This window comes from Pimephales promelas, chromosome 14 (assembly GCF_988280905.1).
Source record: "Pimephales promelas chromosome 14, fPimPro1.hap1.1, whole genome shotgun sequence".
NCBI lineage: Eukaryota > Metazoa > Chordata > Actinopteri > Cypriniformes > Leuciscidae > Pimephales > Pimephales promelas.
The window spans coordinates 17273328-17417506 of record NC_142782.1 but is presented as its reverse complement, the minus strand read 5'-3'; the positions used below and the strand labels follow the sequence as shown (position 1 = coordinate 17417506).

General features: G+C 38.2%; 1 protein-coding gene across 8 annotated transcripts; it reads right to left on the bottom strand.

Moving 5' to 3' along the window:
• Positions 1-27103: 27103 nt before the first annotated feature.
• pbx3b (pre-B-cell leukemia homeobox 3b) lies at positions 27104-117398 on the bottom strand. 8 transcript variants are annotated; one of them, XM_039681141.2, is made up of 11 exons: positions 115891-117398; positions 115087-115166; positions 44298-44539; positions 41489-41679; positions 39931-40066; positions 38088-38117; positions 34935-35100; positions 34311-34388; positions 33785-33897; positions 32753-32842; positions 27104-28784 (listed from the first exon to the last, which is right to left on the bottom strand). In XM_039681141.2, exons 1-11 carry the CDS (start codon positions 116085-116087, stop codon positions 28692-28694), a joined length of 1416 nt encoding a protein of 471 aa, XP_039537075.2. In that variant the 5' UTR covers positions 116088-117398; the 3' UTR covers positions 27104-28691. The 8 variants fall into 8 exon arrangements, with proteins under 8 accessions (XP_039537075.2, XP_039537084.2, XP_039537108.1 ...); XM_039681150.2 differs by having other exon boundaries at positions 115087-115160; positions 115891-117396; XM_039681174.2 differs by lacking the exon at positions 33785-33897 and having other exon boundaries at positions 115891-117397.
• Positions 117399-144179: the final 26781 nt, after the last annotated feature.

Genomic DNA, 144179 nt, shown 5'->3' with positions numbered 1-144179 from the left:
CCACTAAAAGAGAGTCGAAATTGAGATGTATACTGTTTGACAAGTCAAGCTTCTCTGTACGCACTTTCTGTGAATTTAAACATATAAAAGAAATGGTTTAATGGTTTCAAGACCAGATGCACTGAGATGCTTATATATAAACAAACAGGTGTTTCTATGCCAGTGCTGCGTGCAAGATAATGAAATCTAATTATTTGCCATATGTTGTACTTATTGTTCCAATATAGTACAATTGCGGAAAAAAAAGTTAAGGGTTGTTTTTGTAACGCTTGACTAATAAAATGTGTTTGATGCAAATCTTGCACATTCCATAATTGATTATATAATTGTTTATATATCCTAAAACAGACATGAAGAATCGAGTGAAAGCATGTTTTTCGGTTGTTTACTAGCGTTAGCATCTGAAAATGTAGATGCCATTAAAGCAGAGTGAAAAAAAAATTCTACATTCACCTGAGCTATAAATATAACCACATCATCTCCTGTAACACTGTAGGAATGGAGAGCAAGGATGATAGACATTTTCTCGTTAGGGTGAGCAGACTCACTCTTCGTTAGCGTTGGGTTAATGAAATACTCTCAGCCTTCCTCATATCCTCCATGCAATCAACTATTCATGAGACTAATTTGTAATCCTTAATCTACATGCAATTCATTTCACATGACATGGTGATAGCGATATTTACATGTAAATATGAAAAGCCATGCTATTTACTCAGAGGCATTATTGATGAAGTGCAGATCTCATTATTATTGGCACATAATTGTGAGGGGAAAATCTAAACATGTGATTAGATGCTGCAGTTTACTGTCACATTAATAATTTACAAAATTGTGTTATATCTGCATTCTAAGCTGTAAATGTGAACAATCTATGCTGCCATACAACTAAATGTGTTCTATTCATTATTATCGTTTTTGTTGGTATCTTTAAAAATATTATTAGCTATACTGAGATTAAAGAGCACTTGAAATGGGATTAAAAATATGTTTCTGTCCTGGGTTGACATATTTTTTTATATTTTTAACTAATAACATGAGTGATGATGTAAAATACATTAAGAATCCACTCCCTTTTTTCAGTTTAGAACACATACAAGTTTGTTGTCTGAATATTACATTGAATGACGAGCCACGTGAAATTCACCTTTGGCTAAGCCCCGCCCCCCTTAGTTACGGTTGCTACATCCGTCAAACTTCATCTGCGCTCTGCATGGCTTCTGCTGTAACAGCTCTTCCTGCTGAAATGTTATCAAACTTTTATGCAGCAAATAAAGTGTCCGATAGAAGTAGGCAAAATGGGCTGCAATGTGCGTTCGAAGGCTATATTCAAGACATATACAGGTGAAACGCAAGAAACAAGAAGGCATCCAAAATAGAGGCAAAAGCATAGCGTTACCGGTCACAGTCAAAACATGAACCACCGCATTTCCTACTAATCGAGACGGAGGCTGGACAACAATATCAACAACAATATTTAATTTCCGGTTTGAAGCTTGTGATGTATAAACACCCACATCAACCCAAACACTTTATTTAGGGTTCATGTAAACACTACGTTCAGATTCATCAATCAGAATTAATTCATTCAAACTGAAAAAAAAATTGTGTCCATGTAAACGAAGATACTGTTCGATATGAAAATCTTGTCTCAAGAATCCGTGAGCCACTAAACTAAGAATTTTGTTAGCGTGTTCTTTAATGTTACAATGGCATCTCATGTTTAACATTTAAACAGAAACAGAGGTATTTTAAACATTAGATTGACTGTCTCCTGTGTACCTTGAAGTATTCACACTGGGTAATGTGGATTCAGGTATAACTGTTCACTCTCTCTCTCTCTCTCTCTCTCTCTCTCTCTCTCTCTCTCTCTCTCTCTCTCTCTCTCAGTCAGCCTGGGGACATGAGGCCATTAACCTCCTGCAGTCGACGCCTTCTATCCTTAATGAGGGGCTGCTAGTATGACCCACTATGTCGTTCATATTTCTCCTTTTCTCAGTCCAGCACTCTTGAGGTGATCTGTCGCTCCACCGAAGAGGGGGATGGGATGTGTGAGTATGTCTGTGAGAGAGGGAGAGGAAAGGAGCTCCTTTCAGTGTTGGAATGAGGGAAGATTCTTTCTATACACGTGGACTTTGATTAGTAATTGACTAGTACATTAATGTTCTGTTGATTGAGGATTAATTGTGTCATGTTTATTTGGGAATTCATCATGTTGCTGCATCATGAACGTAGAGTTTCCTCTATATCTAATTTCGCCTTCCATGATGGATGTCCCTGATTTGTCCTTTGGTGTCTGCTCTAGGGACCACACACAGTACAGAAAGAGTCTTATTTGAATAGTAGATGCCTTTAAAGATACATGTAGAGCAGGTTTGTGAGGGCAAGTCAGGTATGTTTTGTATGGAGACGGCAAAGGCGATCCACTGCAGATCAGTGGCTGCAATTTCCTTTAATCGGAATTTTTGTTTTGTTTCCCAGTAAATATATTTTAAATAATATCAAATTTACCGTCAAAAGGGTACTGCCTATTAATAGTTTGTAGGGTAGTTGTTAAGTTTAGGTGTTGGGTAAGAATTGGGTAGAATTAAAACTGCAGTCCGTAACTTTATTAAGCAGCGGTTTTGTCTATGTTTATGTTTATGTCTATGACGAGTCACGTAGTCAGTGGAATGACCCGAACCAGTCTAAAATAGTCAGAATATAAACACCTATTATAAGTTTACTGTGATTAAGGATAAGACAAAACAATTTGGAAAATGGATTCATCATATACTCGCTTATATACATTTTGTAAATTTTGAACACATAATAAACTGTTAATAAACAGCCAATACCCTAGTAATATGCATGCTAATAAGCACGTCTTAACTAATGTATCACTAATTTAGAAGGGAACTGGGAATAACTTTGTTTTGAAATACCAACATTTAAAGCTGCAGTCCACAGCTATTTGGGGGTTAAAATGATCCAAAATACATACACTACTCTTACTATTTCTTCCATATGAAGATATGAAAAGAAAAAGGTTTTCTGTAGCAGTTTCTGCTCATTCAGTGGTGCCAAATCTACATCACAACACTTTCTGAATTTACCGCGCGAAACAGACAACACGTATAGTGTAGTCAGTTCTTTTTAGTAGAAATCAAAACATTCAACATACCAGTGTATCAAAACTCATGAACAAATGAGTCATGTGAGCCATTTCTTTTTAGGGACACAAAAACTTACATTGCAAGCAAAAGTATGAAGAATAAATTACCCTAATGAGTCATTTTTTTGTAGTTGTTTTTTTTAGTAAATCAAACACATATGCCTACAGTACATCTCGCAAGTTACCATTAAATTACTCTACTGATTAGTTGTTCACAAGACAAGTAGTTAAAGGAAAACAACAACATGTGTTTTGTCAGTTTATGATATTTATGTATTGCAGTTTGTGCTTTTTAAGTTTTTGAGAATTCACCACTCTCAGTTGAAGCTGACCCCTCTTTTCTCCTCTCCGGCTCCTTGACAGAGAAACAAATCTAAGATGGCTGATGATAAACTATTGTGGTTTGAGAAGGTAGGCTGCAAGTGCCAGGACTTCATTTGTGTCAGACGCTCTATGATAGTAATGAATTTCTGTGGTGAACCCGAGACTGAGAGAAACAGAGGCTGGCGAGCAGTACGTCCAAGCGGTACCAGTCAATCTCTGCAATCCATTTCAGATTTTATCTGCACGATCCTGTCATTCCCTATAGCATCACCACCACAGCATATACTTGTGTCATGCTTGCAAAGTATCACCCATTTTCACTTTTTCCAGCTTGGCCAATAATCATCTACTCTGCCAAATCACTCTCAAAACTACATTTTAGACAAAGCATGTGCGATCGAAAGACTTTAAAAGGTCTATAAGGGCAGAGCGACTGGCTCTTTTATCCATCTCATAAAACCCTTTTGATTCATAATGTCGATGGAGCATATCTGGTTACTTAGGTGGAATCGGAGCAGCAGAGGAGGCTTAATTGCTCCCAGCGAGTGCAGCCAAAGGACTTGATTAGACCCCGGACTACTTCTCATGTTCTTCATTTGTGCAGCGACGACCTTCTGCGGTGATGGACTCAAGCAAGAGGTCACTCAGTGAGGTTCTCCTCTGGGAATCGGCCCCTGCTAAAAAGGAAGTTTGAAAAGTAGTAGCTTAAATTTGGAGCAGTTAACAGTTAAACTCACTTATAGAGTACATTTTTGACTTTATTTTGTGAAACAATACACTTTAAGTGGACTTTAAGTGAAGAGGTTGGACTTAGTTAAGAAAGCATAATGCAGCTCTCAATTATGTTTCTTTTAAATACTTTTTTTCTCTTCTTAAATTCAGAATTAAAGATGGAAAAATTTAAATGAAAATAAATATGTGTGTATATATATATATATATATATATATATAATGTTGTTTTGTGAAAGATTAATGTGGGAGATTTTGTAGTGTGTAATGCTTTATGTTAATTTAGAAGAGTTTCTGTTATGCTTCAAGGTGCAAATTTTTGAAAACAATAATGTTGTTGTCTCTGTGTAAACTACAAAAATGTGAAAATGGAAAAAAAAAATGGAAATCGTTTTCACAGTGTTGTCGTCTGTACGCGAAAAGGCAAAAGGAAAAACTTTTCCATTTTTTAGCACATTGTTTTAGCACATTGACTTTTCGTAAAGCTAACATCCTGAGTTGAGTTGTAACTCCTGAATTTTTAATATGCACCATTACATGCAGAAGTGTCTAGAAAAAAAAAACTCTTTGAACATCATTTGATCATTATTGGAGGCGACACACTTTCAAATGAAAGTTTAAAATTACTACTTAGATTGCTGAGGGTTCCTTAACATTTTGTTTTTAGGAGTAATAGTGATAAAATGTGTAAAACATTGGGGGAACGGTTGCTTATGATGAAAATATTAAGGAAAAAAAGGAGAAGGTAAAAAACAATAATAGTTCTCAACTTAGCCACAAGCCATTAGCAAGATGAATTAGTCAAATCCATGCAAGTGACAATGGCTACAGAGGGAACCTGATCCTGGAGCCTCTACAACCTAAAGTCCCAGACGCCACCAGGAAGCAGACGGAGTACAGAGCAGCCCTCCAGAGACCCGATCATCACACACACACACACACACACATGTATTTACAAAAGGAGACACGCACAAATATGCACATCTGCAATACATGAACACAGATTCATGGATTTTAGCAGACCTGAAGAAAAAATTGGTAGGGAGAAAAGCATTCTGTATTATTAGATACATATAAATATGTAAATACTGTATAGAGCTGGTAAGTCCCGCCCCTTCCGCTAACCCCGCTGGACCTCTTGGTTGAAAAATCGTCAATGCAAATGAATGACAGAAAATATTTTTTTTTCTAATCCCGTTTGAGTTTTGCAATGAATGCGAACATATGTTGTCAGAATTTTTTGGATATTGGATTGGATATTTACGGATATGGATATTTACGCTTTTGCAAAAGCGTCTTATATGGCGCTTTGGGATGAGAACGGGCTCTGAATTTTATACTCCATGGTTATACTAATTAAACGTTAGTCACAAAAACAGATAAAACAGACACCCCTCGTTGTGTTTATGCTTCTTTTTAAAATTATATAAACATAACTATATATAAAATTACATCTAAACGTATGTACGTTTCGTTTCAAAGACGGGAGGACAGTAAATATTGAAGACTCTGCCATAATCCTGTTTTCTCTGGTTTTCCTCCGCTTTAATCTACACAACCGGAAATGGGCGAGCATCCTTACGTCAAATGCGGAACTTATGCGTGCATATAGCCCATTCCACAACTGCTGGCCAACGAATCATCCAATAAACTGTCAAACTCATTACATGAGATATATAAAAAAAAAATCCCAGACAACATATGTTCACATTCATGGCACAATTCAAACGGGATCAGAAAATAATTATTTTCTCTCATTCACAGGTCCACTTGGAGTTTTACGGATGAGCGGGACTTACCAGCTCTATATCAAGGCTGTCAACATTAATGCGTTGATGGATGCGCTTAATTCAAAATTCTTAAAACTTTAAAATAATTGAATGCAAATACAGTACTGAAGCATGTGAAATTGCGTAATTAACGTAATTTACATCATACTATCCAACGCTATCTCATGATCAATTCGTACGAATTCGTACGAGTGATTAAAAAGTGGCTAATTCGTACTAATTCCGAATTCGTACGATATGTCTAAACCCACGTGATGGGTAGGTTTAAGGGCGGGGTCAGGGGTAGGTCATTCGTACGAATTCATGCGAATTGGCCAACTCGTAAAATATGTAAGATTTAGCAAAAATCGTACTAATTTGTACGAGTGAGGTCGTACGAATTGTTACGAATTAGCCACCTCGTAAAATTCGTATGAATTGCCGTGAGATCGTGTTGGACTATCTTAGAAGTTAGGGGTTTATCATAGTGACCATCTGCAATGGCAAAAACACCTGTAGCCCTATTAGGCTGAAATTTCAATTCTATTATATACCCCTTATTGGGGTATATAATACCCCAGTGCGGGTATAAATGCGGAAGAGGATGCACGCACCACTTGTTTTTTGCCAATATTACAACACTTGATATTGCACCACTTGATTTTTTGCCAACGTACACTTGGGGTTGGGTGGAGGGAGACAGCCCTCGCTGTAGCACCTCTTGCAGGAAGGAAAGCACCGATAGAACATCTTCAGGGGTTTTCACGGAGAGCAGCTCCACGTCCCATCCAGGGACCGGACATGGACTTACCAGAAGTCTGGAAGGTCCTCCCTCAGAGGAATGGGCTAGGGAGGGGCTGTCAAGAGGAGCTCGGCAGCTGGGCCAGCTGTTGGTCCGGTTGGGCCTATAAGGGGTAACTAGCAAGACCTGCTCCTCTTCCTCCCTGACTTTGCACAGTATCTTTGCAAGAAGGCTCACTGGGGGAAACGCATACTTGTGGAGGCCACGGGGCCAGCTGTGTGCCTGAGCATCCGAGCCGAGGATCCCCTCGTACAGGGAGTAAAACAACTGGCAATGGGACGAGTCTGAAGAGGCAAACAGATCTGTCTTGTGCGGCCCCGAAGTGGCCCCAAATCAGCTGGACCGCCTGGGGATGGAGTCTCCACTCTCCTTGTACCACAGATGCTTCTGACTCCTTAGGAGGAGATGGCGGGCAAATTGCGACATGCGACTAGAGTTGTGACGTTCGCGAACGAACCGATTCTTTTGAACGGCTCAAAAAAATGAACGATGGGAGCCGAGTCGCGGCTGGAGGGGAGCCGTTCTTTCTGTCGTTCTTTTTTTCCTATGCGTGTTTTACACAGATGCACGCAAATTAACTCCTCAGTTAAAGGGGAAGGGGCGCACCCAGCGCAGGGGTGATAGTTGTGATAGTAGTGCACGCGCGTGCATCATTTACTCTTACGTTATTGGGTAGGAGCGGAGCCAAAACTTGTGCACGCCGCCATCACATGGTTACTCCAGTTAAAAAAAAAGCCATAAAGTAAGAAACTGCTTGTATTTATTTACATTGCATTTTGTGTTCATGTTATTGTATCTACAGTATATATTTACAACTTTAAATATTTTTTTGTTTTTTATCAAAATGTTCTTGTGGTATTGTATGAATAACATAAGTCAACATCTTTACACATACACACACTTTGTACTAAAGGTAAATCCAAAATAGTGATGTCACTTTCTAAGCAGAGGGATGTTGTGCAACCCTATGGAATATAGTCCACACATGACAAATGAGGTAATAATCAAAATTTCAGAATAATTCAAACTCAGATATTGATGTGTGATATCTGAGTTTGAATTATTTGACAACAAATCTCACCTCATCATTCCTCCCAGTGATTATAATAAATATTTAATAAGAGCCAAAAGAGCCATTCTTTTGAACGGCTCTTTGGAAGGAACGGATCGCCAAGATCCGGATCCCCTCAAAGAGCCATAAATCCCATCACTACATGCGACAGCGTAGACCACCTTGATGGTTGATGTGAAGCAATGGTCGCAGTGTTGTCCGTATAGACCAGTACATGCTTGTCGAGCAGTGGCATTTAGAGGCGTCTCAAAATTAGCAAATTGAGAAATGCTGTAGATTAACAGGTTAAATCATTCTAAATTAATTTATTGCATCCCTTTCTGCTATTTATCTATTTTATTCTGGGCAAAATGCAGTGTAAAACTTTGGATAGCATTTGCGACCGGCTATCAGTTAAAATAAGTTGCATTTAACCCAAAATGTAAATTTAATGTTACACTTTAGCATACATTATGTGCTGTACTATGTGTGTCTGTTGCTCTAAACCGAAGCTTAAGAAAGTAACACTGGTTCTAGGGTTTTCCTGCTGCTCTGCACCGCTGCACATGTAGAGGTGGTGACATTGACTACAAATGAGTTTAAATATTGGATTCAGGGCTGGCAGACCCTGGACCCCACTCCATTACCCTTGGGAGCCTGGAAGTCACATGTATCGGATCACATAGGAGAGGATTTAGAGGGAGAAAGCAAGATAGAGAGAGAAGTGGGCAGTGAAGTGAGTCAGATGTAGTCGAGACTTCTCCCATAAGTACTGATCAGTATGACCTTTTAAAGGAACTCATGATAACTTCACAAATATTATTCCTGTGTTTTTTTACATGCATGTAATGTTTCTTGAATTGCATGATATTCTTGTTCTGAAAGAGACGTCTTTTTTATCAATCACACCTTGATTGCTGTATACCTTTACACGCAATGCATGTGCTGGCTTTCAAAAAAAAATTACTTGATAAAATCCCAGCACAAAGTCTCACACAGTGTTTAGATTCTGACACATTGTGTCTCGGGGCCTGAGCAAAGCTGCTGTTGTCAGTTGCAGCGTGTTTGATATTAACACATTGTCTTTGTCATAATGGCATCCTCCTGGTTTGTGCCGTGCTGCTCGATCGTCTCCAATGGCCAGCAGAGTGCTGATGAGGCCTGACATGTGAAGTATGACATCATGCCAGTGGGTGGCCTGTCGGAGGGACCGCACCAGTGAGGTCACAGGTCCTGTAATGACTTCCTCAGGGTTCAGCAGCAGCTGCAGTAGAAAGCAGTGAGACTTAGATGCTTCTCTCCATGTGTCTTTCTCGTTTTTGTCTCTTTTCTTGTAGGTGTTGGGCTTCTCCTTATTATCTCATTCTCTCGCTGTCATTCAGTCATCAGAAATAATTATCCAGCTACGATGCTCTCCTCATTTGTACACCTTGCATGGCAAAAGTGTTGTGTCGGCAAGGGTTTCTTTTTTCTGTTTTTGAAAGTAGTGCCTTAAAAAGCCTACATTTATTTGATCAATCAGTGATATTGTTGCATTAGAATATTATAAACTTTCATTTATTTTTAAAATGTAATTTATTTTAAAACTATGATGAATTTTTGAAAACCCAAACTTTTGAATGTTAGCTTGTATTTAATAAAAATCAATCATTTAACAAAACTGTCAATCAGTAAGGGCTATCTAATTTTGGAACAAATTCTAATTATATTCCCAAGTTTGAACATAAATATTTGTTAGATATGTATTTCTACAACAACAAAGTTGAACGGCTGAGCTTGCGTTACAGGGTTGAATGGCTGAAACGGCATACTTGAAAATGTTAAAACAAGAGTAGTCATGAAAAGTGCATAATATGACATTTGAAGACAATAAATTAGCTGCTTGTCTTGTTTCTAAATATAAAATAATTCAAAAACATCCAAACTACATTTCACCTGAATGCTCAGCTTTGTGGTTTACATGTCAGCAGGTTCATATGACATTTGCAGTGGAACTGCAGCTACAGGTCACCGTTGTGGGCTCTCATCGAGATTTATTCTGGGCTGAATCATAGCAAGCCCTGGGCTGTCTTGATAAATAGCTACTACAGGCAAACGGAAGAGTGTGCTCTTTGACTTCGTAGGTCATGCTGCCTTGTTGTGGGGACACGGACTAATGCGATCTGAAGTGTTAAGTTATTATGGTGAAAACTAGACCAGCGCTCTGTAAGCAGGGATGTCAGGTAGGAGAAAAGCGGAACGAAGGAAGAGGAAAAAGAGAAGGTCACTGAAGAAGGAGAGAGTGCGAACAAATGAGCTGCTGAAGAGGACAAGTATCACTGAGATGGTATTAGAAGGAGGTGAAATTGCTACCTGATGACTACGGGGAGGAGGAGTAAGAGAGATGAACAAGGATGGAGAAAAAAAAAGCTTTGTTCAAGCAAAAGCTTTTTATTAGTCTCAAATCTGTTTAGTTATTTGCAGTAAAAAGACAGAGGATTGGATGTTTACAAGTAAGAACCAAAAAAAAAAAATTATAAATAACAAAGTTTAAATCAGATTCCCACACACTGGTGTTTGAGATTGAGAACCAACAGGTTTGACTCTCAAACTGTCTCTTTCACACAGTAACATACAAACCGTTTTCAAATAGCTGTATGATGCAAGGTGGAATAAAAAAAATGCAAGGTCAATGCATTTTTAAAGAAAGTACTTTTTATTGTATTCCTATGTAAACATGAAGTGTTTGACCATTGCACATGTGTTCTAAACATGCGAAACTTAAGTTAAAAGAACAAAAACATTTTGTAAAACAAACAAAAAAAATCTCATAGACCTAGTGTTTTTGTTTTTTTTTTGCGTGTGTGTGTGTGTTTTTTTCCACTGATATGTCTTACGTATTTTGACTTAGCCCATATCTTCTGAAAGCCTATATCTTCTGAAATGGCTTCCCGAACAAGAAAACATGTTGTGCAAGGATTTTGTCAATTTGGGAATTTATTGGATCAATGGAGTTTGCTTTTGTTGTGATCTCATGTGAGTGAAGGACAGGTTGTCCCATCTTTGCACCGGTGAACATGTCATCACAAAAGAGAAGATTGTTTCTTCCCTTCCCTACGTCTACAAGCCTATGACCATATAAGACATATGGCTATTTTTTTTATTATTTTAATGTCACTAATGATATTTACATCTGATCATCTATCATGCATAGGTACAGTGTGAACCTCAAACCATCAGATTAATCCACGCAGAATAGAAGAGCAGAAGCAAAACTTACGAATGACCAAAGCAATGTTCCTCCGGAAGTAACTCAAAAGCTACATGTAGTTTCACTTTTAATTTATTTTACTGTAAAAAAAAAAAAAATTGTTGGTTTAACTTAAAAAAATAAGTAACCTGGTTGTCTTAAAATTTTAAGTTCATTGAAATGGAAATATTGAGTTAATACAATGAAGGAGATTGATTTAATCACCAGAAACTCAAAATATTATGTTATCTGAGCTACATAAATTATCTAAGTTGATTTGACAAAAGAAAAAATGTTGTGATTGCAAATCATGAAAATATTTTTTTTACAGTAAGTGCAAATTGTGATACAGTTTATTTTTTCTTTTTTTACAGATTTTACAGATTTTACAGATTTCGGCAACTCGTAAAATATGTTCGATTTAGCATGAGTGGGGTCATAATATGAATATCTTCCAGCTGGAACCTGCTTACGTCACGAACAACCGCAAACATCAAATAGGAAAATTCAACTGCAGTAGCCACCGTTCAACCTAAAGAAGGCAGCACTAAGACGTTTTTACACAATATATTGTACAATTAAAACACTTTATCCCCAAACGTCAAAAAAGTTTCTCAAATCAATGAACAGCACTAATAAAGCCCCATTCTTACAAATCATTAACCAAAAAAAGCTGGGTTAGGGTTACCCTTTAAGCACTCAAATAGAAGACTGACAACTATATTCTGATAGTCTAAAATGGTCTATTATGCTGGTTAATGTTGCAGACTAGTATTTGTAATCATATTATTTTAGTAATCATAAATACAGTACAATAGCTTTACAGGTTACTGCCCTTTGTTACTCTAGTTATTTACTTGTATTTCAATGGAAATAGTTTATTTCTGCATTTAAAAAAACAAGGTGGACAGACATATGAATATGTAAAATACAGCTTCTAGCGTATGTTGTTGCATGCACCTTGCGAGCTTTCCATTCATGATGCAAATAAGCAGATAGCAAATTTTCCGTCTTCTCTTTCCACAATGACAGACACTCTCATGTGTTGTTTGAGTCTCTTAGCACCATGCTGAGCTTAAGTCATTATGGCAACCTATGTAGATATACCAGATATAAGCGACACAGTCTGAACAAACAGATTGGATTTAATCACTTGCAAAATGACAGTGTGGACAGCCAGTCCTAGATCGGATTTAAAAACAAATTGGGTGCAGTGTGACCAAAGCCAGAGAAGCCAGGATGTGGGGAGAGATGGGGATGAGGACTTTCAGTAATATCTACAGAGATGGGAGGACTTTAAAAAAAAATGAAAATTGTGACTACAGTGTATAGCACAGGGGCCTGTACTACACAGTGTTGCCTTGTTAGAGCGCATTGTTTGGTGGAGGAGCCTTGTTTGTTTATCCAAGCTCAGTTGAATAATGCAGTAGTAACTCAACTCTCCAAGTCTCCTGAGCAAAAGCCTCAGCACCTGTCAGAGATCTGCTTCGCCTGTCGAGAGAGATGCAAAGACGAAAACACGCCATCGTTACAAAGCCAAATAAAGTCCAAGTAATAGCTTACAGATGGCAAAAACAAATCACAGCTGTTAATTCCACGTGAAACACAAAATATGAAATATAAATGAAGTGCAAGGGGATTTCGGAAAGCAAATCTACGGATCCCACCACCAATATCTCTTTATTACAAAATATGTAAACATGCCAAATTGTGAGAAACGCTATATTGCCATGCAGACTGGTACAATACATGTCAGTGTCCTTATTTAGTTAGAAAAGGGAATACAGTGATTGAATTATATATTTGATTATAGGGATAAATGTAAATTACTCGCACATTCGACAATGTCTGTGCAAATTTAAGTCTGTACTGTAATTGACATCAGATCTGTCCCATAAATACTATATTTTGGAGGCAGCTTGACATCATGTTGCCACTGTGAACTATAGCATATGAAAAAAGATCTGTGAAGATTTATATATATATATAAGTATATATATATACTTTATATGTATTAGTGCTGGGAAACGATTAATTGCGATTAATCGAATCCAAAATAAAAGTTTGTGCTTACATAATATATGTGCAAGTACAGTGTTTAATTATTTTGTATATATAAATACACACACATGGATATGAGAAAAAAATTATATACAAAATATTATATGTATAAAGTATTCAATTCAAATTTATTTGTATAGCGCTTTTCACAATACATATTGTTTCAAACCAGCTTTACCGAAAGTGCATTTCAGAAATGTACATGGAAAAATACATTTAGGTAATCATGTAACAATTTAGGGCGTAACATATATCGCCGACGTTGAGTCGTCTCTTCACAGGTGTCTAGTCGTCTCATCGCAGGTGTTGGGGCATCTGAAGTCTCTACATGTACATGTATAGTGTATACATGTAAATATTTCTTAAAATGTATACATTCATTCACGTATTTATATATGAAATAATTATACACAGTAAAAACATATATTATGTAAACACAAATTTCTTTTTATTTGGATGTGATTAATCACGATTAAACTTTGCCCAGCTCTATATTTGTTAGTCCTCATGTAATGTCCTCACTAACAGTGAAACAATAATTGTGTCTGTGTGTGTGTGTGTGTGTGTTCAATGGAAAATTAGCATAAGTTTAAAGCGAAGTTTAGTAAATAATGACAGAATTTTCATTTTGGTGTCAACTAATCCTAGCTGAGGAAAAAAAAAAAAAATCGAAGGAAATATAGGGCAAAATTGAGATAGAAAGGGGGAAAAGTCAGATTCAGTGATGTGTCTGTGATGTCACTGCACTTTAAGAGCACAAAGGCGTTGCTATGCTGCCTGACAACCCTGTGTTGAGAGGTAAAGGGAACACCTGTCTACTGTCACCAGTCTTCACAGATCTGCCATTGCCCGTAACTCACAGATGAACGGAGTACACTATCTCCTCTCCCTCACACGACGTCTGCAGCCTTAGCATGTAGGAGAGCTCGAGGTTGGAGGTGAGAGATACTGGATTGTTGTTGAAGGGTTTTGTTGAAAATGTTGCATTTAGAGAAAGGGGACTGTGGCATGTGATAATTAGTCCAGCTATTTACATAAGCGTGAAGAAAACAAAACGTGGTGTTTCAGAGCTCAAAAGTTTTAATTTGATTCTCAAAAGAGAACTTCATGTTAATTGTGTGGACATTAGCAAGTGTTTCGTAACTATTTGTATTGCAGCCTTTATTTTGAAGCTGTGAATAACTAAAAACACCTGGAAAATAAATCAGTCGAATCTTTATTTATCACCACAGAACCAAGCCTGAGGAATTATACAGTTTACAGTATTGCCATTGAATAGCACCTCATTAAACGCCTTGCAGAAACATGAGGTTAAAGAAACAATGCACCCAAAAATTCAGTAAGAAAAATAGACAGCTCTTTTCTATGTAATTATAATAAATGGGGGCAGAATCTTTCGAAAACTAAAACCGTCCATACAAAAAAGTTGTCCATACAACTTGCTCTATATTTCAAATCATCTTAACCCATTTGATATAGCTTTATATAAAGACAACTCGAGTAAATTAAGTTGTTGAAGTGCAGAGAACAGACTCAGGCCCCATTTACACTGCATGGTTCAAGTGATCCAAATCACCGATTTTTTCCCACAGATCGGATATGACAGGTAATCGTGTAAGGAGGAAAAAAAAAACGCATGGATTCCGATTTTCTCAGATACGTGATACGTGCATTTGCGTGTGCCATGTAAGCAGATAAAAATCGGATATTCCCCAGTAATTGCGAGTCGTACGTCATTAAAATAGTGCGTGATTATAGACGCGATGGAAGAAAGGATACACACAGTAGAGCAATATGGAGGTTTCATGTCTTTTGAGTGTTTGGGGCGAAGAGTGCAGGCGAAAATGCAGGGTTGTAGAAACAAATTCGTGTTTGAAGACATTTCACAAGATATGGGGAGGCATGGTTGTTCTGACCAGGCACATAGCCACAACATAAACTGACTGCAAAGTCGGTTGTACTCAGGTGTCTAAGGGATTTATTAAACAATGAAATAAATTACACACAAAACTGAAATTGGGAAATAACTAAAACAGAACAAAACAAAACATGGAGATCAACAACAGGCATAGTGGCCAGCGCACAAGTCTCTCCCTCCTCTTCTCTCTCTCTGCACAAAGTGCCTCAGCTTTTAAAGGGTGTCTCTCCACCCACTCGTTACCGAATCACACCTGCACACAATAACAAATGAAAGACATACTGCCAAGCAGCCAAACATTAGCAAAGGAAATAGAGGAATGTAACAACGGTTTTAAGCGCTCGTAGCTACCGTGCCTCTCCTCTTTTTCTCCGCCGTACGAGACCGATGTTTTGAAGACTTTTGAAAATATTGTGGAAAGAAAACACTGGGTAATTTTATTTGCATCTGCATCCATTGCGTTTCATGCTGTTTTACTTCATTTTCTGGGTTAGAACGTCTACATTTGGTAGGTTCAGCTGTGTATAGTGTAAATGCAAAAATCGGACACGGGTCACTTTTAAGGCTGCATTTACACTGCAGGTCTTGATGCCCAAATCCGATTTTCTGACTATATCCGATTTTTTTTTTTGACGATCATCTTTTAAAAGTGACACATAACCGATTTTTGCATTTACACTACCCAGATAGCAAACTGACATTGAATCAACGTGGAAATATGACATCGAAACAACGTTGATCTGACATTGTTTTGCTCATCGAATTAACATTGAACCAACGTCAGATGCGTCATTCTTTCAAAACTAACGGAAAATCAACTAGAAATCAACGCGTTGTTTCAACGTTATGAAAGCAAACCAATTTTCGATTTCATTTAGCTTTGAAGAATGCCGCGTCTGACGTTGGTTCAACGTTAATTCGATGAGCAAATCAACGTTGTTTCAATGTCATGAGAGACGTCGTTTCCACGTTGATTCAATGTCAGTTTGCTGTCTGGTTATAGCCTACACTGCTGAAACTACCAAATGCAGTCGTTCTGACCCGGGGAATTAAGCAAAACAGAACGAAATTCAATGGATGCAGATGCGAATAAAATTATCCAGTGTTTTCTTTCCACAATATTTCAATAAGTCATCAAAACAATTGGTCTCGTTCGGCAGAGAAAAAAAAAGAGGAGAGGCTCTAGCCATGAGCACTTAAAACGATGCCTCATATCTCGTGAAATGTCTTCAAAAACGGATTTATTTCTGTAACAATCCTGCATTTTTGCCTGCACTCTTCACCCCAAACACTCAAAAGACATGACACCTCCGCATTGCTCCACTGTGTGTATCCTTTCTTCCATCGCGCCTATAATCGCACACTTTTTAATGACGTACGACTCGCATTACTGGGGAATATCCGATTTGTCTGCTTGCATGGCACACTCAAATGCACGTATCCGATTCATATCCGATTTATTACCACATATGAATGAGGCCTGAATCCGATCTGAGAAAATCGGAATCCATGTGTTTTTTTCCTGCTTACACGTTCACTGGTCATATCCGATCTGTGCCACATGACAGGAAAAAATCGGATTTGAGTCACTTGAACCATGCAGTGTAAACGAGGCCTAAAAGATGATGTAAGCGGGTCGTCAAAAAAAAAAAAATCGGAAAAAGTCAGAAAATCGGATTTGGGCATCAAGGCTACGTCCACATTAATCCGGATACATTTGAAAACGGGGTTTTTGTTTGAAAACGCTCTCCGTCCACACTAGCGTTTTCAGGTGTTTTCCGACGTTTCAGTGTGGATGAGAAACTTCTAAATTAACTTTACTGCGCATGCGTGAAACTTCACAAAAGCTCACTGAGATGATACAGATGGGAAAATAAATAATAATGCCATCGCACAACAACAGGATCATTTTATTTAGCAAAATATCTCACCATCACGGATGCGTCCAGGTCGCATTCAGTCACCATATGTTTGGTCTAAAACGCAACTGCTCTCCTGTTTTGCCGCAGGACAGCAAATGTGAGTAGACTACATTATCTGTTATCTTTGCAGTACTGTGCTATGAAGAATAGCACATATTAAGTAACATAGAAAGTAACATATTTTAGCAATAGTGTAAAAATGAATAACACATAACAGGCACAATACCGATAAACATGAATATCTATTGGTACTACATGGATCACATGACTAAACTTACGTCATCGTTTTGAAATACCTCCGGTTTCACTGTCCACACTACAACGCGAAAACGGCGTTTTCAAATTTATCCACTTTGGAGAGCATTTTCCAAACGATACGTTTTTGTTGACTTAAAACAGCGTCTCAGTGTGGACGGAAGGCCAAAACGGAGAGAAAAATATACGGTTTCAAACGAAAACGTATTAGTGTGGACATGGCCCAAGACATGCAGTGTAAATGCAGCCTTAGTGACTGCAGAACTGCATTAACAGAACCTGTGGCAGGTTGAATTTGTTTAGCTGGTGAAGGAAGTACAACCTCTGCTGGGCCTTTTTTGCAATAGAACAAATGTGACTGTCCAACCCGATCTCACGACCAAGTCGTACGAATTCGACGAATGATTAAAAAGTGGCTAATTCGTAACAATTCATACGACCTCACTCGTACGAATTAATACGATTTTGCTAAATCGTACATATTTTACGAATTGGCCAATTCGTATGAATTCGTACGAATGACCTACCCCTTACCCCGCCCCTAAACTTAACCATCACGTGGGTTTAGACAAATCGTACGAATTAGTACGAGTGAGGTCGTACGAATTAGTACGAATTAGCCACTTTTTAATCATGCGTCGAATTCGTACGAATTGGTCGTGAGATAGTGTTGGACTGTCCCACTTCAAGTCTTCATTTAGGCAGAAACAATGAGCTCATTAAAGCAATTATTACAAGTTGTGATCACAATATATATATATATAGGAAATTTGGCAGTTGTGCATGTTGATTCAAAGTTGGTGTCATAATAGTCCAAAATAAATAGAATAATGAAAAATAAAACGTGTGCGTTAGAAGATATACAATTTGATCCACTTAAACTACAATTATAGATTCAAAGCTTAAGTCCAACCCTCCTATACTTCATTTCACGTGTGTGTTAGCCTTTCAAAGTATAGGCCTACTCCCTTTACCGTGAGCACAGAAAGATGCATTCATCGCATGCGCGCTATCTAGACGTCTTATTTTCATGTGCTGAAGTCATTCGCACATGCGCTGTTCTTCTTTTGCTCTTTTTCCTTTTGTGACGGTTAGCAAACAGACTTGCATTAACACACGCGCCCAGTTCTGGACTGTAGTATGGATCGCCTGTGATATATATATATATATATATATATATATATATATATATATATATACAGCCCGTTCTCATCCTTTAACGTCATATAGAACGCTATATGCAAAAACGGCGCAATACTACGCACATGGCACCCTTTATCGTTAATATAACACGCGAACCCAAGACGTTATAAATCCTTTAGCGTGAATATGACACGCACACCCTACCCCACACCTAAACTTAGCCCTCACAGCACATGTTATATTAACGATAACGGGTGCCATGTGCGTAGTATAGCGCCGTTTTGTCATATAGCGCTCTATATGACGTTAAAGGATGAGATGCGTTGATATATATGATATACAATTTTTTAAGAGCAACCAGTAGGCTACAGTTATTGTTGAGTTCCACAGAAGACATTCACACAGGTTTGGAACGACATGAGGGTGTTTTTTGGTTAACTGTCCTTTATCAAGGGTAAAATGATAGCTTAAGGATGACCCCTTCTACATAGTCTTCTTCGGATAATGCTTTCTGGAACCACGTGTCCACATGTCTGTAGCTACACACCACCCAAATATGATCATATTAGACATTCAACCATGACAGAAACTAAGGGATCATATCCTTCTTATCCGGCAGCCCGGATGTCCTCCGTCACATTAATCAAACCGTGACATGCTACAACAGTGAGCAAAGTGTGAATTGAACCACAGCGGCAAACTTCAGAGCTCAGTCGAACTCCCAACCCCAAAGTATACTTAATTTGACAAAGTATCTGTAATAAATCACACACTCATTCTAAAATAACCACTCCATTTATATTCAGATATGAAAGGGCTGGACATTCTCCTTTAAAATGTAGAGTTCACTTTGGTTGGAGAATAAGAGAGACCACTGTAATGACTTCCAGATAGCTGTACTCTCCGAGAGGGCCATACATCATACTTTAACAAGTACCAATCAACACATCTCCACTCTGTTCGCCCTCCCCGTCCCCTTCCTCAGGCTGCAGGGTAGCTTCTGGAAAATTGTGTGTGGAATACTTACATGTGGGCAAGTCTGACTAGTGTCCTGTGTGTCATATTGCTTTTGATGTTTTTATAGTTCGATGAAATCGTGCGAGAGGTGAATCAGCACCTGTCAAAGATCCGTTCTATCCGTCTAGACTCGACAAAATAGGCAGATGAAAAATAAATAAATAAACACCTTGCTCTGAGACAAAGTCAGAGTAATCGATTACAGTAATCAATAACTGATCAATTTCTAATATTTGTTGCTGATTGGTCGATAGCCATGTTTTACGATACCTGTCAAATACTGGAAGCATTACAACATCTCTATGCACACTGGGGCAGTGTCTATTTAATCAAAACTGCAGTAAAAAAAAAATTGCGAAATATTTTTAGAAATTAAAAGAACTGTTTTCTATTTGAATGTGTTTTAAAATGTAATTTATTCCTTCAGAAATCATAATTTGGTGCTCAAGAAACATTTATTATCAATGTTGAAACAGTTGTGCTTAACATTTTTGTGCAGATGATACTTTTTTCAGGATTATTTTATGAAAAGAAAGTTCAATGAACATAAATTATTTGCATTTAATACATTACATTTATTAAAGTATTCATTATAAAGCTGTCACTTTTTAACCAGTTGAATGCACCCTGATGAATAAAAATATTCACAATATAATACAAATTTCCCTCTTTTTCTCTCTTACCAAAAATGTTTGAATGATATCATTGTTTCAACAAAAATGTTAATCAACAAAAACTGTCCATTTACAAAGGGCTGTCCGTTTAAAAAAAAAAAAAAAAGTTGACGGATTAAATATGTGTGGGTTTGTGAAAGAGAGAGGAGTAGACGAGAAAAAAAGACGAGAAAAAAATAGGATCAGTGGAGTGAATGAAATATTAAAGCCCTCTAATGAAAAATACGAGGTTTGCTTTTTCTTTCTACACTTTCAAATGTATTTTTTAATTTATAGTTTTAAATTACAGACATTTTATTTCTAGCTGAGGAGCAACTAGATGGATGGAGCACAGAGCAAAAGGGATGGTTTAAAACTTTAATGAATAAACAATGTCCTTTCGCTGAAATGTTACATGGGTCTTTGAACAATGCACCAGCGGCAATTAATCAATACGAGAAGAAAATTACATTTCATATTTAACAGAATATGAACTCTAGCTTAATAAATGATATCTTCTTTTAATTTAATTGGCGTCAGCTCAGATCTAGCAGATTGCTAATAAAATTCAGGATTTCCATATTTAATGATGCATGCTTTTCGTGCTAAATTTTACAGGGGAAATGTTGTCTTTAATGAACCTTAGAGACAATCCTAATAGACATTGTCTTTAACAAATGTAATTTCCCTTACATTAAAGGTCCTTTGGTTGATTCTGCTGATTTAAACACATTTAGTTATGGAGGACCAGAGAATTATGATGTTCTCCCTACTGCTTTTGTTTGCTGTATTACTGCGACATTATCCATTATTCAGAGTAGTACAAAATAAAAAATAAAAAATAATAATAATAATAAAGGACGTTGCGATCTACTTTTCCATTTCCTCGGTTGGGTTAAAAGGCATGGTTCATTTTGGAGGAGTCTGCAGCGAAAATGGGAATAAATGGATGTCAATTTCCATTTTAAATTGGTAGCCAATGACCCATGGAGGAAGCCCTTTCCACCACAGACAGACAGAATAACTCGAATTAGAAGCGGCTGACATTTCAGTTAATTGCTGTGAGTGTGGCCGGCTTCTGCAGTCACCTCCAAACCAGGTTCAATTAAGTCCTCACCTTTACAGCCGAGTGTTTGGAGGGGAGGAGAGACGGAAGACGGCGAGGAAGAGTGATGCTCAGACCGAGGATGCTGACAACTCACAATGAAGTCTCAATAGTTGTTATGAAGTGTGAATTTTGGCAGAGGGCTGACTCTGGGTGGGGATGAAAACTGATGGCTTTGATTTTTGCGGCCTTTTTAATCACATCTTATCTTTTTGGACAGCATGTTTCAAACACAACAACTTTCATCACAGTTCTCAAAATTCCAATCATCAAGAATTGAAGCATCAATTCGCTTCAGCGTGAACGCTAAGTGAACCATAAATATATAATTTTCTTTTCAGAAAACTGAGTGTGAACACTCTTAAAGGGTTAGTTCACCCAAAAATTAAAATTATGTCAGTATTTACTCACCCTCATGTTGTTTCAATCCCGTAAGACCTTCGTTCATCTTCGGAACACAAATAAAGATATTTAAGATTTTAAGATCGCTCCTGCATACTAGTCCATAGGCTTCTTCAGGGAATGACTCTCGCTGGCCGTTAAAAAGTCGTTAAAAAAGTCGTTAAAGACATCGTTAAAATAGTCCAAGTGACTACAGTGGCTCAATCTTAACTTTATCAAGCGACGAGAATACTTTTTGTGCGCAAAAATAAACAAAAATAACGACTTTATTTCAACTAGTGTTGTCAAAAAACTCGGTACTTCGGTACCAAGTCGGTACTAAAAAAAAAAAATGTTACGGTACCAGCTTTTCTAGGTACCGAGTACCAGGTTAATCCAGTTCTGTTCTAGACGCGATGTCTGAAACGTGCACAGTTGCGTCCTCTTTAACGCTGATATGGCTCTCTCTCTCTGAATCCACTTGTTGAAACGAAAGGAGGAAAGAGCCACATATGGAAATATTTTGGATTAGGCTAATGTCACGTTGCCATAAGAGGCCGATTACATGCAAATTCGCAATTTCAAATATAGGCGTGATTCAAGCGCGCTCCTAATAAAAACTCGTTGGCGTTGCATAGCAACGACAGACGCCGCGTGAGAGCAAGCGCTTTGGAAAGAATAAGCACGCGCAAAAATATAATTAAAAAACACGCGCGACATGTGAACGGCCTCTAAAGTGCTTTCGGGGTAGTTTTACGAGTACATGAGCACAGTAGTATCTACCCGACACCAGAGTACTATGGTATAAGTATTATCATTTAATGTCAATGCCAGTTCTAGGCGTATTCTTGCCTTTATAACTCAGCAGGTTTAAAAAGCCTTTTTAAAATTAAATATGAATGCAGTTTTAGATTAATAAAAGGACAGTCAAGTCAAATAAAACATGTTTTATGGTAATGCTACAAAGATACCATTCATAAACATTACTTAGTTATCAACACATTGAGTGAACAATATATTTTTACAACATTAATTAATGTTTGAAAATGTTATTTATTACAAACACCTGATTGTTCATGTTTGTTCACTTAATTCATTGTGCATTAAATAAATAATAGATTAAAACTTTACAAACAACTTTAAAAATGTGTTAGTGTATACTATTGTTTATTTTAGGTCATTTTATCTAATCTTTTTCTAAAGTGTTTATAATACGAATGTACAGTTTCCATACTTGTAACCGTGATAAACACTTAAATATATGTAAATTTAAACTAAGCTTTGGTACCGAAATTGGTACCGAGAACCGTGAATTTTAACTGGTATCGGTACCGAATACTGAAATTTTGGTACCGTGACAACACTAATTTCAACTATTCACTTCCTTCTCTCTGCGCCTCTAGTCAGTTAGCGTAGAGCTACGTCACACGTAGGCTCACTATTGGCCGACGCTGGTCATGTGTGTGATGCGTGTGACGTACAATAACAGAAGCTTACGCTATTAAACTAGTAACCTGACTCTAAGCAGAGAGAGAAGGAAGTGAATAGTTGAAATAAAGTCGTTATTTTTGTTGTTGTTTTACGCACAAAAAGTATTCTCGTCGTTTGATAAACTTAAGATTGAGCCACTGTAGTCACTTGGACTATTTTAACGATGTCTTTAATGACTTTTGGAGGCCAGCAAGAGTCATTCCCTGAAGAAGCCTATGGACTGTATGCAGGAGTGATCTTAATATCTTAAATATCTTAATTCGTGCTCCGAAGATGAACGAAGGTCTTACGGGGTTGGAACAACATGAGGGTGAGTAAATTATAAATTCGAAATGATGAGAAATGAAATCGCCAAATAAAAATGCAAATTGTGAGATCTAAAATCGCAAACGGTAGATATCTCACAATTAAAAGAAATAATGTCGCAATTACCCTTTTTTTACTCGGAAACAGGCTTCCATTATAATCAGCTTTCAGTCAGGATAAAAACACATTTTTCCCTTTAAATGAGGGCACACAGACACTCTCTTAGCAGTCAAACCCCTCTCAGCGCCCACATTACATTAATATACAAAAACACAAATGCAACAAATGAGGCTATTGAAGGCCCACATTGGCAGGTAAATCATTCTAGTAGGATCAGAGGGGGAATTGTTTAAATTGGCTTTCATTATTCAAGGTCTGTATATGATTTGCACTGGCCCTCTAATTACTAGAGGTACTGACCACCGGGAGCAGTTGACTGAGGCAATGCTAAATAGGTTTACCTGCAACACGATTTGAAGGTCAAACTGTTTATCGCTCTGCCTCTCTCCCAGAAAGATGACGATGACTTGAAACTAGGCTGATATTTGCAGATGGTATGACAAGCTGTTGAAACAAGTACAGTAGAACAGAAAACACAACAGAAAAGATAGTGTAATTTCTCATGACAAAATGATTAGTCCCAATTGACATTCTTCCCTTTGAACCATTATATTTTTTTTCTGCTTGCAAAGCCAATCAGGTCATTAGTCAGAAGAGAAAGTGCTGTAAAACTCCTGGTCTAAGTAAGCACTACTTTAGGTTTAAAGTGGCACATTAACTGCAGTGCATGACCTTACACTGAGCTTGGTAGTATAACAGTTCTATCTTTTGACTTTTAATGTGCCGGGTTCGAATCCATTGTGAGACACCAATGGGTCCCTGAGCAAGATACTTAACCCCTAGTTGCTCCAGAGGCATGCGACCTCTGACATATATAGCAATTGTAAGTCGCTTTAAGACTGTAAGACTGGAAAAATGTTGCCTGGTCCGATGAGTCTCGACTTCTGTTGAGACATTCAGATAGTAGAGCCAGAATTTGGCGTAAACAGAATGAGAACATGGATCCATCATGCCTTGTCAGCACTGTGCAGGCTGGTGGTGGTGGTGTAATGGTGTGGGGGATGTTTTCTTGGCACAATTTAGGCTTCTTGGTGCCAATTGGGCATCGTTTAAATGCCACGGCCTACCTGAGCATTGTTTCGAACCATGTCCATCCCTTTATGGCCACCATGTAGAGGTCTTCACGGGTCCAAAAAGTCATGCCCGACCCGGAAGAGACCCGTAATGTGCTACACCGAACCGACCCGGACCCGTCGTTCATTTCAAAAGTTGGACCCGGACCCGTGCAGACCCGAAAAATGCCATAAATGTACTGCCCGGACCCGACCTGGACCCGTCTATTATTTGAAAACTGGACCCGAACCCGGCAGGAAGACACAAACCCGACTGAACCCGATTGTCATATACTATTTCACACGAGTTGCGAAAAATAAAACTTTTTGTCTTACCTAATTTTAGTAGTCGTCGTCTCACTTCCTGACATTATCTGACTGACTGTGATGCATTACAATCCAACGACAAGAAAGTTCTATCCATGTTATTTCTCTCGTTTTTCCAAGCTTAATCCACTCATTATTTCAGCTTTAAAAGTCCACTTGATGTCACGGTGATGGATTAAAAAAATGCAGCCTTGCACATGTACATTCTGACTCGAGTTAACTCGCATAATAACTTTAACTGTTTGCCCTTTTGAACTATAATAACGATTGCTTGTTCAGCTAGATCATATCTGTGCTCTCTGTTCTTCATTGAGTCTGAATCTGACCACCAAAACTTTAAGATTAAACAAGACAGTTCATTTATATTATTATAAACATTGGAGAAAATGCAAAGCGCGGTTTGGCGGAAGCTCTGCTCTGGTTGCCATAGAAACATGACACGCGCTTGAGATTGCACTCCAATCGCACGTGTATTACCAGCCCGTTCAAAGCGCGTGTTATATTAACGATAACGGGTGCCATGTGAGTAGTATTTCGCCGTTTTGTTATACAGCGCGTCCTATATGACGCTAAAGGATGAGAATGCGTTGGTATTACACACAATGTTAAAAAGACCCGGGACCCGAAGTAATAGATTCGGACCCGACCCGGACCCGGCTGCTCATTTAAAATATAGACCCGAACCCGTACTGGTCCCGGGTCGGGTCCGGGGCCGACGGGTCTCGGGTGCACTGTGAAGACCTCTACCACCATGTACCCATCCGTTGATGGCTACTTCCAGCAGGATAATGCACCATGTCACAAAGCTCGAATCATTTCAAATTGGTTTCTTGAACATGACAATGAGTTCACTGTACTAAAATGGCCCCCACAGTCACCAGATCTCAACCTAAAAGAGCATCTTTGGGATGTGGTGAAACGGGAGCTTCATGCCCTGGATGTGCATCCCACAAATCTCCATCAACTGCAAGATGCTGTCCTATCAATAGCCAACATTTCTAAAGACCTTGTTGAATCAATGCCACATAGAATTAAGGCAGTTCTGAAGGTGAACGGGGGTCAAACACAGTATTAGTATGTGTTCCTAATAATCCTTTTGGTGAGTGTATTTGCTTATGACTGCCTCCAGTGCAAAACATCGACGAAAAGTTATGCATCATTGCACCATATGCTCTCGCTAAATAGCTGACATTCGCCTACGTTGGATTTGAGCGTCACGTAGCACCAAAAGAAATTCATTGTAATCACTGACGCTTTCTACACTGAATACAGTAAATACTGTAGATGTGCGTTCAGTTTCCACGCACTTGAGTCTGTCAAGAACGATGCAAAAAAAAAAGAGTGGAAAGCTTTCGCTTTAAATACGGCCAACCAACCACTAGGCCTCATCATCCCAAACTGTCACTATTATTTATTATTTTAAAAAAAAGAGCTGCATGTGTTCCATTTTTCAGCTTTTTTTTTCCCTTTTAGCCGTTTTCCATTCTCTACAATCTCAGACTCCCATAGGAAGCTCAAGCTTGACTCATTGTCTAGAGATCACATCCTGTTTATTTGTTAAAAAAAAAAGAAGAAGATTTTGGCTGGAGTGTGCGAATTCACAAACAGGCCAATTAAAGGAAGCTATTAATTTAGTTGCATTTGTCAAAAGGCTCAGGCAACAATTAGTACTATTAATGCAATCTTGTCACATGTCGCCATGCCACATGGAATAGCTTCTCACAAGCTGTTCCATGGATCCCTATCAAACCAAATAATTCATTTGGCCCCAGCAGCCCTCGCTATGCTAAAATCCCTCTCTTTCTCTTTGACAGAGAACAAGCCTGCAGGGGGAACCATGCTTTCTATGAGGGGACTGTCAATTCTTCTTAGAAGCTCTGTCATGCGCATGTGTGGTTTGCATAGACGTGTACTAATGCATTTAAGATATTGGCGTATGATTGTCTAAGTAATGTGACACAAGCACTTACGCGTTAGCAAAATGGGGTGTTGTGTTTGGTTCGGCGTGTGTGCTTGATTTGATACATGCGCGTTGGAGGAGAATAAATCTTTCACTTTGTTGAAATTGGCATGAAGAGGTATTCATGCAAATGAACAAGACCTTGTTTTTTGATATGTGCATGGATACACAATTGTATGCATATAACAGAAGTACAGTTGTTTTCATAGAAAAAGTAACATTTGTGCTAATGTATGACCAATGTAATAACTTTAATCAATTTATTTCGATCTGTTTACATTATGTTATTATTCAATGTGCAATTAAAACAAACAAGGCAATATCAAAACTGTCATGAAAGGAAAACCGTTTATTCATGTTTGAAATTACACATAACTACCACAAGGAAGACTTTTCAGTCCAGGGTGTAGTCTGGTTAGAAAGAAACACGAAACATCTTTAATACATTAGAACCACTGTCACAAATAAATTTTGTATGACTTTTTTTTTAATCAGTTTCAGAATCACATACGATACAAAAAAAAAAAAAGAGAGAAAGAAAGAAAGTTGGAACCCTGTCACACAGGGTTTGAAATGTACAATTCTGAATACTGAAACCTCTATGTATTACAGGTTTTCTTTTTTTTTTAATCATGGGTTTTTATTTATTAATTTTTTATTTCTTTTTTTGCATGAATTAGTAACAAGATGAGCAACATTCAAAATGTTCTTCAGTATTTACAACAGTTTTACTGTTTGGTGTTAATTTTATGATCGCATTTCCCCCTCCCTGTTCCGTCCAGCACAAAATTCCCCTCCAACAGCCACTGTACTCTCCATACTCTCGGTGTTATTTGTATTATTAATATTATGGTTATTTTTTTTGCTTTTTTTTCCTTTTAAAAGTTGCAACAAAGCAACTTAGTTTTCTTAGAAGGTTAAAATATACATTAGATTACATAAAGAGCGAGAGACAGAGAGAGCAAATTTCTTACACGATGGAACCAATCCAAACTAACAAAAGTAAAAAAAAGTATTTTTAAAAAGACCAAAAAGAATGACATAAAGTAATAGACAAAAAGCGGTGGTGGCGATTTTGTTGAGAGGTAGTCAGTGAGAGCACTATAAGCTAAAGAAAATGTTTCAAATCTATTGGTTTTCTATGAGTTTCAATGAGGTAATAAAGCTGAGTATTTATTGGTGAGATGTATAAATACTCTCAAGCTATGTCATATACAAGAATGTTTTTGAATGAAAAAAATTGCCAGAAAAGCATCCAACAAGATGACCCATATTTCCTTTTTAAGTCTTCTACACTTTCTTCAACAATTGTAGTGAACTGAATATTTTGCATTTTTTAAAAAAAGACAAATTGCCAGGCATTTAAAAATCACCCCCCAAAATGGAGTGGATTGCCTTTCATTGGTGGACTTGTCAAGGTCATTGCTAGGTGTGACATTAATACAAAAAAAACAAAAAAAAAATGCAATGAATTCCCGAAGCTGCCTTCTATAGCACTTAGCCCTGTTAAATGCATCAGTTAGCATCATATGAATATACCTTTGTAAGTACCAGTTGTATTCCTGCACTAAAGCTTTGCCGACAGTCGGTTAGAACAATGGAGAGGGGTTATGACCAGTAATTTAAAAAAAATAATAATAATAAAATAACAGTTTGAGCTTGTACACTTTAAATGATAAAAGAAACATATTAGTTTAATAGGATTGGAGAGATTGTTAGTAAAAACTGCAGTGGACTGATGTTACGGCTAAGAAATGTCCAGCTTCCAAAACACTGTGGAAAAGCACTGTGGATGATTCCATTAGGATGTCTCTGGATTAGCTGTGAGAGTTTATTCTGTGTCTCTGATTGGTCAGTCTGTGGTTTTGTAGTTCTGTGATTGGTTATCCACAGCTTGAGAAGGGGCCGTGTCAATGAGGAGATTAGTTCGAGGTATCAGAGTGCACACTACCAGGGCCTTCTGTAGGGGAAATCACAGAGGATGGAGTCGTAGCATCCTGCCATCCCCCATTACCCTAAAAACAAAACACAAGGAAAAAGAAATGCTATTAATATTGTTGGGGGTAATGAAAAATGAATAAAAACATTGAAATGCCAACTGCAGTAATGAAATATTTTAAATAACACAAATATACTTCATGTAATTAATCTCACTGCCTCAGTGTCTCTGACCTTTGAAGATCCAATTTATCCATACTAATACGCAAACATTACTTTAGATAAACAGCACGATTGTGTTCATTTTTTTTTGCATTATTTATTTTTTTGTTGCTCATTCTTCTACTGTCATTTCACTTTTGGTGTGAAAGCTTCTTTATTTTTGACAAAATCAGAACAAGCAAGCACAGCCCACGTGGGAAAAAGTAACACATTACTTTCCATAAAAAGTAACCCAACGTTATTTGCGTTAGGAAGTAACGCAACATTGTAATGCATTACTTTTAATAGTAACTTTCCCCAATACTGGTTTCGCCACATGACTAATTTTACAGTAAAAGAACATACATGTATAAACGTTTTTTTAACACACACACACACACATATATATGATAAAAATAAATCGAAATAAAGCAAATAAAAAAATGTAAAATATGTAAGCCATTTTGTAAATAATCTAATATAAATACAATAAATATATATATATATATATATATATATATATATATATATATATATATATATATATATATATATATACCATGTACCATGATACCTCCCAAATCTTGTGCAATATGCTAGGTAAAAGAATATAAATTTCCAGTATTCATAAATTCACAGAAGCATGTGTGTCGAGAAGTCTGTGTCCTAATCCTGGTTTGTACGTGCGAAGCATGCATACATATGCATACTAATGTATTAAGAAATTAATAAGAGAGAGTGTCTCCTCTGATCTACTGTCTGACATGCCGACGGCCATCTTGCCACGTTAAACCCACATTGGCTTCTCCCTCTCTCTCGGTCCCTGCTTCCCTCGCTCTCAGAAAACAAATTCGCATAAATGTTGTGGCCAATGGGAACGATTGCTGAAATCAATGTCTAATCAGATTTCAGCGGTGGGCCGACAGCTTGTCGTTCCATATTTTGATGTCAGTCAAGGGGAGGGAGGCCGGGGCAGGGAGGGGGGAAGCTCGAAGGATGCTGAGTGGAAGTGACGGTGCAGGCCTTTCCTCCACCCTGCTCGCCTGAGTGCATTTGATTCAATCGCTCATCGGAGACTAGCCTTTGCTGGATATTTCCCCTCCAAAATAACGCTTAAATCCCCCTAACCTAATTCTACCTCTCTTTCTCCGTATCACCACAACAGACAGTTAAGGTACGCCATAGTTCCCAACTGGTAGGTCACGACCTAGAAATCTGTAGCAGATATGTTACGAAAGGGTCGTGGGATAAGAAAAAGATGCCAAATTAGTGTGCTTTTATCATGGGTTTTGGTGAATATTTTAAAATGTTTGGTATCAAAGGCAATGCATCAAAACAAATGCTACAGTATTTAATTTGTAATTATTTTGTAAAAGCGTGTAAAATTAAGCAGATGCCAACCTGAGGAAATGCCCTCATTGTCAAAAAAGAAAAAAAAAAAAAAATGTGAGACTAGAAATACAGCTTCACTTGCAAATTTGCAATAAGGATAAACATGGTAAAAACTGTACAAGTAAAACCTAATATATTGGAAAAAAAAACAAAAAACAAAAAAACAAAAAAAACACGATGAGTAATTGGCTTAATATAATCAAATAAAGTATATTAACAATAAACACGGTGAATCATTGGCTTAATAAATATAATAAATTATAAAAATAAACATGGTAAATTAGTGCCTTAATATAATGTGAAAAATTATGAAACAATAATAAACATGGTAAATCATTGGCTTAATATAAATCAATTATAATAACTTAATAATAACACGAATATGGTGAATCATTGTCTTGAAGTAAAAAATAATAATAATAATTTTGTTATAATTAATGTGTTGTTTATTACAATGTTCATTTGATGGAGTTGTCACTTCATGTAAAATCTGGATTCTGAAGAAAAACTGTTGAGAGCTACGGCGCGTTTTGCTAATGAGGTGTTTGGTTATCAAAACAATCTGTCTGTGTTTCTATAAAAATCATGGGGAGATGTGTGTGCCTGTGCATGTGTCTGTGTGTGTGTGGTGTACGGGGAACTGTTCAGTGGCGGAATTCGGATTTTGCTGATTTAGAATTCCTGGAACGGGTCAATAAATAGATTGTGCTGGTCTCCTCCAGCCACAATGTCTGGACCGTTGCTGAAACGCGACCGTTATAAGGAAGTCTGCTGTACCCTGATGACATGGATCACTCGCATTCAAGCCTGACACACACACACAGACACACACACACACTTGTTGTAATGATAGAGTGACTTAAGCAGTGGACCAGAGTGAGAGAGTGTGAAAGTGTGGCGTTTGAGTCTGCGAGAGGCTGACACTTCATCTGCACAGCTACAGGCCAAAGAGGCCTCCGAACACACACACTGACACACAGCCGTCTCAGCATTAGCCACAGATACACTGCCACGTTTGGGCCTCACTGCTGTGAAAAATCAGGCATATGTTTTGACTTATGACATTTATCGTTGTGTGCTTTGCTAGAGTTAATTCATGCAAATGGAGCTCTAAGAGTCATCAGAAAATACACATATGACAGCTATGCTCTACACTCTAAAAAATGCTGGGTTGTTTTAACCCAATTTTGGGTCAAATATGGACAAACCCGAAATGTTGGGTTAAAAATGTAATGTAAAAATTTAACCCAACGGCTGGGTTAGTCCATATTTGACCCAAAGTTGGGTTAAAACAACCCAGCATTTTTTAGAGTGTATTAATTACCTCACTGCAAATTATTCCTCCATCTGATTGCATCTGTTTCCCAATAGAAAGTGATTAGTTTTGCTTTTGGAAAGCTCATTTATCTTTTTTTGATAATGTACAAGGACCATTTGGACCGATAAATAAGCTGTTTTTGTATTATGAATAAATAATAATCTTTAAGACACGTTTTACTGGCTCATTTGATAATATTATAAAGCCAGAAAAAGTTTACAAGTTCCTATTTTACCAGCTCAGCAGCAGCCACGGAGGCTTGTCAGTCTGCAGTTTTTCACATCTAAGTTTATATATTTATGAACAGATATAACATCTAAACCTGTGTTTAGCTCAAGGAAGATAAATGTCTGTATTTCACTCTTCTCTCTCTCTCTCTCTCTCTCTCATCAAATAAATGAGTCTTTACTCTGATGGTTTCAGATTACGCAGTGCATGGTGGGGGAAAAAAAAAACATATCAAACCTCATCAAGGAAGATAAAATTCATGCCTGCAGAAGGCTGCAGGCAATCATACTTTCATATTTCATCACGTTGATAAGGATATTGCAAATTCTTTGAAGCATTGCAAAACAGGCAAACAGAGGCAAGACGTGCTAGTAAAAGCCTTTTCATCTTACCACGTTATAGGTTACTGTAATAGGAACTGTTTACACAGGCAACAAACTGACTTAATATATATTTCTGAATCTCATTTTCCTCACACCGCTCCCAAATACTTCAGCGGCTTGAGCTTTTACCGAGCAAAGCATTTATTCCCGCTTTAAAAATGGCCATATTTTCCGCTTTATGCATATTATGGGGTAGATACTCCTGTCATCGTCTGAATCATCACTCTGTTTGTTGTGGAGATTGGATTTATGGTGGTTTCTTACTGTCTGATCCTTCTGATTTATGTTATAATAACTATATGTAGTGCATTTACAAGTTTAACAACAGCCTTTCTTAGTAAATGCCATGCTAAAAACCTGTTGTTTTATGTCTTCTAATCCATAGGACATGATTATGTTGTACAAAACAAACTATAGCATCTTTTTTTTTTCTTGTTATTGCTGAAATTACAGCATTTACATTGTTACAAAAACTTACATTTTGCATTTTACAACTTTTTATACTGACTGAGACTGTACTTACATTCAAGCCATGTGGACTATACATCGGATTCCCCCCCAGGGCATCATTGTATCCTGCCGTCTGACTGATAACATGGCGCAGGGTATCCACCTGCAGAGCACACAACAGGAAGTCAAGCTTGTCAACATTCTGTGTTTCAGGAACGCATGCAGACATCAACACAGTGATGTATGGTTAAAACAGACAAAGGCAATGGTGTTTAAAGGAAAATGTGATGGCTTTGTTGTTTACTAAATGAATCCTACTAAATGGAATATGCAGATAAATGGAACACATATGTGGTTCAATGCAACATTTAGGACAACATATGCGTTTCCCCTCTCTATTGCTGTCTGGCTATGATTACTTTATTCCAAGCCTGAAAGATAATAACAAAGAAAGAAAGGAACGCATTCATTTTGATTTGGAATTTGCTACAAAACACAAGAGTATTCATTCGCACATGACAACAGTTGGAGGACAACGAGGTATGTGACAACACACTAACAGAGCATGAGCAAATATCGAGAATCTGATAAATCTTCAATGCACATTAACTTTCTCTCTCCTTCAAATGGTGTTTTTTAAACTAATTTTAACATGAGCATGAAATGAGCTTATGTGAACATGGAAAAATGGGGATAATCACAATGAACAGGGGACAGAAAATGATATAGAGGTTTGGAGGAAAGAACAGTACCATACAACCAATACCAACCCAAGAGCTCAAGTCAGAGCCAAATGCATTCACAACATCAACTACAATATGGGGTCTGTTCCAGGATCAATATACTAGCATACTGCTGTAAATCATGAGTTTCTATTCAGAAGGACCTCTTATGGGCTGTAATATGGTAATTTGGTTGGGGGTCCAGGATCCATCCATGTCCAGACTACTTATTAATCTTCCATGACTATAATGAGACTAATTGTTGATCAAATCTGTATCTGTCTATATGTTGAGGGGGAGGGGTTGAGTTTTAAATGTGGATGGTAGGCTAGCTGACAGGTCTGCTCTGGTTCACAGCCCCAGTTCCTGTGCGTAGCGCCTACCTGTGACTGCACATTGGCTCCGACTTGTGCCCCTTGGTAAGAATCCCCATTCAGATTCTGCATGCTCATGAATATGTCCCCCGAGTTTGGGAGGTTAAAAGAACCTGACGAACCTAGAAAGGAAAGATGTAAGGAGCTGAATAACGAGAGGATGAGAAAGAGAAAGAGAGGCTATCACAGACTCACACATACACACAATGTGTACAAGGACATACACGCACCACACACCACGCTAGGAAGTGATGCTCAGAAAGCAAGCAACAAAGGAAAGCAAAAGAAACAAGGGAGAAATGAAAGGGTAGGGATGGCGATGACGGCTAGGTTATAATACATCTCTACAAGGGCGCGTGGTGGTCACCAAAAATGCCAAAACAGGGGGAGGGGAACAGAGATGGTATATGGAATTGGAAGTCTAAGTTTTCCACGGGGGTTCACACCTACTCCTACTCTAGTGGACTAGTTCATACGGGGGATTATATGCCAATGACAAGAAGGACAATAAGAAGCTTATGGAAAAGGCCAGTACCAGTGAACATGTTGGTTAATAGAGTGTTTTTGTTCTCTGCAGAGTCCAGCTGAAATTCTTCATCTTTCATCTGGAATCCTGGGTGCAAGAAAAAGGGGACCCCTTAAAAATTGCTTACCCACAACTCCTCAGGGTCTATGCTATGTCCATATCACAGTCAAATATTCTGCTTATTATGTCTGAAGAGCAACAGTTTAAGAAATACTGCAATCAAATATCGATTATTATTCCATACTGTGCATTTCTTTAAGAGTGTAACATGCTCAGAGCAAGATATTTCTATAAATTTACAACAGGGGCAACACTGTCACATTTATGGATAAGAAGGGAGTACAGTGGGTGAGGATTATCTCTTCTATACCCACCAACACCACCCTTCAGTACTTCAAACATATTCAGCATGTGCAACCCCCTCACACAGTTTCTGCTTGACTTTACTCGTCTCGTTCAGCATGTATAGTCTCAGAGGCAGGAGATTGAGGCTTATCCCCCAGGCTGGGACCTCTCACTGTCACAGCAGCCAACCAGCATGCCAGAGGGAGCAGAGGTTTAGAAGGGACCAAGCTGAGATAAGGTACAGCTGGTTGGTTTTTGGGGGCTCGTCCGGGAACGGTGCAAGCTTACCAGAGTTAGGTGTGGTGGGTGAGTTGGTCTGACTATTCTGGACGGCGGCAGCCGCTGCGTGCGCGGCAGTCACGGCTGTCTTGGCGGCGTAGAGGTTGGCCTCCTCCTGGAACTTGCCAATGTTTTTTTTGTAGCGGATCCTCTTGTTGCCGAACCAGTTGGATACCTGAGGGAAAGATGGTAAGCAAAAAAAGAGGGGGAAAAAGAGGAGGGGGCGTCAGACGTCAATGCAGACGAGGCACTGTGCACTGAGCAGAGTGATTGTTTCAAGATGTCATGTTTGGGTCCATCAAGTCCACAGTCCCCAGCCTCCCACAGTAATATCCGCTGGGCATGCAGACTAATTAAGCGATTATCAGACAGGGCTTGTGCGTTATTGCGGATGGAGGCGTGACATGCTCTCTGTTTGTCTCTAGACAAAACCAACACACATGGGGCTGCTCGTCTTGTGACAAAATTAGGATCAGTGCTGTGCTTATGGGATCAGGTAGCTAATGCCAAACTTTACCTGAGATCTTGCTAAAATAGTTTGTTCTTATCCTTGACCTCATTTAATACAAAAAACATTCTCAATAATTGTTTTAACATAAATGTTTCTTTTGTTTTTACTTTTACTTGCTTTCTTTAAAGGTAACTTGGAAACATTTGTTGCCTTGATTTCAAAGGCAAAGGCTTTTATGCATCTTAATAACACTAATGTTCTTTTCTTTTGCATAAAACCACTTTTGTGCTCTTGCCTGAAGAGAAATAACAGACATGATAATAACCACAACTCACACAGTACACCTAAAAGCAGCCACAACGCCTCAACCCAATACATTAATAATTACAATAATGCTAATTCTACTAAAAACAGCAGCCAGAAAACAATATGATCTGGGTCACATGGGGGGTGGTAGATGTGCAAATGCTAGCACTGCATAATTGTGGAATAATAAAGAGATTAAGGGTTGTTTCTTAATAGCCCTATAAATTATGGTGGCCTGTCGCCGTGGCGATCTCTCCTGCCGTATTCCAGCTCTGGCTGGACTGGAGGACCAGAGAGCCTCAGCCCCTTAATGATGCTTTATTTAATTTCCACCTCTCTGCTTCCATTTTAATATCTCCAGCAGCCCGAGCCACACTACGCTACAGCCGCTGAATTTACATGACATCAGATCATTTCTACCCCCACCATGCCTCTGCGCTTCTAAATCTTTAATATCTAGGCAATTAAAATTAATGACCATTCAGCTGAAGCCACCACCGTTGGCAGGCTTTTGCCTTAACATCAATTGTTTGATGGGTTTACCTAGAGGTTAAACTAACAAGCAAGGTTTAATTGGAAGCAATGAAAGCACTAGCCGTCATCCTTTTTACTTAACCTGCTTATGAAGCAGTTTAAGGCCATGTAAAAAAGGCATGCAGAGTCTCCCTAAACTTTTCCTTTAGCTGTTCCTAACCCTAACATTTCATATTTTAACAAAACAACATATAACTCATTTAAATGGCTGTTCTCTCTTTTGCCTTTAGATGAATCAATAACAAATAAGGATGTCCAAAAACTCTCACATGTAATCTTTGTATTCATACTGGTTTCATACATTACTTTTTTTTTTATTTCACTTGACAAAAATGTTTAAATACTAATATTTTGCCTCACTGCATATTTGGTCACATTTATATGAAAACACCCTAGACTAGAGATGCAGTAGACTTCTATGCCTGGAACCCAATACCTGGTTTATTTGCTTTAAACCAATGGAGAGAAAAGCCTGTGTGGGTGTAGTAAATAATTCACCACTACTCCCTCCCCAAGCTTGGGTCAATACACCACTAGTGTCACTGAAATGGGATGGATGATCTTACCCAGGTCTCAATACCTCCCGATTTATACTGCTTCTCTTGCTGAGAGTGGAGCTTAAATGGAGACTCAGACTCCTGACTTCATCTCTCCCTCTCTCACACACACACACACACACACACACACACACACACACACACACAATTCCTGTCATTGGCGGTTGCAGTGGCCAGGGCTGCTGATATTATCAATAATGAAGCGGTCTGCCTCAGGTTAATGTGTTAACTATTAATGCAGAGCTCTGCTACATGTATAATGAGCTGAAATATTGATAAGTGTCGTTCGTTTGAACCACAGGAAGATCGAAGCGGAAGAACAGCACTTAATTGGGTGATGGGCACCACACTTTGTTCTCACTCATTTGCAGGGTGCATGTTACCCCCTTAGACTCAGTGCCTAAAATCATAGTTGTCATGAAAACTCTTAAAAAAAAAGTATTATGTGACCCAGTATGCCATGATGCCCATTTAGAAGGCAGAACATCACACATGCACACAGATCGTGCCCAGATAATGAGACTGATTCTGTGCACTGAGTGAAGTTGTGCCTGATAAAGGCGACTAAATTTCATCAACAATACTATTAACACCACACATCACTTCTAATCAGCATATGTTTTAGATACAAGGAAAAAGGCAAAGCAGGCAGTTTCTTGGATGTACATGTTCTAGAATTTGTTACAACAAGAGTGAAAAAAATGTTACTACCTTAGAAATGTAAATATATATATTTTTTTAAACACGGCGCAACATTTCTACCATTTTTTTTAAATTAAAAATAGAATCTTTAAAACTAAAATTGAAAAACAAAATATTTTCATATCCTCCAGCAGCATATTATTAATTGAATGAAATATATTTCCAAATATATACAAAAGGTTAAGTTCCTGAACATATAAAAGAACACACTTATTAAATACGATGTGGGGTAAATGTCTATCACAGAAATGTCAAAATATATAATGACAAGACATAACACAATCAAAAGGGACACATACTTTTAGAAGTTTGACAATCGAGTGAAATTCTCTAGGGAAGAGTGAAGAGTAATTACATAAATACTGTCTGATATTTAGTTTGATTACTGAGCACTCCAAATACAATCCCATTCGACACTTGTTCAGTGTGCAGATTGTTTGTCGCTAAGTGCAGAAAAAGGTCGACTTTTGGGGAACAGAGTGCTGAGTATATCTAAACATGTTCTTAGGTATTAGTGAACACACATAAAGGGGTGACAGAATAAAGAAAAAATCAACAATAAAGTAAAACAAATGGCACAAAAAAAGTGGAGCAGGAGAAGTCATGACATACCTGTGCCACTGTGATGGTGGTTCCCACCCCCTGAAGGCAAAAAAGAATGGCTTTTACAGGATCTGACTCTGAACAACCCTCCATAAGCCCCTCCCCACAGAGAAAAAATAAACATTTATAACATCACAGAGTATGCAAATATGCTCTAAGACCAATAGGTTAACAGTACACATTTTCCTTGACCACCTCTGTGACAATTTGAAAAAAGGAAAAGAGTTTTGTCTGTGGGGAGATGGGTGTGGGTGGGTACTCTTGCCTTCAGGTGGATTCTGAATTTCGCTATTAGAGTGGGAAAACACTATACTCTTGATTGCTTTGCGATAATGAATCACACTGTGCGACTAAAAGTTTTGTCCGTCTTCTTTCTCTCCTACAACACATACACTCACATGCACACACATTTACTCTAAAACATAATGACTGACACAGATCGCCACAAACTGTGGCATCCATCCACAACAGGGTACACGCTGTGCCTGTGTCAGCTCAGTGGAAGTATCAGACTGATGTGTTAGAGCAAACAGGTATGCATGCTGGACAGTGAGGAGAGAAAAGAAGAGGACAATGAGACACAGTATGCTGAAGAGCCTTTCTGGTGTGATCAATCTTGACCCTGTCCCAAATGGCACCCATAGCCCCCACGGTCTTCCTCCGAATCCATACTTTGCAGCATGGGCTGCTGGGTAACATTCAAGGATGCATAGCTGCTGAAAAGTGGGTGAATGGGTAGGTTTGGGAACCTAAAATGACAAACTGGACACAGTACGACTCGAGTGAAGGTCAAGAGACCATAGGTCCATTTGAGACAGGGCCTTTGTTTGCCTCATCTGACCTAGCCTTGCCTGCTGTTAGATTATGATTATGAACCTAGATTATGGTACTACCCTGCAAACAAAAACAGCTTAAAATAGCCTAAGATGGTTTGATGGTCTCAAAGCCTGTCAAGCTGTTCTGTTGGCTGATTTTAGAGGGGTCTTGGGAACTTTTCAGCTTGTCAGGCTAGGAGACCAACTGGCCAACCGTGTAAGGCAGCTGAGCACCACCTTAGCCAGGATGGGAGACCAGCTAGACCAGGGGTTTTCAACCCTGCTCCTGGAGACTAACTGTCCTTCAGAGTTTAGCTCCAACATTAAGCCATAGATACACAAGACTTTGAGCAAGACATTGCAGCGGTCATTTGATGTCACACTCAGTAGCATTAAAAAAAAAAAACAGAATTCAACATATTATACATCAAACATGTAAACAATACGCAGTCCACTCCATTGTACTGCAGCTCTTCAAAGTTTGCATTCTTTTAAATGAGCTAAGAGTTCAGTCTTCTATTATACCAGTCTTCTATTGGTCACACATCTTCACGTCATGCGAATTCGCAGAGCAGAATTCACCAAACTTGAATTTTGGAAAGCATTTCCTGTCTCCTGCATTAATAAACAGAAGTCAATGGAACAACAAGTGTAGTGTGACCGCCCCTTAAATCAAACACATGAACCATCTAATCAAGGTCTTCCTCAATTGAAAATTTGAGGCATTTGTGTTGGAGCAGGTTGGAACTAAACTCTATGGGTCTCCAAGAGCAGGGTTTAAGATTCCTGTGTTAGACCAGCCGAAGACTAGCTTAGCCAGGTTGAAGGACCATCTTAAACTAACTAAGACCAGGATTGACCTGTAAAATAGCTTAGACTGTTTTTTTTTTTTAACAGAGATGGCATTGGATTTACCTAATTAAACCCTGGGCATGGTGACTTTAAGTCTTCGGGCTTTGATCTGTCTTTATTCATTCTTTGCAGACTATCCAACAAAAATGGGGCATGTGCTACATGGATGGGTGGTGTGGTCTCACCTGGGATACTGTTATGCTGCATTTCTTAGCCAGCTCCTCTTTGGCCTCTTCACTGGGGTAAGGGTTACTAAGATGCGAGTAAAAATACTCGTTCAGGATCTCGGTCGCCTGCTTGCTGAAGTTCCGCCGTTTCCGTCTGCCGTTGGACAAGCGGGGGGGAAAACAAGTGGAGGAAGGCAATTAGAGAAACTCAAATAAAACCATGTGTGATGGCCAAACTCATAATGAACTGCTGGCAGGAAATGAAGTCAGGAAGGCTATTATCGGAATACATATGTAGACACACAAATGGAGAGTTGTTACGTTATCGGTTGAGCTCTAAGCGAAGCGTGAAATGTTCAGTGTTTAGAGCAGCGAGCTTTCCCCTCACTCTTTCTCCCTCTCTTGTGCTTTCTTTCACTCTGATGGGGGCGTTTAGAGTTGCTCAAGCATTCCCAGTCAGAGCTGTATCTTGGGACATTAGGGAAATCAGGCCATGGCCAGCTGAACACTGTTCCTCAAGTACAGGGGCAGGGCCTGATGGAGTTGCACTTACCGCCACTCACTGCGACCCACCCCGCCACAGTTAAGCGCTGGCTTCTTTCTCTCGCCTTGTTTAATGCCTTTCACACGAGTGGCCGGCCAAATGATTGTGCTTCCGCTTCACTTATGCGTTCTCCTCGAGACCTCATCCGGTCTTTTCTCCTGTTCACTGCATCATTTCTCTCCCCTCTATGCCTCTCCAGATCTCCTCTACCAACTGTTTGTGATTACAGTAATCTAGACCACCTGCCGATGACCTCCTACCCACCAAATGCAAATGACTTCATTTCCACTCTATAAAACTCTTAACTGCTTTCAGGTGCTTAGTATGACTGTGTTTAGTGGATGGCCTCTAGGCTCTACAACCCTTGTCTTGGCAGTACCACATCTTTACCGCTAATGGTTGAATAATGTTGAATGTGTTATTGTGCTCGACTGATAACAGACGCCTGAACCCTGTTTGCCCAGATTATAGGTCAAATTAAGTCAAAATTGACCTAAAAAAACATTCCTACTTTAAGTAACAATGGCACCTTAACACTTATGTTATGTCTGAATTTAAGATGTACAGTACTTAAGAATGTCTGAATTATGTAAATAAAACATAAAAGTGGCAAAATAACATAACTACTGTAAAATAAGTGATCCGAAGTTTCTCTTAATGGAATTATGAATCTTCTATCTTCATTTTGAACAACTTTTTTGTCCTTGTTTTGAACAAATAGTTATTGTTCTTTAAATTAATGGGCAAATTATGGGCAATTATGGACTATGGGCAAAATCTTTTTTTTCCGCACATGAAATGTCCAATTGCACAGATTTCCTATTAATAGGACTGTATTGACCTCTAAAATGTCACTAAACAATGATAAATTTAACACGCTAAATACATTTGGGGCCATCATATTTGATGTTTAACTTCATATTCTCTAATAATCACTTTCTTGCATATAGCAGGAGATGGATTCTTTCAGATACAACCGAGAATCATTTGTAATTATCTGTCCTGTAATGTAGACAAATCACACGTACTAACCTGGCATCGAGGAAGCGGGACCTCAAGATCATGACGGCCTCACAGGTGCTCTGTTTAAGCTGCATTTGGATGGAGCTGAATTTGCGATGGATGATGCTGACCATGCGCTCGATCTCTTTGGGCGAGATGGGTCGTGTGCGAGACTGCTCCCTCAACAGGTTCATGACGTGGGTGGTGAACTCATTACATGCCTGTGGAGAAATACATTTTTGATCTGAGGACTCAGAGGGAGTAGGTGTATAAATGCATCACGCAAAACTAAATTACTCTGAAGTCTTTAGGACACGCTACTGAGACGTAATCAATTATTTCTGAATATACAACTCTGTCATTACGTTCTCACCTAACATCCCCAAAATCATCCTAGAGATTGACACTCTTTTTAAAATCATTATATACTCTCAGCACAGTGACAAAAATGCTCTTTGACGTTATTCGGCAGAAGAAGCGCATCCGTTTGAAGCTCTCTGGAGCAGCAATCAGCAATTTTTGAAGCAAGTTCAAAGCTGCCGCTCTTGAAAGCACGGCAAAAACACTATCCACACTGTTTGTAGTGCTGCTGAGGACTTGAACGGCTTAATAGGTGAAGTCATCTATGAATGCAAATGCCGATTTGCAATTTGGCACTTGCCCAGCGCCGTAGAATTTAAACAGCTTTTCGTTAAAGCAGTGGTTCATACATGATTAATTAGAATAACTCATTTAGGTAGTGCACACTTTGGCTCATTACTCGGAGTAAAATGTGTTAAGTATTTACATTTAGATTATTAAAATGGGGAACACCCTTAAGAAAGATGCATTTACTCTGGGTGAAAGGGTTGAGCAACCTTATTCACATGCTCCCTTTTTAAACGCTTGCAAGTTAATCAGACTAATTGAGCCCATTGGCCGGCTAAGCCATCAGCTAAACAACTTTCAGAGCGTATTAAGAGGATTGTTATTTACAAATAAAAGTGTTCTCTCAAACATTCTTAATTGTTTTCTGTGAAAAGTACAACAGTAGCAGGGTCAATGACAAAAAAAGAGTGACCACGATTAAAGAAACCTAGTAAAATATAAAATACAAAATATACTTGTATTCATGTTGGTTTTACTGTATATGGTTTGCAACAAAAGTTTGAATTTAATGAATGAAAATGTCATGACCTGTAACTATCAAGTAATAAGCAATAATTACATGAATATTATTACATAAATACATGGCTGTACAATAGGGTTGTCACAAAATTCCAGTAGTCGGTACCAATCCCATTCTCCGAATCAATTTCAGTACCACAGCAAAATCTGTTGGAAGTATTTAACTATTTTAAACAATAATATATATATATATATATATATATATATATAAAATTCAATGAGTTTATTATTTATGATGGTTATCATAATACATATAGACATTTGAAGACTTTTTGACAATTGACAATTTCTTCAGGTTAAACCAAACTTTTATTTTGACGGGTTGCACTGAAGACCTTTGAGTTTCTGTGGGTGTATGATATGATGATAGTTTTTTTTCTCAAATGTAACGATAAATCATGAAGTGAATCAGACCCAGAGCGGCTCTGGAGAAGAAGTTAGTATATAGTGAGGTGGAAGAGGCTGATAACACAGCAGACGTCACACGTGCTTCAGTGCGTGTGTGTGTGTGTGTGTGTGGTAATTGAAACCATGCGTCTGCTCCATTCAAACAGAGATGCGCAGAAGATCCAGGATTCATATTTAAAAAGTATTTTTTATGGTCATTTAGACTGGAGCCCTGCGCTTAGATAAACACAGAAATGACTGAAAACAGCCGCCTGTCAGCGGCTACCGAATTTATTATCCAGTACTCAGTACAACCTATAGCTGATTTACTGTAAAGTTGCTTTGAAACAATCTGTATTGTAAAAAGCGCTTTATAAATGAAGGTGACTTGACTTGACTACCGGTACAACAGAAATGCTGGTATCGTCACATTTTCAAAATTTCAGTACCGACTTTTGACAACCCTATTTAAAAAAAAAAGGATAGATCTGGGCAAAATAAGCATCGTGTCATTGACCCAGGGACAATAGACTAATTATAGATCTATTACTTAAATTTTTACAGCATGTTAACTATTTCATATCTCAAAGAAAAAAGAAAAAAGAAAGATTGAAAGGCCAATCGTTCAACTTGCCTTTGATTATGAGGAAAATAACTAAAGCGCTGAATCAAAAATTAATGTCAGCTCCATTAAAGAATCAATACATGACCTCAATGAAGCAGCCAGTCCTGCATAGCAACACTCTCAAATGCACTATGCAATCAGAGGCTGCTCCCCACACTGTAACTAAAAGCGTCTGCTCAATATTTATAAGAGGATGTCTAGACTACCGCTGTTCAGGGGTCAGGTAAGTTGAAGATGTCCTAATGCCTGAATACCACCATAAATCACATCTGCTCTCAGTTGTAATCATGATAGACAGGACTGTAAAATGCAAAATGCTTGCTCAGGTTTAGACCTCTGACACCTTCAGTTCAGATGAAGGCCTCCGGGTCTCCCTTTAAACCTGTCATTAAGCTTCAGTGGAAAACATCTATTCCGATCAATGCAAATGTGTGAATACAGATAAAAAGTGATTTTGTATTATTCTTGGCTCTGTACCATACAATCAGATAGGGCTTTGTAACAACTAGATGGGAAAGGTTTTAGGCTTGAGTTATATGTACATGAGTAATTATTTCTCTCTCTTTTTTTGGAGAAACTCATAGAGAAGACCTTCAGAAAGAAAATATACATTGCAAGCAAATAATGCTTTATTTGACTATAGCGTGTACTGACATTCACCTGTTCATATTTTTCCAACTCGGTGTGGTAGATCTGTCTGATCTGGGAGAGTTTGGCCCTGTAGTCAGAGTGCTCAATGGAGTTGTCAGTGGGACTGCCGGCCGCTGCCGCCGCCGCCGCCGCTGCCGCCGATCCTCCGCCCTTCTCCGGTCCTGACACACCCTCCGCCAGAAGCATGTTGTCAAGACGCATCAGCTGTGGATCGGGTGGGTCCTCTTCCTGAGCCCCGCGGATACTTAGACCTGATAAACAAAAAACAAGAGATTGGTCAGTGACATGATGAGGTAGAAGTGCGACCACAATGGCTTTTTTAAATATTCTTACATCAATTTATCATAAAGAGGTATTACTTTCTTTCTTCTGTTTTTATTTATCGATTTGAAGTCAGTTGGGCCCAAAACACCATTGGACCCAATTGACAGCTTTTTGAACAAGCATAAAAGCCAGAGGTATGAGTTTTAGCGTTTTTGGCTGAAAAAAATATTTTTGTAAAGGAATGCAAAGGATACTACAAGGTCACATGACGCAACAACCGTCCAGCAACACATTCCCGAAGATAATGTAAAGACATATACTGCCTCGCTTGTGCCTGTCTGCTGCCCTCATGAGCTGTGAATGATGAAAGAGTGAATTAATTATTGACGAATGATTGAATTTCATATAGGCGTACACCGACGTACTATCACACGGGTTGTGAGCTCTGCAATCAAGCCTCTGTCTGGCAGCAAATACCACTATCTGTCACAACAGGCGAAAATAACTCCAGACTGTATTAGAGAAAAAAATACGTCGTCCATTCCGACCCATCGCTATGCTTGAGTTAAAGTGAGACGGATCAGGGTGCTGGGGGTATTGAGAGAGTGCTGAAAAGGCCCGTAGGTACGAATTTGTTTTTACTCTGTTTTGCAGTGCTGCCTTCTCGAATTTTCACAGCACACTGCACACACGGTGTGTGTACTCACAGCCATACATGACAGGGACACTCACCGACTGACACACACTCAACAGCGCGATGGCACCTCTCCACGCTGAGGCGATGCTAAACAGAAAGGCATGCGTGTACACGTGTCTCAGCGCGCTGGTCCGAAATCACGGGTACGGCGTAATAATGAGCAGAAAGCGTTCTCACAAGTGCCGTTATATTTTGTTGTTAACAAACTGTTTTATTATACAACCCCGGTTCTGCTCTCCGCGGAGGCCAGGCTGCTTGAAATGTATGTAAATTTGCATAGCAATCGATACGAGGGTGAAAGATAGCTCATTGTGTTTGCCTGATATTCATAATGAACCTCAGAGCAGTAAAAAGCCATTAAGATTGATTACAAACTTCCTCATCATGCTTGCCTCTCTTACTGTGTTTGCATAATGAATTCCATTCATATGGGGGAATAATGAAGCAGAAAAAGTTCTTTTTGTGAAAGATTTTAATCAAACGATTTAATCTTAACACGTATTTGTAATGGTGCCTTTAAGAAGAAGAATATGAAGAAGGCTGCAGCCTTCAGTCTTTGTTAATGAGACACAAGTTCTACTTTCACAGAAATAGTGATGTTAACCAGAAGGAACAACGTTCTTTGTATTTAGAGCCAGCCAGATCACAGTTCCCTGATATTTTATTATCCTTTTTTAAATAAGGAACTATGGGAATGCAAAATGTCCTTCAATACACACTTCATAGTAAACGATATTTAAGTGGATCCTAATTAGCTTTCATTAAACACATAAGAATGTGCACCTGTACTGGCATGACAAAAAAGCCAGACTTAAACAAAAAAAGTAAAACAACAAAATGAACCATTAAACCTGAATAGAAATTAACATACTATTAGTCATAAATATAGGACTAAGACGAGAATGTGTATGCTGTGGTTGGTCTGGGTATTTTGGACGGTTTAACTAGTGGGTGATTTGGGGGTTCTGAGAGTTTCAGAGAGCTTCATTACAGGCTTCATTAAGATACTGTGAGATGCTGAATCCTAAATGAGGAGATTACGGAGTTTATTATTGCACTGTGGAAGCCTGGCAACCAGCTAACCCTCTCTCTCTCTCAAACACACACACACACACACACACCAGGTATTCTTGAGATATTCAGATATTTATTTGACATTTGAGTAGTTTACACATAAAAGAACAGTATAGTGAAGGGCTAAACAACTACTCAGTTTATTTACTGTATGTGGTTCAAATTCAAAAAAAGTTTGAACACATACACACACTAACATAATTGACTCCAAAAGGTCCATACATTTGCAACGCTACAGTCGCTTCCAATTCTTGAGCACATTACAACATAAACAAATATTTACACATTCGTTTTATGGTTTTGTAAACAGACTTCAAGAATAATTCTCGTAAAGCACAACCACACACACACACAAAAAAACAAAAAAGCTACAATCCATCAACGGCGAGCAAACCAACAGCACAAACGAACACGACACTCTAGCTAACACACTTTTGTAAATAAACAAAGACAAGATGCTGTCAATTTGAAGAGACTATTTACTCAGCTAACACAAGAAATCTAAAGAGCGGCACCTTCAGCCCAGACCGCCGATGGAGGAGCTGCCTGACCCGTGCGGTATTGATCAGGTGTTAGTGCATGTATGTGCTGTTGATATTAGGCCATGGGGTGTAATGGTGTGAGAGGCAGAGGATGAATGAGGTCATTTGTGTGAGACGCTCAGCTGGCCGTGCTGGACAATGCAGTGTCAGCGTGTAGAGCCAAGGCCACACCAGGGACAATATGACCCTGCTCTACTGACTCCAAGAGCAGACACACAACTACACATACACACACACACACACACCAGCATCACTATATCACATCTGCATCACAGAGACATCCTTTCTCTTTCTTTTTTTTGTCTTTAGTCATTTTATTGTGCTATTGTCATTTTTATTAGACTTGTTCCTATATTAATATTTTGAATTATTTCTTATTTTTATATTTATTTTTTTGAGATATTTTATTTAATTTTAGTTCATGTTTTAGTAATTTTTTAATACATCTAGAGAGTTCGTTCATTCATTTTCAAGTTTTAGTTTAAACTAGGGCTGTCAAACGATTAATAGCATCCAAAATAAAAGTTTGTGTTTACATAATATACTGTAAGTGGGTGCACTGTTTATAATTATTTTACATATAAATACACACACATGCTCGTATATATTTAAGAAATATTTTCATGTATATAGATTTATATATAACTTATATTATATATAAATATAAATATTTTTATATATTTTATTTTTTTTCTTAAATATACATGCATGTGTGTGTATTTATATAAACAAAATAATTATACACAGTATACACACAAATATCATGTTAACACAAACTTTTATTTTGGATGCGATTAATCGCAATTAATCGTTTGACAGCTCTAGTTTAAACATTTTAGTACATCAAGTTTTTGATCAAATTTGAATTAGTTTGTGTTTTATGATTTTTATGAAGTTTTAGTAATTTTGCAGTGTTTTCTGTCCATGTCCATTTACATTTTTTTATTTTAGTACATCAAGAAAACGAGAAATGCTACTTTGGCAACTAGCTGAAATAAAATAAGTTTATTTCCAGTTACTACAATACAAGCATGATTTGATCTGGATTAGCCAAAATGTTCCTTGTCGAATGTTAGAAAGACAGCAGATGTCTGCGGTTTTAGATGTTTATCAGGCGTTTGTACACAAATATGGCTTCTTTTTTTTTTTTTTAAAGGAAGCATGATTCTTTCCAGATGATGCCAAGATTTGCGGTCTCGCTATAGTATATGAAAGTTTGGCTATGTTTGGGTTTGCGTTTGATTTGTGTAACGTTAGAGGAGGTAAAGGCTTAGTTTTTGAGCTTGGTTTATTTTCACGATTCTGTCAGGTATATTAAATATACCACATTTCACACATTTCCACACCAGCCTCAGTTGTCACTACCATTCCGCTCAGTCGCTCCTGAAGGACCAGAACAGGAAAAGCAGCTGAGGGAATTTACAGAGCTTTTCACTTAAACAGACATAAATCAGCACTTTCATTCAAACCAAATAATCTGAGGCCATAAAGAGCTGCTTGTCTCGCACTGTATATTACCGCCAAGTTCCTGCGAGCAATAACACGGCCGTTCGCAGGCAAAGCAAAACAGAGAGGGACGTGAGGATGTGACATGTAATGCAGTTAGAAGGTCCTGTCGCCCACACTGGCCCTGACACTTTTATCATACGTGTCCATTTCTATTTGGGAAATGGCGGGGATAAAAATGATTACTCGGCTGTGTGGAGAGCGCGCCGGGCCCCTCCAGGCTGCAGACCGGGTGCATTGGTGCCACGACAGCCCAGGAGAGCCATCCATAATGGGCACATTTGTAGACGAGGACCCCCTCCTCGTCTCCCCCCTCCTTTCTTCCACCTCCACCTGCTGCAAGAGCTTCAAGCAAACAGCACTGTGGTTTATGGGGCCACTTTCTTTTAACAACAGAAATAAGAGTCAAGTCATTCCCTGTTATATCATTACTCCGTTCACTCCCACATGTCTTTTTTTGGGTGCTCCACTTCTCTCTTTCAGCTAATGTACATTTTCCCATCTTGTATAAGGGGAATATTTTGACCAAATCTATTCAAGTTTATTTCATTTCATTTTCAAATGTATTCAATTCATTCCTAATTTTTTTTAACTATATAAACAATGACTTTATGACAAGCATGTTTTTAATTTTAACATTAGATTTTTTTTCTTTTTTTTTTCTTTTTCATAAATCCTTAAAAGGAAACATTGGAAACCAGATTTCAAGAAAAAATTATAAAAGTTTTCCAAACCAAATGAAACCAACATGAGTAAAAAGAGTACAAGAAATGTTCCTTTTCTTTATACGCTCATAAGTAACTTCCCCATTTCTCCCATCCTTTCCATTAGAAATATTCTCCCTCTGTTCACTTCTCTTAATCGTAATTCTTATCCATTTTATTATACCGGCACTATTCATAACTTCCGGCTCAAAGAGGATCCAGACTAATAAGAAACAACCAAATCTCCTAAGATGCAACAACACTTTTATCACTTCAAACTAAACCCCAATATGTCTGAAATGAATTAGTGCTATCACATCCACACAGCGGGTTATTTCATCCCGAGGCCTGTGGTTTCCTTTAAGCTAAGCAGCTAATAACACTTTTAGGATGAGCAATGTAAACACCGCGGCATGATACTGGTAAAATAGGCTTTGTGGCGATTAGATCTCTCATTGGCAGTAAAGCTGCAAATAAGCAGCAGAGAATTTCCACTGCTTCAGTCACAGATATCCGCACTGGATTTACCTAATACCTCACTCTCTCAGCATAAGCTTGACGGCATGTGTAAACACTATGCACCTTCATCCAAACCTTTTACCTTCCGAACTGACGCAACAATCCGTGGTAGTAGTACGAAACATTCGTTTTCTGCCTTTAAACTTTTTCCGTCTGCTGCAAGTTCCTTAGGACTTAAGCCTTGAGCCAAGGCGACAGAAAAAGCAGCTGGGTCTGATGCAACGTTGCGGGTATCATGGTAAATGGACAATAGGGGGTTGGGAGCTCGTTTGAAGAATGGAGGCCAAGCTTCACCTTCACAAGTTTCCTAAAAATACACAGCACGGAATTAAACGTGTGCTTTAGGCCTGTCACTCGATTTCATCAGCTCAAATGAACAACACGATGAAGGGGGAACTGTTGCTGGCATGTTACGAATCTTTTAAAAGCGACTTTTTACACTTAGGCCTGCACGCCTTTTACTTTCAGTAAACTCACCAGACCGACACAATGTACCTGTGATACACAAGGATTAGACAACTGTGTGCCGTCACAACAATTATGGTGAATTTACACCTGCTCTCCTGTCTCTCATCCTTAATCTGTCCCTTAGGCACTGGGCATGCCCTTACGACTGACCTCTGACCTCTACCTTGTTTACTCCCATCACTTAAGAGTGGCCATGAGAGCCATAAAGACTCATCCCCGCTGAGTTAATGTGCAGTGCTGGAGCGTGCCAAGCTCTTAACACACACACAAGCACCACTGAGTCACTTTTTTCCCCTTTGGTACGGTCAGTGACTTGGTGAGGATGTGTGCTTGTTTACATTTACACAAACCTATGATTACTAGTGATTCCCAACCAGGGATTTCAACTTTGCTTTGCTGAAAGTATATAAGTAAGTATAAAGTATAAAATATATATTAAAATATAGAATATTTTTTGTCCATAATGGTACATTTTGTTACATTATAATACATTACATTTAATACATATAATACATTATATTCTATACATTACATTTTGGTACATTATAAAATTATATTTCAAGTTTCTCAAACTGAAGTTATTGTTTTCTGCAGTCTATTATTTTCAGTCAAGATCAATCGTTGTAAATTAATGAAAAATACTAATAATATCCGATATACCGACTACCCTTTAAATTTTGGGGTCAGTAAGATGTGTTAGTATTTCTGAAAGCCATCTCTTATGCTCACCAAGGCTGCATTTATTTGATCAAAAAAATACAGTAAAATCAATAATATTGTTAAAACTTATTACACAGTGTCACATGATCCTTCTGAAATCATTCTACTATGTTGATTTGGTGTTGAAGAAACACTTCCTTTAAAACAATAGTGCTGCATATATATATATATATATATATATATATATATATTTTTTTTTTTTTGGAAAAACATTTTTAAAAATCAGATTCTTTGAAAAGATTCAACTTAAATAGAAATATATTGTAATATTATAAATGCCGTTACTGTCACTTTTGATAAATGCCATTCATCCTTGCCAAATAAAAGTATTAATTTCTTTAAATAAAAAAGCAAACTGGCCCCAAATTTGTGAACAGTAGTGTAACGTAAGATTCAAAGAACATATTTCTGATTTATATTGATGAAAATGTACTTGAAGCTTTGGCACCAAAGAAGGTTAGGAAACACTAGAGACAACTAAATTCTTTGTTTTCAGTTATCCATTTAACAGGAGGCTTGAAATCCGACTGTGATGTGCTGACAGCAGAAATACTTCCCTGTGTTTGTTCATATCAGGAAGAGCATCTGGTTTTGTGAAGCAACATGAGGAGACAGGGAAAAAAAAAATGTTATGATTCAGTTATCCCTGTAAGCGAGCGCCGTCCAACAGTGATTTCTTCTCGAGCGCTCTCTTTCACGCATCCACGGTCTGTGGGTTCAGTTCAATACACCTCCGACTGACCCCATAACCCCTCATCCCTTCTCTTTCTGTTCAATGAGTTGCTCTGCAGCAAACCGCTGCCTATCGACACCATGGCACGTCTAATTGCATCGACCGGCGCAGGTCTCCCAAAGCTAACTAATCGAAAGGGAATTTATTTCCTGTCAATATCTAGAAAGGTCATCTCTCTCAGAACAGTTCAGTGCTCAGTCATTCATGGCCGTGAAAAGTGCGTATGTGGGGGCAGTTTGGCCGACTAAATGTCCCCAGAAGGAAAATGGCTTAATAAACACAGTAAAAAATGTGTTAAATAAAATGTAAAAGGAACAGAAAACGACATTATCTCAGTATAAAAACAAACTGGAAAGAGTGTACTGTATGTATCCTCAAGCTGGTGATGAGAGGTTCGATGAGGATAATGCTAAACTGAGATTACAAGGGCCTTTGGAATCGATTCAGCTTTGCAAATACGATCGCGCATTGGACATGGACATACACACTAAAACACGAATTCATCTCAAACAACACAATATACCTCTCCGTCACGTCTGTTGAAGAAACTTTAAGATCAAAGTGGATAAAAATCTTTTGTTCTGCCAAGTAAAACAACCACATCAGCCACTTTAATGCATCTTCAAGTGTCTTTCTCTGCGTGTCCATATATGAGTCTTGGCCTACATCCACATGGCAAAGAAAACACTAAGGGAAAGCGCCTCCGGGCTCTCTCTTGCTCTCACATGTAGGGTAATTAACATGCCATTAACACATTAATACACATTAGCTATTCCCAATGTTAATGACAGACTAATTACCATACCTGAGACTGCACTGGGGAGGCCAGCGCACTGCGCCCTCCCACCAAATCGACTCAGCCAGCTCAAATCAGAGCCCCAGTCACACACTAGAGGCTCTCTATTTCCCCACAGTCATAGGGTTGTTGTACCGCGAGACCACGCTCACTGCCTGCCCAGACTGTCGACTTTGACGGACTTAACATGCTGGACAGTTTCCAAATGTAATGTTACAACAGAGACGCAGTGAAGCAAGTTATCCCCTTTATTGGGATAAAGTCTGGAATGCTTATAGAACTCAACAGTTGGATTATAGACATTAAAATCCTATTGATTTTCTCCATAGAGACACAAATCAGTGCAATTTCAAGGTGAAGTCGGCATAAAGTGAAATTTCACTCAATGCGTTTTCTAAATGCGTGTTATTGATCTTAAATTGACTGATTAATCTGTGCACGTGTTTTTATTTTTTTATTTTTAAAAAGGGTCCAATTCTCACTATTAACTAGTTACCGGTACATATTATCATGCATAATGATGACGCAAAATGAAGATTTTTACAGACAAAAAATACATAAATCTCTCGTCTCAGGGGGATATGAGAGAGGAAAGCATGGTAATTCGAAAATACTACAGGTTTTCTACTAATCGAAAGCTTAATGCTAAATCCTGAAGTATCCCTTCAATAATTAGTTAATAGTGAGAACCAAGTGTGACCAATTGGATCTTCCAGTGAACTGACAGACTTCTTTCTTTCTTACCGATAATTCATTATACATCTTAGTGTTTGGTTTCTGAGGTAGGTGGAATGTTAAAATGCACTACAAGGTTGGTAAATGATCAGCGTATACAGATTGGGAGACATCATGGCAGTGAGTGAGGAAAGAGAAATGATGGAGCAGTACAACTTCGACTGGGAGGAAGATGATGTTGATGATACACGGTATCTCTTCCCTCCGCACGGAATGATAAGCTAATCAGGACTGTTGACAGCGATGCGTGACAATACACACACAAATCTCCGAGCTGGGATGGGGCATTCAAGTTTAAACATCTAAATGTAAAAAAAAAAGAGAGAAAGAAAGAGGGAGGCGGGGGGAGAGAGAGAGACGTGACCAAAAGTGGCAGCAGTCAAGAGTAGAGGATTTCCTGTCAGTTCAGGTAGCCTGGATGTCCCTAGATGATGATGTGTTTCCTCTCCCCAGGAAAGAGGTTTGTGACAGGGTGAGGGAGAGGAGGAGGGGAGAGAAGACAGGGGTGGGAAAAGATAACCCAAACAAACATCTTGTAGACATTTTGCCAAGCACACCAAAATTAATCACTGTCCCATTGAGGAGCTGACATTTGTCTGTAGTGACACGCAGCGTGAGAGTCCAGAGGGAGAGGACGGAGAAAGCGCGACGGAGATGGAGAGAAAGAGTGAGAGTGTCTAAACAAGAGGGCCTCTGTCACTGCCTCTTTGTGTGTTTGTGTGTGTGTGTGTGTGTCTGCGTGCCCTCCTGGACATGGAGTCGGCCTGGGGCCAAGAACCACAGTGGTCAGCGAGCAGGCCTGCTTGTGTGTCTGTGTGGAGGCTAGCCAAACCAGAGAGCGAGGCCACAGTGACACAGATCAACACTCTCTCTCACACACACAGTGACCTGACGGGACCTATTCAGCATGGGCTCCTGTGCTGGATCTCACGGGGTCACTGGCTCTGGCCAGGCTGAGCTTTATTCAATCATTTGTTTAGCCAGTATGCGTAATTAGTCACTGGTCAAGATGCTGAAGCCAGCGTTTTTTGGTACACATAGTGATGGGAGCGGAACTTGTTGGCAATGCAATTAAAAAGCCAGCATTTATTAATATTCAAAAGAAAAAAATAAGAATTTCTACTGAAATCACAAGCGAATCATTACTTTTAACAGGTTCTTTATAGTCATTTCATCAAATTGATTCACAAAGCACTCTATATACCATGTAACCTAATGGGAACCTATAACCTAATCAAAAACAGAGTGATAAATTGATCTTTACTGATTAATGATGTTCAATTCACAGCATAGCAGTTTGAAACCAGTTATTTTTAAGGATTCAGTCAAACAGATTCACAAAACACACCTAATGGTAATATATATGACTAAATGGAAAATATTAAATGGAGATAAGATATGAATCTCTACAAGTTAATCTGCTGTTTTGAACCTGCTCTCTTTTATAATTCAGTCTAACCGATTCATAAAGCACTCTATGTGACCTAAAGGAAATCTATATAACCTAATCAAAAGCATAGCAAGCGTTTTGAATGTTTACTGATTAGTAATGGCCAATTTACAAATTTGTTGTTTTGAACTGGTTCTGTGTAGTTAAACTAAACTGGTTGTTAATCTAAAAAAAGTGTTAAATAGAAGTATCGATAAGATATGAACTCTACCGATTAGTGATGTCCAATTTGGAAATTAAATCGTCGTTTTGAATATTTTTTGGCCTTAATGATTTGCAAAGTGTATAATCTAAACAAATTAAAATAACATATAACATAATCAAAAACAAAATTATGAATGGAAACACTAGTAAAATCAGAATAATGTTGTCCAAATTGAAAACACATCATTATTTTGAACCACTTCTTTAATGAAATGCACACACACACACAGAAAAAAGATTCACAAAGTGCTCTATATTCGAATCTAATAGAAAACATAGTAGAAAAATAAAAGCAATGGTAAGATATGAATCTCTACTGATTAGAGATGTCCAATTTGCAAACAAATCCTGTTCTCTCTTGTCGAAACATTTTCACAAATCGTTCTAATCTAACCAAGTGGAAATATAAAACCTAACTGAAAACTTCAGTTACTTAAGAAAGTGAAAAAAAAGTATTGATAAGATATGAATCTCTACTAATTTATTGATCCATGTGTTGTTTTAAGCAGATTCTTTTGAATAATTAGGCTGAATTCAAATAAAGCTCTATTACCTTTCTAACTTAATGCAAACCTGCAGTAATAAACAGCAGTATTGAATTGTAATGTATTTGAGAAAAAAAAAAAGTATTTGAGTCTGTCTAAAATCGTTAAAATGACTCAAACTTTCTAACTCCACCGTGGATCATGCCGGTGGTCTCTTCATTCATTCAAATACAAAATATCTTCATATTTCCAGTATTCCATGAAATATGTATATGTGCTTTGAGCATTGTTACACTTCAATATTGTACATTTCCAATTCGACTCTCTCAATTTCTAGCCTGCTTTGGGTTGTCATATTTCATGTTAATATCTGCTTAGGTTATTTGTTCTTGTCTTATTAAGCTCCTGGCCTTCATTTGTGGCCAAGGTAGTGTGCCTCTTAATGTACACCCCCAGCAAATAATGCAAATGTGTCATTGAAAGGCACTTATGAAATACCCACAGGCAACTAATCTATGCAAGCCGCCTCGTCCTTCTCTGCCACTGCCTAATTAGGCAACGGAGAAGTATGTAAAACCAGGTCACACACACACATATACAAAAACAGGACACACAAATGGCAGGTTCTGGTGTATTAGTGTCATTATACACACACACGCATGAGCACGACTGCATGCAAGGCAAGAATAAAAAAGCTTTGGGCAGATGTGAATATTGCTGTAATATGCAGGCGCACTAATCCCAGAATCCTCTCTGCCTGGTTTCTTCATTTCACTCGCTGTGATATGAGAGCTTGCTGGAGTGTTCCTGCATGTCAGATGCCCACATGTGCGTGTTTTTTTTTTTTTTTATGTGCGTGTATGTGCAAGGGTGTGTTGATAAACAACAAAAGCAGCGTTAGAAACATACAGCTGGGCCGTGATCCAGTGCCAAAGAAATGACTTTTTGCAATGGTGTCCTCTGTGCCAGACTTGACAGTCCATCATTTAAATTTGGCTGCAGTGAATCCACAGCAAAGACTCTGCCGCCTGGAGCGGAGAGAGAGAGAGAGAGCGAGAGAGAAAGGAGAGAAAGGGCTCCCTCTGAAAGGTCTCTTCTTTCTTTCCGAGAAAGAACTACACTCCAAATTACAGATTAGCATTGCCTTGTTTTCTGCATCCTGAGGCAGGAAACCTGCCGAGCTCCAATCACAGAGGATGCGCATTCACCACAGAACTCGCACACAATTATTTCAGCAATAACACTCTTCAAAATCCATTACGTAGCGTACAAGCACACAAATCAGGTGTGAAGGAACAAGTATGATGGTCTAAAGTTCCCTGAAATTCCTGTAAAATCCATTGCTGATGCCTACAGCGCTTTGTTCACCTGCACTGGCCTATTAATGAGCATGAACCGTTTGAGAAACAATAAAAAAAAGAGAGTAAACCTTTATTTACCAGGCTTTAAAGGGACAGTTCACCCAACATGTTATCATTTACTTTATAGCAATAAAGCAAAGAATTTATCAAAGGGCGTTTTATATCGCTTTTAAAGTTATTAGGTGAGACGAGCCTTGAAAAAAAAGAAGCCAATGACTGACACAATCCCGAAAAGCACAAACCGAAAGCCGCCTCGCGGACAGTATGCAATCCAGAATTCAATCTCTTCCGTGGTGTTTTGTGCGGTCATACACACACAGTGTTAAGTCAAAATAAAGAAAAGTCGGTTATGTCTTAACTCTTGTGAACGTAAACAGTTTAGCGAAAAGTGGATGTGTGTTAATATCCTGGATCTGTGAGTCTGTGCTAGTGACTGTATAGCTATTGCAGCTTTAATACAGATTCATATACATTTACTTGGATTCCACTAATAAATAGACTTTACCTGTAAAAAAACAAAGAATGGCTTATTTCTTACATTGTATGTCCTGTTGTTTGTTACTTTTAATTAGAAAAATATAACATAAAATAATCAATATAACTATATCATGATATAAAACAGCCCGTTCTCATCCAAAGGCGTCATATACGACCCTTTTGCCAAAGCGTAGACATCCAACACACATGGCTCCCTTTAGCGTCAATATGAGACGCAGATATATATGGGGCAGAAGGCGCCTCCTAGGTGGTCTAACCCTACCCCAGACCTAAACCTACCCATACTCTGTGCGTGTTATATTGATACTAAAGGGTGCCATGTTGGATGTCTACGCTTTGGCAAAAGCGTCGTATATGACGCCTTGGGAGGCACGAAATTGAGAATGTGTTGTATATACTGTTATTGTGAAGAAAGATTATTCATCTTATTAAATAAGATTTTCATTTCACACACTCCTAATTTAGCCTATTTAAGATTATTCCACTTAATCATTCCAGATTATTACTCTTTTCCATACAATGAAAGTCAATGGGAACCCAACTGTTTAGAAAACAGTGCAGTCTGCTCAAATTCTCCTGTGTTACGCAGTGACAAGAATGAGATGAAGGCGGTTCTTTAAATAGACATATAAACACTAGACCGATAATATACAAAGACAATAACTTTTTAACATCAAACAATACAGATAAACAGTATTTTTATCATATAAATGACTCTAATTACTGCACTGTTTTCTTTCTTAATTGAGCACAAATTAATGAAAAACTGAAGAAAAAAAAAACGTATTTGTTTACATCCCTCTTAATAAGGGTTTAGGTCTGAACTGTGGCCTTTGGTTTTTAGCTTTTAGCTAATATGTTAACATTTTAATCACACATATTCACAACATCACACCTTTCAATTTCAAACTGCACTCAAACACAGCTTTCAGCTTATCGTTAAACGCTGAAGAGAAAGAGAGGTGGAGAAGGAGATAAATTGAGAGAGAGAGAGAGAGGGAGAGAGAGAAAGGTCTTGCTTAGCTAATTACAGTAATTAACAGTTACAGATTTAATTGGAGGGGAAGACATTAGTGGGGATAACGTTTTGTCGGTTGTGGTCGGGGTGGACCAGTGTCTTGCCAACGTGCCTTTGTCTCGTGGCGAGGAACAGCACTCGTTGACACGACATGCGTCAGGTTGAGATGCCGGGGCTCGTCAAGCACGCGCAACCGCTGGCGCTAACGAGCTGGAGGGTTAATGAGAGCATGCGAGCTCTCCACAACAACAGCACCATTAGCCTAGCTTGCCAGCAAACAATGCATCCTTTCTTCTCAGGACTTGATGCTTTTAGCCACCTCAGTTCAGTGGTTTCAGGCTGAACTTGAAGCTTTAAGAGCATTTTGAGGGCTGAAGTTGTTATTATTATCCTTTTTTTTTTTTCATTTTTATGAAACATGAGGGGAAACACACACTTCATCTCCATTTTCTAGCCGACTGCAGTGGCGACTGACCTTTTCAGATTGGATTGCCTTATGTTTCTGTTCCACATGTATATCATTTCCACAAAAGATCAGCCAGCCAGTGCAGTTTCAGGTCAAACACAAGACATTACATGCGCAAAAAGCCCACCCCACTCGCTCGCTCTTTCCCTGCCCCCCGTCCTCTTTCGCTCTCTCAGCTTAAAGAAGCTGGCACTTATACCGTAAAGTGCTCGCTCGATTCACAGGATCGTCTTTCAAAATGTGTTTGTGAAATCCCACACCCCTTTGAAATGCAAGGGGATTTATTGGAACATGGTCCATTGAGAGATTCCGAGACATTCTCCCTCCTTTTTTTTTCCAGCCCTCTAAAGCCCTTTATCTCCTTGCCTCCGCTCACCCGCTCTCTCTCTCGCTCCCTCTCTCTGCGATTGTTGTTCGCCAGTCTGTGTTGGGCAATTACAGCACAGACTGAAAAATGAGGATCCTCTGCTGCTGTGTCCGTCTTTTTAATAAGCTTTGGTAAAGATGACGTGTTTGAATGAGTTCGATATCCTCGCAGTGGGGCAGTGGAAAGGCTGATTTTAAAATATGAGTAAACACTGTTTAGGATTTGGGAGAGGAGGGTGAGGAGGGGTTGTCGCCGTCTCGCTTGCTCTCGTTGTTCCCTTTCGTTTCTTGTGCGCTCAGTGTGTTTGTGCATATAAACTCAAGGGCTTAGTGTGAGGGAGACTTTCACAGATGACTTCTGCCTGCTTTTTTTTTAAGAGCTTTGCAGCAGTTCACAGATTTGACTATAAATGTGTATTGCATGGGGTTTTATTAATAAGATAAAAATTCTCTGGTAATGGATTTTGGCTTCATGGAGATACAAAACGAGGCCTCAAAGTTTGTAAGAAAAATGTTGTGAATTTATGGTTCATTTTATATGCCATATAAACAAAAGTAAAGTACCCAATCAAAACTTACCCTGCACTGTAAAAAAAATGAAAAATAAATAAATAAATAAAATATTTTCAAGATTTGTTATCACAATATTTTTTCTTTTGTCAAACCAACTTAATTTATTTAGTTCAGATAACTTATTATTTTGAGTTTCTGATGATTAAATCAATCTCCTTCATTGTATTAACTCACTTTTTCCATTTCAATCAACTTAAAATTTAAAGGCAGCCTGGTTTGTTAATTTTTTAAGTTATACCACAGTGGTACTTTACAACTAAAATACCATAAAATTAGTACAGTATTTTTTTTTTTTTGTATTATAAAACCATTAGACATTAATGTAGAATCAAATTTGAAATGTGTAAAAAAGTGTTTGTTGTAGTGGTAGTCCACAATTTTTTTTTTTTTTTTTTTTTTTTTACATTAGTGATTTAAAGTAATAATTTGGCAAAAAATCATTGTGGCTACATTGACATTTTTTTTTTTTTTTTTTTTTTTTGCAAGGGTAAGAAAACAGGTACAGGATGGAAGTTCGTTTCTGCCCCTCAAAAAAAAAAAAAAAAAAAAAATATATATATATATATATATATATACATTTCTTAATAACTGAGAGCTTATCTGTGATTTAATTTACTATTCTAAACTTTTCTTACCATAAAACCTTACATTTTAAACTTTATTTCTCACCTTCCTGACCGTGGTACAGTTTGGATGCATATGCCACAGGTTGACAGCAGTGTGAGATTTCGTCAGTCACGAGTTTTCTACATTTCCCCTGGTTTACAAGTAATTTCTCTCATTTTTTACACGAGAACGTAACTCAGAGCAGGAACAACGTAAATGTCCGAACAACCCTGAGTCTGAGCAGATCTGTGTAAAAGCGCCATATCTGAAGCCAGTAAAACCAGTCCATAAATACAAGCAGCGCTGAGTGAGAGGAGCGCGGGCTCCATCCGAGGGGGAAACGGAGGTGGGCTGCTTCTCTTCAACCTCTGTTCGTGCAGATGACAGCCACATTATGGGCCCCTCAATCCACCCGGGCTATAGCATTCACCGAAAAGCCATATCTGTCAACATTAAATACACCCGCATTACCCATGTAAACAAAAGCATCCGCCGTTGCAAGAGCATCTGCGGCCACAAGGGCAAAACAACACAAGAGCTAGCAAGTATAACGCTATGGGCAGCGGCTAACACAGCTAGCTTTTTAGTCAGGTTGTGAACTCTCTTTAGCCCTCATTACTCATTCAGTCAAGAGAGAAAGAGTCCAATCTTTTATGTTTCTCTCTCTTAATTCATGTTTCCTGTTTGCTGTGTAAATGGAGAAGTGGTGACACTTTGAGCCATCAAAATGGAAAGCCCATTAGATAAGCAAACACTCTGTTAAAAACAACTCTCACCTGCTTAGCAGGTACCTCAGAGATGAGGGTCTGTGTTCCTCTCGAACTTGCTCTCTTTTATTTCCTTTGAAAAACCAACAGCACTTAAGCAAAGCAAATATTTTAGTGACCACACCAGGCAGCGGAGTAATCTGTTTATTTTCTCTTTTTCCTCATTTCCCCCCCTGTTTGCCTCATGCACTCCTCCAGCTGCCATCTTCATAGGATGTGTTTACAAATGAATGGATTCCTTCTGAAAATGCGAGACTGCCGGGGCTTTAAATTTTCCAAGGCGGTATTTCACACTGGGGCCTCTTACTCTCTTCTTGGTCGACACACTCTTCATTTCTGACTGTGTAACATACAAGAAAGCCTGCAGGAATATGTAACACTGCTCTCCATTTCTCAACAGACTGTTGCTCTCTGGGACATTACGTATTGGGGCTTCATAGCACTTAACATGTACCGTCCAGCCCTTATTTCTCACGGAAGTCTATAAGGACTAAATGTTTATGCACGTCGTGCCCCCCTCTCTTCTGGAGTCCCTTATTAATACTGGCTGTGCATGGACTGAATATTTCACTAGTGGACACACAGTTCAAATCCCATGGACCAAATGAAATGTATTAAACATGTGGACTTCATAAATCTCAGCTGCCTCTAAACAGGGTAAGGGTGGTTTGTGTGTGTGAGTGTGTGTGTCCAGTACATCTCATTGAACACAGTTAAATGAATGGATGGATGGAATAATAAATAACAAATGGATAGATACAGTAGATGGAACAAAAGAAAGGATGGATGGACAGATGGAAAGACAGAATAAAAGAAGAAAATAAAGTCTGATGATCTGTATAATTAACATCCATGATTACTCGATTCAGAATAGATTTACAATGGAAGTAGCTATCTGACATAAACAGGTGGCATGCTGTGCGTTTTAATATACAAGTAGTTCGAAAAAATAAGCCTTCATAAAAATAAAAAGCCTAGATCATCAACTCCCGGGGACAAATATTGTCCCTTAATAAAAAAGGTAATTTCTGAAACGAAAAAAAACCTTCATTATTTTATATTATAGACAAGGGCAAATTCAGCAGTTCTCTTTTTTTTTTTTAATCATTTCTCCTCTATCTGACTCCCTGCAAAGCAGCCTTTGGGAGGGGCAGAGCTCAGTAACCCTGAGGGGGCACTTTCACCTTCAGCAGTGGATGAAAGGTAGAGAGAGCCTGAAGGGTCTGCCCCGCTGCTCTCGGCGCCATGCCCTGCAAAGCTGGGCACAAGCCGGGCACAACCAGGCACACACACCTCCCATGCCAGGCAGAGAGGGTGAGAAAAAAATAAATCAGTGGGTAAATCTAGAGAAAAAGCTATAAACCAGAAAGACAAATACGACAAGTGCGAATTAAATAGTTATAATTAAATAAATATAGAATAATTCTGTCGTAATTTAACAACACTCATGTCATTCCAGCAGAAAACAAAAGAATGTTGTTAACCAAACTGTTTTGGTGACCACTGACTACCATTGTTTGGAACGGCATGAGGGCGAGTGATGGATTTTATGTTTAAAATGATTAAATTATGAAGGTCAAATTAACATTGGGGATGTTGGATACCATTCTGTTCAGCCCCTGAAGATTATATGTAGTATAATCTGTCCTGTTCCCATTCTCTGCAGATGAGATAGAAGGGCATTATGTCTCTCTCGTGATAGCTAATCTGTGATCAGAAAAGATCAGGCGTGCTAAGAAAAGACGGTTAGTCACCAAGGTGAGCTCAGGAGTTTGAGACTCGTACACAGAAATATTTTCGCTTCAAACGCCAAATCCTTTGCCTCCCGCTTTACATTATCCAAGCAAAACCAAGGGCAATAGTTTAGGCATAGGTTTCAAAAGCACTCACAAAAATGTCATCGGTCATGTACGGCACTGCTGAGTGTGGAACCGTGTGTGTGTGTGTGTGAGCGAGCAGACCCATGAACTCCATTAGTACAGGTTATGGTTTGAAGCCCTCACCAGCCACTGGATCAGAGGGAACGCTAGCCTGGGCAAATCACCGGGGAGTTCGGCTTTGTAATGCCAAAGCGCTCAGATAAACACGCGAGTACATGAGAAAAGCCATTCCTCTTAGCCTTGGCTTATTACTCGAGGTCCTAAAACAAATAAGAGCCTGGCACCTTTTAAATCACTTCAATTCACATTTCAAAGTATAATTTAATCTTTTTTTTTTTTTCCCCTCCTCTCCCTCTTTCCCGACATGTGACAATTACTTCATCATGCCGTAGTGACGGATTAAAAAGTTGTCAAATTAAATATTTAAGAGGTCTGTGGGAGGGCGTGAATTTGTTTAAGGTATAACCGAGGCTGAAGTTAAAGCTACAGTATACGCATGTCATTCCCCTGGGAACGAACCCATAGATTTTCCTTCGAGCCACTTACTTCTTTCCACAGAACCGTGCCATCCGGGGCTACGTAGCTCCATGCTGTGTCGGGCTGCTAATATCGCTTTTATACTGTGCCGTCAAAAGGAATATGGTTATGATCACGTAGAATAAAGAATTGAATACATTCAGAGAAAAGAGTGAATAATTCGTTAATGGTTTCGATTGTTCTCCCTGAGAGTAAAGCAACCAGCTCCTTTTTGGCATTTGAATCAAAGCCCACTCAAACACTAGTTAACAGCATTTATTTTTCAATAACTGCAGAGATCAGGGGGAAGGAAAGAGAAACACCCCTGTGGAATACCATGTAATACAAGATATGTTCTTTTGTGTTGCGGAAAAATGGAAGTGACAGGTGACAGTTACGGAACAGCAGTTTCCCCGAGATCAAAATTGTGTGCGCTACAAAGCGAGCATGCCGGATCCGGCAGGGTTAAGTCTTTATAAAGACGCAGAAGATCTCATAGCGAATAATAGTAGCAGTTTCTAATCAACATAATAAAAATGTCGATTTTTTTTTTGTTTTTGTTTTTTTGCATTTGACTCAATTAGGACTACTTGAAATTGATTCGAACAAACTCCAGTGCACTATTGCCTGGACGTGCATACATATATAAATATATTGTCTTTCTGTGGATATATATCTGAATATAGAACAGATCCTGACAGCCACGGACTCAAACCTTGGAACACTTACAGAGCAGAAGGCTGATGGCAGTGAGAAGTCATGAGGCATCACCTTTGAATTATGGTGGATGATGCGGGATGAGTGACAGGAAAGGAGACAGCACAGTGAGCCGTAAGTATGTGTGCGCACACAGGAAGGAAACTGCTGTGCTAGGCTGTACTAAATCTAGGACAGGGTTTAAAATTAGCATCTCTCATGGAGAGCTGCCTGCCTTGGCGATTCGCTGTCATTGCATGTCCAGTTCGGTTTGCTCCATCTTAAAAAAGCAGAGTCATATCTTAAACACAGCTGGCCTTGTCTACACAACACAGACGACCCAAATGAACATGAACACGCAAACATTTCTCTGAACAGTCACTTGTCCAAATGTAAATAAGTCTTGGTATGTGGATGGCTTTGAGACTCGATTCTTCACTTTAACAACACTATTCTCCTAGAGGTATTTTTCCATAAAACTGTTGCACAGTTCCCCAACAAATTGTTTGGTAGCTCATAAATGATAGCATACATGGTGCAAAAAAGAAACTAAAACATGTAAATTGCTATTCACTTTATTCACTTTTAACCATTTTATTTCTGTAAGCTGTATTTGAAAAAAAGATATTCGAGACAATTATTATTATTCGGCATTGTCCAACAAAATTGACTGGACAGTGAAATGTGAGCATTACACACCCCTATGGAACACAACTGAATTTGAGTAAGCGTTAAATGTGTCATATAATGGTAAATGCACTTTTTCAAGTTGATTGTACTGAAATGTGTGTTGACAGTGCCTGTACACAACCATCATATAATGATAAAAATGTTTTTTTTTTTTTTTTTTTTTTTTATCTCGTATGTTTTCCTCTGTCTCGAACTAAATCGAGCCGTTAGATTTTGGGACGTCACTAAATCAGACGCCCCTCTCACGATTGTTGATTGACAACAGCGTTTTAACAAATGAAATGCGTTTCAACTCCACCCTGAGCGAGCTGTCATCATAGTCCGTCATTGTTGATACGCAGGAGCAGAATGGCGTCTAAGCGATTTTGGTGTTCTGTTCTTGGGTGTAATAACAAACAGTCATTTTGATGTTCCTAAATCCGAACCACTGAAGACGCAGTGACTGAGTTTTGTTTTCGAAGGGAATATTCCCCACGAGCAACATCAATGCTTTCATATTTGCGCGATTCGCTAATCATTTATCACCAGAATGCTTTATAAACGAGGATCAGTATAAACCTGGTTTTGCTAGGAAACTGCTCCTGAAAAAAGTCATCAGTAATCAATACCAACTATTCATGTCCCTGCTGCACCTCCAGAAGAAGTGAGTGTAAAAGTGTATCAAACTTTATACTAATCTTTGCAAATCGCTTGCACGCTTCACAATGAATGCGGCTAAGAATTACACTCACGGTAAATTACATTAGGGCATGTTTTCTAAGTAAGTGACATAAGACAAAAGTGACATTACGTTAACCAACCATTCAGAAACGTCCTGTTCGAGCCTTAATTGTCGAACTTTTTTGAGGCCGTCATCTTGTTCCGGGTCCGACTCCGGTTCAAACTGATACGGTTGCACATGTGTCCTCAGAGACTCCCGGTGCCATACTTGTTCCAAAATATACCCTCAACTGTTGGCAACACTCCACATGCATTGTGTCAAAGCGCCCAGAACAGAGGGGTGGAGTGAGGGAAGCTCATTATCATTTAAAGGCGTTTGTACTGAAATGGCATGCTGAAAACAGAGCTGTTTTTGACCAGAGTGTTTTCTTACAATACTAATGAGAACTTTTAATTAAAGTATATTACAAACTTTTCATTTAGACCCTAAAGAATCGAATTAAATTGCATTAATTCTCCTTCAATATTGGAATCAGATACTTGAGGTCAGATATCAGATATAAAATGAAAATTTCGATTCTTTTCTGTGCCGCCTCTAATATAGTGTATGAGTACTGAATTCAGTTCACTTTTGGGTCTTCATGTGCTTGGACAGACAAATGCACCCAAGATTATGTCAAAATATCTTTGTAAACAGTCGGTTTTGTCTTAAGTGAACATAAAGAGTTGAGAAAGAAAACGCATGTGTAACAGTATAAATTCATACGATACCCAACCCTATTAAATTATAACTAAACAAACAAAAAATAATAAAAAAAACAACTAAATTACTAAAAACTACAGGAAAGCCATTTTCAAGAAAGAGGCGATTCCATTTCGATTAGTCAAAAATAAAATTCTTGAAAATAACATGCATCAATGAATATTTCAAAATAAGACCAGGAACGTGCAAGTAAGATACCAAACAGGTTAATGTTGACTTCATGTTGACTTTAAGGGTCACGGCAGGTTTACGTCAATTCTAATGACTTCATTCGTAATATATGGCCCTGTACCGCTACAGAAATCCTCCTGGTTAAAATGGACTCTGGGGCCATTTCTTAAACAGTTCATTTCGTTCCACTGTTTGTCCTGTCACACACACATCTCCTTTATCCATCTCCGTTTCTCATCTTTCCATCCCTATCTTTCCGTCCTAGTCTTACACATTCCCGCTCTCGTTCCAGGGCCCCGGGCTGCATAATTAATGCATGTACTGACAGCAGTGTCACGCACTGACTGAAGAGTCATTCGCTCCCCCACCACACGACTGTCGTTTCACCCAGGAAGAGGAACTCGGGAGATGAGCACACAGCCCGGCATGGAGGACCAACCCTCCACTAAACCCACCACCCTCCTCCCATTCTCTGTTGTTTCATCATTGTGATTGAGCGGGAAACAGGAGCGGAACAAAACAGCGGCTTATGTTCACGAGGGCCTGTATATATTATGCATTCGACTTCTTGGAATATATCTTTGACTGATCCTCAAATATTTCTCAAGGCTCAGACACGTTTTACCCCCTATTCTTCCTGCCTCAGACTCGCTCGCTATTAGGCATGAGTGGGCCACGGTTGTGTGTGCGTGTGACACAGAGCTGAAATTATGAATTGCTCCTATCAAGTGGGAGCTGTTGCAAGTTGATGAAGGGAGCACCGGTGATTGCCGGGCGAAGGGAGTGCTGCTCGGAGACGCAAACGGGATTCTATCTCAAGGAACGATCCCTCCGGAATAGTCTTCAACGTAAAGAGGATGCGCCCCATTCACAGCGCAGCAAATTCGTACATTTCAATAGAGAGCAGTTTTACACCGTAGACTCTGTGATTAAATGCCGATGCCTGCCATTTTGTGGGAATACATAGAATTCCCTTGCTGATTCCCTGACTGTTTTACCTGTCAAAAACAATTGGTGGAGGACAATATGAGATGGTGTGAAATAATACATACTGCCTAGTGCCTACTGACTGAAACACGGGGACCTCGATGTACAGTATCCCTCAATCTCAATACCTCTCTCCTTTCTTTTATCTGTACTTCTCTCCGATGCCTTTTGTGTCGGGGTTCGAGCAGAGACGCAGATTGAGTGACTTGATCCTGCAAAAATTTGAGGAATTCAAGCCCACAAAGGGGTCAGCGCAGGGGCGAAGGGATAGCTTTACACACACATACACACGTACGCGCACAACCACACACACTCAGACTGCTCCATTAGCCCATCAGTAGTGCTGTCACTGGTGCAGCCCTGCACAGTTTTCTCAGGGAGAAATAGCCTCAACACGCTGCACTTATGTTCTCTGATAGCGCGGCTCTGACTCACTGCGATGGACAATTAAAGCCCCAAAAATTATAAAGAGGAGAGAGAAAGACATGAAAAGATGGAAAAAAAGCAGAATGGGTCCATTGTGAGTATATGAATATGAAGTACAGTATATGGATGCAAATACTCAAAATAAAACGTTGCTATTAAAACTATTGGACTCTAATTAAACAAAATAAAAACATACAGGGATAAAAGCCCACTGTGAAATGCCTGCTAATGGTATTACATACTTTCCACACAAATCCCATTTTCTGTGTGCCCTGTATGTTTAATTGTGCAAGGGGAAAAGAGGATGGGAGCTGGACTTAGGGCATCGGCCACTTTTCACAAATTGCGTCCTTATTCGATTACGTTCACATTTTGAGGCTTGTTCAGCTATAATTCTGCATCTTCCAATAAAGTTTGCTTCTTTGGAAAGAAAACGCAAATGCAGAATACAGTCTTCTATGCTTTCCCTCAGTTGGATTTTCTTCATCTTACTAGGACCTGAAACTGTCAAACAAAAACTTTGAAAAAAAATCTTTTATTGCTATTTGGAGAGGACTGTGTAAGTGCGAAACAAACTACACTAGACACGCAAACTCAACGATCAACATTTTTTTTTATTTTTGTAGAATGGATTTACCATTTATAATATAAGAGAACTCCAGTTCCTAACTCAGAAAAACACTAACTAAATCCTACCTGGTCTTCAGAGATGTACCGGGCTCGAGGCGACATTAAACGCTAAACTCCGCAACTATCAGTCAAACTGAAAGTCCGGAAGCGTACCCCCAACAGAGAATTAATCTCCACCCAGGATAACCTCCAAAAACAAGAAAGGCAAAATAACAAAACAAAATAACAAACAGTGCTCCGTCGGAAGGATCGTTTTCACAATCCAGCTGGAAACACTCTAACTCACCAGAGTTCTCATTTATAAAGGAAACCATTCACAAAAACATACACACATACAACCCATACTCACCAACGTTTCCTACCCCAATAGGATCTCGGACGAGACTCCCAATTTATGTTACGGCCAGCTCGTTTCGACCGTACATAAAGAGATACAAGTACAACAAAATGACTTGCAAGTTTTTATTTGTCCTCAAAAATCACAATTAACTGAATATAACAAAGTCTAGGGTTTCAAATCAAAAGGGGAAAATCATAATCCGGTTGGGGAGTAAAAGAAGGTTGGTATGGGCTGTAAATCAAAAGGTTCAAATGACTTCGCCAGAGGCTGTCAGTCCAATGGACGAAGTGAAGAGGAGATGTTTGATCCAAGGTTTTATCCTCTTCACAATTGAAGATAATCAGGTAGCAGGTGTGCGTGATCTCACACGCTCTCTGAACAACTACGCCACCAGCAGGCGAGCAAGCAGAACGCAGGGTCGTAACAGTGTTGTTTTGAAATTTAAGTAGATATCATTCCTGTTGGAGTACCTTTTGAACTTCTAATGCTTTACTATTTCATATTATTGATTATAGATTGATTATTATAATTTTGATAAAATGCAGATTTGTCTAACTAGATCAAACAAAATGGAATAGAACCAACTAATGCCAGAAACGCAATACTTCCTGATGTCTTTGGTGTTGTTTTCTAGCCAAAAAATAGTTTACTTCCAAGAAGATGACGTCATTAGGAAACTGGCTTTTGTTAAAGTTTCTTACAAAAGGATAGAAATCTACATTGTTTACAAATTAAAGCAATATTGCCAAGGGAAAATATAAGTAATTAGGTTAAAAAAGGAGGTAGCACCTGAAACATTCACTGATATTTTTACTCTTTGCGCTTGAAAAGATGTGGACATACAAAAGTAAGGTCCCACTTATTAATATGACTAATGATTAACAGTGTTAATAATATGTCAGAGTGGTTTTCTGATTTCTCAGTATTTAATGAAATGTACCTAATAACTGCCTTGTTAGCATTTCACCCATGCTGTCTGTCATCTTGTTTTCTGTATCAACTGAATCATTGAGCTGGACTACATGCGTATCTGCTTCCATTGCATTTTCCCCAGACACTTTTCTATGCTGATGGTGAAGCTTAGCCTGCCCAGATATTTGAAGGCGTGGCAGCCAGCAGTTAGCATTTAGCATCGTGGTGACACGCGTTCCGTTAGCAGCTAACACTGCCTCATTTATTTCACTTATCCAGAAGATTCTGTACAGCGACGAGAGAACCTGCTGACCTTGTCACTTCACACCACCAGCCTCTCTTCCTCCTTTGCTCTCTGTATGTAGCTAAAGGACTCGCTGGTGCTTGGGTTCTGGACGATTATCCGAAGAAGCCATAGAGAAAAACGTATGCCTATAGAGAGCATGCAGATGATGCTTGAATATCAGAACAGTCGGAGCGCCCATGGTGTGCAAATGCTTGAGCTCCTACTATAATGGACTGCTAAAAGGGTTAAGGGTTTTATCTCATATAAAAGGGTATGAGATTTAACTGTGTGACTGTTATGTGGAACTGAACTATTTTTCTGCTGTAAATTGACAGAAGAAAAAGGCAAGCGCGCCATCATTAGAGAGCATGCACATCCACATTGGCGGTGCTACGGCATGCTTTCCGCTGTGCGTCCTGATAAAAGTGGGGGAAGAGGTAAAGGAGGTGTGAGAGGAGCATCTTTGAGCTCCTCAATAAATTCTCATTATTTGAAGTGGAGTATTTGAGAGCTAAGAGCAGGGTGGTGTGTATTCTCTTAATCTTGTCGTCGGTGGCAGGCTATGTGAGGCAGGGTGGGTTAATGTAATATCACAGTTGGGCGCCTCACCATGCCACTTAAACCCCCTATTAGTAAAACACTCCCTTTCTCCCTCCGTGTTATAAAAATGAACCCACACTGCCATTTCAATGACGCACAGGAGAGAAGACTGTCAAAAACTTGTAGTGAATTCGGAAAAAAAAAAACGAGTCTAGACTCTCAGTTATAATTAATCCCATGATGGAACAACAGGAGTTAGCATTAAATTCCATGAATGTGAAGTTGTGAAAATAGTATTACGGTGTTTTAAATGTAAAGCATGAAGAAGAAAAAAAAAAAAAAAAAAAAAAGGTCCAGTATTGACCCCTGTGGAACACCTTAAAAAAGGGTCTAGTATCGAACCCAGTGGAACCCCTCGATGATTGCAGGGAACGAAAAAACACTAAGAAAGACACAGATGAAGGTCATATTGTGTTGAAAATGGGCAGAGATAAAACCCAAGGCTCATCCAGAGACCCTGACACACAAATTAGTGATGTGCATAACAGCGTAATTGGAAGTAACAGTGGAAGAAAGGATCGGAAATTCACACAGGCAGGCATGAAACGACGCAAATGAGTTCTGGACTAAATAGGAAAAACAGACCAGCGTCTCTTTTGACTACCGTCTCAATTAACGGCTAACACAATCCAAACATCTCCCCATGTCCACTTGCTCCAATAAAAGCACAAATCTGCCTTTGGTCTATTTTAAGCTCTCTGAATAGTTTGTGAATTTTGCTTGTACTCTCTTTCGCCGCAGACAGCGGACTCATCGGGAGTCTCGCTGGCATATCGGATGAGTTAGTATGCCTCGCCTGAAATTCTACCCACCAGGTCTTCCTGGCAGCCTGGCACGATTGCTTTATGGCCCAGGTGCTTGGAAATGCCATAAATTTGCCGTTTTATTAAAAGAGAATTAAGAAGATGACTCAGATGGCTGTCTTAATCTCTGTGGCCCTCTGATCTGAGAAAGGCAATGGGTCAATGACTATCTTTGAAAAGAAAGCGTGAGAAGAATGAATGTGGGACTGTGGGAGAAAGTAATAACTGAAAGGGCATTGCTTCGTACAGCTAGTGTACTCTTCAGAGAGGCGGCTCTATGCCCGCTGAGCATCTGTGTCACCGCACGCCACACCGAGGCTGCCAATCTCGCTTGGGCACACACCGGCATTCACCGTGCCACCCAAGACACCCTCTGCCACTCCAGCAGCACCACCATGCCACATTCGCCTGTGCGTCCTCCCCTCTTCTCCTCCCTGACGCGCAGGGCCTCTCCAGCTGCAGCTTAATTTCCTGTGACTTGCCTAATTACTGTAATTAAGGATTAATTGCCATTAATTATTCACACATAAGCTCATCGCAAATCATGGGGTAAATGTCTTCTGAAAGCTGCCATACTAGCCATGGATAAACACACTGGGATGCTTCAGGCAGCTGAATCTATCACTCCACCCTGCAGCAAAGAGCCCTCCTGGCCCGCCAGTCTAACCAAAACAGCCATAACTCTCCACAAGAGAAACGTCAAGTCCGACCCAGAAGAGGAGAGGTTCTGTCACACCTAGCATGTTCTGCTATCAGTGCTTACACTACTGTAAAGATGGATGGAGGCAGGCCCAAAGAGCCAAGCCATGAGCTCTGGAACGGGCCGCCGTAAATTATGCAAGTTTAACATTTGAGGAGAAAAAAAGGGAGTGGAAAACCTCTCGGGGAGAGAAATCGAGCAGTTAAACTTTGAAGAGCTTATCAGCTAGTTTAAACAAACAGCAAATGTAAGGCTGTGTCGACAGGGCATATGTAAAAAACGGGCAGGATTTATGCCATTCCATCTCGCACAAGGTTACTGTGAAAGGGGATTTTCCTCAGACTGAAGCACACAGACATCCTAAATCCCCCTATTTTGATGGAAATCCTTACAAACTCCAGCTAAAACTTGCTCAAGGTGGTACCTGGTTTTATATGATTTCTAGCTTAAAGATGGCCATTAGGCGGGCCAAGATTAGCTCAAGTGTTTGACCAGATGAACTGCTAGCTGAGAGGGCTTACAGAACATCTTGAGTAACCTGGTTAGAACTGTACACACACTGGTTTCCAATACACAACTTAAACTCATTAAAACCACCTTAACAAGTTAACAAGAAATGTCATTTACAACACATTTTACTGCCGTAATTTGATGTATTCATAAAAAAAATAGGTTGAATTAAAATTCTGAACCAAATTTATTTAACATTTAAATGTAATATATCTAACTAATTCAGTACTAAATGTCTTGTTTTTTTTATAATTGATGTTTTATAATATATATAATGTTGTCTATATGAAAAGGGCTCTCTGTCCCTAATCCGAGCTTCACTCTCAGATCTTTACAGTCTTTTCTAGTCATGAGCTTGTGAACTATCTCAGAAATTGCCCCAGCGTTTCTGAGGCAATAGTTTTAAAAGCTCACGCTTCATAAAATCATAATAATGGCCATCATGTAAATCTGCTGAATATGAAATGTCTGCCGGGAGGCGGCATGCAAACAGTATTTAAAAAGCCGACACTTTTACAAGGCCTTAAATCAGCCTAGCTTCAGTCTGGTCCTCAAAACTACAAGCTCGGGCAGAGAGAGGGAGAGCAAGACAGAGAGAGTCTGATGCCTCGCAGCTGGTCTGTGAAACTTCACAGTTGTCTGACAAACTCAGTCATAATACACCAGGCTGACAATTACTCGCCAACTCTTGAAACAGGGTCTCTAAAGTGTCTGATGCTTCGGCACTAATAGGGGACCGGAGAAGTGCCGTCCTAGGTCTTTAAACATAAACACTTGCGAAATAAAAGAGAGAGCGAGTTGGGGGAAAAGAAAGAGTGGGAAAGAGCGAATGAGAGAGGCACTAATTGTTCTAGTAGAGCCTTCTGCTCCAGATTAATGCAGGAAAACATTTTCATTTGGGTACATAAGTTTGTTTGTCTGATTTAAACATTTATGCTAATGGCCCTTCTGCCAGCTCTTTAATGCTTTACACACTGCTGTAAACAGCCCCTGAGCTTATCCATCACACTTGCGCTCTCTCACGCTCTCCCTCTCTCGCTCTTTCTTTCTCTCGCTCTTCATCTCTGTATAGCCATGGAATCCAAGACAATGTGAGAAAGACAAGTGCAACTACACTGTCTCTCTATCTCTTACAAACACGCATATATTTACTTATCTATCTAGATGCGGATGTTCTATCAAATTCGGTACATATTCTGTACTGTGAATAGAAACTAAATATTTAAATAAAACTATGGTTTTAAAAGTTTGAGTCGATATATATATATATACTTTTATTCAGCAAGGACACATTAAATTGATCAAAAGGGATAGTAAAGACATTTATAATTTATAATAACTTCTAAAAGATTTAGATTTCAAATAAATGCTGCAGCTTCTGTTCATCAAATAATACTAATTTAATAGCTCATCTGTGTTGATAATGATAAGAAATGTTTCTTGGGAGGCAATTCAGCATATTAAAATGATTTTTTAGAGGATCAAGTGACACTGTAGACCGAAGTAATGATTTCAGCATCATAAAATTCCACCACAGTAGTGTATATAAAATATCTTATATATGTTAAATCCAAACCTTTGACATTGAAACTTCTGAAACAGCGGCAACACTTTGGGCTATATTTGGGCTTTGCAGCCCCTCTGTGCTCGTTTTCCATCTGTTGTCCTCATCTTAGCACATACAGACAGCATTAAGTGACACAGACCCCATGGCGCATTTAAATCTTGCAGTCTTCTGGGTTTAGTCCCCACACACAGTCTTCATCTGACACCTTTCAGAGCGAGCATTCATCAGTATCACTGTCACTTAATTGATACTTACTAATTTCTCCTCTTTCTCTCTCTGGTTCTGTGTCAGCTGCCAGGGGCCTCGGCGGTGCCCTCATTTGTGGACTTCCAACCGACTCCACAGGGGTAATTACACTTTATGTGTTAATTGGTGTAAATACAAAGATGGGAGCAACACCTGCACATTTCACATCACAACTTGAAACGGCGAGCCGATCGAACAGTGTATGTATGTATCTGTGTATACATCTGTGTAAACAGGAGAACAAGTCTGTCATGTACTGGATCAGTCCAACTCAAAACGAATCATTTACACTGGTTTTGCTAATTAAATCAATTGTCTAACTGAAATGGTCAAACTCAGAACAATTTGATCAGGAATCATTATTACTTATTACTTTAACCCTCCTGTTATCCTCAAATCTGATAACACTTTTTACCCTCTGGGGTCAATTTGACCCCAGTAATTTAAATCTCCACAATATGTTTATTTTTTGTACAAAGGTTTGTCTCAGTTAATTTATGTCTTTGTTGACTACTTAAGTAACATTTTAAGTTGAAATCCACCCACCACCCCCCTCCCCACCCCACCTAACCCCACCTAACTCCACCTAACCCCTTACACATCCAGAATACCCATTGCCCGACTATGGACAAATTTACAAATCAACATAAAATCTTACTTATTTGACCTAAAATTGGAAAAGTACAAATACATCTGGTGTTTTATTTGTTTTATAATATTTCTAAGTATAGATTTTTGTCATCTATAACATTTGGAAAAAAAAACTATTTATTTTATCAAGGATAGTAACACGAGTTATGTTTGGGGTCAATCTCACAAAAATTATGTTTTCTCCTCCCCCATGGCACGGGAAACATCAAAGTTCTCACAAAAAATCATGTTTTCCCCTCCCCAATACACAGGAAAGAATTATTAGTTATCTTGAGAATTATGTCACATGTCATGTGAACTACTAGTAGTTCTAGCAATACTACAGATATGGTTCTGTTTGGTTAGAGCCCTAAAACAGAGGGACGTTTTTTGAAAATGATATTGAATATGTAAAATTACAATGAACATTATAAATTCAAATTATAACATGTTATAATGACCTCAATATAACAACCAAAACAAATGTGTGTGAAATTTTAATATTTCTTCTGTTTTATTATACAACTAAAAGAGCCTGGGGTCAAATTGACCCCAAGGAACACCGATGCTACAAAATTTGTACAGGACTTTGAAAAAATATTAGCAGGTTAATTTTATGTTTACAGAGTTGTCCCCATTAAATTAGGAAAAGTCATTAAATTTGAAGCAAAAAAAAATAAATAAAATTATGTTTTTACAGATGTTAAACATTGAATGGGGTCAAATTGACCCCAAGGATAATAGGAGGGTTAAGCACTTATACATAAAACTATGCAAGTATACAATCTAAAAATGTTCAGCTTTAAACGGAATTGCAGTAAAATGGCAATTAATTATCAAAAGTATCAACATATACATAAATGTAAACGCACTTTTTTAGTGCTTTGTGTCCTTTTTGAAGTTTGAAAGCATCAGTCCCCGTTTGTTATAATTGCTTGTGTTCTACGGAAAAGCAGAAACTTTGGAACAACATGAACAATTGAGTATTATAATAATTATAAAAAATAATAAAAAAAAACGTTTATTTTACTTACTACCAAAAAAGAGACTTTTTTGGGGGGCTATTGTACCTTTAGGACATGTTTTTATGCAAATGACCATTGTTATGGCTGACAAACCTTCAAGTAAAGTTGTAGTTCACACTAAGACATTTATATGTAAATGTAGACAGTGATACAGTGGTGTTACAATAATGTCAGAATCACGAAAACAAGCTGTTCGCTGTTTTAGTTGCCATAAGTCTAACTTTTGCACATATAATACATTAAGGATTAAAAATAATTATATTTTTTAAATTAGTTCTATAACTTTCAAACATACTAGCATACCCAGAATCCCACGTTTTGTTCTTCTGTTTCTCCACTGTGGAGCCCTTTGGAAAGTGTCTGTTGTCAGCAGATGTCATTCCACTGGAGACAAAGGAAATGAGAAGGGCTTTGGATATCATCAGCATAGAAATGAGCCCTTCTCTCTCTCTTTCTCTCTCGGTTTGCACCACAGTCCTAGCCCGGACCCCAGCCCGCGGCTCCAGCCACTGTGCTACCTTTTCAACTTGCAAATGACAGTGTCACCAAACGCTATCCTTCCATCAATCAAGTCAGGGGGGTCATGAATATACAAAAGGCGAACGTGGAGACTCGGCCACCTCCCGCAGTTTCGCTTGGCCCAATTATAAAGCTCTCTCTCTCTCTCTCTTGCTCTCTCTCTCTTGCTCTCCCTTGCTTTCCCTGCGCATTGTTTGTTTATATTTTAAAGGGTATGGTCACGTTCAGCCGTAGGCTAAAACAAGGTAGGTCAGGCATGGTGGCCCTTGTCAGAAAAGACTGCAAATGCAGGTACAGACTGGATAGCCAATGTCATCTCTCTTTTGCGTCACTATTTCTCAGGCTTGGCCACAGGAGTGGTACGGTAAGGAAAAGTGCACACACGTTGGAGAACAGTTCGCTAAGAATAGAATACGGAGTTCAATTGTGCACACACGCAAACAATTTAGCATGTGATGCCTTGAAACAGCCTCCTCAACACGGGAACAACAACACAGCCATCCCTCTCTCGCTCGCTCTCCCTCGTTCTCTCTCCCCCTGGTCCAGCTGTCAGCTCCTAGCGTGTGCATTAGCATTCTAAGTGATCCACGGCTGCCTTCTGATGAATGTGTGTGTGTGGGTAACTAATGACCTCCTTGCTGCAAGTGGAACTGATAGTCAATGGCTGCCACTGATCAATAGCACAGAGCTGGGCCTGGCCACCGAGAAATTATTTCCAAGGCCAAAGACATCTCTTACACGCAGAGACAGGACGGCTATCATCAAAGGCATGGAGAGAGAGAGAGGGAGAGGGAGGTGGAGTGAGAGGGAATGGTCAGTTTCTAAGGAGAGAGAGGGAGAGCAGGAAAAATGTTTTGACGTAGAATCTTAATGCACTAATTTGTCACTTCGCTGCAGTGGCTCGCAGCTGATTTTTTTACGAGATGACCCAGAACTCAGAATTGTTTATTGTACAAAAGTAAACAAAAATGTCATTGCTCGAATACTGAAACGCATTATTATTACATTATTTGGGGATCACCGATCAAGGCATTTCATGAAACCCGCGGTTTAACCCAAGATATTAATATTAATTTAATTGGACATAAACAATAAAAATAAAGCTTTTAAATGTTAGCAAACCTATGTATCCTACTATTCTAAATTGCTTCACCATACACATAATTTAATCCTGGCCTGTGCTTACTGTAAACATGTCATACTTCACATATACTGAGAGCAAAAAAGAGCAGTGCAATAACATTTTACTAAAGCTTCCGGTCTAAATCATGTGTCTCTTTAAAAGATAGCATTGTTCTATTAAAGTGACAACAGTCTAGCTGGTATAAGTATACCTATAGTAAAGTGATCGTATTCCACCTCGTAAATACTGTTGTGACCTACTTTGCCCTGTACCAGGAAATAGATTATATACTTACAAATAAAATGGAAGTATAGGAGAGAATACGTATAAAAAATAAAGATTATAAAAGAGGCTTTTCACAGCGATGCCATAGAACTATTTTGGGTTCGTCAAAAGAACCAAGTTTTTCTCAAAAGAACCATGTTTTTCTTAGTGTAAAGAACATTTTATTAATATAAAGACAATTTGTGTTTCCACTATAAAGAAATTTTGTGAATTGGAAAGTTTCCATGGATTTTAAAAGGTATTTACCGTCAATGCTAATAAAGGACCTTTATTTTTAAGAGCATAAGAACGACTTGGACATGAAAAGAAAGGTCAAAAGACAAGAAAAGAAAAGAAATGAAATTCCTGGAGTGAGAGATGTGAGAGGTCATGTTTTGAGGTCTGCCCTTGAGCTGTTTAGGAAGTGTTAATGTGACGGCAGAAACCACTGCAGCAACACAAACACACACACGCACACGCGAGCCGGTGGAGAGAGAGAGAGGAGAACCAGTGTGGGGTTAACGTCTGGCTCCGGCTCAGGGAAAATAAATTGCTTTAAATATGGAAGTGGACGTCGGAATGGTCCCTGCTAGAGTGGAGTGGGTTTGGGTAAACCAACAGTCTGTCGGCCGTAATTTATAGACAGCTATGATAAATACTATTTGTCCATGACAGTCACATGAAATAATAAACCTTGGCTCTGCTATAAACATTACCAAATCCTGACACTATTGATTTATAACGGCTAACACTGACATCAAACCAAACAAGTGACAGAAACAATGCCCGGGCTTTAGGCGCAGTTTGTCAACTATTAATACTGTCAGAGGGGGCTTTCGCTTTAGCTGGGAAAGCCTGTCGCCCAGTTGTCAGTCGACCATGCTGAGGAGGACGCGGGAGTGAGAGAGAGAGGGAATGTGCTGGAATTGTCAACAGGGGTCCTAGCGGCACGGCTGTATTAGCCCTAATTACCCCCCACCCGACCCCTCCTTCCCCTAAACAGCTCTGGCTCTGCCAGCCCCAACTTAAAATTGCATGTTAATTATGTAAATTATTAATTGGGCTGAGACTGCTGTTTATGGGATTTTGGACTTAATAACTGGATCAGCCCGCACCCCGAGCCTGACCTACGACAAGCCACGGCCAGCCAGTGAAAGTGACATTTTCCGAAACATTACCTCCTCTACACACACACACAAACACAAACACACACCTCTTCAGAAGGCTCATGCGTGTAGAGGGAAGGGAGGGTATTATGCAGGTGGTGCAATGGAAAACCCTATTTGGCTAAATATGTGTTTCACAAATGTATTTTATGATTTTAATCCAGTCCAAATTTAACCTTAGAAAAATGATAGAGTAAAACCCCCATTCAGACTGTAATTTATTTACATGGGATTTTATTGCAGTCTGAATTGGAAATGTTGGTGTTTTCTCCCATAACTTTCAAGAAAATGAAAGAAAATTAAGAAAACAGTGGTTATAGCTAAAAGAGCCAAATTACACATTTGAATATGTAAACATGTATTACATGCAGTTCTACATGGGAATATAATCATTTATAACTTACACAAACCATGTAATAGTTGTGACTGAGGCCATGTCTACACGGGTATTTTTATAACCGTAACTTTTTTTACGTGGTTCGGCTGTTCGTCCACACGGAAACGCAGAATCAGGACGCTGAAACCGAACATTTTTGAAAACACCTGCCAGGGTGAGGATTTTCCGAAACGCCAGTTACAATGTTGTCGTGTACACGGGGTTTTTGCCATGCGACATCAGAGTATAAGCACGCGATGTGCCGTTATCCGCCTACCGGAACCTGTGAAAACTTTTTGTTAGGCTTCTGATTGGCCAACGTGGCTTTACGGTTAGGGTTATATCGCCACCTGCTGGCTTGCATTTTTGCGTTTTCATGTGGACGGGATTTTTTTTTTTAAATGCAGGAGGAAAAACTTCCAAAAATATCTGTGTGGACAAGGCCTGACGATACATGAGAAGCACATTTTCGGGTTTGAATGTTGATAGAATTGACATTACAGAGATGACATGTAAAAATGTCACAGGCGAAATGCAGTCGTTTTAATATGAATCCACCAACACTATCTCACGACCAATTCGTACGAATTCGACGCATGATTAAAAAGTGTCTAATTCGTACGACCTCACTCGTACTAATTCGTACGATTTGTCTAAACCCACGTGATGGTTAGGTTTAGGGGCGGGGTAAGGGGTAGGTCATTCGTGCGAATTCATACGAATTGGCCAATTCGTAAAATATGTACGATTTAGCAAAATCGTATTAATTCGCACGAGTGAGGTCGTATGAATTGTTACGAATTAGCCACTTTTTAATCATTCGTCGAATTCGTACGACTTGGTCGTGAGATCGGGTTGGAATCCACATGATTGAGAATTTTGCATAAGGGCGAAACATTTCCCCACACAGATTTGAGTTTGTGCCCAAATTCTACTCTATTTTTTTTTAAGTTATGCCCCTTGAATTTAGATATTTTTGCCAACTTTTTTCAATATATACAAAAAAGAAAACAAAATAAGGAGAGGCTGATCACGGACAACAATGTTTTTTTGTTTGATTTCAACCGAGAGAGGGTCAGGGAGGGATAGAGAGGAAAAGTGAGAGTGAAAGATAGAGGGAGATCTTAGTGTCTCATTTCATGGCTGTCCAGGACTGTCCTAAGATCTGAATATACACACCTGTGACAGGCGGAGCTCGAACCCTGTCGGCACCTGTCATGAGAAACCAGCCGAACCCTAGACGTTCACAGACACTCGAATTCAAACTCACCCCGAGCACACGCCCCCTGAACATCCCGACCCATTTGGCAGTGTCCGGTGCTTCTGTGACTGAATAACCCTGTAACTGATACCATCAGATAACTCTAGCCAGGAGCTCCATTTCAGCAAACCAACCCACAACAAACAAATCATTACAGATCACCATGACCACATGGGCCTTGTAAGGAAAGCCACAGTTCAGAATAGAGCTTTTAAAAGAACTTGTATAAAAAGCAGACTGGCTTGTTCCTCTCCAAAATCGTACCGTGAAAACACTTTAGGGGGAAAAAGAAACCTTTGCCATCATAAACCATTACTGTTAACACTCCAATAAAAAAAATAAAAAAAAGTTGGAGTAAGGGAAATTCCAGAAGCGTTCATCACTGACATATATGCACAGTGCGTGAGTCATATATCACGGTCCGTCCGCACAAGCAGGGCTTAACTCAGCCGCTGCCAACATCTCGTCTGCGGCTCACCGGGCCCCTGAGACTTGAAGCAGGGCTTCCTGTACGGGGACTGGGGACTGGGGCTTGATTCAGTGCACAGACAGACATGCATGAGTGAGAAAGCACTACACAACACCCTCGGGCTCTAGCAATAAACCTCTGCAGCCAAAAAGTCCCACATTAGGAGACTGTATAAATATTTTCTTTCACTGTTCTTGCTCTCGCCGTCTGTACGAAAATGCCTTAAGGTGTTTTTCCCTGTGGAGGACCTGAATGTTGTTGGAGGTTATATGACCGCAACTGATTAGATACACAAATAAACTTAATTATACATAAAGGCAATTTATCTGAAAAGTCGGTGTAAATATTACTTCTTTTTTTTTTTTAATTGGGTGTTCCTTCAACTTTGGGCACTGCTATGTCCCAGGGGTTGAGCTTTATTAAAACTAACAAATTTTAACATATTTTTTTGCTATATTAATGTCCTCCCATAAAAATTACTTTCATACCTTCATCATTTATTTCTGCTACTTTTAAAATTACTTTTATTTACCAATTTAGTTTTACCTACATCACTGACTTTCGATATTGAACTACGAAAGCCCATCGTAAAATATGAATTATTATGTTTAAAACTATTCCGATCTAAACAAAGAATGAAATACACCATTTCAATATTTTTCAATATTTATAATTGTCCGCTGTCATTTCCAACACAACCAAAAAACTTAGTCTTAATGGAAATTTTCAAGATTTGTAATCACAAATTTTTTTTCATTTTGTCAAATCAACTTAAAAAATGTATTTAGGTCAGATAACTTATTATTTGGAGTTTCTGAAGATTAAATAAATCTCCTTCATTGTATTAACTCACTTTTTCCATTTCAATCAACTTAAAATTTTAAGGCAACCAGGTTACTTATTTTTTTAAGTTAAACCAACAATATTTTTTTTACAATGTGGCATATCAGGAACAATTACATAAGTTACATAATTATGCTGTGATGCATTAGTGGACACATTAAACTAGTGAGACTGTAGAAAGTGTTGTCAAAGAGTTTATTACTAAGTCCACAGGGCCAAAAGTACTTCTTGTTGAAGAAACACCTAGTCGTGCATTTACTTCACAAATAAGTGGAATCATTTAGTTGCCGTGATTCGCCTAACTCTCCAGTTAGCACTACTAAAGGTTTTGCTTTTGACATGTCAATGCTAACATGTAATCCAAGCTCTTTTCTGAAAGCTGTGGTCATTTGCGCAAATGGTTTCTTCTTTCAGGAACAGTGGCAGAAAGAGAAAACGAGCAGCATGCTAAAAGGAGCTGGGAAGTGCACATCGGTATGTAAAGGATCTCCCCGCAGCAGAAATGGTAAGACAGCATGAGGTTGAGTTGTGCAATGGCCCTTGACCATCATAAAAGGCAGCTGAAATTACATACTTTGATTTATATACTCAGAAGACAAACTTCGAATAATTATAAAAATAGACATGCAAACAGAGTACGAGCGGCTTTCTCTGTCAAACACACAAAACAACGAGAGTATCCGTACATACAGTATTCTATATTGAAATAAAGCATAGGTTGACCTCTAAAAGAAACCAAAAAAAAGCACAATACGTGTGTGGTTTGTTTTCATTTCAGCTCAATTGTTAGGAAGGCACATTTAAATTATAGTTTGATTAGAGCTGAGCAGAAGGTACTGTAAATTCTGTTCTCCTTGAATGTTTGCAGCAATTCCTCTAAAATGGGAAATATTGATCAGTGTGATTTCCCTGGGCACCCAGAGAGTGGAGAGAGAGAGATAGAGAGAGCGAGAGAGAGAACTTAAGACACCCAACAAAACAAAATAAAGCAACAAAGCCTCAAGACATGGAAGGGGCCATACAAATGTGATGTTAAAAGCTTATTAAAGTTAAAAGTCATTGTTGAAATCATTAAATAAGATCGTTGAAAAGATCGTTACATTCATAGACACAACATACACATCCCGGATTGCTATAAAAACACGCCTCAACGGGAAAACGTTGAGTACCAAGCTCGAAAAGCTAATAAGAGTTTCACTGTCCTAAGTTCAAACAGGTCTGGCAAGTCTACAAAAGAGCATATCATGTGCAGACACATCAGCCTCAATGTGCATTTGATCAAAGAGGCTGATTCTCGTGGTGCCAATCAATACACTCAATCAGCTGTGCCTGGGATGCTAGTCTTGGCTGAACTTGAATAGAGACTTTTTTTCATTGTTTTTTTTTTCCCCCTCCCTCCCAGACAGATGAGCTTGCATGAAAGGCATCAGCTTGACAAGTGCAGGTAAAGGATGGCCAGACAATTGCTTGGGAATCAGGCAGTTGTTGATTTTACATTATTAATTAGAGACGTGCAAGGCCATCGGGGCCCCCGGTGTCATGGGAACGGGTCATTATCATAGCGCGACGCTAAGCGTACAACGCATATTGATTGACGTACCGAAGGCTGAATTGATTGTAAGGAAGCACAATCGATGTGTATCAACCAATGGGAGTCTTTTTTTAAGTTTAAAGTTTAAAGCTTTCACGCTTTGCTTAAGGTGCTGTCACATAAGCCACATTTCTGCAAAATGTCTATTGTCAATAACACAGCTCACACTGAACACACTTTGATTACAAGGATTCCTATTGAAGTGACTGGATTTCGCCCACTAACAAATTGGCCAAACATTGGTAAACGTGACCGCATCTAAACTTATAAAACAGAAACTCTTGGCCGACTGTCCTTGCATTAATGCATTAAAATACAACAAAAGCAATACATTGATTTTTGCACAGAGCCTCTAGGGAAGGGTCATAAGTGTAAACTACTCCAACTACTCACTGACGGACACTAGTTGTACATTTTCATGACTTTTAGTGATGCATTAATAAGTATCCAAGCAATGTGGTTATCCAGTTAAAGTTTTAGGATTGTTTGTGTCTTAAGCTGGTTTTTGAGTGTCCTAACATGAGCATTGCATTTGTAGGCTGAATCGATTCACAAATGTCAAAAAAAAGTTTATATATATATATATATATATATATTTATTTATAATAACGTTTTTGCTAACGTTGCTTTTGAAAAAAAAAATATATTATTAAATATATATTATTATATATTTTAAATATATAATATAATATTATAAATATATATTAATATATATATTAAAATATATATTATTAAATTATATAATGAGTTGCCTAAGTAGTAGACAACAAGCATGTTTGCATGTCCTCACTAACCATCATTACATTTTCATTGAATGTCAAACAAATAAAAAGTGAAATTAATACCAAAATGTTGCTGCTAATATAATCATATGTTGGTCTAGTGCATTTTCGTTTACTGATGTGAAATGGAAAATCAATAATCGGTAATCGAGAATCGTTAATAATCGAAAATCGACTGTAATCGAATCGGGACTTCAATAATCGTAATCGAATCGAATCGGGAAATCCGACAGATTAAACACCCCTAAAAAGAACCCAATATTGAAAAAAAAATGACCCCTGCAATCTGTTCCAAAAAGTTACATCAAATTGTATTAGAACACAAGAATGTTTGTCTCATGTAAATGCCTCCCAAGAAAACAAGTCTGCCAGGTCAGGTGAACCCAAGCCCAGACTATTCATGGCTTTTTTAAGATCGATTTGTTAACTGGTCATTTGGGTAAAACAGCACGTTCCAAAAATACCACCACCAGTGAAACATAATTACACTTCCAATAAAACCAACACTGAACAGCGAAAGTAAAATAAACGTCATGAACATGGACCATTTCTGCTTTGAGAGACTTGTTACAAAACAGAACGGCCGGGGCACTGAGCAGCTGGCATCAGCCAAACACTTCTACTGAGACCAGTGCCAGTTTCCAATCGCCCTAAGCACCAACCCCACGCCAAGCCTGTAAACAGCCTTTATCAGCAGTAATGGTGGCATAATCCCAGCTAAAGAGGAAGCGGCATATGGCCCAGGCTTTACAAATGCAATCCCAACAAACTAACAGGACTCACAGAGGAGGGGTTAACATTAATGACCATTTAAACAAAACTGTCAACACTTTATTTATTTATTATTTAAAAAATGATCATGTTGTTTCAAACCCAAAGGTGACCAAAAGTCTATACGACTAGTATTCTATATTCTATAGCCTTCTGATGCCAAACAACATCTTTCATCTTGACAGCCATGGTCACTATTCACTTTCAATCTAATAGAAAAGTGCAGCTTGGACATTTTGCAAAACTTCTATTTTTGTTTTCCTCAGATGAAAGAAAGTCATATAGGTTTGGAAAGACATGAGGGTGAGGACATTTTATTTTCGGATAAACTCTTCCTTTAACCGTCAGAATTTGTAATAGTTTTATAAAGCTAAATCATATGAAAAGTTACAGTATAAACATCACATGCTGACTAAAACTAAAGTTTCCGTTTGTCAATATCAACTGCTTAACCAAATCCAGCGCAACAGAGGATTCAATCACTTTCTTCTGCCTCTGCACATTTGATTAAGATGTATCTTCAATAAGTCAGACTGACAGTAGTCTGCTCTGATGTGCGAAGCATTGCACTGCTGAATCTATATCTGTATTGTCAGCTTTCGCTGGATCCCTCCTTCATTAAACCCATCAAGCTTTCCTTTTTGATCACAAGTCCAGGAAGATGGATCTTCAGCCGTGGGATGGTGGGCACTTGCCAAGTCCTTTTCTAAACACCCCACCCCCCGAACACGTACCTTTATCCATTGATTTTTTTTTTCTCAGCGACTGCCACCATTCATTGTTTGTGACATTCTACTGTTGACTCTTTAACACCCGTCAACCAAATCAATTTCATATTTTTTGTCAACGTCTGGCTAGAGGATGGTTCCTATTTGAAAGGACTGACGTCTGATTTAAGAGGTTGATTTTCAGCAACAGTTTCAGCCTCGAGTTTTACGAGATTTGTAAAGTCAGCCAAACGTGTTGGTTTGAAAATACATAATGGAGCGGAAAACGTTTTCTAAAGCGTTTTCAACTTTTCTAAGCGAGTCGCTTTACACCTCGGTCATTTATGCAGAACAATGACAGCACTGATCGTCCAAACTGACCTTGACGTTTCCTGAGAAATTTCTTAAGCTAATATTTGATAAGGACATTAAGAGAGATGGGTAAAGCGATGAATATTCTTCATTCAGCCCGCTCCGCCAGGAGACAGACTCTGAGGGGGGGGTATACAGGTCGCTCTGGGTACGTGCTGGTCACTCTTAGTTGTCAGGACTGATTTATTGCCTCCTAGCTGTTCAATTTCGCATTTCGTCCTCGTCATATCCCTGCCTCGTGATCATTCGCCGCTGACCCTTGTAGGGCAGCCCGGGAATATTGATAAAACAATTATCTGCTCGCCGTTCATTTGATTTTCCATTTCAATTACGGATTGGAGAAGGCAAAAAGAAAAAGATTGCGCCATTGATTTTTTTCCCTCCCTTCTTCCCCTGCTCTCTCTCTCTTTCTAATAGTGTTTTTCCAGTGACATGACATGAATGCAGGGACATCATGTATGCAATATTTTGTTTTGTTTTGTTTTTCACATTAGTAGTATTTTGCTTTGCATCAATACAGTGTGCATATATTATATTCTAAATCACACACAAAGTATAATATATTTGAAAGAAAGTGAATGAGAGAGAAATGCAACAACACACGCAAAAAGGGAGACAGGGATGAGAGTAATTCCCTTCATATCATCCACAGCAGAGCTGCTCTAAGCACTCGTTCACCTCTCTCAATCACACGTCTCACATGAATGCAGACATGGTGTTACACAAAAGAGAGGGCAGCTTTAATCTCCTCATCTCTCAACCAATGTCTGCTGTGGGGAGATAAAGAGGAGGAGTGGCTATCCCTAAAGACAGGGGAAGATGTCTGCTATAGAGCCTGCACATAGCCTGACACCAGGAATGCATACACTACACTCACTCCAGACTCGAAGGCCTTTATGAAAGTTCTTAAGGAACACCAGCTCCACCACTGGAAGTCTAAACTGGGAAACACACATTATTTGACCATGTTGTGGCACCAAAATAAGAACAATATAAGAAAAGATAAAGGCTCTAGTTAGAACCAAAAATAGTCGTGTATAATCTAAGCCAGTCAAAGAAGATATTTTGAAGAATGCCTGCAACCAGACAGTTGACGGTGGCTATTGACTTCAATAGTAGAAATACTATCCCAGCAAACACAGAACTCTCCCTAACATTCCCGAATGTCCCCATGAGGTTATTTTTTTGGGAAACAAACAAGAACGTTATAGGAACGTTTCATGTAGGTTATTTTTATGCCTGGTTCAAATTACACGATTTTAGCCTGATTTTGGCACGATCCGTTTGACGTAGGGTGTCTTGGGGATTCGTAAACGACAACGGGCGTCGGAACGCAAGATTCGATCGTATCATCTCGTATAGTGTGTCATAGTGGGCGACAACCTATGTCACGTCAGCGATGCTTCACGACATCACGACAAAAAGACTAGCATGTTTAATTTTTTTTTTAACGGTCGTCCAAGACGGTTCCGTCACATGTATGAGGTTGACCAATAGGAGCACAAGCTTTTCGTATAGAACTTTCAAAAAAGACAAAACGAAAGAGAGACGATGGTGCTAACGTTAAAATTAGAAGTAAAAATATATAAGAAAACAATATTTTACCTCAAGTTATCTTTGGAGGATTGACAGCCCATACTGTCTTCTTCGAGCAGGGTTCTCAAGTCTCACGCAATGGGCGTGAGACACACGCAATTCAACCAGTTCACACACTCACACGCCACACCGTGTATTTCTCACGCTGAAAAGGCAATGCCGAGCAATCCAGGAAGTCACTCGCTTCGAGTTTTGCCTTCTCGATGACATTACGCGCGCCGTTAAACACGGCATGCGATGACTGGTCAGGAAGTAACGTGTAGTCTGACATGTGTCTTGTCCACGACACGACAAGATTTTAGGGGCCAAAATCACATAATCTGACGCAGTGACTATAAAAAATCGTGTAATCTGAACCAGGCATTAGGTTCCATTTTTGTAACGTAAGGAGAATGTTCCGGGAACGTTCCCTTAACCTTAAGGGAAAGTTCTAGGAACGTTCTGGGAACCAAAAACTAACGTTCCCCCAGAACCTAAATTTGTTTGCTGGGATGGAATTCAATGGCAACCGTCAACTTTCTGGTTACCAGCATTCTTTACAATATTTTGTGTGCAGCGAAGAAAGAAAGTTTTGAAACAACTTGAGGGAGAGTAAATGATGACAGAATTTTCATTTTTGAGTGAACTATCCCTTTAAGAACTAGTATGACCAAGTAGCATTTAGTTAGGGGTAATCAGTCTTACTTTTCCCTATCAAATTAGACCAATCTACATTTTAATGTAACTGACTTAAAACATTTATAAACAGACTAAAGATGAGATGACTAACTTGTAAGACTAGTCTTAGTGGTTTACTTTATGTAACCAGCCCCTGATGCCAGAAAAGAACCTTAAAGTTCCTTATGAGAACTTTTTATTGTCTTGTTCTATAAACCAGGGGTTTTCAAATTAGAGTTTCAAAATCTCTAATCTGAATTAAAAACAGTGGGGAATAATGATACAATTCCATCTTAATTTCAAGTAAATATTTAAATAAATAGAGAGCCTAATATGTGAATGATTTGTTTTGGCTTCAATACAGTGACAATCTAAAAGCCAATTATACAGCTTAGAAAAAAAAAAAAAAACAGAATTTTGGTCTTTATTCAAGAAAATTGATAGCAGACTTTATATTTTAGGAAGTTCTTTGGAAGAACCTATAATGAAACATCAACCATCTGGCCAGCTCAAGAACTCCACACACCGAAAAATTGTTCTTGACAAGGACAAGGTTTCAGCTGAACCTGAAGTGCTCCAAACAACCACTAAAGCACATTCAACACTTCATTTAAAAGTGTGTGAGGTAAATCTCTTTGAAAGAAGTGATATGGCATCAGAGCTCACTACATCAAACTCAAAGACATCAAGCCTCACATTGATTGGAATCACAGAATTGTTTGGATTCGAGCACTTTGAATCAAATCAAACACTGGCTTTTGAAACAGAGCAGTGGCGTCAGATGAAATTGGAGAAGTACTTTAGTACTTTGACTTTCATATAAATGGAGAGAGAGAGAGAGAGAGAGAGAGAGAAGGGCATGAGAAGTGAGTTCATTACAGTATAAGACTCAATAGATTCTCTGTAAATGATTTGGAACATTGATAATGGGTTAAGGCCCAATGGGAATCATGCTCAAATAGCCCTGTGGGAGCCTGGGAAAATCTGCTTCAGCTGAAGTAGCCGGCTCCTCGCCAAAGCCCTCATCCCAGGAGGAGCGGAGGGGCACGGTTTGAGTGTGTGTGAGAGAGAGAAAGACAGAGAGAGAGAGAGAGAGAGAGAGAGATCTGCACACGCACCGAGAGAGCGTTTCACAAGGTGAACTCAAGAAAAGAGATAAAAGAAAACATCCTCACTCTAGGAACCTTCAGTCAAGACTGCTGTCCAGCAACAGCGTTAAACATGATCAGAGGGATCCACATACTGGAGGCCAGGACTGATGATGATAATGCAATGGCTGGTGGTCAGTGATCCAGCACGGGCACTCCAACTGTACTCTCTTTCTCTTCCCACACACACACACGCACACACACCCTCCTCTTGCCCTGCGCTCCAGTGCACACTAACACTTCTGGGGGAATTCACATGAATGACCTTAAGGAAGTTTGTCTTTGATCAAAGTTTAAGCTGGGTAGCACAGAGGATCAGCATGTCCCTTGGATGTACTGGAAAAAAAAGGCTTTCTTAATCAGTATGTTTGTCTTATTTTCCAGTAAAATACGTAAACATCATTAAAACAAGACGAATATTATTGGAATTTATGACTTGAGTTTAAACAAATCTTTTTTTCAGATTTGAAGGATTATATTTAATTTTTTTCAAATGAGACAATAATAATGCATTAAGAAAATAATAACTGTATTTATATTATATGTAAACATACTACAATTAATATTACATTCATTTCAATGCATTACAATCTATTTGTACACAATTTTTCTGCAAGTAAATTTACATGGGTTTAGGGATATTTTTTTAGCAAACAAGACAAGAATACTGATTTAGAAACTGATAGTCTTTTCTCAAAGTGTGAGACTCTTCCTCAAAATCTTTGGCAAAGAGAAACTCCCAGAACTGCACTTAAAGTTCCCCTCCAAAACAGGATTACCCACAGCAATTAGGCTAATGAATTAGCTAATGAAACAAAGCATAAAGATCTGTCCGCTCCAGGCCTCTTCTCAGTTTCATTATGGCTGTTTTTGAAACACTTATCTTGGACAAGACCGGGCCATTGCGCTGTTTATCCGGGCCGTAATGTTAAACATATGCCGAGTATTGAATATCATAGGGGCCTTGGTGCTCAGTTTCAAAGCAGTCCTTCAAAGTGACATTTCATGTTGTCATACTCTCATGTTGGTGTTTTCCTTGATGACACAGGAAATGATTTCATAAATTTGCAGAGCACAATGGAGCGCTTTGTCCGAGATGGCCTTCGGTAAAATAACACTTCCTCCATGGTTGCTGAGACACAGAGAGGACTCTTGTTTTAAAAATGAAGGAGAGATTGAAAAAGAGAGTGAGGGCCCGATGTCCATTTGTATGCCTGTGAGTTTGATTGTTCTCACGGCCCCCTCTAAACGTCCCACCTCCTCTCCCCACACACACAAACACACTCCCCAGCTCCTGATTCAACTCTTCTGTTCTGGTCATGGCTGCCTTTTTCATTTAAACACATTATCGGGCCAAAATTTCACTCCAATATCACCTCATCTCTCCATAGTACATTAACCCTTGCCAATTGCATTCCAAATGACCCCATTACAGTCTGCTTTCACACATTGCAGTAATTCTGTTCCATTCACAACACACACACACACACAGACACCGGCCCTCATTCCATGTTCCGCACCCCTGTTGAGGCGTATGGCCACTGACCACAGAAACACACACAAGCTAGGCATAGCAGGTGTCATGAGTGTAGGCTCATGTGGGGAAGTTTAATGAACAATCAAAAGTGAAACAGTTTTCATATTCACAGTTGGAAACGTCAGTGTGCACCATCATCAGAAGTAGGAATGTGTGTGACTTTATAACGAATACTAGCCTCCTTAATAACTCTTTAAACCTCTCAGTCTCAGGTGGGATGAATGCTAAATATTGACATACCTTCAAAAACACCTACAAAGATGAACAAATCAAAGTTTGTGTGATTTACAAAATCTAATCTCTGACAATTACAGAGCTAAACCTCAGATTGTAGTCTTTTAAACCCAATTTTTAAAGTGTCATTCAGTCGTTTTTTGAACTTGCGTTACTATTTGTTATTGTGTGCTTTAAAGGAGTAGTTCACTTTTATTAAAACTTTTGCTGATAATTTACTCACCCCCATGTCATCCAAGATGTCCACGTCTTTCTTTCTTCAGTCGAAAAGAAATTAAGTTTTTTGATGAAAACATTACAGGATTTTCTCCATATAATGGATTTCATTGGGAACCAAATGGTTCAAGGTCTAAATGAGAGTTTCAGGGCAGCTTCAAAGGGCTTTAAACGACACCAGACGATGAATAAGGGTCTTATCTAGGACCCTTCGAGTCATGACTCGAAAAAAGATTTGTTTATTTTGATGAACAAGTTTGAACAGGAGAGTCACGAACGCTCATCACAGAACAGACCAAGGCGAGCATTTGTGCTTATAAAACTTAAACTTTTTTATTTATTATTTTAAATGACTGATCGTTTCACTAGATAAGACCCTTATTAATTGTCTGGTGTTGGTTAAAGCCCTTTGAAGCTGCACTGAAACTCTCATTTGGACCTTGAACCATTTGGTTCCCATTGAAGTCCATTATATGGAGAAAATCCTGGAATGTTTTCATCAAAAACTTTAATTTCTTTTCGACTGAAGTCTTTTCAATACTTTTCGACTGAAGAAAGAAAGACGTGGACATCTCGGATGACATGGGGGTGAGTAAATTATCAGCAAAAGTTGTTTTTAAAAGTGAACTACTCCTTTAAGTACCGATATATGGTGTTAGACTGTACTGCCATCTCTCAACATGGAAAACATGATCATCTTTGATCAAGCGGATTACACAATAATGCATTTCCTACAATCAATTAGAAACTTGGACATCACTATTCAGGATTTTATCCACCTTTCTGGCTTCTGGCTTCATTTTTGGTTGCACATATTACAAAATCTTCCTTTGTCTCTGCTAGTAAAGTGATTATAGGTGTGATCCATTGTCTATTTTTCACATTTCACGTCACCAAACTAAATTATTACGCTACTAACATCTCTACAGAGGCAACACCCAATGAGCATGGGAATTTTCTCATGTTTCGTGAAAATCACATATCATATCATTTCATCATTATACCATACATACATAATTAAACCACTCTAATTTCAGCAACAAACAACCAATTATACACTGAACAGTGCTTGCCTCATCAAATATTTACGTTTTGCATCTGACTCTGCAAATATGCAAATAAGAACCCGGGGTTTACAGATGTATGGTGTGAAACTTTGAAACCGGAATACTCAAATAAATTCCTAAACACGAGCTGAGAGTGTGAAACATGACACCCTATTCCTATCTAAGTGGACGGTTCTTGGTCGCAATGTCTACCAGACTTTGGGCCAACAGTGTACTACCTAAATCAAAGTGCCCTAAACGAGGTAGCCAATCAGAGCCGTTTCTGTCCACAGAGCCGCGTCTGACACAGCCGGGACGATGTCACGGGTACCTCTCGCTCTTGATGCATTCAGATCGACCAGTGGACAAAAAAATAGAAATCCTCAGACTTCCATTTGAATGATATTTTGAGCGTGAGAGCAGTGGAGGGTGGTGAGGGGACCTGGCATCTCCATACGCACCCTCACCTACAACCGCTCCCACCGGGGAGTGTGTGTCAGGAGCGCTCAACTCTCCCCGTACACACACTCGCGCACATACACGTGTGCGGATGGGTGGGGAAAGCGGACCTGACAGTGATGTATTGCAACTGGTTGCAGGTGTCGAAGTGAGGAGCGAGACTCGACCAGTCATGGGTGGGTGGGCGAGAGAGAGGGATGTGAACCGCAAGAGAGGGGGAGAGAGAGATGCTCTGTAGGGAATGGAACCGATACCCCCCGTTTACAAGCTGACCCCCCTTCACTTCTTCTGTCCTTCTCTTGCTTTCCATGCTGTCTGACTTTGACTCCTCTTACTGCCTTTCTCTATTTCTATTTCTCATACACTCTATTCATCCAGAGGGGAATTTCACTGTTAAAACATGTTTAGTATTGACATCTAATTCTAACTTTAGAAATAACTGTATACAAACGTGCAAAAGTTAATATATATATATATATATAAATCATATATATATATATATGAAGAGTTCAGATGCAAAAGCCTCTAAATGCCATTTGAAATTTTCTTCTTTAATGATGATTTTTATCAAACTTGTATATTTAAGTTCAGTAATTTCACTTAAATAACAATTAATAGGTAATTATTATTGCCATTTACGTGAAATTACTGAACTTAAATATACAAGTTTGATAAAAATCATAATTAAAGAAGAAAATTTCAAATGGCATTTAGAGGCTTTTGCATCTGAACTCTTCATATATATATTAGGGCTGGACAACGATTAATCACGATTAATCGCATCCAAAATAAAACTTTGTGTTTACGTAATATATGTGTGTGTGTATAATTATTTTGTATATATAAATACACACACATGCCTGTAAATATTTAAGAAAAATGTGTTCTTAATATATCAAATATTTATATTTACACAATTTTAATTATGTATAAATATATATATATATATATATATATACATGCAAATATGCAAATAAACACAAACTTTTATTTTGGATGCGATTAATCATGGTTAATTGTTTCCCAGTCCTAATATATATATATATATATATATATATATATTATAAATGTTTTATAAATAGTAGTTAATTATATAATATACTACATGTATATACATATATATATATATATATATATATATATATGTGTGTGTGTGTATTATTTTTTACATCATATATTAAATATATGATTTTCAGAGTAAAAGTAACATTTGTTGTCTACCTTCATATGCCTCACCAATTGTGCATAATATGCGATATGTAAACACGTTAGCGACAATTGTTCACACACGCTCACACAAAATCAAGAGCAATCTGCACCTCTCTCTTCCCTGCGTTTATTAAAGAGCCGTTCATGTAAGATCTCTTATGCGAGGCATTTCGTTTTTATTGTGGAATACGGAGGTGTTTTTGTTGCGAAGCTCTAACTGATCCTGCGGGATTTGATTCCAGCAGGCTGTTCCCCTCTGCCTTTCAACACCAAACTTAGCACTCCAATCAAACCCGACCACGAGGGACCCCCACCCCACCTCGATTACTCCCATCACAGCCGCACTTCCATTGATCGCGGGGGAGATCTTTCCTGAAGCGCGTGCTACACAGTGCCAAGAACAAAGGCCTCTTCGCCGCCTCCTACACTCCTGAGAACTGCATCTTCTTTCGTCTCTCTTTTCGAACAAAGGGCTGGAAGATCTATGCAGCTAAAAGGTTAATCAGGGTCTTCCGATGTTCACAGTTCACTCTCTCTGGAGTGTCGACTCTTTGATAAACTCTGTCAGTCTCGGTTCACGATGTTTCATTTTGAATTTTAAAATGCATATAGGCTGTATCTGTACTTTCAGTGGCTCATGCTTTGTTGCTGTGATGACTGTATTACAGAATGTGGATATTAAAGAACTTGCATTTAGATTGAGTTGGACAGTTTTGTGCTTGATGTGTCAGATTGTGTCTATGAATACAAACAGATTCAACACAGTGTGTGTGTGTGTGTGTGTGTGTGTCAAGTTGTACCTGCATTATCATGACCAAATGTTCAATATGTCCCTAGTAAAACCCAAAATGACATACGCTGTGAGAAAAAAGTGTCTTAATAAAAATATGAAAATGCAATTAGCCAAAAAGGTCATTAGCCAAGTATAAAAACAACAAAAGTCCATAAATGTCTCCATCACGATACAAAAAAACGAATGTGAGAGAGAGAGAGAATCAGACTTGTCCCCTGGTTTCGGAAAAAATGTAATCTTAAAATGTCTCAAAATTGAATTCAATTAGGGAACGTGGTCGATTACGAGAATGTACAGAAGTCACGTGACCTCTAATCATTCCAGCTATTGGTGGACCAAGACACGAGAGCTAATTATATCAGAGAAAATGTGTAATTCTTCCTGGCGAGGCTTAAAAATAACCACGCTATAAATACAAGGCATTCATTTAATCAGAGGCTAATTCACTTCTGACATAGAGTAAATTCCACTATTTTCTGTGAGGCTTTCTGAAATTGCCATCATTTTTAATTAATTCTTAATTAAAATATATTACACCACAGCTTCTACCCATCTCTCTTGATATTGTAACATAATCAATTCAGAACCATTTACATATCATTAATTAAAAGCTTTCCCCTCTCATCCTTAAAATCATAATGAGGCTGTATTTCTCATTAAGATGGCATACGAGCAAAACAACAATGCTACAGAGAATGTAAGACACGCAGAGGAAGGTCCGTCGTCGCGAGCTCCAAATCCTTCTGCTGTTTCTCTTTTGTCAATAAATGACAGAGCAAGATTTCAAGATAGCTTAATAACGTGTGCGGCTGAGACGAGGAGCCAACGCTTTCCAACACTGCAGATTTGCAATGTCTGTTTAGCATTTTCGTAACAGTAAAACCTGGGAACTGATTTAATATTTTGATATACAAACTTTAATATTAGCTGTAGTTACTGTTAAAACAAATACTAATTATAAAATATGTAGAAATAAAATAACTTAAAAATAATAATATCAAGTTAACAATAACATTAGTTCAAAACGATTAATCGTGATTGATCGCATCTCACATACAAGTTAAAAAATAGGAGCCTCTTGAAAATAAGCCTCTTAATATTATCCTTAATAAATTCAATTCTATACACACACACACATACATATTATAGGTAAACACAAACTTTTGTGTTAGATTTTAATAATCGATTTGACAGTACTAAAATACATATCCCTGACCAAATATTACAGTAAGTCTGTAAACTGACAAAATATTTGGGAGGCTTTTCATTAATAAACTATAAGAGATTGAGTTGCTAAGCAGCGGGGCAAACTGATTGAATGATCTGAAAATGACCAAACCAAAAAAAATGAAAAAAATGAAATGAAATGAAAAAAAAAAAAAAATTTGAAGTAAACATAGAAATTTGCATCCAAACAAAAATCTGCAAAAAAAGAAAAAGAACATAGCTCAAATGTAAACTAATTAACTAAAAAGTTCGTCGAGACAAACTTTAAGTTGGCTTGGGAAAGTCTGGAACAGAAAGTTTGAAATTAAAATTAGTTTATAGTTTAAATTAGTTTAACCGCTTATAAGTATAAATATTATACTTTAAATATTAACATATTTTGAAGTTTAAATTAATTTAAAGTTTAAAGTATTTTAAATTAGTCTAAAGTTTAAATTAGTTTGAATTTTAAAGTAGTTTGAAGTTTAAATTAGTTTAAAGTTTAAAGTAGTATAAATTAGTTTAAAGTTTAAATTAGTCTAAAGTTTAAATTAGTTTGAATTTTAAAGTAGTTTGAAGTTTAAATTAGTTTAAACTTGTTTAAAATATAGTTTGAAGTAAGTTGCTACGGTGTTTCTAGTGGTTTGTTAAGGTGTTCTGAGTGGTTGCTAGGCGGTTGTTAAGGTATTTTGGGTGGTTGCTGTTGCCAGGGTGTTCTGGGTGGTTGGTATAAACATAGAAATTTGCACACAAACAAAAGTCTGCAAAAAAAGAGAAAATAGCTCAAATGTAACTCAACTAATTAATAATGTATTATTTAATTAATTCATAATTAAATAAAGAAATAACAAACAAAAAAAGTAGCAAAAACGAAAAATGAGGAGGAAAAAAAAAACACACGACTCATGACAGCAGTTGTCCAGTGGGCCAAAAGTGACATCAGCAGCATGTTGACAAGCAGCGGTGCAAACTGCGTGATATCACATCCTCTCCCAGACATGCATTGCTCTTTTCTCACATTCCTAATATCAAGCATTGATGAGTGCTGTAGTGTAACGGATCAGCCATATCCACGATTTCTCTCATCCCTCTGTCTTTCCGTCTCCCTCCCTCTCTCTGCCATAGGTATCCCGGAGTTGGCTGTCAGGGTGGCATATTTTGAGTCCTCTGCCCGTCAGATAAAAATCGCAGAAGCTGGCGTTTGGACTTAGTGACAGCAATTTATTTGAATGTTTTGTCAGCGTGGTGCTGCATTATATGAAGGCCGCAAGCACGCCAATATGACACGTCTACCCCCTGCACATAAATATGCAGACAAACACACACACACATATGCACCAAATATAATAACATGTAGATATTGACATTCTGATCCACACAAACTCAGTTTGCCTCCTTTTAATGAAGAATAATAACCTAAAGGGATAAGATGCAAGTGAGATGCAAATAAGCATGTTTCTATTTATAATTGGATTCCTGTGAAATGTGGTGACACATTCCAGAAGTTTAAAACAATTAAAGCTTAAAACTATTGATGCATCTTGGGAAATGCTGAAAGTTGCTATACTTATATTATGGTGTTGGCATAAAAAAAATATGCAAAGCAAAACAGCGAAGACAATTCTATTTGCACTTCACCGAAAGGGTGCTAACAGGTTATTAGCACAGATTCATATATATATACCTGTAGGAAGCGTCTTCACGTCTTCCTTCAGACAGCCGTAAACATAACAGAAAAAGGTCTAGTGTAAACGCTCGTGTGTTGGCAGGCATCTGGGAGAGTCTTGTTAGAGCAGTGTTTATGCTGAAACACACAGTCAGACGTAGTTAGCAGCTGTTTCAGGCATTTAGAAGATCGCCTCTCCTATTACTCTGTAACACTTCCAACACGCAGCCCTCGCTCGGCACTAGACACACCAATTACAACGTAAACTCCTGCTCTACAACCGCGACAAACACGAAACCGCAAACCAGCATGCCTTTGTTTTCCAGAGCGCCGAAGTTTTCCCTTTCTAAACATACATACTACTTAAGCATGTATATGTACACACTTAGAACAAGACCACTTGACAGTGCACGAGTACCGGCAGGAGGAATGATTAATTCATCTGAAAACACAAGCACATTAACGAGTCTCTAAGCACGACTCAAACTAGGTCTGTATAATCCTAGATGTGAAAGGCTCTTTGGCCACAAGCCATCTGGATTTGAATGTATTACCTATGTGAATATACACTCTAACACACATATAGCCAAAATAATAATACATATTAATGTATGAATACACAAAATGTAAAGTGATTTTCTACTCTACAGCAGAAGACCAGCCTCCCTGGTTTAAATCAGACTGCATTTCTTGAAATGTTTGTCCGGCACTAAACAAGAGAAGTAAAGTGACAGTTTGCTTAACACTGGACTGTCAGCAACTCCGCAGGATGTTATTTACATAGGGCGCCGACAAGGAACGCTCGTTCTCTAATTTAGGACACGTTTTCTGTGGGACTGAGAGAAAATTTCCACATAGTTTATTATACTAATGGTCAAAAGCTTGAGGTCAGTGAGATGTCTAAAAGGAATTAATTATTTAAATGTTCTTTTATTCAGCAAGGATGCCTTTAATTATTCAAAATATGCATTCAATAAATGACATTTACATTGTTTAAAAAAAAATCTAATTAAAATAAATGCTGCTTCTTTCTATTCAACAAACAATCCTGAAAAAAAAAAAGTATCATGGTTTCCACAAAAATATTAGCGCAACTGTTGATTTCTGAAGGATCATGTGGAGTAATGACAATGAAAATTCAGCTTTACCATTACAGAAATAAATTAAAAGTTAAAGTATATGATTAAATATATTATAAAATATGAACTATAAATATATTATTACATATTAAGATTGTAATATTTCTCAACATTGCTATTTTTACTGTATGTTTTGATCAAATAAATGCAGCCTTAATGAGCATAAGAAACGGCCCTTAACTTATTTACTTAAAATAGAGTATCATATAATTATAACTTAAAATGAATAACTTAAAAGGATATTTTTGACAACTGAAACATTTATTGTTATTAAATTATCATTATTAAATATCATTAATAATAATAACAAAGATCACATAAATATTACACTATACTGACATTAAAAACCAATAGAAAAAAAAGAGCTGACAGGAACATAAAACTGCAAGTGTGATGCTTACGAAAGAAAACGCACGATTTTTTCCAGCATTGCCAGATCAATCAAAGATCAGGTAATGAAATATGCTCTGTCCTGTTTTGTTATCTATTTATTTTTAGCATGCTCCCGGAACCTCTGACAAATTGTGCGCGATCGCAAATCTCCATAAATCACGATTAAAGACAAGTATATCATCACCAGAGCATATATCTTCTCCGGTCTGACCCGTCCGCTAATGAGAAAAGGCCCTGGACTATCTCGGGCTGATTAATTAATTCAAAATGTCGGCTGTTATTCAAATATGAGGCTGGCGCTATTTGAATAACACTTGACAGCGAATGCCTGAAGAAATCATTTCCAGTTTGCGCGACCCTCCACTGGATTGCTGATGATGGCTTATGGAAATGCTATACGTTGACTTTCCTCCTCTCTCTCTCTTTCTCTCTCTCCCTAGCTCTCCTCCCTCATCCTCTGAGCCATCATGTTATGTTTTCATTACTTCATTTCAAGTTCGGGTTGAGCTCAAGGGTCCAGTGCTTCCATTCTACTGCAGACCCTGTGTGTTAGCAGTGTGCCCTACAGTCCAGGTTGATCAGTGGTGCCTGGATAGACAGCGGGAGAGAGGAAGAGTTTGCACACTACTGTGTACAGTCTGTATATACACACAATTGATAGATTGCCTTATTTAATTCATAATTTAATATGTCCATTTATATTTAGGTTGTATTATGTTAAAAATATTTTGTGTGTGTGTTGAAACATCTAAAATACATGTTAAAATGCATGTTATGGAGTATGTGTGTGTGCTCTATTTCTCCTCCACTCTATCTTTGCTCTCATCAGGCAGAGAGAATAATCAGGGCTCAGGAGACAGGAGAGGTTCAGTCATTAAATAAATTAACTCTGCTACACTACCATCCCAGCACACCCGCGTGACTATGACCGTGCTCTGCATGCACACGTATATGCATGCACATTTAATGCTCATAATATTTCTAGCAAAAAAAAAAAAAAGAATCAGTTAAACACTCAATGCACGCAGACACACGTAAGCTAAAATGATCTGATAGGAATGTTACTGTACACCTCGTGTCACGTTGAAAGGGTTTCTAATTTGAGGAGGAAGTTTAGAAACGCCCTCTGTCCTTGGTGTATCATCTTCATTTGCATGTGTTAGGATGCCTTATTCTACATGATTATATTAAAGGTTAGGGCAAATTAAGAAGTTGTGAAGTGTTATGGGAAATAAAATGTATCCTCTCATTTCGCCCGCACACTATATTTATACTGTTTTTAATTAAAAAGAAATATTTGTTAGAAACAACATCAGCTTTTCTAGTAACAAAAAGGGGATGTCAAGAGTCAAACTATTCTACTAGTTCATTACCATCAATATTTGACATGTAGTTTCCCTGTGAAATCTAAAAAACCCTCTTCAGCACTCGTCTGTCTATTTCTTTTTTTTTTTTTTTTCTAAACTCATTGCTCCACTTCTAAAAACTCTCAACTCCTTGTAAGGCAGAGAAAAAAAAAAAAGAGTGAAAAATCTCAAACTGTGCCACGTAAAACAAATCGCTATCAATCATTCTGACAGAGCTGCCGCTTATTTGAGAGGCAAAAGTGAGCAAAAAAAAAAACAAGCTGTCAGCACAGTGGCCAGTGTCTAAACCTACACTTTACATTTCTGCTGCTATAAGACTTCCCCAAAGGCCCTCATCGCAGGTACAGACCTGGTCCTCTTGTTTTTCTCTTCTAATATGAAACCTAAGGAGGTGTGTGAAGAGATGAACAGCTTGATTAAAAACGCACGGCATCTCTAATAAGACACAACCGATAATGATACTCTCGAATCCGGTTCACCTATTTTAACATTGATGCGAAATGGTTTTGCTTTTGATATTTGAGATCTAAGTCTAAGGGCAAATGCAAAGGTCTTATGAGTAAAACTTTTTTCACATGTCTGAAGACCAAACAAAATAAAATGCTAAAATATAGCAATAGAAATGCATCTGTATTGTGTTCACAGTGGTAAGGATGGAACCCTGCTGTGCTGAGCGGAGCGGTGTGTGTATTGACAGGGATGAAATTCTCAGGTCGCGGACATGCGGTTTCCTCTGCGTCTCACTCTAAATAAGATTACTGCACCAGCCAGGGGAAGAGCAGAGTGCCAAGATCCCTGATTAAATGAATTAACAAGTAACTGAGGAGATGTCCCTGGGATCCTGGCACTGCCAGGGAGACAAAGAAGAGAGTGAAAGAGGAAAAACTGTGTGGCAGTGATTAACCTCACTATCTTAACTGATATGAAGGCATGAATGTATGGTGTGAACAAAATCAGATCGAGTCTGGGAATTGTGGTAGGGTCCAAAACCTTTGGCAGGTGAATTGAGACTAATATGGTACTATTAGACCATAAAACTAGATGCATTTCATTGCATTAGCTCAGTAACCTTTTTTTTTTTTTTTTTTTCAAAAGATGGAAGGGCATGTCCTAAAACCTTTTCTGGTTGACATCTACATAAAGTGACATAAAACGTTGAAAAATACCATCAAATTTGAATAGACACATGACCTCTGACATCAAGAACAGACGCATGAAGCCTTTCTCCTTTTTAAAAGATGTTATCATAATGATACACAATTCTATGGCATTCATTTGCATTTAGCATTATTTTTCCCTACTATTTGTAATGATCAGAACAGAACCTTCTTAACCTACCAGTTGAGAACAATTGCCTATAGATCACATAGCTATATCTTTTTGAAAAAAAGAAGAAGATACATTAAATTGATTGAAATCGAAAAAACACAACTGTTTTCAAAATGGATGAAAGGATTATTTTCTGAGCACCAAAAATCAGTCCTGACAGGTCACATTAGTCAAGCTCGCATCAGCTGATCCACGTCTACCTATAGGAATACGACACCTATCACTGTATACATATATAAGCTCCTTCAGTATTATCAGCAGCTATCGCGTTTCTCAGGAGAGAATTACCCTCCTCCATCCCCAGCTCCTCCTCGCGTCAGTCAGGATTTGGCATTCTGATTCCCTGATTAATGTAAATGGTTATATCCCTTTAAGTAATGATATCTGCAATACATTCGTGTTGGTTCTTTTCTGTTTATATACATTCCAATGGCGATCGGAAATCCCATATCATTCGACCACAAACTGGGATGCCTCATTGGGAAGATATCATGGGAAGGACCTCCAACCGACAATAACACACAAAATAGAGGATGAAGAAGTGAGATCAGGCCAGAAAATGGAAAGAAAGGCAGCAGGAAACAGCAATTATGTTCTCGAGGATGACCTCCGCGTTGTGAGAGAATAAAAACCTCACCCTTTACTTCTGCTCCTTTTCAATCCCCATCAAAGTGTAGCAGGAGGAAAGGAGAATGTTCCCCTACTCACTGCCATTAATCACCACTTTCCCAGGAGCTGAGTGCGTATTCATTTCTGTCATCCCAAACATCAGCAAGTATTGTTATGGTGCTTCTCACTCCTCATTCAAGCATCACAAACTGGAGAGGAGAGGAGAGGAGAGGAGAGGAGAGGAGAGGAGAGGAGAGGAGAGGAGAGGAGAGGAGAGGAGAGGAGAGGAGAGGAGAGGAGAGGAGAGGAGAGGAGAGGATGCAAAGTTGCTTTTTCAGAGCACACCCAGAAAAAGGGAGAGAGAGAGAGAGATAACCAGAGAGAGAAAGAGAGAGACTATCCCAGGGGCTCTGACACCAATTAAGCCATTTCACCATGAGCCCAGAACAGGATCTGCCCCCTCTCCCTGAAACATGAGACAGCACCTAGCTCCGGCTGGCCCTGCGCCATCTTTCCGTTGCTTCAGCTTACAAAAATGAACTTCAAGGGCTTAGGGTGAAGAGACAAGCTCTGTTTCCAAAACCTAGTGAGCTGCCTTGCTGCCTACACAGACAGCTGCCTGTTCTGACTATCATGGAACATCTTAAGTGACTGATTTGGAACACTCTGTGTGGTCGACAAATCTGTGTGGGACATAAATAGCTGTCGCTCGACTGGCATTTTTTTTTTTTTTAGTATGTTGGCAGTTGGCATGTTGCTAAACTAATGGAGCACTACTCTAAAAACAATTAAATAGCACAGATAAATGTTGGGTAAAATCGTTTATTTTTAATCACAACGAACTGATTCTATCCATACACATCTGTTCATGAATTTTGAGTGAATAAGACTAAGAAATTAAAATACTTTTAAATACTTTTGTTCAGCAAGGATATAGTAAACTGGTCAAGTGACCGTAAAATGGTATAAAAGATCTATACTCCAAATAAATGTTGTTCTTTTGAACATTTTGTTTATCAAAGAATCCAGAAACAAATGTATCACCGTTTCCTCAAATAAATAGTAAGCAGCACTTCTGTTTTCAATATTGATTATAATAAGAAATGTTTAAAAAGCATATTAGAATGATTTCTAAATGATCATTGGATTAATGTTTGCTGGAAATTCAGCTTTTCCATCACAGGAATAATAAATATATATTTATATATTTATAAAACGACCCATTTAAATTGTAATAACATTTTTTTTAACACTGTAATAACACAATAATACTGTTTTTTTACTGTATTTCTGGTCGAAGCAATGCAGGTAGTTGAAAATAAGAGACTTCTTTCAAAAACATTAAAATCATCTTTACCCCAAACCTTTCAGTTTATATTATTGAACAATAAAACTTGCAATTCTCATTGACATGTGATGCTGCCTAAGGATTTAACTAAGATATTATAGTAGCATAATTATGCTGACCATCTTTTGGAAAAGCCTTAAAAAGCAACTCACTGGAGACTTTTGAGGAAAATAATTGTGTTACATTTAGTTGAGGCTTTCTGGATTGTTTAACTGATGGGATGTACAAAGATGGAAGAGTTGGATAGAGGAGCATTCCCTCTAGCACCGTTAGCAACACGTAGCATAAATCTCGTTCAGTTAGTCCAACTGTTTACTCTGCGTGGCCTGCATAATTTTTTTTTTTCTTGTTTCCTCACACCCAAGACAGTAAATGTCCCCATGGTTGCAAAAACACATACATAAGCATTTAACTTTTCGGTTACAGTAGCGGGTTGGCTTTAAAAATCCCTGTCAACTGTGTGTGAGGGTCATTTATTTATGGGAGTGTGTGTTTAACTCGAAAAAAGGAACATTAAACGTGTGAGCATTAACCGAAAACGCCACAGTCAAAGTGAGCGATGGCATTAGGCTGCTTTCTTGATGTTAAATAAATAAGTGCAAATCAATCGATATATAACCCCTCCAGCGATTAAATCCAAGGAATGTCTAGTAGTCGATTTTTAGAAACCACTCCTGAGGACGCTGCCCGCTAGCTTTCGGACATTAACGTCTGCTTATAGGTTTTTTTTTTAGCCACTGCTCTGTGCAGACCAAGCAAGGCTTGACAAGGCAGTGGCAGAATAACGCCAGCTTTGATATGAATTAAATATTAGAAATCTTAACACAGCAGCCAATAAGAATTATTTGCCTTGTTAAAGCAGCAGAAGACGATGATTAAAATTTCATTGCGTTGCAGTCTTTTTCCCATTTCTGCTTTCAATATATCATCCTAACGTATGAAATGCTGAAGGAACAATGGCACATGGACTTCATTTGAGGAATGAAAATAGGAAGAGGGGAGGATAGAGCAGTTCTGTGAGGAGATTAAGACCTTGAAATGCTGCTTTTAAGCTAAAAAGAAAAAAAAAAGTCTTACTCGAGTCTAATTTACCCTTAAAGAGAGAGTCCACTTTTGTTTTGGAAATAGGCTCATTTTACAACTCCCCTAGAGTTAAACAGTTGAGTTTTACCGTTTTCGAATCCATCCAGACAATTTTCTGATATTTAGAAGAATATCAGTAACCAGACAGTTTCTGGTCTCATTGACTTCCATAGTAGGAAAAAAAAAATATACTATGGAAGTCAATGAGACCAGAAACTGTCTGTTTACTGATATTCTTCTAAATATTAGAAAATTGGCTGAATACATTCAAAAATGGTACTCAGCCGTTAAACTGTTTAGGGAGTGATAAAATAAAAAAAAAGTGGAGTATCCCTTTAAAGGAAACTTAGCCAACCACAATATCCATACGATTCTAAACAAAACTGTAACTTTCTTTACAAAACTATAATACATGCATATAAAGATTACTGTGAGACTGAATCAAAATAAATAAATAAACCACCAACCAATCGCACTGATTAAACTCAACCATATAAATGCTACAGAAAGGATTCAAAAGACTAACAAAAAAAGCAAAAATACCATAATAAACAGACAAATAAACATGGCTATGCAAGTAGTTCTGCCCTAGAAAGGCAAGTGTGCATCGACAAACCCTTCATATTACACACATGAGGAAGTATATGGACTTGCATCCTCTGCCCCTTGAGAAAATCTCACCACTGAAACAGAGGAGGCTAATGAAATGGAGATCTATAAATAGCGATGTCATTACAATGAGAGGACCACTCTCCTCCCCTCCCCTCCCACCCACCTGACCCTTTTTGTGCTAATAAGCATCCTGACAGTGATGCAGGTTCTGTTGGATAGCCGTGCAGAGCCGAGGTCTTGCGACCAGAGTGGTATCTGTGACCCATGAAAACCTCTGCAAGTACTTGGACATTACCTCAATGGGCGACTGTAAAAATTCAGAGACGAAACTGACTAATGCACTTGAATTGTGTAATCACCTGCAAAATTAATAATCATGCCAGAGTTATTTGCAGGTCTGTAAGAGTAGTGGAGGTGGAATAATTACACGTACCGCACAGTAATAGTTTACAGTTCTTGAAGCCTAAATATGACCCTTCAGGGGCTCCCAATCATTTTACAGAAAAGATTTGGACTCTTATCCTTTGCTCAGTCCAAGGACCCAACTAATATGAAAATGCTTGAAAAAGGCTTAGCCTCTCAACTACATTTACATTTATTGTGCCAGTGTGTTGTCTATGTGTTGTTACAATTTTAAATGGTGGTTTTATGCGAATCAACCAAATCAGATTAGAAGAGTTTTGTGTCTTTCTACCATGAATTAACCACATTTTGAGAACTAAATGTTGAGATTTATGTTCAAATTATTCAAAAATATTCTGTATAAGTCTAAGAACCCCCTACAGAACCTTCACGGGCCTCCAGGGTGTTCATGGTTAAAAACCCTGGCTTTATTTTAGTGCCGTGTTGAACGTAAATCAGTGTAACACAACACTGAGAATAATTCAAGAGAAAAAAAAAAGGCTTTATTTCCATTACTGGATGCAGTACCACAGCTTGCAATATCAAAAATATCTATATAAAACTGAACATAACAGCCCATGAACCTAGTGTCAATAACAAATGGGACCCGTGTTAGGCAGCGGCGTATGAATTGAGTTACACAAATATCATATCCAGAACGTTTGGCCAACGTTAGCATTGCTCATCGCATCACAGTTTGCTCTGTATGCGACACAAACAGTGCTGTGGGTGGATGGGTGTTTCACAGCTTTTACGCCCCGGTGACAAAATTATTGATGACAACGCATCACAAATTGCACTTATTTCATATACAGATGACAGGGCGAGGGGGGGCGATGTAAAATATTAAAACAGCAGCGCCGGGTGGGAACATTTACTTTTTTTAAATGAAAATTTAATGTTTCAATACAGAGCACAATTTAGTTAAACGGCAAAGGATAGCTGACAATTCAAAGGTGATGTGAGATTCATCAGAGGGTTGCGCCACCGCATCTGAGGAACGTGCGTTTATGTTTATAGAGAGCATTTATGAGACACCGGTTAAGGTGTAGGTCAAGCATCAAGGGGGGAAAAAATCCCCCCTTGATGCTTGTAGTTTAGTGTAGTTTTATATAAGACAAAATAAAACAATGAGACAAAAGTGGCTGTAGAAATCCTGCTCTGATTGGCCATGAGTTTCAAAAGATCCTTATCAACTTCTTCATGTCCAATTCCTCATATACAGGCAACAGGAGCAATCTGAAGTCAGGGATAATTAAATGAAACATGAGCTCATCTTAGACTGGGTAGAACGGGAAAGGGGTTGGCAGTGTGTGTGTGTGTGTGTTGAGGAATCAAGAGACAATTTATGAATAAGACAAGCAAAACAAAGACAATGCCACAAACAGCCGTACAGATTCTGGGGAGTTGAATGTTTTCTCTCTAACGCACAGAGCACATACTGAATAACACTGCAGTGGATTATTAAAGAAACTATGCTTTTCTTGAACCCAAAGGAGACAGAGATTCACAATCACTGAATAAGTCTAAGTGTTAGCAGTAAGCAGATCATTGGTGCTCATGTGGGAAAAACGGATTTGAATCTGACCTGCAACATGTCCTGTTTTCATTTCATGTCCTGTTCTCAAGCCAGAGCCATTTCAATAGCTATATTGTTTTTGTATCATATAAGAAACAGCATTCTCACCAGCTCTGTCATTGCTAAAGGTCTATTTACATGTACATGTGGGACATTCCCCAATAAACCTGCCAAAATATTATGCCATAAAAGGCTTATTTCCATAGCTAATGTGCTACACAAAAAATAAGTACTAAAACTATGGAGCCGTTTTTCAAAAAACCTCAGACAAAGAGTACGGCGGATAAGTACAGTGAGAAATCATACTGATGTGAATATGTACGTTTATGCAAAGAAGCATTATTTGTGCAGCAAAGCCTTTGCCACATGCAACAAGAAGTAGATTAGCCTCATATATGTAAAAATATTTCAGACAAGGCAGTGTGGGAACATTTGTTTAAGAAAAAGACAAATGCTCAAAACGTGTGAAACCTTGTGATTACAGATTTTCTCCTCTCATTTCTTTTTTGCCGGTATTTTTTACCTCTCACCAGCCTGACATCCATCCGTACCCTCTCTCTTTCTTTTGTTAATTCCTTCATCTGCTCTTTCTTTTCCATACCCACCTTCTCCCGGAAAGGAAAAAGCAAAGGGTTTTACAGCACTGTAAGGAAGATAGCAGTCCCTCTTCCTCGATTTCAAACACAAAGTCTAGTAATGGGAAGAAACAGAGAAAGAGAGATAGAGAGAGAGAGAAAGAGAGAGAGGCCACGGCATTCAGGAGTCCAGGCGCCCTGCTGAGCAGAAGCCATTCTGCCTTACACTATCTTGTCACTGCAGACGCATCGCTGGGGCAGACGGGAACAAAAAGCAGCCCAAAGTCAATTGTCTCCACTGCTGAATGGCTTTCTATTGCGGGCTGCATACATTTACTCAGACATTCGCGAAAGAAAAAAAAAAGCGCTTTTTGCTATTGTAACTAAAGGCGAGAGAGGAGGGCGACGCTCACTAATATTTACTTTGGATCATAACGACCGGGCTCTTGATGATGTCATAAAGAGACTGAGACGCACGGTTTCCCACCTACACAAATATGGATTGCAAGCCGGAGTCAATTTTTCATAGTTTCATGGTTAAGTGCTCCTTTGTTATTTCGTAATTAGCAAACAATTAATGAGTATGTTCTCTCATTAATTAATTAATCCGTAATCATGGAGTATTAAAATAAGCCGCCACATTTCCTAATAATCCAATCAACTGATTTTGAAATGCTATTTTTCCTCCTATTATTTAAAACTAGAAAATAAAAAGCAAAATATATATTGCAATGACAATTCAAGTAATAACAACAATAACCCAGCAGATGTCAAATTAACTTCAGGCTAGATTTAGTTGGCTCATTACCGTTTTGTCGGGGCGCCTCAAAATGAATGGTCCCCGAGGGTTTAAGAAACGCTTACTCTAGAAATCTATGCATTCCATTTTTTCAAGGTAATGCTTTTAGCTGGCCTCGCATGTGGTTAATTACGATGGTGCCTACAAATTAATTCAGCCGGTTCAGAGTGCACAAAGAAGGGTCTCGCCGCGGATGCACAAATAACAACACACGGCCCTTTGCTGAAAAATAGCGTACGTGTGTGTGTGTTTGTGTGTGTGATAGGGGAACAGCGCAGCGGGGGCCACACTGCCGGCTTCCTGCAGTCTCTCCTCCAGACCTCCCGTTTCTGAACTTGATGAGTCAAAGGTCAGAAAAACAACAAGTCAATAGGCAGGCAGCCGCCGCCGAGGCAGCAAACAAGAGAAGAGGAGAGAAACCGAGAGAGAAAGAGGAGCCTGTGATTTTGGTCCTGTAATAGTTTTCTGTAATCTCTCTGTATTGATTAAACCTCACTTCAGAAAGGAGTGTTGCTTCGGAGCACGCCTAACCCCTCCTCCCTTCTTTCTCTCTTTCCTGGTCAGAAATGCCATATGGAGGTAATCTTTCACCTTTGTTATTCCTCGCTGCTCCCGCTGCATCTGCCACTGCTGCCGCCAGCCCTGCTCTCTACCGGCGGAGAGAGAGCAAACAACCCAAACACACACACACACACACACTGTCTGATTAGCACAGTCAACCCAGCAGAGGTCTTCCTCAATTCGATGCTGCACTTCTGTATTCCCTCTCAAAACAAACCAAGTTTATTCTCCACACGTTAAGGATTTGTGTAGCCCACATCAGACACATTATATCTTAATGGCACCGCAGACATTAAACAAAAATAATCTGATTTGTTAATTACGCCGTCCAATAATCTCACCCCGAACGTGTTAGCGGCAATGGGTGACGTTGTATAATGGTGTTATATTGATTATGCAAGGGGGAAAAAATGAACCAAACACGCTTAAGAGACCTCGGAAAAACCGATACCTAAAAGGGAGAGAGACTGAGAAAGCAAAAAAGAAAAAGAAAAAAAAACATCTGCTAACAGAAAAATGATTTTCAAGCATTCTGCCACATTCCTTTCATTTGATTCATTTAAATGCAAAAGCGAGAGAAAGTGGAAGAGAAGGGAAAAAAAAACAACAAACCCCTCCTGCTAAAAACACTCAATTTACTGACAGGCAAATGACTTCACGCTGCCACTTAATCTCATTTCTTGCATAATGCCCTCTAATTAGCATATCAAAGTGAATTAATACTTCTAGGGCATTAGCAATGGGGAAATCTACTCAGGGCCTCCAGTAGCAGTTAGTGGAGTGCCAAGAAAGCTCCCCAACACTACAGACAGCTTTGCATTGCAAAACGCTTCTATCCATTTATCCGCCATGTATGTATCTCTCTCCTCTCTCTCTCTCTTTCTCTCTCTCACACACAGCCACTTTTTGAAAAAGAGAAAGAAAGAATTTTTTTCATGCCGATTCTCCGCAGTGCCCCGGGGATCCTAAAAACAACTCAAACCTATCAGTCCGACAAGACTTCGAAATTGCAGTAATCTGTGGTTAATCTGACAATTAACTCGGCACGTTTTTGTACTCATCAACATGACGATTGGATGCTTCGGAATGAGCGTTAAGAGAGATCAAGAGTCTCTCCGCACATCTACATATCACAGTTTCGGGGCGTATATATTGTGTACATCCCTGACATTCTCATAGTCAAGGCAAAGGTACACACTCAAGCATCCCGAAGTCACATATCTGTTCGCTGGCTCTACAAACAGATGTACATACACAGCTTTTCCTTCTCACTGTTTACATAGTTACAGTGCAAACACTTCAGGTTTGATTTACCCCTTTTCGCCTTTAAGCCCGCTTTGCATCAGATCCAAAAGCAACAATGAATCTTTCATCTTTTCAAAGCTCTGTTCTCTGCTGCGATTCACAAATACAAGGCCAAGAAATCTCTCCGATTGGAACTTATTCATACATCAGCACTGGCAGTTGTTAGCATTTTCTCTTACTGTATAAAGAGAGATACATTTAGCAGTGACTGCATGACATAAACTGCACAATATCAATAACACACACACACACCAGTTCAATGATGAAAACCACTATTTACAAAGAAAATGAGCTGTGACACAACTTTGAAGTTTTGTTAGTTTCTTTTAAATATTAGCTAAACGTAACATTAAAATCTCCATGGCAGTTGTAGATTGACAGAACACGTCCGACAAGTTGCAGATGGTGCATTTGCTAATCATCCAATAACTTTCAGGAACTTAATCATGTCGTGTTTTCCGTTTTCACAGATTTCCTCTCACTGCAACGTGATCAAACCCTGACAAGAACCTCTCAACTCCTCATTTCTTCTACGCATCTGTTGAGTACGATAAGCAAAATACATAGCGCTCTGACACAAGGTGTTCACTAGGTATGTGTGTGGTGTGTGAGAGGGGAAAAAAGCCTCACAGAAGATGTGTTTGGCTGAAAAGAGAAAAAACAACAACAAGGAGTAGCATGCTTATCAGTGAAAGTCTCTCTTATCACTCTGACGAGACAATGTCCTTCAACGGGCTTGTGGAGAAAGAAAAAAAAACTAAGTCTGAGGGAAAAATAACAACAGCTCATCTCTCAAGATACACACTATAGCAGGAAAATCTAAGTTCCGGTTGTTCTAAAAAAAAAAACTTAATTTTCACAAACTGTTCCTGTGATATTATAAAAGGCTTTGCTTTTAAGTCTTATATTACAAAGCGGGAAACAAAGAAAAGCAAACATATATACAGAGTAAGAAAATGCCATGCTTATGTTCACTTGTGAGTTAATAAACAAATTAGCAGAGTGAAGCTTGTTAGGAAATTAGTCCGGATGCGTTAAGAAGGGGGGGAAAAAAGGAATCCATTCAAACAGGCAGCGTCAAAGGGATTAACCGAGATTACAGCAACTGAGCTAGTAAACAAGCTCATTTAAATAATTAGCATACTTAGGGACTCTACTCTTTATGCATATTTAATTAGCGCTATAATGCAATAAGGGACATAGCTGTATTAAACGTAACATGATAGGTGCATATGGAAACACAGTCAACAGCTGGAGGTGGCTTTATAATAATGAAAATACATCTACAATGTAAATTTAAATATTAAAAATGTGCTCACATTTAACGGTATGTGGATTGTTTAAACACAAAAATAGATTTTTTTTTTAAGTATTGCACGTGTCCAACTATATATCACATCACAATCCAACAAAAGTTTTTGAGATAATCTAACACACACAAACACACACAAATACACACACACACACACACATATATATATATATATATATATATATATATATATATAGTTGAAAGGTACTAAGGTTTAAGTAAATATAAAATTTAATATACTGAAAAATTATTTTAAGTTTACCTCACACCAGATACACATGTAAATTTCCTCTCTCCTTTGCAACTATCCATCTTTTCTTGAGACAACAGCAACGGTAGCTACGGCTTACATTAGCAGCTACATTAAGATACAGCCACATTTAGTAATCAATTTCTTTCTTTCTGTTTTACTCCGGACAGGACAGGCATAAAGAACAACTCAAACAGACCGGCGGTGGAGCAGGGCCTTGCCCTCCCATAGTTGAGACCTCCAACAGCCGAGAAGTTCATTAAGTTTTATGATCTTCCTCCAGTCACTTCTGCTTATAAGCCACAAAGGCCACAAATCTGGCAAAGCACTATTCTGCCCATACAACCACACAGAGACAGATAAACACATGAATTCAAATATTATTAGATTGACTGATATTCAAATGTTATTAGATTGCTGTATATATAATAGGTCAAAAAAACATATTGGCTCTCTTTTTCAAAAAATTAAATTAATATATATATTTTTTTTTACCTATTTACAAAGTGCATAAATATAGATATGATAAAGTTGATTAAAAACATCACTTAAATAATATTTTAAAACATTACTATTTCAGCATGATATTAAAGAAATTAATTTTCTAAACATTAAATGTAGGCTAAAGAGGAAAGTAATTAGTCTAATTCAGTGCGTTTGCCATTGTGCATGTTTTGGGCTCACCTTACGGATTTCGCTCTGCTATTCTCCTTCCGCAATATCCATAAATACATATTGCACATTCCTGGTAAAAGCCCATTATCTAAGGGTCTCTCTGGATTCTGCATATCTGGTTATGTGGTCATTCTCTCTTTATACCTGCGCCCTGCGTGACTGCAGAACGCGCGCGCCTTTGCGCACATCACGCGACTGTGTTAACCGTCGTAGCATAAAGGAAAACTGCACATTAAATTACATCCACTAAGCTACTAGAGGAACTGAATTGATTCTGCTACAAAGGGTGCTGATTTCTCCCTCAAAAAATAAATATATAAATATATATCTTTTGTGAGACAGTGACATATGCTAATGCTCCGTGTCATTGGGGCAGGCGGTATAGCCTTGGTAACGCACGTGCTCAATTGATGTTGAATCTGTCAATGGACTTCATTTACAGTGCGCGCGCGACAGACTATTTCAGAGGAGCATGAGTGTAAGAAAAAGTGGGGATGGAATATTTCTGTTTGGTATAGACATGCATAAGCCCTCAAAAATATTTTTGACAGCACCCTTCTAATTTCATCAAATGCATGAGGTGTAATAAGCAAACACTTTAAACAATAACGTGCGTGTGTAGCCTACTTCTGGCGCAAAATGTAATACATAAAAGGTCCCTAAATGTTTAGTAGTCAAGTAGCTTGCCACTACTACGTTTTATTTTAGTCAAATGCAGAAATGTAGCCTACAAAATAATACTATTAATATTAATAAATAAATAAATACTTATTAGATCTCTGTCAATGGTGCTAGAAGTAAATAATAATACTAATCAATGATTAAACCTAGTTTAGTTGCAGTTTTAAAATTTTAAGGTGGTGGACAAGTGACAACCAACACTTTTTCAACCACTCTGCATTCAATTACTGATCAAGAAAATCAAGATGAAACTCTAAACGGGCACAAATTAGAGCATTGCATAAATTATCATGGCAAGATCAAGCAAAATATAACACTGAAAACATTTTCCAATGTAAACCAAGTCATTTAAATATATTTTACAGGTTAGACTTACACCAAACTTATAATAAATGGCATATCGATCACTCCTGGTCACAGTCCGTTTTAAAACAACAATAACGCACCAAGCGTCTGCACGTGTCGGTGAACGATGTAACCTTCACAGCGCTGGCGTCTTTCATAATAAAACGGGGGCAATAATTAACTGCAGGACCGCCGATAGTGCCAATAATTATCCAGTAAATTGGTCGCATAATTAGGCAGAGGAGCGCAGGAATTGGACCGCTCTCCGAAACCACGGACACGCGTAAACGCTCATTGGGCTTGTAGTGGCACAATTGAGCAAAACAAGCTTGATATAGCCTACAACACCAACACCGCACAATTCAAACCATATCCTCAATGACAAATGCTGAATATCCCGAAGATGCATAATTGTCAAGCAATTCACTAACTGCGTGTCTTGAAAGATTGAACTGGCTGAGGGAGAATAGCGCGCTGTAAACAAGGGAACTGCCGGGGTGCCTCTCTCACACATGCCCCCAGAAGAAGGCACTCAGTTCAGCCTCACGATGCAACGCAGAGGGGGGGAAAGCTCATCATCATATTTCGCTCTTGTATGGTGATACATCCAATTAAGACTATTCATTTTCAGAAGTGAGAAGCAGAGAAATGTGGATGCTGGATATGGCTTGGTACAACTGGAATCCGCTGACGACCAAATAAAAAAAAAATAATAATACACCAGTAAAGATGGCGGTGTCTAAGGATTAGTGGCATTGTACTGTTGCCTTTTTCTTCTTCTTGGGATGTCTGTAGATAATTTTGCTTATTTGTTAGGGTATGTATAATCTTACCTGTTTTCTCTTTGATCTCGCAGAGCACACTGAAGAGGGCTGGCTTCATTCTGTGACAGTTGAGCCCATGTTTCCTGTGCCATTTGGGAGCAAGAGACGAGATTGATATATAGTCACTTAAAACTCATAATTCTGTCGCAATGAAACTTTATAAGACAAGTCTTGAGTTTAAATTTACACAAACTGCATTAGTTTGACAGTGATGATAAACGTGGTGGCAAACATGGCTTTACTCATCACAAAAGTTCAAAACAAGGCTACGTAAAATAAATATTAATTCCTCAACTAAGTTTTTTGTTTGTTTGTTTGTTTTTTTTGGTAGTTGCTATAAGGGCTGTGAAAGTGTTAAGGCCTTAGAAGTAGTAAAGTGTGATGTAGAAACTTTTAATTAGATGTCCACATGTGTTGAGTAGCCTACTTTACCTGTGCGTCTTTCTCAATGTGAAAGACAGAGAGGCTATTTTGAATATTTCAATACACTAGTTTAGTGAACAGTAAGTGATATTTTGTCTAAAACTTTACAACTTCAAAAATAGGCTACAAAAAAAATGTGATTTATACCTGAAAGCTTGTTTTAAGATGCAAAAGGTTTTAATAACATTTGTAAAGACAGAATACCTATGCTACTGTTGGGACAAGCGTTTCAATAAGTGGACGCTACTGTCAAATAAAAGTTAGCTATTCTGACGTGTAAATGTTAACACTATAAGCTATCTTGTAAAAATAAAAGGAGAAAACACACATTTAAAAGACTTTCAAAACAAGACAATGAAAACGTTTAGCTATCAAAAAAAATGCACCAACTTTGCTTGCGCCTCGTCCAGGCTTTGGTCGGTGATGGTCATGATCTGATGCAGAATGTCACCGATGTCTTGTTTTCTTCCATCCCCATCGGTTCCGTCGTGTCCATGAGGAGGCGGCAGAGCCATGCCTCCCTGTACCGAGTGACCGGCCAGGCTGACACCGCCGAGAGCCTGCATGATCCGGGCTTGCTCGTCCATAGTCCGCCGCAACACAATCAATGCGCTCGTGCTCAGTCACTGAGATGGGTGAAAGAAACTCGGAGAATGCACATGCAAAAACAACTTGATTATTTCATGTGCGGTGTTTAACGGGTCGCTATCGTGCACAAAATATTGACCGTGAAGCGACGCGGCAAATACAATAAATCGCTGGATGAAATATAGTGGAATTGATGTCCCAGGAATCACTTTATGGAAAAATATTTAAATCGTCTTTGATCCTCCTGGATGAATGTCCATTGGAGAAAAATTAGCGATGATATTTCTTGTCTATTATTTCAGTAAACTTCAGCATTCAATTGACAGCGGGTTCCCGTTCAATCCTGTCCGAATCTTCATGCCAATTTGTCTTGTTTTCTTTGAAGAGCTGGGGTCCTTTGCAGATGTCTGGAATTCTTATTTGCAGTCTTCTTAGGATAATTTCGCCTTGTGCACTTCTTGGAAACTTGGACAAATCCGTAGTATTAGCCTACAAAGAGTTGCAAACAAAACATCCCATGCCTCTGATGTAAAGTAATAATTAATCAAAATTAATGATTATGTAATTAAAAACAAGCACACTGCGTGTGAACAGCTGGCAAAATATTGCCCTTTAAAAAAAAAATGAAATATAAGAAAATAAAAGAAGCTGCGCGAAATAAATTAAACCATCAGCACCGGCGACCAGAGCTATAAAGATTGTAGGGGGAAAAAATATAAAAATGTATATATAAAAAAAAGTTTTTCTCACTTTCAAGAGGGAAAATAGAAAAACTGGCGAAAAAATTAATCACGCGCCATAAAGCGATGCGCAAAAATATCTGCTGGCGGAAATTTATGAGTCGAGCGCGCGGGCTGTGTGTGCTTTATGTTGTTTGATGGCAGCGGTAGTGAGCGATTGACAATGTGCCAATGCCATTCACTCAGTGCGGACGTGTCAGAGAAGAAAAAAAGATACAAAACCGACATCAAAATGCACGCTCCGCCCTGAAGAGGAGGGGTCTTGGATTCTTGTCACTTCTCGCCGAAGCCCCCGAAAACAAAATGCCAGTTAGCTACTAATGATACTGCTGGTGATGATAATAATGAGAGCAGAACATCAAATCAACAGCGTTTAAGTCCCCTCTTTACGCGTGCCTCATTTAAAAGCGTGCCCGTGCACTGAGATGCCGTTACATTATACCAATTTCCAATAAAACAAACAAAAGGTCGGAGTTTTATATTGTCTGATTCAAACTAATAATGAATTGCACAGGACCCCTCGCTTCCTTACACCATAGTATGGTCGCCTCCAACAAGCCGTGCTTGCAGGGGCTGGAAAGCAGAGGACATGTTTATAATATTGGAAATAGACGCCCCGAACCAATCAGTGAAGAGTCCGTCTTTGAGTGGCGGCCCGATGGACCAATGGGTGACTCCCGCTGATCGCGAACACCCGCCTACAGAGCTCAATACCTTTGCTACGGTTGTACAGAGAGATATCAACTTCTGATTGGCCGTTGTCAAGGGTGACATCTACTGCAAAAGCAGGCGGCGCTGCGCTGCAGAACTCATCGGCAGTTGCTATGGTAGCAGACTGTGCTCCGTGGGCTCGAAGCAAAGAGACACACTGAAACATTTCTGCGCCTTCCTCCGGTTGCCTCGCTTCTTACACACGCCTTACTAAACCCACAGTGGCTTTCCCGCCAAACCACTGTATTTCCGAAGCAAAAATCGCTACATTTCATGTCCTGGCGTTGTTGCGCTTTAAAATGGGCTACGCGTCTTTTGTTCAATGTCATACACCTAACAGTTAAACCGTTTTGCTTTTTGTTCTAGTGCTGAGGTAAATAAGAGCTTCTCACAGACTTCTCAAAACTGGCTACAGAGGGAAATACATGTGCCAACTCCACTACACAGATTTGCCTTATTTGATGATGTGTAGGCTATCTACTAAAATGTATTTTTATAGCCTTATGAGAAACTTTAACCTTTTTTATTCTCTACTGTTTAATCAACTCAGTTACTTTTTAAAATGTATTTGTTATATTATTTGCATGTTGTAATGACTAATGCATATTTACAGTGGTTAAAAGCATTTGTGACACTGTTTCTTCTTGTTTACATTATTACAAGCATTTTTTTTTACATCCAAGTGCATTATTTCCTTTTAAAATAATCAGCTAAATTAATAATATCACAAAACATATTAAGTTTGAATTTTAGTATTTAAATAATACATATAATTATTGTATGCTTTGTTATTTTAAACTCCCAAAATGTCAGGTGGTGCAACTGTCCGAACAAAGATTTGCAGATTAAGAAAATACTGTCTTAATAATAATAATAATAATATATATATATATATATATATATACATACTGTGGCATCATGTTAGGTTTGAAACCTAATAAATAGGCTAAATATCAGCTGTTGAGATAGCCTAATTGAAATATTGTATATTCTCAACTGAAAACATGGCCCTTTTCTTATGAATACTACAACAGTAAACGTAATAATGCATCATCCAGGGGACCCCAAATGATCCTTGTGGCAGATCGTAACGGTTTGTAGATTTATCTCAAATACTGGTAAATTGATCATATCAAATATGGGTTGGTACAATTTCCATGTCAAGTTGGACGACTACAGTCACAGAAAATTAAAAAAAGAAAAAAATTGACTGCCTTAAATTTTCAAGTATACTTGAAAATTCAATTGTATAATTGAATTTTCAAGATCAAGATCAATTGAATACAAGATCAATTGTATACAATCAACTTGGATGTTTAAGTAATTTCAACTTAAATTACATTAAATTGACTCAAATGAGCTGAAACTAACTGAAAATTGCTTAACTTATTTTGATGAGTTAAAGCAATTGATTATATACAGTATATTGTACAGTGTTTTGGTTGTACCGCCTGACATTAACAGTCAAAAAATAAATATTTAAACAAAAAATGTATGCATCAGTTCAAAAAAGATTTATTTGTTAATGATAAAGACAAATGATGCGAGTAAAAAGAAAAAAGAAAAAAAAACCTCTCACATTGCAACCAGATACTATGTACCTACCCACAGGTTAATATTCATTATGAAATCCTCTGGAGCCACAGTTGAGGTAATGCACTTCTGCAGGGTTGCACTCGTGACATGACAGCCTCTGATGTGATGGGACTAATTACCATGAATCAGACACACATACAGAGGAAACAGAGCTGTTAATTTTTGCACAGCAAGAAAGTCAATCAGACACCCTTCCAAAGGCAACAACGTGATGCTACGCTGAGAATTTGTGAAAGCTGGCACCAGAAAGTCCCGTTCCATATAGTGCATGAACTGACTGAAGGCCCTGTGGACTGCCTCCATCACTGACACACACAACACGGGAAATTAACGCAGGCTAATTAAAGAGCGAATAATCAGATATGCAGAAAATCAAAACTTCCTCTGGGATGATCCAGTTGAGGATAAACAATGCGAAAAGCGCTGAAGAATCTGTCAGCATGCTTGGAGCTTTAAAAGCTTCAAGATATTCAATACATAACAGTTTTTGATACCAGTGATTATGTTTTTTTTTTTTTTATACAAGTACAAACAAGTAGAAGTGTATGGGATTGTTGTAACACAGATTGAGATTTAAATAAATTCTTTCACCAATTAGAAATGTGCTTGTACACACCACACCACCCACTTCCGAGGTAATTTGAAGCCATATATTCATGTCTTGTTTATAATTTGATTTGTGATTGCTAATGAACGTTATGTGACAGGACTGATATGATCTGAATCAACGTTTTCTATTGTTTAATTTGATCTAACACCCACACAAAATGTTTAATCTATATTTAAAAAATATTATGTCTGAACAGATGGCAAGGGTTGTAAACCTCTTTTCCAAAGAACATGTAGATTTTGCAATAAAAAATAAATAAATAAAAAAAACTGGGGAAAGTCTGTGTATTTCCCAAAATTATGAGCGCATGAGCACACGTATACTTACAGTGGCTTTCTAAAAGGGGAAATTCAATAGACTTATATTGGTCACTTCTTAAATAAATACTTTAACAGAAAACATTTTAACTTCAAATGAGTTAGGGTTAGGATGTCCACAAAAAGAGGTCTTGTCAGATTTAGCTCACTTCTGGGAGCAAATTTCCCACAAAAATATGGTTAAAGGGATAGTTCACTTTGAAATTAATTTTTGGTATGTTTTAGCTTACCTCAAGTGCATCCAAGATGTAGGTGTCTATCTGCCGTTCTTGTCTGTCAGTCATAAAATGGAGGTTTATGGGGTCCACCTCAAAGAGCATGCACAGAGAAGTCCAAATTAAACATGATTTAATGATTTGCAAATGTAAGTACACATTGATTGATCTAAACATTTTTAGAAATACAGGAAATTACAATGGAAGACGATTTCGATATATCAACAGACAACGTAGTATTTTTTTGTGGGTTTTTTTTCGCAACCGCGCGAGAGATCACTACCAGTGCTTTCCAGCGCTTGCTCAGACCGAAGCGCCCGTGCCGTCAGATCACTTGGACGTGGCTGTGGTTACATGAGGTAAAAACTATACAAAATACTGTTCGTTTTCTCACACAAACCACTCGTTTCGTGTCTTAGGCAATCAATGTGTACTTACATGTAAGAGTCATTAAATCATGTTTAATTTGGACTTCTCTGTATGCTCTTTGAGGTGGACCCCATATACCAGCATTATATGACTGACAGACAAGAACGATTTGACCTAAAAATATCAAAATTTAAAATACTGCAGAAACAAAGACACATCTTGGATGCCCTTGAGGTAAGCTAAAATATATCAAAAATTAATTTCAAAGTGAACTATCCCTTTAAGTGGTAGCACACATGCTTTTTTTATAGCTCGTTTTATGTATTTGTTCTGCATTTGATATGAATTCAAATTCTTTATTTCTAAACGACTTTAATTTGTAACAGATAAATGTGGAAACAGTACAGCAACATTTACAGATACATCATGTTCAGTAATCAAATGTGATATTAGGCGATTTCGCTTAAATACTGTACACCACACGATTTTGTTCTGTTATAGTTTGATACATATTTAACACACATACGCTTTTGATTTACACACATCTTCCTGAACAATACAGATCAAACAGTAGAATTTATAGTGGCATATTTACTTCAACTCTTGTGTATGAATTGGTGTTCAGAGCAATTGATTCAATTCTTCAGGAGCAATAAGTGGGTGATATATTAGTCATGGATCATGTTAACATAGTTACTGGATCATGAGCAAGAATAATGAGCTCACCTTTAATTAACCATTTCACACATATCACAGAGTAAGACAACATGCCACAAGCCCTGTAATTCAATTGTTTTGGCTGCGACTGAGTGCATGTGTGTGTGTGTGTGTGTATCACGCAGAGTTTCACCATCATTTTTATATAGGCGTTGTCATTTTTATTATCAGTGTGTAAATGAACTAGATTGAATATAGCAAGTGCGACTGACAGATTATGGATTTTTAAAATCACAAGCATCCAATAATCATGGAATGGTGCCGTAACGCAACATCTGTGCTTATAAAGCACGTCACATGAATCTAAGCAACATAACATTTAGAAGTTGTCCAAGTTCAAGAGGAGGCTCTCTCGTTCTTTTTAGCAAGCTGTGTGGCTCGGCTCTTTCATATTCACTTGACCTTGAAGTATCAGCCCGGCACACTCCTGAGTTTAGTGAATGGAAGTCCCAGACCCACTGCATTTATCACTGAAATACTGTGCTGTCAGGTGGCTCTGTATACCTGTCATAGAGGGCTCAAAGGAACAGCTCCAGATCCTCTCCTCCACAACACCGCATGATTCTTCATTGCCTTGCGTTGCATGCCTTTCCACCATTGTTTTCAGCCATATGTCAACATAATTCATTTTCCCCAAGTATGACAGCAAATCTTTTGGTGGGAGGGGGAAAAAAAGACACTTCAGCTTATTTTGGCCATGATGCCATGCTTACATAATGATATAAACACAATTTCTATCATTGGATGTTTACTGCCCACTTCCTTCAACCGACTTGAAATTTCGGTGAATTTATGGAAAAAGAGTAATGAAATCATAATTCAACAGCAGTTTGAATCATATGAGCATTTAAAGGGATAGCTCACTTTGAAATTAATTTGTGGTATGTTTTAGCTTACCTCAAGTGCATCCAAGACGTAGATGTCTTCAATTTTATATTTTCAATTTTGATATTTATCTATCAGTCATGTAGACCATTTCACAAGATGTAAACAACACTGGTCCAGAAGCACTTCCTGTTTCAGTTTGTAACTGTTTTCTTTATTTCACATGTAAAGAAACATCTTAAAGATGTTTGTTTAACTTTTTGATTCAGTTTTATATGTTCTGTTGGTTGTATTTTATCCCAGCTTTTATCTAAAAAACTGAAACAGGAAGTGCTTCTGGACCAGTGTTGTTTACATCTTGTGAAATGGTCTATAATGGAGGTCTATGGGGTCCACCTCAAAGAGCATGCACAGAGAAGTCCAAATTAAACATGATTTAATGACTCGTAAATATTAGTACACATTGATGGCCTAAGACATGAAATGAGCGGTTTGTGTGAGAAAACCAACACTATCTCACGACCAATTCATACGAATTCGACGCATGATTAAAAAGTGGCTAATTCGTCCTATTTGTCTAAACCCACGTGGTTAGGTTTAGGGGCGGGGTAAGGGGTAGGTCATTCGTACGAATTCATACAAATTGGCCAATTCGTAAAATATGTACGATTTAGCAAAATCGTATTAATTCGTACGAGTGAGGTCGTATGAATTGTTACGAATTAGCCACTTTTTAATCATTCATCGAATTAGTACGACTTGGTCGTGAGATCGGGTTGGAGAAAACGAACAGTATTTATATCGTTTTTTTACCTTTGTGGCTGTGGTTACAAGAGGCAAAAAGATATAAATACTGTTCGTTTTCTCACATATACCGCTTGTTTCGTGTCTTAGGCCATCAATGTGTACTTACATTTACGAGTCATTGAATCATGTTTAATTTGGACTTCTCTGTGCATGCTCTATAAGGTGGACCCCATAGACCTCCATTATATGACTGAAAGACACAAACGGTTTGATCAAAAAATATCAAAATTGAAAATACTGTGGAAACAAAGACACCTACATCTTGGATGCACTTGAAGCAAGCTAAAATATATCAAAAATTAATTTCAAAGTGAACTATCCCTTTAAGCAGTGAATACTGAAAATCGTGCTGCTTATGAGCCGAGCGTCTTGAAAATATCAGCTGAAGTTTCTGCCAAATATGACCATGGTAACCTCGCTGTTGTCAGTGGTAACTGTTGATATTATTGCTCTTGGAAAGAAGCCCACCGTTCATGATTATTTTCACTAATGAGCACACCGGCTTTTTTTTCCTTCCCATCCCAAGCGGTTACTCCATATATCATAGGCTATATGTGTGTGTGTAAGTGTATGTGTGTGTGTTTATAAATATCAGATTATGTTCTCAACAAACGTATCAGACATACTATAATAAAATATTTGATTTCAATGGTCCACTTTAGAAATTCTAATAACTACAACTCATTTTGCAACTATACTGTAGTGTGCAAGTACACCGTCTGCTTAATATCTCCTTAATATTCTCAACTTTCTACTGACTATAAGTAACATGTCGACTTATTCTACTAACCCAAACTCTAACCTAACAGTCTACTTTAATTAGAGTTAGTTGACAAGTTACTTATTAGTAGAATGTCTAAAGTGCATCGGAATTAAAGTGTAACCTAAAATATTACAAAATGCATGTGCATGTTAAACAATAATATTAATTGGTAAATGTATGTTTATTACATCATTACTATAAGAATTAAGGAAAAAGACAGCACATACAACATAGCTTCCATTTATCTCGTCAATGTTTAATAAATCCTTAATCATTTACCGCTTATTTATGCATATGGGGTGCTAATTAGTCAAAAAATCGTTCTTATCTGACAGGTTTAATTGACAGTCTCAAAACAAACAGCCCCTGTCTCGGAACATACACATCATTTCCAAGAGAATTAAGTTTTTGAAAACCGAACAGGCTGTCACCTTACTTATTTATTTTTTTTTTTTTTGTGGTGACAGCCAAAAAGGGGCCCACAGGTGTCTCAGAAAGCAGTGACTGTGTTGTCATAATTCATTTAGGCATCCTTCTGCAAAGCCATAATTACCTAATTAGCTTGTTAATTAGGAGATTAGCATTTACTGATAGAGTGGCTTGTTTAGTGAGGGGTGGAGTGGAGTTCCAGTGGAGTAAGTTACGAATGCGTTGCCTTAAAGTGCCTCCCAATTCATTTCGCTCTCTATTCGGGTCAGAGATTGGAAGCCTTGATGGAAAGATATTAATAGTACTGAAAAGTAATGCATATAAATGGTAACTTATTGATAAAATAAGTTTACATTTCTGTTTAAAATGTTTCATTTTTAAAATGTAAAAGAAATTTAGGAGAGAGGATTTAACAATAAACACATTATGTTGCTATATTGCTTTATTTTCTTTCATTTTATCGTCAAATAGCGTAATAAACGGTCTGATTGCCCGGGTTACAGCACAAGTACAGAAGCAACTCAATAGTCTCTCGTCTATATGTCGCCAAGTCATGTCCTGTTGCTGAGGAAGATTGGAGGAAATGACTCGAACGGACAGTGCCAGAGACGTTACTAACTATGTTAGCACCAGTCTCTTATCTAGTTTATGTGTTTGTTTGCTTATTCATTTACCAATATTCGCTGCATGCAGGTCATATGTCAGTGTTACCATCAGGCATGCTTTATGTTTAAGAAGGCCAGTGTTGGGCAGTATAACTAAAAGTAGGCCTAGTGATACTACTAAAGTGTTTTTTTTTTTTTTTCAGTAGATTGTCTCTGCAACTTTTTATGTTGTTATGTTGTATGTTATAATGACTAAAAGATACATCACTATTTCTTATGTCACATTTATTGCACATGCACCTTTACAATCAAGCGAGTAATCAAACGTGCTCAACTAAACTGTGCTATCTTTCGTATTGAATTGGAAAGTCTGATTCATTTTAATGAATCAGTTCACAGTGAACGGCTCATGTAAATCAAGCAGTTCAAATAATCTATCCACAGACTTATTTAGTTAATTACTCCCTATGTAAAAAACTCTATGTGGAATACTTTATCTTATTATAAAATATAAATTAAGTTAAAGTTAAGCATTATATGAAGTTAAATTAAAGAGTTAAATTACTTTATTTCTAGTTTAATTTGTTATATTTAACGTAATGCTGTAGTGGTCCTTCTAATTGTGAGATAATTAGATCATAACTGAGAGTTTTGTGTTTTAAATAAATGCTACTTGAATTGCAGAAAGAAACACACACATATACACACTGTCAGCCGCACATGCTATATTCAATCTAGTTCATTTACACACTGATAATGCCAACAACTACACTCACCGGCCACTTTATTAGGTACCCCATGCTAGTAACGGGTTGGACACCCTTTTGCCTTCAGAACTGCCTCAATTCTTCGTGGCATAGATTCAACAAGGTGCTGGAAGCATTCCTCAGGGAGTTTGGTCCATATTGACATGATGGCATCACACAGTTGCCGCAGATTTGTCGGCTGCACATCCATGATGCGAATCTCCCGTTCCACCACATCCCAAAGATGCTCTATTGGATTGAGATCTGGTGACTGTGGAGGCCATTTGAGTACAGCGAACTCATTGTCATGTTCAAGAAACCAGTCTGAGATAATTCCAGCTTTATGACATGGCGCATTATCCTGCTGAAAGTAGCCATCAGAAGTTGGGTACATTGTGGTCATAAAGGGATGGACATGGTCAGCAACAATACTCAGGTAGGCTGTGGCGTTGCAACGATGCTCAATTGGTACCAAGGGGCCCAAAGAGTGCCAAGAAAATATTCCCCACACCATGACACCACCACCACCAGCCTGAACCGTTGATACAAGGCAGGATGGATCCATGCTTTCATGTTGTAGACGCCAAATTCTGACCCTACTATCCGAATGTCGCAGCAGAAATCGAGACTCATCAGACCAGGCAACGTTTTTCCAATCTTCTATTGTCCAATTTCGATGAGCTTGTGCAAATTGTAGCCTCAGTTTCCTGTTCTTAGCTGAAAGGAGTGGCACCCGGTGTGGTCTTCTGCTGCTGTAGCCCATCTGCCTCAAAGTTCGACGTACTGTGCGTTCAGAGATGCTCTTCTGCCCACCTTGGTTGTAACGGGTGGTTATTTGAGTCACTGTTGCCCTTCTATCAGCTCGAACCAGTCTGGCCATTCTCCTCTGACCTCTGGCATCAACAAGGCATTTCCGCCCACAGAACTGCTGCTCACTGGATGTTTTTTCTTTTTCGGACCATTCTCTGTAAACCCTAGAGATGGTTGTGCGTGAAAATCCCAGTAGATTAGCAGTTTCTGAAATACTCAGACCAGCCCTTCTGGCACCAACAATCATACCACATTCAAAGTCACTCAAATCACCTTTCTTCCCCATACTGATGCTCGGTTTGAACTGCAGGAGATTGTCTTGACCATGTCTACATGCCTAAATGCACTGAGTTGCCGCCATGTGATTGGCTGCTTAGAAATTAAGTGTTAACGAGCTGTTGGACAGGTGTACCTAATAAAGTGGCCAGTGAGTGTATATTAAAATGATGGTGAAACTCTGCAAAACACACACACACACACGCACACACACACACACACACACACACACACACACACACACACACACACACACACACACACACACACACACACACACACAGTTCCAAAGGAATATAGGCTATTATATATATAAAAAACGCATTTAATCACGGTTAGTAGCTTGTAAAGGAACTACATTTTAAAGTGATGTGTTGAAACAGAAAATCAATATTCTGAAGACAATTTTAAAATAGCAATAAATTCATTTTCCGAGATTAGTCTTTGTTCAGAGATTATTAGATGTTCTTCTCACTACTATACCATATTAGAAGTTTGTAACTTACAATATAGCCTACAGTTGCACTAATGCAGGCTAGCAAGTGTATGTTTTGAAACAAATATTACATTTTTAAGGAAAAACTGTGATTTTCTACTTTCTACACTTTCACACTGATGTGTGTTTTTTTAAAGGGATTGTTCACTTTGAAATTAATTTTTGGTATGTTTTAGCTTACTTCAAGGCCATCCAAGATGTAGGTGTTTTTGCTTCCACAGTATTTTCAATTTTGATATTTTTAGGTCAAACCGTTGCAGTCATATAATGGAGGTCTATGGGGTCCACCTCAAAGAGCATGCAAGTCTTTGTGGCTGTCGTTACAAGAGGTAAAAACGATATAAATACTGTTAATTTTCTCACACTAACCGCTCGTTTCGTGTCTTAGGCCATCAATGTGTACTTACATTTACGAGTCATTGAATCATGTTTAATTTGGACTAAAAATATCAAAATTGAAAATACTACTGAAACAAAGACACCTACATCTCGGATGCACTTGAGGTAAACTAAAACATATCAAACATTAATTTCAAAGTGAACTATCCCTTTAAGTGTAGTTTAGATAATGAGACGGCTTTGTTTTTCACTTTCTTTTTATCTTTAAACAGGCAAAATTCTTATCCAACTGAATGTTATTGTCTTTTTATGTTTTGGGGGTTTTTTAAGGGAAAAAGAAAATTAAAACATTAATTGTATTTGTCCAGTTCTGATCTGTATATGTCCCTATAGCTATAGCTCTTCACCCCACAGACATCCCCTTCATTCACCCAAAGCCGCTCTGTCTCTCTCACGCAGGCCAGGTTGATAAATAAGCGGGAAATATTGTGTCTGCCAGGGCATGTTGTTAACTCTCCCCCCACAGTCATTAACTCATTTCAAGTGCAATCATAGAGTGGGAGGTAAATTAACAAACCATTAAAAATGTTATAAATGCACAATTAGCATGCCAACATTTACAGGACACATTCATGGAGCTGCAATAATATTTGATTGGGCGGTTCCAATTCATCCCCCCTTGGTTTGTCTGTCTGCCTGTCTCTCTTTTTTTAGCCTCTCTCTCTCTCTCTCTCTGACCATCGGTCTCTCCAGACATTTTGGTCTGGTGCCTGTTTGGCGAAGAAATTGAAGGAATGAGGCCTGATTTAATAGGTCGTTGGTGGTGAACATTCACCTCTTACATCATAGAGCAAAGGAAAAGAAAGAAGCATCAAAAAATATGAGAGACATGGAGGGCTTTTCCCCTTCTATCTTCCCTATCCCTTTCTCATTTGCTAGATTATGAGTTGTGTTGGTTGGATGAATTAGGTTTGTAACGTTAATACTCTAATAGTAAGGATGATGATACAGCAGAGGGCAGCCCGCATGAGGCACCGCATAACCTGGAGAATCTCTTTCTCAGCTTCCTGGGTCGATTGTAATAGGGTCATTAGCTAGTCTGGATCATATTTTAACATTTAGCCCCAGGTTATTGCATGTAAGTTGCTTGATGGTCTCTGCTATGAGATTACTGCTAAATCGATGAGCTAATGAAACCATAATGGTGTATTTCAATCAAATATCAAATGAATGTTTTTTTTTTTTTTTTTTACAAAGCATCACTTCAATTTTGACAGGTTTGTAACAACGTCCTGTTAAAAAGAAATAGGCCCCTAAGGTTGTAAAAGAAGATCTTTAACATTTCATAGAAGAGAGCCTGATAAAAACGTTAGCGTGCGTGTTCAGAGTGGAGTGCTTTTGGTTTAAATTACAGAATACTGTGTTTGAAAGCTGATTAAAATAATTTAAAATATAATTAGGCAATTATAATATTGCTTACACCTCCCTTCCACAAACAAGAAGTTAATATTGAGTAACTTACATTTTAGACACGATTGTCAAGTACGTTGTCTGGTTTCGAACAGCCACCGAAACAGTTCCAAACGAACCCAAAACAGAATCCGTCTCCGAGCAACACGAATGAATCAAAAGAATCGCTTGAATGAATGAATGCTTAAAGCTCTATGAATGGCTCACCCATAAACACACACTCGACTCGCTTCTATCGTTCCTGAATAAACCGCATTGTTAACGAATCTGTAAAGTATTTTGAACGAATAGCTTCAGTGAATGGTATGGTTCAATGACTCGCTCTGTCACCCACACTTTTTTCTTTCCTGAATGAACCAATGTTTTAAAACGAATCGGTAAAGAAAATTGTTTAATTCCTCAATCATATGCAGTCATTAGTTTAGTTTTTGAATAAATCAGTGATTTAAACGACTAGTTTGAGTGCATGGTTCAATTACTCAATCACTATTTTAAACTAATCGGTAAATGATTCATTCATTCTTGCCCCTGGCCTTTTGTCTCAAAATGTATTGTGCCCTTTTTGTAATTGTAAGAATTATAAATTATTATTATAAATAACAATACACTTACACACCCTTACCACTAACAATAATAACACAAACAAATATTATATTAGGGGGGTGGGGGGTGACTGTTTTTTTTTTCTTTCCATGATTGTGGTTATGGGGTGCAATATAACATGTATTTGTGTTTTTTCTTTTTTTTTTTTAAAAAAAGTCTTATTTTTCATAAATTTCACCTTTATTGTAAGCAGCGCTCTCCTCTGTCCTCGAACGACCGGTCGACTTCCTGAGTCTATGAAACCACTCCCTCAGAAACAGGCAGTGGGCTCAGATTGGTTAGTTAGTGTGTTGTGCAGAATCAGACCGAGAAAGCGGCGAAAAACCCAGTCTAAAACCCAGCTGTAGTCCCAATCGAGTCGTTTTTGTAGGCAATATACTTCCTAATTTTTAAAAGACGATATCTCTGCTTACACTAAACTTTCAGCGCTGCAACTTTGCAGATACGGTTCATGCACCAACAGCAATATTACACAAAATGAAAAAAGTGAAACCGCAATCAAGCCCCCCTTTAAAAAATTGGCGGAGAAGTGGTAGGCGAAGTTTCCTATGCAGCGACTCGTACGCATTTAAAGGTTCTGGGACGTACGCACTACACAACAGTTCGCGCGAGTCTTCAAACTACTCGAGTAGCAGATAACGTTTAAGCTAATACAGAAAATTACATTTATCATCCTACCATGGTACTCTAAAAGTTGCGGCAGTATGCAAGTTATACTTAACTATAATAAAAGTGTAATTCGATTTCAGACGCATTCTGAGTGACAATGTCATTCGTTTTTATCCAAGGCCATATCAAGTGTTATTAGCTTGGGGAAATACATACATCTAGTTTTATCTTAAGTCCATGTCCAACTCCACAGAATTTATATTTTATTTCATAGTAACACTTTACAATAAGGTTAATTTGTTCATTTTTCATGTATGAACTAACCATGAGCAACACGTTTGTTACTGTAATTGTTAATTTTAGTTATTAATTCTACAATTGTTAATTGTTTATTCATGATATGTCACTGTGCATTAACTAATGATAATAAATACTTTTTATTTAAATGTTTTAGTAAATGTTTAAATTAATATTAACTAAGATTAGTAAATGTTGTAGAAGTGCAGTTCATTATTAATGTTAAATTGAACTAATGAAAAAGTGTTACTGTTTCATGATAGCTAACACTTTCATACATATAATACAAACATTAAATTTACATCAAGAAAACGAAAAATGAATTTTCCACAATTGCCTTCATGATCACGGTTTTGTTTGGTAAAGTAAATAATATTTATTTAGTAATATTATCATCATTTCCCTATTTTCATTTGATGTGTTGGATTCTATATCAACATATTTTCTTAAAATGCCAAGGAAAGAAAGAATAAAAACAAAAACAAAAAAAAATGTTTAGTGCCCATTTTGGTCCCTCTGCCACTGTCCCTGAGGAGGTCTGTGGACGCCGCTGTGTTTTATCATGTATAATGTTCAAGTCTCCTATATCACACAGTTTTGTTATTGTTGCAAGTAGGCTAATTGAAAATCATGCAACATATCCTTCACACATACAGTATAACGAATGCAATGGCATCAGAGTTTAATGTTTGGCCCGTGTTTTCTGTGTCTCCCCTATTCCAGGGAACAGGGGCTGTGAGTAGATCCAGCCGGGCCTCCTCCTCCAGCTCTGCTAAGGGCAGGCAGATGTAAGGGATCAGGGGCAGACGTGGAGCCTCGCAGGGGGAAGGTGAGAGGTACACAGCCTCTCCGCTCCCAGTGATCAATCATTCTCCACTTGTCCTCCTCCCTGGCCCGCAGCTGTTCCTCCAACATCTCCTGTGGAAACACACTCTTCACTTTGCTTAAAATTATTACACAGACCATAAACCCAGAGAGGGAAAGCTCTGTTAACACTAGTGCACAGGGTAGTCACTGTAACCTTTAAGATGAGCCAGTGGTGCTTTGGACGAGAGCCATGCAGCCGGCGCTGGCCCACCATTTTCATACCTGTGGAACTGATGTTTTTGCTGTGGAATTTATTTGCCACTCGCAGCCCAATCTCAGGAGCAGCATTGATCCCCCTTGATGACGGCTTGAACAGCGGCCTTCGTTCCAAGGGCAAGCTATACGGAAAGCTTGTCAAATTACGAAGGTGCGCAGACCTGTTTTGACAACATCATAAAACAAGCAGCCAGAAATTGTTGACCATCATGACGATGACTAGAATGATTATGTGAGGAGGTGGGATTTCAGATTGCCTTTTTTTTTTTTTTTTTTCTCAGTGAAGAGAAAAAACTATTTTGGTCTGAATGAGGAACCGATTTGTTTTTTTCTTGATTTGAAAATGCTAGACAGTCTGAATATATCCTATTTCCTTTACTTATTATTGATTTTTGATAAAGTCTTATTATATAAGGAGTGTTTATCTGACCTAGAAAGAGTCAAGACATCACCACAATTTATGTGAACAAATTTATAAAGTAGTGGTGTTTCTAGTAGTGTTTAGTTCAAGGTGAGCTCAATCGACAGCATTTGCAAGCATAACGTTGATGAATTTTTACTTTCATATCTCAAATCTGGGTTAAAGTGAGGCGCATACTATGGAAGTGAATAGGGCCAATTTGTACATGTTACTCATTGTTTCAATAGACACAAGACAAACAATAAGAATATTAGCATGATTTTAGTGTGGTAAAGAAATCACTAACAATTTTTGTGCTCGATCTAATTTTCATTGTTGAAAACACAATACCATTAACTATAAAAATATAATAAAAATGATTATTTAAACAGCTTTATCATTTAAATAAAACAAGGAAAAAATTATATGAAAGTGTAAAATCTAACCTTTCTGCTTTTAAAACTTCAAAAATAGCCCGATTCGCTCTCCGTTTAAACAATAATTTTTGCTTTTTTTAAAAAAAGACAAAAGAGTCTCCATAGCACACATTTTGTATTGTCGTGTAATTTACGCGGAAATGAGTTTTTACGTGCACAAGACGGTTTTTGACGTGCTTTTGATGCGCAGTTCATTTGCGTGTAATACACACACACCCCAAACCACTAATTCTACCCCCAAACGTATAATACACACGCACCCCACACTTAAACCTACCCTTATCAACCAATGCCTATCATATGCACGTAAAAACTCGTATAAATTACACAACAATACATAAAGACGCATTAAGTGTGGTCGGTTTGCAAACACAGATGATAATAAACATTACGCCATGAATTATGTTGTTAAAGTTTAACTCGTTCAATAAACACAATTTCTATTCATGCATGTTTAGTATTATATGCCATAGGAAACAATACATTTGTAAATTCTTTATTTGAAGCATATGCTTTCTCTTATCACATCTGTGCATTCACAGATATTAACTCTATACCAGGACCAGGTATGTGACTGGCATACCAACCTAGCCACTATAGCCATTTCTGCTTTAGACACAGATCTAGGAACAGTAATCCATCTATTTCTGCTCATCTGCTATGAATTAAACATAGACGCAGGTCAGCACACAGTGTGTCTAAATCACTGCAGCCCGGCTGCCCTTAGCTCAACTTCTCTATTGACATAATGTCAGATATGACACTATTACTCAGCGAGTGGTGATGGTCATTTGATAAATAGTACCATAAATTGTTGACAAAACAATTTGTGATGTATTACGTTCGTGATGGGTTGTACTGCTTATCAAATCTAAGTAATCTGGTGGCGGACACCATTAATCAGCCTAATGTGCATAATCCTGATGCTGATGGGAGACGACTTGCAGATTGTGGATGGTTTTCTGCAAAATTCTGTCTTTTAGATTCAACCAGCACACTTCAAAAGGAAAGGTTCCATGCAGAACTTTTACCATCTGTGGCAAAAAAAAAAAGGTCTTTGTAGAAGAAAAAGTTTCTTTAGACTATATGTTCCTCAGACTAACATTAAATAAAGGTTCCAAACGAGGGATTTAACAGCAAAGCCATAGAGGAACCATGTTGTGGTCCACAAAGAACCTTTCAGTGATCATGTCTGAAAATAATCTAAAAACATTTTTTCCATTATAAAGAACCTTTTGGGAAATGGAAAGGTTAGATGGTTGTTAAAGGTTTTTCATGGAATCATAAATGCCAATAAAGAACCTTTACTTTTAAGAACGAAGAATAAAAAGGTTCTTTTATGAACCTTTCACTCACAGGTTCTTTAAAAAACCTATGAAATTGCTACGAAAACCCTCTTTTGGAAACGTTTTTTTCAGTGTTGGACTGAGGAACCTCTTTTTTTTTTCTAAAGAACCCTTAAAAAGGTAAAAACGCTGTCACTGTACACTGTAAAAAGAAAGAAAGTATATTTCACAAGTCATTTCAACTTAAATTACATTAAACTGATTTTAAAATTGAGTTGAATCTTGTAAAAAACAATTTGCTTAACTTATTTTGATGAGTTGAAGCAACGTAAAAACACAGTTGTCATATTTCTTATTCATATAATTTATTTACAGTGTATTGGTACCTCAAATGCACTAAAATGTATCAAAAATGTAAATATTACCTAAATGGTACATACTAAAACATTTTTAACCGTCACAGTGACAGCTTTTGTACCGTTTTTTTTTTTCTGAGAGTGAGCCTTTTTCTTCAACATTTTTGGTTCTTATTGGCCTTTTTATTGGGTATGTTTTGAAAGCTAAATTGTGTTTATTCAGCTGAACTAGATTGTTGTATATTTAGTCTCTCAGATTCTAAAAAGAATTCATCATAAATTTAGTATCTCTTTGACAACCTCTCTCCTGACAAATCTGTGTTTTCATGACGATAACATTTTTAAATATTTGCATAAAACAGAGTGTGAACTGTTGAGAGACTCTAATTGTAAATGAAATGTATGGAAAAAGTTTTTATACACACACACACACACACTAAACACTACATACAATAATTTTCCCCAGACCAGCAGTCATGTCATGTTGGTTCCATTACATTCCCTCTCCTCACCAGATTACACACTCTGTAGTGCCGCTGTGTGGTGTGTTTCCACGCTAAGTGAGCAGCCGGTATCTCAGCTATCTCTGCTAGTGAACTTGCTCATCTCTGCTGTCACATACAGATGACAGTGTTATTTTCAAAAGCCCACCACAGACAGGAGGACTTGTTTAATGTGCGACAACATCCTGTGATCACTCAGCTCTCTGTATTATGAGCAGAGCTTTGTATGTCCGTTTGCAAAGGCTCAAAGACTTGAAGCGTCTGAAGGAAAGAACGACAGATACAGACACAATGTGTGGAAGTCCACGGGAGCAACACAAAAGGCTGCTTATCAACTCTTGATAAGAGTTGAAAGGGTTTGCCTTTGTTTCTGCTGTCCGCATCACTTGTAATTGAGAGGCTGTCGAAAGTTGAAATGATTAAAACTGAACCATTCGCACACCATTAAGACACAATGACTGTCAAAACTACCGGTTTACAACATATTTCAGTACTACAGTATGTCTTTACATTATTTTCCCCCTTTCTTTAATGCGCATTTTGAAGTAAAAACAACAACAACAAAAAATCTTTCAAAAAAGATGTCCTATTGCTCAATCAATACACTGTAAAATGTTAAATATTTTTTAAACTCATGTTTTTTGTATTTATTTATCGGTGACTGTCCAAATATGTACAGTATCATTTAATATGTTAGCTGCAATTTATAATAACTTTCATTAATAACATTAACAAACATGATCATATTATATAATGCTTCACAGATATGTTCAAATATATATATCAAATATTGAAGCATGGTCAAAGGTGACGCCTTGGGGTGAGAATGCGTTGATATATATATATATATATATATATGTGAATGTACATACATAAAATCAGTATAATGTATGCATAATGACTCTTGAAAGTTACTAAAAATGGTACCAATGTCTCACATAAGACTGAAGAAGATTAAAGTTATATATATATATATATATATATATATATATATATTTAAAAAATTACCCACAAAAAAAAGTCAGAGCTTAATAACTATATATTTTACCACCCATGTATGACATCACCTGTTTCATTCTCTGCCATTGTTTTAATGTAGTCTGTGGTGAAAAAGTGATCAGAAGACTTTTTGCCCTTTGCTAATTAGAATCCAGCCAGAAAGGCCTGGAGATTTATGAAAGGGTTAGAACCTACACCCGTAAGTCTTTCCTGTGCACCGGTGTAAAGTCGAGCAACCTTGAGACGGAGCGAAACAAATTGCTCACAAAAAAAGAAAACATCTTAATGCAGCACATTTCGAACAAAGATTAATTAAAAAGCCAATTGCAATACATATTTTTTACTGAGAGAAATTGGGGCATTTTTAAGAGTAATTTCCACATCTTTATCATTAAGGGAAATTTCCACTCTAGCCAAAAAAAAAAAAAAAAAAAGAACAGTTCTTTTTTTAGCTTGAATAATATTATCAGGCCTTTTTTCCTGCTGTATTGTGAATGAGATACAAAAAAAAAATAACTGTGGATTTTAAAGTTCTGCTGCTTTCTGGCAAATTAATCAAAACATAATTAAGTCAAATTGTCAATCATTGGAGTGAGTGGCAAATGACGGGTGTTAAATTCTCACTTTTAAAACAAAACTTTAGAGGTCAGATCAATATATAGTAAATATAGTTGATTTAAATGTAAAATGTTTTAAATGATTGTTTGATAACCCCTAATGCTCAAAATAATTAATTGGTTTGAGTAGAGCCAACTGAAATAAAACAAATTAGTTCAATCAAATGAACTTTTATGAGTATTTAAAATAAATCTTTCTTTTTTTTGAGTTCAGAAAACACACATTTTAAGTAATCTGAATTGTTTCATTGTGTTTTGAGTTTTGTGAGTTTAATTTAGACAAACTTAAATTTAACTGAAATTGGACTTGGATTTCTATTTCCCAGCATGTTTTGTCATACCTCTCAAAATGGAGAGTAAATACTAAAAATAATATAATGTTTAATGTTTTGCAGGTTTCTGTCATGTTTTTTTTTTATTTATTTCTTTTATTTTTTATGCAGAGCTTAGTTTGGGAACAGATATGTTAAATGTTTTATATTCAGCAAGTGCTATGCTATGCTAATGCAATTAAAGCATGGTTTAACCAATTAGCAAGGTATCCTATTATCTAGTTAAAACTAGCCAAGTTTCCACTATTAAAAATATTTAAATTGAGATGTAAAAAATTGGCTAACTGATTACCTCAATTTTTTTTAGTTAAGCCAACTTATTCAAGTTTACACTGTGTGATACTGTAGTGTATGATACCTTTACTAAGCAAGCAGTGAATAATTTTACATTCAAATAAGTTACATAAGAAAAAAAAGTAAAGAGGAGAGGAGACCCTGTGGTTTGATAATAAAAAAAAAGTGAATTTGAGCTTTCCATGTATTGAATCGAATGGGCTGATAACAGAGCAAAAACAGGTAATGGCCGCTGAGTCTAATTTCTCAGCCTGTTCTGCCAATACATGTACTATTAATCTGAGGACTGAGTGTGTTTGTAGTACTATTTTTACAAAAAGTGAAGGAACCGAGACTACGACGACGCATTTCAACTTGAATGTTAACTTTGTGAGCGGAGCGATACATAATGCAGTGCTGTTGCCTGTTCATCTCTCATGAATGTGCCGTTTCAGCACTGCTGAAGTCATTAAGAGTCCCTCTGGTTTAATGAGTAAACCCAGTCTAATCTAACATTCACCACCCCATTTTTTTCATTTAATACTCAAATCCTTTTTTAAAAAAATGGATAGCTGTAACTTGACTTTTTTAGCAATAAATGTTTTCTAGGAAACCAAAAGGTGAAGTTTGTTCTCCATTCATGAAACCACAGCCTATAATGTGCATGCTGAACAACAACAATAGTCAAAACTAACAAATGAATGTAAACAATTATAAAATTGTTAAAATTACTTCTACTAATAAAAATAATAACATATTCTGTCTATTTCTGCTAACACAATTTAATACATTTTTACTTTTAATTATAACATTATTTTCTAAATCACTGTCAAATGTTTGAAATGCATATTTAAAATTTGGGCAACATATACAATCATGTTTATGTTTAGGAAAAATGTACCCTCATGCCAAATTGATTTGTGTGTCTGTAAGCCCTGTGTTTATCTGTTTTCCAGCGTAGCAGAGAAAGCTAACCACATCGCTTCCGTGGCAGACAGACACAGGGAAAGATCCTATACATGGGAGATGACCCGTTAATGCGGTTTGTCCTGTATGCTTTAGCTGCAATTCATTTTAATTGTGCGTATGAAGTTTAAAAGTATTAGTGTCAGGTAAAGATTCATTGCTGCGGTTTGATTTAAGGCCGGCCTAATCGGAAGCAACCATGTGTTCTGGCAGATGTTTACATAAGCCTCACTTGCTCCCTGACAGGAGTTAAAAAGTACAGTTGTGGTAATCAAATTGTGGTGTGCCAAGTCAGATGCACGAGGCAGATTGAATTAAGCAGGCTTGCAGATTTATGTATGAGGAGACGCCAGCCAGGGATACAACATTCATCTCTGGGTCTCTGAAACCCCCCCCCCAGTTCTGCTGTTCTCCTTTGTGTCTTGTCGCCGTACCGGACTGACACACGATATCAACGCTGAGGCGAAGTAAACTTGTGCGAGAGAACGGGTTAAAAAGCGACCCCGAATGAACGAGAGCGTTTTTTCGATTGTTACACACTTATTCGCTCACAACAGACAGAGACAGAGTAAAGAGTCTGGAACAGCAAGAACAATTGAAGTCAGATTATGTCTGGTTCAATGGTGACAATGAAGCGGCGGAGGAGGGCGTGATTGGAGAGAGAGCGAACGAGAAGGGAAAAATCATTAGTTCTCCTTCTTTCATGTTGATTGCCGGCACGTAATATGATTGATACAGAAAGAACATCTAACAGGACTGTTCGATTGTTTAAAAATATCACCGCTCAGATATAGTTTCCAATGGACTGCGCTGAAGAATACGAACATCTGGCCTCTGCTCAAAGATACGCTTCTCTTTGTTGAGAAAATGAATACGATCCAACTCGAAACGATCTGACATAAATAGGCTTAGTGACCGTGAATGATTTTCTTTTTCCCTCGTTTTCCGTCAATTCTGTCAGCGCAACATATTCTTCAATGGAACATGGGTCAGCATTAAATTAAACCTCAACCAGTTTCCAATAGTAATTAACTTGAGTATATCGCAGGGCTATTATTCACATCTAAGTAACCTTTTAATAGCAGTACTCTTTAAACCCCACTGCAGGTAATGACTTTAAAGAGGCCTTATTAAAAGAGAAATGGTAATGAGCTTTAACCCTCCTGTTACCCTCAAATCTGATAACACTTTTTACCCTCTGGGGTCAATTTGACCCCAGTAATTTAAATCTCCACAATATGTTTATTTTTTTGTACAAAGGTTTGTCTCAGTTAATTTATGTCTTTGTTGACTACTTAAGTAACATTTTAAGTTGAAATCCACCCACCACCCCCCTCCTAACCCCACCTAACTCCACCTAACCCCTTACACATCCAGAATACCCATTGCCCGACTATGGACAAATTTACAAATCAACATAAAATCTTACTTATTTGACCTAAAATTGGAAAAGTACAAATACATCTGGTGTTTTATTTGTTTTATAATATTTCTAAGTATAGATTTTTGTCATCTATAACATTTGGAAAGAAAAACTATTTATTTTATCAAGGATAGTAACACGAGTTATGTTTGGGGTCAATCTCACAAAAATTATGTTTTCTCCTCCCCCATGGCACGGGAAACATCAAAGTTCTCACAAAAAATCATGTTTTCCCCTCCCAAATACACAGGAAAGAATTATTAGTTATCTTGAGAATTATGTCACATGTCATGTGAACTACTAGTAGTTCTCGCAATACTACAGATATGGTTCTGTTTGGTTAGAGCCCTAAAACAGAGGGACGTTTTTTGAAAATGATATTGAATATGTAAAATTACAATGAACATTATAAATTCAAATTATAACATGTTATAATGACCTCAATATAACAACCAAAACAAATGTGTGTGAAATTTTAATATTTCTTCTGTTTTATTATACAACTAAAAGAGCCTGGGGTCAAATTGACCCCAAGGAACACCGATGCTACAAAATTTGTACAGGACTTTGAAAAAATATTAGCAGGTTAATTTTATGTTTACAGAGTTGTCCCCATTAAATTAGGAAAAGTCATTAAATTTGAAGCAAAAAAAAATAAATAAAATTATGTTTTTACAGATGTTAAACATTGAATGGGGTCAAATTGACCCCAAGGATAATAGGAGGGTTAATAAAGCAGAGCAACTCTGAAATGAAGAAGCATTTTGTATAGAGGAGGACACAGGGACCAGTGTGTCTGAGCTTCATTAATGAGAATGATGATCCCAGCAGTCCCTCTTCAGTGTGTACATGAAGTTAACATTAACCATGATGGAGGACAGATCTATCCAAGTGGAGAGAGAAATGGATTCTTCTAATCAGAAAAGAGGAACCTGAGTAAATTCAATAAAAGGAGAGTCCTGATAACACAATTCATGTGATCTGCGAAGCAGCAGAGACTTATTGGACATTTCTCGCAGAGTAATTACGGCGCAACCCGGAAAACGGTGACATTATATCAAAACGGATGTGAATCCAAATGAATGTCACAGCTGAATTTTCGTCGAAACGCTATTGTTCGAGGCTTTATTATTGCTCTTTAATTTGGCAAAAGTTAATTAGGCTTCAGATGTATGATGTATATTTATAATTGTGAGCCTTGAAGCAAAGCACAATTATGGGAATAAATGGATGTTTTAATTTATTTATATTCTCCGCTTCTCGCAGTTTTGGCAAAGCATGAAAAGTTCAGAGCGCTGAAGAAAAGAAAAAAACAACGGCGAAGAAATAAAAACCAGTAATTCTCTGATTTAACATTCGCCAATTCACAAGACAAGCAATTAAAGAAAAACACTGAGAGAGAAAACAATCGAGGCAGAAGAACATAATGAAATCAATCTTCTCCAAACAGCTGGAGTTGAATTCCAGCTGACATGAGCACCTGGAATTGCTGCCGGGTACCAACCATAGGCCTGGAGAAAGCTGCTACACAGACACACACACACACAAGCGATTGTGTTCACTCTTGGTGGCACTTTGACTGGCACCCCCCGCTGCCTCGTCCTCCCGCCGCGAAACGTCGCAGAACGCTGCGGTGACGTTCCTCCAACTAATTAAAGGGATGATTTGTGCAACGCTGACTTTTTATTTAATTAATCACCTGCACAAAGCCATAAAAAGCCATCATTTAAAAAGATTCCTGTTAGTTTGCCATGTGCCTAATAGATTATGGTACATTAAAGAAGTGACATGATGATGTATTTTAAAATATGGCCACCTTGCCAGTCTGGCAAACTTCCCAACTTTTTTTTTTTTTTTTTTTTTGGGTGGGGGGAGGGTTCCCATTGATACAAATGAAGTGTCAACACTAGCAAAAGCTTGCAAACGGCTCATTTTACCTATTAGGACAACTCGCTTTGTAAGTGCAGCATCTTTGTTTTGCTGTGAGACTGTAAATATGAATTAATGTAAATATGAATTAATGATTATACAAGAAGTGAACAAAAGCTCTCTGTCTGGTTCTTCTCCTGTGACGTGTATTAATTAGTTCAGAAGAAAACAAGTTCATTTGTGAATTTGAGTTATGCATGTGTTGAGAGTTTGTTTGTCTCCTGGGTGTTGTATGTGAAATTGTAAAATAATTTATCTTCAGTAATTTAAAATAGCAAAAGTTTTCAATTGCTATTTTAATTTTATTTTTAATGTGTGTTTGTAATGAAAACTTCACCAAGACAAATGAATTGTGTCTAGGCAAACTTGGCAATAAATCTCATTCTGACTGCTATCTCTTTTCTCTTTCTGATAGCTGTTTTGTGCATCATGCCATTTGAATTTTTCTTCTTTAATGATGATTTTTATCAAACTTGTATATTTAAGTTCAGTATATTCACTTAAATAACAATTAATAGGTAATTATCATTGGCATTTAAGTGAAATTACTGAACTTAAATATACAAGCTTGATAAAAATTATCATTCTAGAAGAAAAGTTCAAATGGCACTTAGAGGCTTTTGCATCTGAACTCTTCATATATTTATATATATATGAAGAGTTCAGATGCAAAAGCCTCTAAATGCCATTTGAAATTTTCTTCTAGAATGGTCATTTTTATGAAGCTTGTATATTTAAGTTCAGTAATTTCACTTTAATGGCAATTAATAGGTAATCTTCATTGCCATTTAAGTGAAATTACTGAGAAAATTTCAAATGGCACTTAGAGGCTTTTGCATCTGAACTCTTCATATATATACATGCATCTAAATCTGACACACATGGCACCCTTTAGCGTCAATATGAGATGCGCCTCCTAGTGGTCTAACCCTAACCCTACCCCAGACCTAAACCTACCCGCGTCATCTAACTGACGCTAAAGGTTGCCATGTGCGTCAGATTTAGATGCATGGTCAAAAGCGTCAGTTGTTAGAAGAAGCCATAGGATGACCGTCATCTAACTGTCGCTAAAGGTTGCCATGTGCGTCAGTTTTAGACGCATGGTCAAAAGTGTCAGATGACGCCCTACGATGAGAATGCGAGGTAAACGCATAAAAAAACCATTACAAACAATTGTGGACCTTTCACTAACATAACACACTTGCAAACCTATTTTTCCTCAAATACTTCTACCCAAACCTGGTCAGAACTTACCCAGCCAGAAATCATGAAAACAAATGCAGCTAGAGCTTTTTCTGAGCATTTCTGGTTTTAACCAGCTAGTGTCAGAGTCATTTTTAGTGGATGCATGAAGTCAAGTTCACACAGGTGTTCTCTATTAGAGTAACCAGCTCACCACAGTATTACAATTTGAACCTATTCTTTGCTTAAAATGCATCTAATATATCTAGCTGTGTGTGTGTGTGGTCAAGGGTGGATAAAAATTCCCATGAGGAAAACAGCTTATTATTATTCTCTTTTATTATATAAATCCATTGTATTCAAAATAATAATACAATTAAATAACACTTTTATCTGTTAGCGTTATGTTTAGAGGTAGGGTTACAATAAAGTGTTACAACACTGTGTGTTAGGTAATCATGCAAGTTATTTTAGTGAATTCAATTAAATGCCTCGTCTATATGCATCCTGGTGCGCTATATGAATTATAATAATTCATGTAGCTATATTAATACAATTAAACTTAAAAAAAGGTAGTATGTATTGTTGTTAGCATTTAGCCTTAAAAGTTTGGCTAAAGTTGCATCTTTCCAACCTGATCTCTTAAATTCATATCTCAGATTGCCATGTTCAACGTCGCACAACCTGTCTCTAATTATCTTAAAAACAGTAATTAACCATAAATATTTGTTTAGCTCCCTTCACGAGAGCAGTGTGCGAAACAGAGGACTAATGTAATTTGGTTTCCAGCCTATCAAGATTAATTTAGCATTGGACATGATGAATGCAGCTGTGGCTGCGTCTGCGATGCATCAGTGTCAGGAGGGCCACTTCGCCCAGATTTTTCACACCAGTCCGGCGTTTGGAGAGACAGAGTGCGGTATTAGTCATTGTTTTTGGGGAAGAGGCCCGCGCGCACTGATTTACTGCCAGACGACGTTCAGAGGAGGCGGCGCCATTAGCCTTGACAATCCTATAAAGCTATAAAAAATTCAGACTGTGTGAATTTGATTAGCATCTCTCTTGCTTGGTGGGAAGCCGAGCTGAGCTTGTTTTATCTGGGTGGTATTGAAATTGACACACTTTTTCCCCCCCGCCCGCCGTGCCAGTAATACTCCAGCGGTGGCATTTACCTGATTTGAAGAAGATTGAAGAATAGGACAGGAGCGGAGCAAGCGAAATACCCTCTTTACTGAAATCGACTCCAAGATGCAGATGTAGCGCACCTGCTGAACAGAATGACGCTAGCACCGAAACGATCACAAAATAAGCTATTTGTTTGTGAATTTAAGAACACATTAAGTCTGTCTAGCTCGAAGCAGTAGCAAGGGGTATATTACCTGCTCTGAAAATGATGAAGAGAAATCGTTTTACAAAGAAATGATAAAAAGCGCCTTGAGCAAGCCGCAGAACTAGGGTGCCGCACACCGGGAAGATGAGCGGGCCTGATTAAAATTTCCATCTTTATCACCAGGCGATCACCCCCGTGACGACTGCGCCTCACGTGCACGGCTCTGACGCTCCTGAGGATATCGATAACTTTTATATGATTGTTGTAAAAGGCCTTTCTTTGAGAAAATGTCACACTTTTTTCCCCTCCCTCTCTTCTCGCTCTGTTGTGTCTCCTTCTGAGGTGCTGTCTATAGAGACATATGAGAGAACAGAGGCAATCGCCTGTCAAGGCTGATACTCACTTCCTGTGGAAATATGATGTTGAAATACTCCCCGAGCAGATAAGTGTCTTTACACATGAGCAGCACATTTGATTGCCTTCTGCAGCGAGAACAGAAAGTGGATTACAACTCTCTCTTTCTTACCCTTGCTTGCATGCTCACACACACAGACAGAGAGAGAGAGAAAGAAAGAGAGAATAGCTCTTTCTATCTGAGCATGAATGCATCTTGCCCAATTGTAAT

What these genes read in the sequence shown, in the direction of transcription:
- pbx3b (XM_039681141.2), bottom strand. Translation starts at nt 116,087, where the DNA reads ATGGACGAGCAAGCCCGGATCATGCAGGCTCTCGGCGGTGTCAGCCTG. An exon ending in CCACCATCACAGTGGCACAG is followed by an intron (nt 35,101 to 38,087) that starts GTATGTCATGAC and finishes TCTTTCCCTCAG; the next exon opens with GTATCCAACTGGTTCGGCAA. An exon ending in ATTAACCAACATGTTCACTG is followed by an intron (nt 33,898 to 34,310) that starts GTACTGGCCTTT and finishes TTTCCTTTCTAG; the next exon opens with GTTCGTCAGGTTCTTTTAAC.